At 43.4% G+C, this 121,896-nt stretch overlaps 4 protein-coding genes and 1 long non-coding RNA gene across 7 annotated transcripts in view; 2 read left to right on the plus strand and 3 right to left on the minus strand.

Moving 5' to 3' along the window:
- Positions 1 to 22,799, minus strand: part of ERGIC2 (ERGIC and golgi 2) — a 23,018-nt gene extending 219 nt beyond the window's left edge. The window contains exons 1-15 of one of the 3 annotated variants that reach the window (XM_079303968.1): positions 19,888 to 20,024; positions 18,019 to 18,137; positions 17,547 to 17,692; positions 14,755 to 14,863; positions 13,256 to 13,302; positions 12,265 to 12,335; positions 11,673 to 11,713; positions 10,839 to 10,940; positions 9,304 to 9,399; positions 8,522 to 8,577; positions 7,476 to 7,574; positions 6,246 to 6,343; positions 2,916 to 3,078; positions 1,961 to 2,040; positions 1 to 1,239 (exon numbers count right to left, since the gene is read on the minus strand). The exon at positions 1 to 1,239 is cut by the window's left edge and continues 219 nt beyond it. In XM_079303968.1, the coding sequence (XP_079160094.1) occupies positions 1,174 to 1,239; positions 1,961 to 2,040; positions 2,916 to 3,078; positions 6,246 to 6,343; positions 7,476 to 7,574; positions 8,522 to 8,577; positions 9,304 to 9,399; positions 10,839 to 10,940; positions 11,673 to 11,713; positions 12,265 to 12,335; positions 13,256 to 13,302; positions 14,755 to 14,863; positions 17,547 to 17,652 (1,134 nt within the window). In that variant the 5' untranslated portion in view covers positions 17,653 to 17,692; positions 18,019 to 18,137; positions 19,888 to 20,024 and the 3' untranslated portion in view covers positions 1 to 1,173. Of the gene's footprint in view, positions 1,240 to 1,960; positions 2,041 to 2,915; positions 3,079 to 6,245; positions 6,344 to 7,475; positions 7,575 to 8,521; positions 8,578 to 9,303; positions 9,400 to 10,838; positions 10,941 to 11,672; positions 11,714 to 12,264; positions 12,336 to 13,255; positions 13,303 to 14,754; positions 14,864 to 17,546; positions 17,693 to 18,018; positions 18,138 to 19,887; positions 20,050 to 22,713 lie in introns of those variants that run through there. The other 2 variants (XM_079303967.1, XM_079303966.1) reach the window with 2 other exon arrangements.
- Positions 22,800 to 25,055: 2,256 nt separating this feature from the next.
- SF3B2 (splicing factor 3b subunit 2) lies at positions 25,056 to 27,150 on the minus strand (the record flags this gene model as incomplete). Its single annotated transcript, XM_079304475.1, has 1 exon — positions 25,056 to 27,150. The coding sequence occupies one exon, from the start codon at positions 27,148 to 27,150 to the stop codon at positions 25,123 to 25,125; it is 2,028 nt and encodes a 675-aa protein (XP_079160601.1). The 3' UTR covers positions 25,056 to 25,122.
- Positions 27,151 to 35,060: 7,910 nt separating this feature from the next.
- Positions 35,061 to 74,414, plus strand: LAMB4 (laminin subunit beta 4; the record flags this gene model as incomplete). The annotated part of the gene is given in 36 exon segments (XM_079304605.1): positions 35,061 to 35,078; positions 35,080 to 35,104; positions 36,315 to 36,472; positions 39,482 to 39,617; positions 41,214 to 41,287; positions 41,905 to 42,093; positions 42,242 to 42,305; positions 42,828 to 43,042; positions 43,844 to 43,964; positions 44,579 to 44,767; positions 45,367 to 45,546; positions 46,232 to 46,341; positions 46,802 to 46,881; positions 47,841 to 47,991; positions 48,916 to 49,047; positions 49,965 to 50,000; positions 50,003 to 50,152; positions 51,300 to 51,421; positions 52,121 to 52,241; positions 53,151 to 53,328; positions 54,655 to 54,798; positions 55,001 to 55,232; positions 56,696 to 56,853; positions 58,369 to 58,593; positions 59,696 to 59,916; positions 61,073 to 61,169; positions 61,504 to 61,879; positions 62,232 to 62,392; positions 65,498 to 65,703; positions 66,576 to 66,779; positions 68,241 to 68,385; positions 70,149 to 70,353; positions 70,969 to 71,107; positions 71,337 to 71,513; positions 72,501 to 72,654; positions 73,992 to 74,414. Coding segments are annotated over 36 exon segments (5,433 nt in total). The 3' UTR covers positions 74,132 to 74,414.
- Positions 74,415 to 74,997: 583 nt separating this feature from the next.
- LOC306801486 lies at positions 74,998 to 79,147 on the minus strand. The gene is made up of 4 exons (XR_013774101.1): positions 79,013 to 79,147; positions 77,576 to 77,670; positions 75,171 to 77,079; positions 74,998 to 75,051 (listed from the first exon to the last, which is right to left on the minus strand). It is a non-coding gene; the product is annotated as an uncharacterized lncRNA (long non-coding RNA).
- LAMB1 (laminin subunit beta 1) lies at positions 78,684 to 121,219 on the plus strand. The gene is made up of 33 exons (XM_079304577.1): positions 78,684 to 78,892; positions 79,047 to 79,216; positions 81,607 to 81,742; positions 83,699 to 83,772; positions 85,630 to 85,818; positions 85,926 to 85,989; positions 87,489 to 87,691; positions 88,979 to 89,099; positions 89,244 to 89,432; positions 89,693 to 89,872; positions 90,292 to 90,404; positions 91,219 to 91,298; positions 93,782 to 93,917; positions 96,169 to 96,327; positions 97,052 to 97,179; positions 97,619 to 97,742; positions 98,279 to 98,483; positions 98,643 to 98,786; positions 98,876 to 99,107; positions 99,612 to 99,775; positions 100,202 to 100,426; positions 101,232 to 101,449; positions 101,791 to 101,887; positions 110,645 to 111,014; positions 112,660 to 112,844; positions 114,024 to 114,265; positions 115,693 to 115,893; positions 116,279 to 116,423; positions 117,159 to 117,366; positions 117,530 to 117,671; positions 118,498 to 118,674; positions 119,872 to 120,031; positions 120,907 to 121,219. The coding sequence occupies exons 1-33, from the start codon at positions 78,856 to 78,858 to the stop codon at positions 121,041 to 121,043; spliced, it is 5,355 nt and encodes a 1,784-aa protein (XP_079160703.1). The 5' UTR covers positions 78,684 to 78,855; the 3' UTR covers positions 121,044 to 121,219.
- The last annotated feature ends 677 nt before the right edge of the window (positions 121,220 to 121,896 follow it).

Raw genomic sequence — 121,896 nt, forward strand, 5'->3', positions numbered from 1 at the left:
CTCAAAGCACCACTTGCATTAATAACATTCTTTCTCAGTAGCATATTTACAATACAATATTGCTCTCTTCATTTAATTTACAAAATCCTCATGAACAGCAAGGATTAGTTCTGCAGATCCTTTCTCATCACCTGTCTGCAGCAATATGATTCAGATTCCCTGAAGTCATCTACTAACAACTCTACACTCCCTGCCTGGCTTAGCAGACCTTCCAGCTGCCCTGAACTGGCAGCTTTTTGCCCCCTCCTCCATTCACCTTTCCATTTCCAGGATGTGGATGCTCCCATGGCCCCCACATGAGCAGCACAGCTACAACAATTCCATCAAAGCAATTCCTTTACCAAGAAAGAGGCATACAAAGATTTCCTGATTTTTTTTACTAGGGAGTCTTGCCTTTTATGAAAACTACAAATGCCTTACTTAAAGGGCTTCTTATTCAAGTCCAAAAGCTGTGCAGGCTGGAGCGCATGCTTGGAGTCCCTGGGCACATCCACACCCTTGCTGGAAGTGACATTCTCACTGCTGGCACAGTGGCTGTGTGGAAACACAGAGGAACCTTTGCTCCACGTGTTTCTTCCACTAAGGAATGCTGGGACTGCAGAAAGGCAGTGGTTATAACCAACATCATGGCTTGGGCTCCACCTTACTCCCTTGTTCCTCTCCAGGATTTTTAGGATCACTCCCCAATTGTATGAAAAGCATCTTAGCCCTCAGCCCCAGCACTACAAAAAACAAGAAAAGCCAATCCCCCATTTGCACACTTAAGAGAAACTCCAGCTCTGTCACGATCCCTCTGTGGCTGCTGCCAGCTCTTCCACACATCCCACTTGGTGCTCTTTTCTCCTTGGGGCTTGCAGCCTTCCAGACTCACTAAGAGTTCAGTGGTCACAGGCAGCCCACAAAGACGTTCAGCTCAACCACAAATACTGTATTGGCAGCAACACTTCTTCACTCTCCAGAAGATCATCCACCTCACTGGTCTCACAATTTCCTATGTCTCCACGTGCACTCAAAGACAAAAAATTACACAAAGTGTTTTGTTGGAGGGGTTTTCTTTTTTTGTAAAGGCTTCATTTTTTTGCTGCCCATCAGCACTGTCTCAGCATATTGCACAATGTTTTCTTTATTATAAAAAAGTCTGTATCAGGCAGGAAGAAATTTTTTTTCAGGAGGCTAATGTGTACTATTGTCTGTAATTAGAGGTAAGTGGTTGCTTGTGTGGCCATCAGGAAGTGGAACCTGGTGAAACAAAAGCAAGGTGTTATTAATGGCTTGACCAGAAACAAAATCTCCACCCTCCCTCCTCAAAAACACACACATCTTTATTCTTGTGCATTTCCTGGATGCCTTCTTTCCTCTCTCCCCACTCACATAACCTTGACAACTGGCAAACTTCAACCAAATTTGAGAGAAAGGCAGAAGTCTCAAAGGCTATCTATAGGCTTAAATGGGAAAAATAAAATTAATATAAAATCAAGGAATTCCCTTATTGCCTAAGGAAGGGAAAGGTGAAGGCTCAGCTCTCACACTGCTTGGCAGTAGCCTGCAGAGCAATAAGGAGCACCACTGAACCCTGCAGCACACAGTGCTTCTTCAGTGTGCAGGCCAAGCAAAGCATATGTGAAATCAAAACCAGGACAGGGAGACTGACCAGGTGTGGAAACATGCCATTTTTGGAGCACTATGAAAATAAAAAGAATATAGTAAGGACAATGAAGGGAATGTAGGATATCTAAGAGACTTGGCTGCATTAATTCAGTTTGCTAGAAAACTCTGCTTCTTTATATTTTAGGTTTTTCAACTATTTTAAAAAGTTGTTGAATCTCTGCTAATGTGCATGTCAAGGGGAAGACTTATTGCAAATATCTTAAATTCTCCTGGGACCAAGTTCCATAGCTCTCCTGATCATCCATCCTCAGGTGTACCACTTAGAGAAATACCTGGAGGAAGTTTTCCTTACCGATGTGGATCTGTAAGAGCCCAGTCTGAAACGGCAAAAAATAATTTCTGCTACAAATCTTCCAAATCCATGTAAAATTCCTGCAATATAAAACAAGATGTATTTATTTAGTTAGTAAAACTGTATTATTTATGGAAGCATTGCAACAAAGTTATGCATGATACTTAGGACACAGTGCAGTAGACCCATATATAAAACACTGAGAAATTAACATGATGAGCAAAATATCAAGGGCAGGGCAGGGCAGAATACTAAGATTTTTTTAATGCATCAAGAAAGTAAAGCTACCAAGTGAGCACAATTCCCTCAGCCAGCTTTCATGGGTGAAAATATATTGTGTGGGACAGAAATATCTACTTTGAAAAGTAGCTCTTAGTTTGAAGCCTCTTTACTGAGCTCTCTTCCAATGACAGCCAAGGAAAGAAGTAACTTGTAATCCAGACACCCTATTATGTCTTGACCAGTAGTGAATTGTGCCTTTTCAACTTGGTTTATTTTCTTTGATGAAGTAAATTCAGCAGTACATTGAGAAGGAAAATCTTCCCATTTCATTTCCCATCATTCCCATCTTTCATTTGGAAATTTTATCTCAGCTTTTGTCACTGATTTAGTAACTGGATCCCAACAATAGGAAATACACAGATTATCAGTATGTGTGTACATACATACACATAGATACCTATATATCTATAGACAGATATAGCCTTGCTCTTCCAGAAGTAAATAAACTTTGCTATTGTTACCAGAAAGGAAACATCAGGCCCTCAGAAGACCAGAAATGCCATACTAGGACACCAAAACTGAGCAGCTTTCACAGCACATCTCAATGTACCCAATCGAGCACTTTGTCTTAAACCTGCTAAAAGGACTGCCTGTAACTTAACCATAGCAATCACCATGACAAAAAAAAACATGAAAAACAACAGAACTTAAGAAGCAAGACACTGATAATCACCTGTAGTTGAAAAAATTCCACCAATAATGCCACAGAGCCTCACTAAGAACTGCCAAAAAGGCATGTGTTCTTCTGTCACTGTCACCATAAGTGAACTGATGTCATATTTCATGAATATTCCTGACACCCCATGGCTGCCAGCTGCATGGTTAATTACTCTTTCCTGAAAGAAAAGACAGAAACACTTGTTAGTCACAAAAAAATCAGTCTTACACGATGGGATGGCAAAATCAGAATTAGCAATGAACTGAAGACTGGGGAGTATTAAGGTCACTTTGACCAGTACCTTCTAAAAGTCAAACACCATGAAGTAAAAATTTACTTTCCTGGTCACTGTTCTCTCAAGACTTGCTCACAGGGTCCTTTAAACAGGATTTTTTTACCTGGATTGGTGTGGGTACCTATGAGGATAACACCACAGCCTGTGAACTCAGGGGAGTGCACCAGGGTAATACTTGCCACAGCTCTTTCTGCTTTATCAGGCACTATGAATCACTCAACTCAGCATGAGACCTTAATGTGTTTTCCATTGTTGAACAGCCTTAGCAATGGTAGAATTCCCAGAGGATTTATAAATCATAGAATACCAGGTTGGAAGGCACCTCAAGGAACACCTGGACCAACCAACCTTTCTTGACAACAGTCACACAGCAAGAAATACACCTCAATAAATAAACACCCCAAACTATGACTACCAGGCACCTCAGTCCTAATCTGAGAAATTTCTAGCTTCTTCTCATTTGCCAAATTCTCAAACCAAAAGATACCAAAGAGGAGATTGTGGCTGTTGTAAATACCAACTTTTAAAAAAAGGTTTCAGGAGGGAACACACCTCAACACAAAGCTTCTTTTAAAAGTCTGCTTTGTCATTTTGTTGTTAGTGAAAGGTGTTGATAAATGCACTGCCAAGTAAGTCTGACTGAAAATATATAAGGACAGGAGAAAAGAACATAATGCACTGAAGACAAACTCAGCCATGCCTAAGCTAGTAAGAACCAAAAAGACAAGATAAAAAGGACTGAACAGAAAAGCAATGTATCACAGTTCCATTTCTCTGTATATTTAACAGTTTATGCTCAAAAAACATGCAGAATACGGTACAAAAAAAGCAGAGTACCACTTTGGAAAATGCAGGTTAAGTAACTACTTCAGTTAGCCAACATTCTCAAAAACTATACTGCTTTTTATGCTACCACACCAAAATTAAAAGGATGTCAAAATAATGTATCAGTAATGATAACAGGTCCCAAAAACTTTGCAATTATTAAATAAAACAAATCAGTAGAAAATGCTTTCCATATTTCAAAGCATGATAACTGTCAGCATTTGGAGATGAATGATTAGTCATATTAAAAAGGAAGAGAAGACTGAAGGTAGTTAAACAGAACCTTGCCTCTAGCAAAGGACGAAACTACTTTTGTTTGCTTTTTCTCTGTTATTTCCCTAAGCCTTACTGGTCTTTTGAGGTCAAATGGTGGAAAAAGAGTATGAAGTTAAATAGAACAAAACTCCACCCTTAAAAGAAACAATTCTTTTTCTGCAAACCATTTTGATCTGCTTCCAGCTTCTACTGCTGCAGAGGATTTAACTTCTGATTGCTAAAATCTGCTAAAAATTACTAACCTTGCATCCGATAGCTCAGTGAAGCCTTGACAGAATTAAATCTTTTTAACATAAATAACTACAGTATTTCAACTAGCAAGAATAGTGGAGAAGATTTGGCACACACCTCAAACTCTGTTTCCCCATGTGCCCAACACTGGCAATTAAACCTCACTGCATTCAAGTTTGAGCCATTGCTGGCTGACCACCTTTTTCCATGTCTGCATATGTGCCTCTTTCAAAGTAAATGCACTACGGTGTTCAGTGAATAGTTGTTCTTAGTAACCTTTCCCAGCTCATCTAATAGGAATATTTTGTTCCCTAAGAACAAACACAAATAAGCTTTGGAGGCAACAGGTTGCCTACTGATGCAGAGAGAGCAAACAAGTACATAAAGGACACATTATCTCCATTATTCACAGGCTCTTCTCCCAAGCAACCTGTGGTTGTAGCAATTTTTATAAAAATACGTCCCCACAAAAAACTGAAGAGCTAACTTAGACTGGACAGCTTATTAAAAGAACCACTGTCACACAGGAAGAGAGAAAAACTGAATACAAGATGAAAAAAAAGGAACAACAAGATAAGCTGTTGACTGACATGCAAAAGTTTAAGGAATGCCTTAGCTGTCACAGATTGTGCAGAGAAACAAAGCAGATTGCTAAACCAGCAGGAGGTGGGAGAATACTGCATTATGAAATTCCTCTTCATTCTCTCTTTAGTCAGAGCTTCCACAAGTTTTGCAGCCAGCCTTTCCCTTGAGTGGTCTGCATGTCCGAAGTTGAACACCACAGTATCACCTCTTACTTCCCTTACCTCAGCATTTTTCAGAAACACAAAATGGAACTGCGAGGAAATAAAAAATTCTCCCTTGGAGAACATCACTAGCTGTAATAGAGTGAACTGCCATCCTAATACCCACATTTTCTTTCAACCTAAGGCTTTCTTCTCACCTCTTACTTTATCTGTCATTTTTAATTAAAACTTTGACAAAGGTTTTTCTTCTTTGGCTTTTGAATAAAAGATGACAACACAGTTCAGTATCTGAAAATAAGACACATAGCCAGTACACCCAAGGCTTTTTTCTTATTCACAGCAGTCTTTCAATTAGTACTTTATGATATATACTATGCTGCATTAACTACCGTTGTTATGGATTCAGAATTAAAAGCCTCTCAAAACCCAGAAGTGGAAGTTCTCTAGTTTTGAGAGTAATTAAATTTGGTGGTTCAACAAAGGTTAAACAAGACAGCTGAGACACTTACTGTGTGATCAGTTTTTCACACAAACTACCTGTTTTTGTTTCTTGCACTCCAAGTTCAGAATATTCAAGTGAGCATCTTTGTTCGCTTCCCACATGGATAAAAAGCTAAAGGTGAATTAAGTATTTGTAAAGCTATACACTAGGTTATAGACATAAAATTTGGAGGATTTCACCACCACCACTATTAGCATCCAGTGAAGTGGAAATTACTGTCTATCATTAATTTGAATATCAGACTCCAAATCTACAGATGGAAAACATTAACAGAAGTTTGCATGTGTCACCAAGCATATACATATATATTTTACCATCACTGCTCTATGATTTACAGATAAATCTAGTGTACTAGAATGTTCTACAAAGAGTCTCTTCATGCTAGAGTACTTTTCAAAACCATAGTATTATTTTCTCATTTGAACTTTTGTTATGAACAATCACTTTTCGATTTTTTTTCTTCTACTTACCCTTTCTGTCACTGAAAATTGATGAGTTTCTGCTGAAATTTTGTATGTATGGAGTTTGGTTGGCACAACTGTGATAAAATATTGGAACATCTGATTATCTACAAGAAAAAAAGATCTTACTGTTGAATCAGGAACAGAGTCAAAGGCCATCTAAGATATTAAAAAATAAAGCAAAGAAATAAATCAGCTAAGCCACTTGCACTAGGGACTTTCTTCAAGGAATGCCAGCACTGCCAAAACTGCTTCAGCACCATCTGCACAATGTTAGTTTCCATGGAATATACATATGTCCCATTTACACTCAGAAACTTACATTTTTCCCATGTAATGAAAAGCCTCATTAAGGTCAGGTCACTCAAAGCTTCAAATGAAACATGCAGGTAGTGTTTTCCAGAGCTCTAGAACAAGTTTCACACTGTCACATGTTTCATGTCACATACAAATCTCAGAGTGGTCTGAGTAGATTTTGGCCATTGAATTGTATCTACAGTGCTGGAAGCCCTTCTGAACTGGTTACAGATTTTCTCGTGATTACACTTGTAGAGAATTCTTCTAGAGCCATCAGCATGCTCATGGATTTGATTGCTCTGTGCAATTCCCTAAGGGAACAAACATCAATAGACCAAACCAATTTATTTCAACTGCACTAAACCATTCTGGCTGTAAGAGCCAAGGAACCAACTGGCTTTGAGAAAACACAGCTGTAGAAGGTTTTGGGGTTCACTCTCCCAGGGAATGCCAGTGGTGGGAGGAGACACATTACTACTCTCCTTTATTTACACATGAAGAAACAAAGTGCTCCACAAACCCATCCTGTTTCATTTCAAAACACACTGTGGAAGGGATAAACCAAACAGAATCCAAGACTCCTGGTGCTGTTTTTTTAAACCAAATCAGGCTTATTTTTCCCCATCATGACAACAATCAGATCTATGATTCTCCACAGCAACATACTGCTGCAATATGGTCAGACATAACGTAACTTCAACATAACAAACCTGGAAAAAACCAGAAATCATCTTCAAGGAAACAGCACAGAACAACAGTGCAGATATTAGAAACAAATGCCCCTTCAAGATGCCATGTAGATAACTGAACAGGGCACTGCTCACTACCAAATTTACCCTAACATGTTGCTGGTAAATCACAACATTTATGAAAAATTATAATAATTTAAATGTAATTATTGGGAAACTCAACAAGATTTTTTTTTAAACACACAACACTTACGATCTGATGCAATTTTTTCTGTTCCATCCAATGGATTAATAATTCCTGGAATAAGCTCTCCAAATGACAAATGATCTATTCTATGGGAGAAGTTATAGGCTGAAAGACAATATAGAGAAATGATGCATTTTTAAACTATGAGATTCTGTACTTAGAGGAAAAGATGCACTCATTTCTGACACTGAAATATTCTAATTAATGAATTTACCAAAACATCACTGCACACATCATTGGATCTACCCACGCTTCTAAGAAAACTCAAATCCAAAATATTTAACAAAAAAAATTAAATTTTTCTAGAAAATAGTTTCTGAACCAAATTGTAATTATATTTGAATGGTGGAGCTGAACAGAGTTGTAATTTTATAGCAGAGAATTTCTAGTTAGCCAAATACTTATATTACTCTACAGCTCACGTTCTTGTAAGCAATTGCATTAAAAGGACTGAAATTTAGTAATTCAAATGTATAAAGGAAGTATAAGGCAGCCACCAAGTTACTACACTGCCTATTTTGCAGGTACTTAAGAGGTACAAAATTAAAGTTGTGTTAACATAAATCCATGGCCAGACATTTAGAGGCTTAACCAACTGTAACTGGTTTAATCAAGTTAATTTTTCACACTAAGTCACCTTTGCCTTATATTAAGTAAGGCAGCAACACACATTTAATAACTAGACTCATAATCCAAAAATTAAATTTCTAAGGAAAAAGGTCAGAAATTTTGAACCTTTTAAGAAGGTCTTTGAGGAAAGAAGGAGTTTGGACTGAAATACAGGAATTTCATATGGTGTCTAGGTTACAACCAAGTACATCTGAGATTTCAGTATTATCATTACTACAGAAGCAATCTAAAGATAATTCTAATAGTGTTGAAAGCAAATTGTTACGGAGACAGATAGTTGCAAATAATATTCTTCACCTTTTTTTTTTGCAATGCAATTGCACAGCTAGAACATCTTTATAACAGCAACCTAACATGAACTAGGAGACAGCAGTCAGACTGAAATGAATCATGTTGGTATGGAGATGACAGAAGGAACTTACACTCATGGCTTACAAGGGCTGCCAAGTGTGCATGGCCTCGGGGGTGTGGTATTGCCCTGAAGAAAGCAACAAATGTTTTATGAATCCACACAGGACTATGTAGAAAAATTATCTTTTCCCCTCTACTTCAATAAATAATGTATAAAATATGTACATATCCATATATCTATAATATTATATTATATATATGCTTAAATGTATGTAACATACATATATATGTTTTTAAAACTGGTATCTATTGTGTATATCTACATAAAACCCAAATATGACATTTTTATTACTGTCAAGTACAGACAGACTGAACAGTGAGGTCAGGAATCTTAGACTCACAAAAACCTTCTTACACAAAACAGTGACTAGTGTCACTGTGCTTTTGGAAGAGTGGCCAAGTCCTACTACATGAAAAGCTGCAGAACTGCTCAAGCAACTAACAAAAGTTTGACCATACTTGTTCTGTGAATAAGCAAGGTAGCTGCACTCTGTATTTGCTCTCTGACAAAACAATTTTCAAGAGTTTGCATTCTGTAAAACACTGAAGTTCATAATGACTACATTACATGCAACAATGCACTGCACTGGATGATTTTGGTAACTTATGAAGAAAATTAACAGTGCAAGAATAGATATTACATGAAAAGAATACCAAGCATGAGTACAGGAAGGTCAATAAAACCCAGCCATTAACTGAAGCATAAAAGCAGACACACATATATCCAAACATGCACTATATAGAATGTAGAACTCAAGAGATTTTTTATATTCAGGAATTGGACAGAACATACTTGCCCACAGTTATGTGAAAGTTCCCTGCCACTTTATTGACATAGAGATGACCATGAATTCTGCATGCATCTGGAGACTGTAATGAATTATCTTCCCTGTTTAAATAAAAACAACATTGAAAGTTGAGAATATTCACTGCCTAGCAAAAACAACAGCAGTACAAGTTAGATCCCTTTTTCCTGGCTTAAAGATACAGCATTATCATCTACCTGTCCTTATTGTATTCTCCTAGAATTATAGCAGATGGTGGAAGGGAGGGAACTAGTAAAGGTCAGTTTGATGAAACCAATGAGCTTTCATTCATACTTTTATTCAAAGATCTAGACTACAAGCCTGGCTTATGATACCTGAACACGTGAACAGAGAACATTAAACCATAAGTATATCTACCCCAGGGATTTTTATTTTCCTACCTCCTACCAAAAATGGCTCAGTGGGAAAATTTTAATGCTATAATGAACAAAACCAAATACATTTTGGTCACACTAACAACACTCTAGCAAGAAGAGCTCTCAACTGTCTTTTTTAAAAAACCTTCCACACTTTGCTCATGTTGCAAAGTCCCAAAAAATCTATTTCTAAAATCTGCTCCTTAGAAGAAGATGAAAAACAATTTTTTTTCAACACACCTCAAGCATAAATTCCATTTCAAATATTGCACTAACAAGCAACACAGAGGCACAGAAGGACTTAATTAATCTGAAGACACAAAGCAAATAAGAAAAAAAAATTTTTTTTGAGCCATCTTTAGGCTTGCCTTAGGAAGGAAGAATATATTTGATCCTCAGGCAGGGAGATTACAACACAGGAAATGTGTATGGCAGCTTCAGTGTTTGTTTTGTTTTATTCAGTATTTTTTTGCTTATTGGAGTTTCTAAGTGGAGAGAATTTCAGCTTTCATGTAGAAAGTGTTTTTCCGTTAGGGGTAAAAAAATAAAATCACATAGCATCTAGATTCAGCAGACCAAACATTCTATGCACTAATCTCTTTAACAATTCTGAGTAGCTGAAATTAAGTGAAAACAGCAGTGTTTCTCCACACAATCTTAACAGTGTTATCTTAGACACAGGATTTTACTAATAAAACACATTTGTATTCAAAAGTCTATTCTTTTAAAATTATGAAGTATTACAACACAGGTAATAGCAGCACTGCTGGACAGAAAGGCAGTTGTAAAAAAAACCTCTTGTTTGGTATTGCTCTGGCATTACTAATTCCCATTAAGAAGAAGACATCAGACCAACTGAATTAAAAAGTGTGTTCACGTATTTACTTATGTCTGTATATGTACATGTAAGCACACACACAAAACCTGGAAACCTTCTCCAGTTCAGAAAGGTTTTTATAAAACAACTGCTCTCCAAAGCAAGTATCAAACACACTATTTAAAAATTCACTAAAAAGCAGTGAGACCTTTTCTTACAACCTTGTTCTCTTGGGTAGGGTGGAATCATAGCCACAATAAAATGTGAAATCTAATTCACAGAGTTGGAAGAAAGGGGAAAAATGACAGAAAATCCCAGTTTTTCTTACCGTGGTGGCAGTGCTGTAGAAGCACTTTTAAATGCACTTTTGAATATCACATCTTGAAGAGAGTGTTCTTCCTGCAGCCTACTTTGAATTACTTGCAGCATCCTAAAGATTAGAGACAAGTGTGAAAACATGCAACAGTAAAACAAAATCTAGCTTCATAATTCATTACTGGCTTCAGTTGCAGATTGCAAATCAAGAACTTAGCAAAATTGATGACAGAATAATAAAGCATTACATTAAACTTTGAGAATAATATTTTATACAGAATTTAAAGCTCAGGTGTTCACAGCAGTGTGTTATCTAAATACCAAAAACTAACCAAACCCCCAGATAAGCTTCAGTATTATTACAAGACTAACAGCATATTGGGCCCATATAATACTAAGATATTAAAGTGATAAACACTGTGTTTAATTAAGTTATAGGAAATAATTAATTTGTTTTTACAAGAATGTGCCAATTTGTTACAATGGCTCAGCTTTGATATTTAGATATCCATTTTACACATTTCATTCCATGATTTTAACTTGTGCTACCAAGTATTCACTTGGAAACAGAAGCTGAGTGAGTCCATACATCTTGGCTTGCAACTGCATGACCCCATTGAATAGGTAAAATTGAAAAATTGAAAAGCCAATTGTCTTTTTCCATAACAGAGATCTTAGATAATGAAGAAAGCAAAGTGACTCAGTATTTTTTTGCAGGTTTGCATTTTTAAATTACAAGCAGAAGCTGTTAGACTTAAGATGTAGTTGTGTTATATAGCTCTGGGTACTTCAAAGTCACTTCCAGTACAAATAATACAAACCATAAACATGACTCTCAGTGCTTTACCTTTGCAATTCTTTTTGTTGGGGAGTGAGCTCAAATGGTACCTGAAACAAAAATAGCACATCTAATAAACAAATGGAAAGTATCCCTTCCATGAAACCCAGAAGAGAATTGGGGCGTGGGTACAGAGCTATAATTAACTTCACACTTGGTAGCACAGAGTAGTTTATGAAAGGACTTTGCAGTTTAAATAACACATTTTGTGCCCAAATATAAAAATTTCTGTCCCTTCTCACCCAGATTTGCCAAGGAGCAATCTTTGAAAGACAAGAGTCTAGGTATATTTCTAGGTTCATCCCATATGAAGCACTAAAGACAAGCTACCAGACCTGCTATACTTGATCAGCATCAGAGGATCACTAGTAACATCTATTCACCAAGTTCAAACCTAAATATTGGTTAATACAAATGTACTCAGTAAATTCAATTGCAATTAATGCTCAAATGTACCCAGAAAGCCAAAAGAGATCAACTACAGAATGATCCTCTAAGAGGTTGGTGGGAAAAAAAAACCCACAAGCAAGCAATCCAGCCCAGTAGTGCTTCGCAATAAGAGGAATTGAAATTTTAATTAAAAAGGTCAGAATCAACTTACTGGTTCATAGATTAACCCATCTGCAGAGGCAACCATTGTTTCTGCTAAATCCAGAACATCAGCCCCCACATCTATTTTAAACAGGGAGAAATATTAAGTCACACAGATGATCAAGGACAAACAAAAAAAAAAATTCAAGCTGAAATCAAGTCTCACAGTAGTGATAAATTTTAGTATATGTTATCAACCTTCCTTCAATCTATTTAACCTTCAATATCAGCTGATGGACATTGATCAAAAACTCTTCATATCTGCAGTATTTTCTCACTGATTTAACTCCTACAGAGAAGTTGTATGAACCACACACACAAGCTTTCTAGGATCTGCTATGCATAAATATTTTCTCCTGTTTTACAAGCACTGAACAGTGACCAAGACTAGCCAAATCGGAGGATAAAAGTTTATTTGCAAAAAACAACAAAAAAACAACAACTGATGTACCATACAATTAACACAAGGTTTAAGCTAGGCAACAAAAGTGCATCCTGCAGGACAAGCAAGACTGAACACAATAAAAGTTCATTACCTAAATGATGTCAAAATATTAATAAATGTTGCCTTTAATAAGGAAGGCATCCCTCTCATGCTCAAGAGGAGGATGAGATTACACGATGGTTTCAGCGCTGTTAAACAGCAGATCAGCTCAATATATCCCAAGTTCATAAATAAATAGAAATGGCTATAAATTCCTGCTGCTGTGTTTCACTATGAGCTTTTAGAATATTTCAGCTAATGAGAATGAAAAACAGATCCTGTTCCTGCTGACAGACAAAGCAAGATTCTGCAAGATGGGAATGAGATGGCACAGATAGTCTTTACATTTCTTACTAATTCCTTCAATGAGTCATATGCCATCAATCACTACATGCCATTAAGATCAGAAGAAATTACAGGTAAAATATTCTGAACAATAGACAACTATACTGGGAGCAAGAGTGCTCTCTGAAGAGGTTTTAAAGCGTTTAAAAACTTTCATTGATGGAATACTTACATTGACACCTCATGGCAACTGTAATATCAATATTGATCCTTAATTTACTGAAAAGAAAACAAAGGCAAAAATCCATTAAGTAACACTGAGTACAAGTATTAAGAAAAAAAATCTGACTACTTGCAGAAATATAGCCAAGTATCAAATTTCATATGAATAAATATAAAGCTGTTTAAAATATGGGTGAAGCAACGTGGATTTTTAGAGCACATTAAAGCACTTGTAACTTAAGAGACAACCTCCCTCACACCAAAAGGCTGATTGTGTGGCATTCCCCAATATTCTGGGCATTCCCTATTGGTTTTCATGTTCGTTTCACAAAAGTAATTTGTACCATAAAGAATAAATCATCTCACTATAGTCACAGGGTTCTGTTCTCAGGGAGCTTCCTCTGGGACTTAGCTGACCTCAAGCAAATCACATAAGCAAGGGATTCAACATTGGCTCAACTTGGGATCAGACAGGGTCAACAGAGAGGAGAAAAGCAGTTATAATTATACCAGTCTCCATTGGTTCAAACTGTCAAGAACAACAGGCTGTGTGATTAGCCCACAATCAAACTGGGGAATCTGCAGTAGGACATATCCCAAGTCCCGTAACAGTCTCTTAAGTGACAGACTATCCATCCCGTGTGATAGCTTCACCTGGGATATAACCTACTTTAGCAAAGACCTAAATGTGAAATCCCAGCTGTCTGAATGGATTTATTATCATTTGAGTTTTTGATGCATCTCCTTCAAATTTTTCCTTTTTTGTTTTTTCTTTTTTCTTTAATTCAGATATACAAAGCATCCAATTAATATATGCATCTTTAGCTTGTTACCACAGCAACTACCCAAATGGCTCTCAAAGTTACTTCAGTTCAGTTTGTGGGTGCCAGTGTCAAACCACGACACAGACACAAAAAATTTAAAGGTGCTCAGGGCACAAAATCTGCATTAACTTCACAGGGACTCAAAGTGCCTGACCAGCTCTGGAGGAAAGGCAAACACAGTCCTGACAAGGCACATGAAACCAACAGCAAACACACCTTCAGGGGGCTGTACCTGGAGTCAAAATTAGTAGCAACCTCTAATTCAGTCGAAGTTCTGAGTGCTTCAGGTTCACCTTCAGCAGCACAAAGTATAATGGCAACATACTAACTGTATGAACTAGAGAAAGCCTCAAGCCAAAGTGGGGGTATTTACCTACCCGATGTGGAGTTACTTCTTACAAGGTTCTCTGAATTGTTAGCAAGTAATTCCTAAGAGAGCTCCTTCAATAACAAATCTAGACTATTTTGACTTCTTCATTGCAGAAATCTCAACTTATCTTCTTCACAGATTACACAGAAGAAAAAGCCCCAAAACAATCAACAGGTGAAAAATCAAATCCCTGTAGTATTTAATTTGTAATTTCCATTATAAAATGCTTTCAAGCCACATGAACATTTTAAATCTATCCTTTCCTGAAATGCAGGCAACTAACATTTTAAAAAGAATTCTAAAAAATAATGTTACCTAGTAAAATCCTTGTCTACTTCATATTCGTATTTCATCCATGTGTCCCGGTACACCATGAACTCCATTATAGTCAGGAAAGCTATTGTTGTAAATGCTATCAGAGAAACTGGTCAGAGGAAAAAAAAGTAGAAATTCAGACTGTGAGAAATGCTATTCAGAAACATAAGCAGAACAAAATTCTAACAATTCCAAAAGTAGAGCATTACCAGTACAACACTGGTATCTTTGATTTATAAACCCAAAACCTGCTCTTAGAGTGTTGCTTTCATGCTGACAGTATTTCATACTGATAGGAGCAGAAAAAAGTAAGTCCTACCTTTGCATCAAGAAAGTACTTTTTAAGTATGGTCAAATATTGGAATGATTAGGAGGCTGTGAAATCCCTGTACGAAAAATTTAAGAATAGATCTTCCTTCATACATAAAATGCGCACAAATCACTGTCAGGGATGGTCTAGGAAAACTCAATCCTAAATTCCAACATGAAAGAAGAAGGTAGTGCACCTTGAAATCCCTTCAAGTCTCTACTTGTCTACAAGTTAAGTCTTTATAACAATTTTTTAATATCAAGTTTTAGACCCAGGAAGCTAGCAGACAAGAGAAATAAGGTGCATTATATTACTTGTATATAGCTGCATAGTCATGACTCCCACCCCAATGTTTCAAACAAGACTCCCTCTGGCAACAAGCAACAGGCAGCTACCCTTTCTACCAATAAGTGAAGAACTTGAAGTTATTTTTAGGATGAAAACTAATTGGTGTATTTTAGTGGTACATGTGCTTCACTGATCTCCAAGGCAGCCTACTCATCACACTTGCAAAGTTGTATAACTCTGCTGCACAGTCAGAAAGACAGTAACAGATGCATAGAAGCACCTGCTATGCCCCTTTTATTAAATCATGGCTTTTATAAGCTTGAAAACACTTTAGTTATGGAGCATAGTAGCAATTTGTACAGCTTATTGGCATTGTAGATTTTTTTTCATTTATGTTCTGTGGAGTATCTCTATGGAATCCATGAAGGAGAACTTGAGAAAAAACAAACTCATTGTTGATTGGCTTCAACTCCCTACACAGTGGTCCACAAGCCAGAGGTGGGAGCAGAGAATAAAGGCACTGTTCTCGGGGATCAGAAAGAAGATAATGACTTTTGCATTAATCAGCAATGTTTCCAGTTCTAGCTTTCAGCTGACACTATGTAACAATCAATCACACAAATGAAACCCTTCATGTCAACTGCACTGATCAGTCAATTATTCTGGCTCTCAATTTCCTTTTGGAACCAGAAAGCCAGACTCACCCTGGCTATGCAACAGTAGGAAAGCTGGAGCCATATTGGCAATCCAGAGCCACACAAATACAATTGGAGCTGCAGCTGCTTTCTGGATAATTCTGAGCAAACCTATGTGTGGATCTGAACAGGAAAATAAAGTATTGTAGAATTTTCTTTCCTGAAGGGTCTCCCAGAGCTGCAGTCTCAGTCTGTTTGAGAGACCAGTACTTCTTCTGCAATGGGTCTGAAGGCCAAGAAAATCTGAGAATAGAGTCTTGGTATGTTTTAGATCCCTATCACATCAGAAAGTAAGCCTGACACTTTAATCCTGAATGAAACAGGAATGCTGTCTTCAGATTTCACAATTGCATAGAAAAAGACAAGCCTATATTGTCTTTTACAAGGTTACTGGGATAAAACCAAAGACTGCTAAAGTAACTTGAGGTGCTGAGAAACCCTTAAGGCAACATTCACCAAAGAAAGGTCTCATAAAAGATGGTGCTATACTACAAAAAAGTAGTATCTTTAAGCATTTGGTGTTTTTTTGCAAATTACAACATAGAAACAACACACTTGTTTCCTCAGGAAGTGGGACTAACATTAACAAAGAATTATTTAAACACTTATTAAAGATTATTTTATATACAATAATCCTTTAATTATTAACAGGGCACTTGAGGAAACAACAAAGTTATTATAGAACCTTCTGATATTTACTTCTACACTATAAGTAGTGTAAAAACTTCAAAGGCTTATCTGTGAGTTGCAATGCTTCCTGTACTTTTTGTTCAACTGAGTTTCAGGCTACAAGAGAGATATTTGTCCTCCACTTCTAAGTGCTAGCAGTTTCCTATCTGCAAATAATTCCAATAGTCCAAGAGATAAAGTCACTATTTTCAGATCATGCTACCTCTAATTCAGCTCAACTTAAAGACACAATTTTATGATAAGATGCATAAATAAGGTCTTTTTTTACAGCTCTACTTTTTTCAGAGTGGCTCAAGTGACTAACAGGGACAGTACAAGCACATATTCTGGATTCAAGTGTTTAGTTCTTCAAAGGACTTTCCTTAAAATCTTAAAACCAAGTACACCTTCAAGAGAAAAGCTTTAGAAAACTGTACTTTATCCTGATGTTCAACTTATCTGTCTCTGGAGAATATTTTTCTACTTTTGCAAAAGCATAGTGTTGAATTCCACCATAATTTCATGTCACGCTCACTCAGTCTTACCCAAAACCTGACACCAAGAGAAGAGCTTGGGGAAACAACAAATAAGAAAGTTTTATTACAACCTTAGCACAGTGCACTTCCAGTTGCAACTGGTAAAAAGCTTTTATTTCTAATCTTTACATTGGGTTGAGTCTCATCAACTTTACACAAAAATCTCCCTTCAGATGAGTGATGGATTCATCTTTTTGGATAAGATACTATGTCTTTACTTTAAAGGAACTAACTCAGTCCACCCAAAGAATTCAAGACAGCAATTTTGACTAGTTTCAAGTGAACATAGCCCACCTGTGCCTCCACTGGCTGAAGTCTCCACATAGCTTTCAGGGACCTTTGGAAAGGCATCCAATTCTTTTATCAAACCCAAGGTCTTCTTCCGATTCAGTCGCCTCATCTTCAGCACACTCCTCCACCTCCTCCTTCATATATTCCCTCTAATTTGAGAATAAATTGTTGTGATTAAAAGACACAAGCAATATTGTTCAAACTGATCTGCTTTAACATAAAGTAATAATAAGGACATTTAAACCCCAGAAATATGTTTTCAAGAAACTGGATGGTCACTCTCGCTTCAAGGAAATTGTTAAGGTTGGCCTGGACAATGCTGCTTACAGTTCAGCCACATGCAGCACATTCAGCATTTAATTACTCTAATTTCTTTCTTTCTTAATTAAGTTCTTATTTGTAGTAAATATACTTCATTTTAAATATTTTTTAAAAAAAATCAAACTCACTGCTGAAGTAAACTTGCCAAACACACCTGACAGTGCACTGAAGTCACTGACTTAGGAGGAAATATCTAACAGGCTGCATAAACTTCAGAGGACATCAGACTGCTCTGGGCTCCTGCACTTGGCCAACGTGGACACAAACTATATCCTAAAGGAAAAACAAGGTGCATTTCCCATTTTTACAGGAGTAGAATATTATGATCATAAAATGACCACTTTTTTCCTCTATAAAAATATCTCCCAAAGCAAGTTATGGATCAAATACTAACTCCATCCTTCAGAATCATTTCTGTACATGACAGGAGTCATGCTTGGAGTCACGTTAAGCAGCAGGATGCTGAAAAAAGCAGCTTGCCCTGGAAATACTGTGTTAAACCATTTCCAAATCATGCAAATATGCTCACAGCCTGGTCCTGCCAATATACTGCAAGTTTTAACAAGTTGACACAGTTGTTTTTCTTCTGGGGAACTGCTGAACTTCACCCTGAATTTCTGAAGCTAAGAAAATCATCATGCATTTACTGTATCCTGAGAATACTGTTCCCTATTTAAACACTATAAGGTGGGCAAGCTAACCTACACTGCCAACACACGACACAGTTGTTATCTTGCAGAAAAATCTGTGAACTCATCTACACTGTTTCAAGAGAACATGAAGTCTCTGACATGTCTTAGTGAATTACTCAAGATCTATTCCCTGCTCTGCCCCTTCCTGGTGCTGAGCAGCCTTTGTACTATGCAATAACAAAGCAATAGGCTCTACTGGAAATTAAAGTTCACACAAGAAAAACCGTCTATGCCTGCAACTTTCTCATTACACGAATTGACTTCAGACACAGACTCTGCACTTGGTCAGGCTGCAGAGACCAACAAAATGGTACCGTGTGTGTTTCTTTGTGATTCAAAGAAACCCCATTTAGAGTGGGCAGAGAAGGTAACCATTGGAACAGGCTTCTGATTGTACAACATAAAAAATACTCAGGAAGCAAGGTTCTGTCCTTACTACACCACATAACTGTTTAAAAAATTAACCCAGGTTAATCAGATTAGTTCAAGGAAAAGTTGGAAAACTTCAGCGTAGGGATATGGCAAAGCAGCTGCTTGGACACAACTGAAGTCATAACATTCGTTAGCACAGAGGAAACACCAGCAAGGGTTGCCTGTTATCCTACACGTATAGCAATGAAGCCAACAGAGGACCCTTTCATTTTCCATGGATCTTCCCTGCTATCGCATGTGTAAGAGCACACCGTAGAGAGGCGTGATGAACACAGGGAATTTGAGAGCACTTTACTAAAAAACTTTCTAAATCACCCTGCATCAGTAAGGATGTGGATTTTTGTAATCCAGCTAGAAATATGCAATCTGTTCATTGTTTTATTAATCCCACACAGACAGACTCACTTTCAGCTACAAACCTAGACGGAGACCTGATCCCCTCCCCATCTCCACACATGTGCTAGAGATACCCCAAAAAATTTGAAGTCCATTACTATGAAAGTAAGGTATTATGAATCCAAGAGCCAACTGCGTTAAGAAACACTATTATTGTTGTTGCTGTTATTACTGGCAAATAAGGGACAAAGCACAGCACAAATGCCACTCAAGCCCAGAGGCCCGCTCGAAGCCACGGCAACTCCGACTCAGCTGAGGGGCTCGGGCACTTCTCGCTTTCCCGGACAAGTTGGTAGTGAAGCCGCTATGGGCGCGTCCCAATGCCCGCTCCCACGCCTGAACCCCCTCCGGGGGCTCGGGCCCCACGCCGGAGGAGGCCGCGGCCGCCAGCTCGGAGCCCGCACACCTGCGCGGGCCGCGGGCGCTCCCCGCCGCCGCCGCCACGCACGGGCAGCCGCGGCACGGGACAGGCCGCGCCCCCGCCCTCCGCCGCCCTCCCCTACCTCTCGCTTCTGCCGCCGCTGCCCAGCGCCGCGGGCGAGGCCAGACGGGGAAGACGAGCCGCAACGCGCTGCCCGGCGGCCGCCCCGCTAAGCATGGCACCGCCGGCCGGGCGGGCTCGCTCCGCCGCCGACGCCCGGCGGGAGCCGCGGGCCGACGGGAGCGGCGGAGCGCTCCGCCCGCCGCTGCGCGCATGCTCGGGGCCTCGGGCATGCGCCGGCCGCCGCGGCCCGGGGCGCGCTGGGACGAGCGGGCGGGCGGGCATGGAGGCGGCGGGAGCCGCGCTGCGGGGAGCGGAGCCGGGAGCGGAGCCGGGAGCGGAGCCGGGAGCAGCCGCAGGGAGGGCGGCCCCGCGCCGCCCGCAGGGCTCCCTGCACAGCCTCGCCCGGTCCCGCCGGCGCCTGGGCTCCCGGGCACGGCAGCGCCGCCCCCGCCGTGACTGAAGGGACGTGCTGCTCCGGGGAATCCGTGACCCTGCGGGGTACTTAGTGACCTTTAAAAGCGATGGATGTCAAATACCTTCCAAAGCAAACGGATTAAGGGCTGTCACGGGGCTTGCAGTGCTAGTACTGGTTTGGACACTATGGATATAGAAGCACGCAGCGTTTGAAAAGAGACAGCATCTTAAATTAACTGTGAAGAAAAAGGCTTTAAGACAGTGGCCTGTAATAGTGGGGAGGGAAAGATTTTAAGCTCACAAGCCAGTCTTCAAAAGTGAAAAAAGTAAAAGGGCTCATGTATACCCAAAATCTCAGTCCTTTTCCCTGCCCTGCTGGAATTAATAGGCACTGCCTCTCCACAAGCTTTATTCCTTAGCATTAGTTTATCTCCAAATTTTTCCTAGCAACTCTTATCATGCTACTGCCACCCTGCCCTCAAGTAGCTGACCCAACCTAGACACCTTACAGCCAAAAAGGGAGCTCTCCCAATGTCTTCCAGGGAGTACTAACATCTTAGATGATACCAGAATTTTTTTTTAATTGCTAAATATGAGCTTTTAATAAAAGAAATTATACCAGACATTTATCTTCATAGATCTGCAAAGAGAAGAGACTGAAGACTCCAGTATTTTTGATAATGAGGCAAGCAAATAAAACCCACATTCTAGAAACAGAGAGTGGTGAATTCCACTGCATTAATTCAGATTTGCTCTTTTTAATGGTTAAAAGGAATAAGTAGATCCATGACAAAAGTTTCAATAGCATGCCAAAGTATACACAATTTAAATTAAACAACTCTAGGTAGCTACAGCATTTGAGAATAAAAGGAGCCTGAAATAAGAAAAGAGTATGAACAGATTCAGAGTATTTTTTGCTTTTTAGGTATAGGCAGTAAGAAAGGAAACAAGCATGCAGCAACATGCCAGTGTTCTCACTTTATTTTGATCAGTCTGTTTCCATCATTTTAGCAACTATAACAAGAACTGGACCAGACAGTCAAGAAGAAAAAAAAAGTGGAGGGGAGGAAGTATGATATTACAAGAGATAAATAACCAGGCTAAAAATATGTTTATTTTGCATTTGTTCCCTAATCTCAGAAAAGGCAGCTTTAGCTCCAGCACATAAAGCTCTTACTTTAACATGCCTGGGTTCTAGGGTATAATTCAGCAGCCAGGGATTTTCCTAGCTAAGCCCTATTTTCCCTTGAAATGCTCTTGGCATTGAAGCCTGGAAGGAGAAACTGATAGATGTGGTTATTAGCTGTGCAGCAGATATGCTCAACAGATGTTTTCACAGGCAAACAATCTCATCTGCTCACAAACATGGGCTCAGCCTTAGTGCTCAACACCACACTGAGATGCCTCTTACAGAGAAGTGGCACAGGACAAAACTGCTTGCAGCTTTGCACTACTGTAGTCTTATTTATAACTACAGATGTCTCCATGAGATTTTTATGACGGAAAACACAGGGGGGAAAAAAACCCCACAGAATTTAGGAAAATCAAAGAAAAATTATATAGCGATAACAATGTCCATTACACTAACACTGTATTTGACTGCACTTTGCTAAAGAGACACAACAGTGATTGTACTTGCACCCATCAAGTACCAGGCTACTCCAATTCAAACTGAGCTTCTTTCAAACCGAGTGTTTTCTGCTCTCCTGAGCACACCTAAGTCGTGGCAGTCTGTATCTGCCAAATAACCTCAGGGAGCCTGATGAGGAGGAAGAAATCCAGCTGCCAAGAGCAAACCATGCAGGTAAGCCAACAGGCTGCCCCCAGCTGCTGCTTTACACGTTTGCTTCAGTTCAGTATTTAGCGAAATCCCAAAGCACCCCCAAACTTAAATGCAGTCATCTACTGCCTTCCCCAAAACCCCCACCACTTCTTAACACTGGTGATTTATGAAATTCCTTCATGTGTGCAAAGAGAGGAAACCATGTATCATATCCATACGGTTTAGCGAAACACAAATTTCATAAGACAGAAAGTATTCCCAGGAGTATAGGCTATGAAAAACGGTGATATCAAAGACAATAACAAAGAGGACGGTAGTAGACCAAACAAGAGAAACAAATGTAAACATAGAAAGATATCGTCCACCTGTGCTTCAACACACTTCAGCATTAGTTAAAATGCTGGAAACCATGTGCAGGATATACAAACTAAAATAAAAACTTAGATTAAGCATGTCGAGACTAAACACAAGCCCCCATCGTTTACTGCTGCTACAGTCACCTGTACAGGTGATTCATGACAGCTGGAAAAGCATTTAGTTAGCGCGAAAGGGAGAGGGAAAGGCTGGACAGCGCGAGTGGGATCGGCCGGGAGCGCCCGCAGGGAGTGAGGCGAGGCAGGGAGTCAGAGAAGGGAGCAGCCGCTTTACCGGAACGTGGAGACATCGAGGCGGCATTTAGCGAGGAGAAGGAGGAGCGGAGGAAACAGGTGCAAAAGAGCGAATATGGAGATGAACGGTGGGAGTGGCTGGAAAGGAGGTGGAGGAGAAGAAAGTCCTGGAGGTTGAGAGGCGAGGGCTGGGAAGATTGGAAAGGGTATGGCGTGAGGGAGGGGCAGCGCAGGGACAGCGGCGGCCGTAGTGTCTGTGAGGGGCGGCCGTGAGGGGCGCGGGCCCGGCGCTCAGAGCGGGATGGGGCGGGAGCGCCCTCGGCCAATGAGGACGATCCACGCTCCAGGAACCGGGAGCAGCGAGCTCCAGCCGCCCGGCGCGGCCCGGGGCCCGCCCGCCGCTGCCCGCCGGTGCCGGGAGGGAGCGGTACCGCCGCTGCCCGCCGGTGCCGGCCCGGGGCCGGGAGGGAGCGGTACCGCCGCTGCCCGCCGGTGCCGGCCCGGGGCCGGGAGGGAGCGGTACCGCCGCTGCCCGCCGGTGCCGGCCCGGGGCCGGGAGGGAGCGGGACCGCCGCTGGTCGCTGCCGCGGGGTTCGCTCACGGGCTGCCGTTTACTTGGACTGTCTGGAGCTGGTGTCAATAAAAATGAGCTGTTAATTAAAGACTTGGTCCTCTCTGATTTTAACATTAGTTTTCCAACTCGACCCGAACTGCTGGTCTTCTGAGAGATCCTTTTTTAAATTATCCTAGGGAAGATTTCTTGTCATAGGGTCTCAAAAAAGCAGTTCACTCAGTGAAAGGAGGACGATGTTAAAAGTACTGAGGGCATCTGAAGCAATCCTATTTCCCATTAATTCATCATGTAAACAGAATGACTTTGTTCTACCTAGTCACCATTGTTTTCATACATAATTACTTACTACTACAATTTTTTAAACGATAAATTAATCCTAATTCTTATATTGAGTATTTCTGTGAGTTAGCTAACATTTGAGATGCAATTTATACAGCTGTTTCATGAAGCTCGCAAGCTGAGGTAAGAACTGTGTTATGTTGCAGAGAAGTACTGTGAAAGCTATGGTTTGAAAATGTTATGGTGTAATATTCCTGGATTTTTTTGTCCTTTTCATAAGAATTTATATTGTTTGGTGCAGACAGATAACCGACTCAAAGTTTCATTCAGCAGAAATTTGCTGTGTGTTGTTGATAGATTGTATGGCATTTGTAGTGAGGAAAAGAGCATTGTTCACAGAACTGAATTCCTGTCCAGATTACAAAAGGTCAGGTTGATAATAAAGCGTGTTCTTTCACTGCTTTGCTATTTTTAGTAATTAGATCATTATTACAAAACAAATATTTTGATAATTGATCAAGTTACATAAAACACTAATGCTTCCACATAATGTTCTTGAATTGTCTAAACATAGCACAAGGACATATGAGGAGATAAAGACACACTAGCATATGTTGTGGCCTTCAGTATTTCTTTTATTTTAATGTTCTATTTTCTGTTCTTTAGAACACAGTTTTCCTGGAAAAAAAAAAAAACACCACATGACCATTAACAAACAGGTTTCTGAAAGTTTCTTTGAAGCTGTATTTACAAATATATTATATTTTACTCCTTTGCTACAAGTTTGCGCAGTCCCAGCATAAGAGTTAGTCTTGAAAAATATCATTACTCTTAAAAACATGGGTGGTTGGGAGTATTTGGCCTTCTGCAGGATTACCTGGTTGAGAATGGTGTAAGCTGGTGTAGTCGAGAAACAAGAGCCATTTGCCTTGAGAGGGGGAAAGATTGATATTTATTAACTGCATTAAAGACACCGAGTCTTTCTCGCGGTTTGGCAGAGGTCTGGATAAGCTGTATATGAGGTGATGGTGATACTAGGATATTTAAATAGTATGACATAGTCTTACCAGTATTTTATTTTTAAAAAATCAAGTTGTTGCGGTACTTGTGTTCGAATTATACTAGTAGTATGCATATAAAGTAATATGCAGAAATCAGCGTATTTCCCCGAAGTTACTGTAATCTCTGTGTATGCGCATCCGTTTGTTCGTGCTGTCAGTCACTCAGGGATGTGGCACGGTCGGCGGGCTCGGTTCGCGGCCGCAGGACGGTGCTGCCGAGCTCTCCTTTCCCTGGCTGCCGGCAGCTCCTTCTCGGGGCGGCGGCTGCCCGCCACTTGGGACCGGCTGATCTGTATTTAATTGCTGTTCATCTAAGAGACCTGGTGTAGATATGGGGCGGCGCAGAGGGTCTGCCCCGGCCCGACCCTCCCCGGGCACTGCAGCTCTGGTCCTTTTTTCTTTTCTTTTTATTTACAGAACAATGTGGACAGGTTGGAGAAAATGCCGGGGACAAGGACAGGGGACAGTCCCGGGTGACAGAGGGCTGTGCAGGGTGGGTGACAGTAAGGTGACACCGAGGGGACAGCAGTGACATTTAAAACTTGAACTCCTTGTACTTCTTGCCCCCGCCACGGGCGTCCTGGGTCTGCTTTCGCTTCTTCTGCTTCTGCTTGGCAGCGTGCTCGGCCACCATGTCGCTGAAATCCTCCTCCACCTGCGCCTGCTGCTCCCGCACTTGTTCCTCGTACTTCTGTGTCATGGCCATGGGGTCCAGCTCCAGCTCCTCGGGGGCCAGCGCCACCTCCACTCCCCGCGCCTTTGCCTCCGGCCCCTTGCGCCCCATCACCGCGGACATGTCGTAGATGTGAGTGGAGCCCATCATGGCCGTGCCCACGGTTGCCGTGCGTTTTTCGGGGACCACCGTGAACAGCTGCGGCGTCTCGCTCCCGTCCATCGCCTCCTCGGTTTTCTTCTTGCGGAGCTCGATCAGCTCCGGGGTCTCCATCCCGGCCGGCACCGAGGAGAAGCCCCCTGGGGTGATCGACCCACTGTCGGCAGGGGTGATGACCCTTGTCTCGTCGGGTTTCTCTTCGTTGCTCTCCTCCTCCTCCTCCGAGGATTCCTCGTCAGACGACTCCAGCTCCCCCCAGGGCGTGCGGTCGATCTCCTTCTCTTCCTCCTTCGTCTGGAACTCGGCGGCATTGGTGCCGAACACGTCCCCATAGAGCGGCTTCCCTGTCTCGTCCACGGGGGGCTTCCCCCACCCCCCGGCGTGGTACCCGAACGAGCAGCCCTCGGGGATGGGGGAGTTGAGCCCCGGGATTCTGAGGTTGGGGTATGAGGGGGGGGGTCCGTAGCGCTGCATGGCGATCAGCCACGGGGGGGGCACCCTGTGGGTGTTCGGCCCCGCGGGCATGCCCAGCGCGATCCGCAGCTCGTCCGAGAAGTCACCCGGCTTCTTCTCCTTCAGCCGCGTCTCGAACTCCTTCCCCTCGTAGTAGAGGTCCCCGTGGGTGGTCAGCTTGGGCTTGGTCTGCCACTTGAAGAAGGCGTCGTGGAATTTCTGGTAATCAATGTCGATCTTACCCATCTTGGGCCGCACCTTCTCCCGCATCTTGAACTTCATCGTCCTCTGCTCCTCCTTCTCCTTCAGAGCCTCTCGCACCTCCTGGATGCCCGTGCTCTTGATGAACTCGGGCAGCTCGAAGGGCGGCTTCTCGATGCCCCTCTTGCCCTGCAGGTATTTCCTCTTGAAGCACCAGTGCCGCGGCACCGGCACCGAGTTCCGCGTGCTCTTCAGGTGCACCAGCAGCTTGGGGTCCTGTGCGGTGACATCGTGCATCTCCACCACGTCAGGGCGGGCCACCAGCTGCTTCAGCTCGGCCACTGTCAGCCTGTTCATGCGCTGCAGCTTCTTCTTAGACAGCTTGGGAACCTCCTGCTTCTTCTCCTGCTCGTCCTCGGAGCCGTCCCCATGGCTACCCCTGGCGCCATTCTCGGGTCCCTTTTTCAGAAGTACTCTGGCGCTCTCTGCCCCCTCGGGCTCCTTCTTGTCCTTATTCACGTCGCCCGTCAGCTTGAAAGCCTTGAAAACGCTCTTGAAGAACACGAAGTTTGGGTCGTAGATCTCGGGCTCCTCGGTCACGTACTCGATCTCCACCTCGGGGACGTCCCCGGGGAGATGCTCAGGGTCCCACCGGGCGGGGGTCGGCGTTACCTCCCGGGCCCCGCGCCTCCCCCGCTTCTTCTTCTTGCGGTTGCAGCGCTTCTGGTTCCGCTCCTTTTCGGATGTCTCCATGTCCTCCTCAGCCTCGGAGGCCGACGCCGACACCGACGCCCGCAGCTGCGTCTCCATCTCGTCCTCGGCCGAGACACCCGGGGCCGTCACCAGCTCCTCCTGGCAGCTCTCCTTGAACTGCAGGATCTTCTCCAGCGCCTGCGGGATCTTGGGGAGCACCCCGGTTTCCTTGGCGTCTCTGCTGTCGTCGGCAGGGAACGGGGAGGGCCCGCGGGGCTGGGGGGCTCCCATGGGGCTGCCTCGGGAGGCCAGGGGTGTCCTGGCACCCACGAGAGCGGGGGCGCGGGGGTCAGCTTGGCCACTGCTGGCATCTTGTCCGGCCATCTTCCCTGTGCCTGCACCCAGCCTGTGGCTCTCCTCTTCTCGTAAGATCACTTGCAGCACTTAATTTTAAGTTCTTAACTGAGTCCTATAACCTTAAATTTTATCTGCAGCAGGTCTTTAAAGTTTAGAAATCTTTAGCTCACCAAAAAAAAAAAAAAAAAAAAAAAAAAAATTGTACTGCTCAAGCAGACAAAGTCAGAATACAACCTGATGGCTCGTCAAGTCAGGGTGTTGGCAGCAAGTCCCAATAAATGGTGGCTGCACCACCTCGAGTCCTCCTGGAGTGACAGGGGTTGTTCAGTTGAAGCAGTGGTCCTGCAGAAGGGTGTAGTCTGGTCTTCCTCTGGAATCCAGTGGAAAGAGGCTGCTCTGATTTTCCAAACATCAGATTTTATCTAGGTAGGAAATGCTTGACTCCTCCCCCTGGGTGGAGCATCTCACAATGGGATGATGTAACTTTATCAGTCATGCAGTGGGACTCAATGGCCCATTAACAGAAGATAATTCTTGGAGGGAGAATGGGTTGTGGAAGAGATAAGGATAAGTTTTGTTGATTGTAATCAGTCTTTTATGTATCTTATCACATATCTAATAAATAACCAGTGATAACCTTAATGGGATAATACCCTCACAAGAACAAGCTGTTTTAACATCAGAACATCTGAGCCTTTTTTAAATTAGCAAAAAGGGTGAGATGTAGACAGGTACAAGAATTATAAAAGAAAAGCCTTATGAAATCAGGCCTCACTTTGCTCAAATTGTCAAAGCTGGCCTGTTGTTTCTCCTCTGTGCAGCTAATAAGCAATTTGCAAGTACCCCATGTGAAGCTATTTTGAGAATCAGAAGTTCATTTAACACAACTATCCTGAGGGTGAAAAATGAAGGCACCTCTGTAAACAATAAGATCTTTCCCATGAGAGCCCACAAAGGAAAAATGTAAACATGAGAGAGAAAATTTGTTAGACGTATACAATGCCCTTACTGATCAATGAACTGAGTTTCACTGTATTGCTGACCAATTAGGTTTAACACAGTGCCTTCTGATATTTCCTATAAATATGAGTTTGGTGAATAAAGAATTGGCTTTCTGCATGAAGAAAATGGAGTCTTGCCTGATTTATTACAGCATATAAGAAATCAGACTTTTGCATTTTCTTGTAAGTTATTCCCATGATGTTCCAGTAGGCCAAGTAAATTATAAGGAACTCTTGACAAATTGGTAAGAAGGTTTTGCTTTATAAGAATATTATTTTGATTTTAATAATAAAGAATATGAACTCCATATATTGCTGATGGATTAAAAAATTTATTTTATCATGCTTGTTGCTTTCTGTAACAATTTGAATATGATTGGTGACAGCTGGACCTTACAAAAATAAGAACTGGTTATTAAGCTGTATGTAGTCAAAGCATAATCTGGCAATCACCAGTGTTCCAATTAATTTTCAAGACACTTCTGCAAGGCAATCTGAAGAGATCAGGATACTCTTAAATTAGCACTTCATCATAGAAAATCTATGAGGGCAGATTTCTTTCATTTCAGAGACCACTAGTTCAGGTGCTTTCCTGGAGGGTGGAAAAGCTGATTTCACTTTGTGCTTCTGACTGGAGGTCTAGAGCCAATGGTTCCCATGGTGGCTCTTTAACCACTGAGCTCTGGTAGCTCTGCTGTGAATCTTTTGCAGGCTGCCATTGTCCTCCAGTGGACAGGATCTCTCTACTCTTTGCACTTCTCATACTGAAGATGTCATCCTTCTGTCTGTCAGGTTCTTCACATGATGATCTCAGTTCCCTAGGGTTTGGGGGGAGCTTGTGGAATTGACTGTTTTTTCCTTTGATTAATTTTTAAATTGTGGTCTTTTGGCTTCCTATTTTTGTTTATTCACACCCCCCCCCCAATAAAATCCCCCCAACATACATCTGACTTCTCAAACAGACCATAGTATGAAAGTTTTCTGTATTGGTAAGAAAATGTTTCTAAGCCAGTGGAGTGGGCGTTCCTCAGGGGCCAGAGAGATCTTCTGAGCATAAGATAATTTCTAAACAGCATCAATCCAACATTTGCAGAGGAATTTACTTTAACTTAGGGAAAAATACTTAGGACAATTTAGGCTGAAAATCTAATAATGGGGACATAAAACAGGACATGGCCACAAATTTGGGCAAATAGAAATAGGACAATCTTTTCTTAGCATTTTTAGCAGTACAGAGACCATTAACAGAATAAGAGCATTGTTATGTCCTATTAACAGATACTGTGGTGCAAAAGGATTTCTGATGAGAAGCTTCATGTTTAAGGTTGCAGTAGCATATTCCTTTTCTTTTTTCTTTCTTGTTCTCTCTGTTATGCTTTCATCGTCAATAATCCCTTTTTTTTTTCTCTCAAATTTGGAGAATAATTATTTCTGATTTATAGGTCAGCATAGCAATGAAAAATTAAAATTTCAACTCCTTGTTTATTGGTATGAGAAGGTTCCTCGAAAACCTTGTGCAGTGGTACTGCATGAACTCGCTGAGAAAACTTAACATGAGGCTGCAACAAGGTATGTGGCAGATTTCTCATCCTCCCAGTCCTACTGCCAGAGCAGGGAAATGTCAGTACCTTAGGAAATAACGTGAAACATTTTATCTTGAATATATGGTATTTTAAAATACACTGTCTTTTTGTTGTTGTTGTGCTTTAGGAATGTTATTCTCCAGTTTAGTACTCCTGCTAAAACCTGCTGCTTCCCCTCTCCCCACCCCTCCAACTGGAGGCACAATAGGCAAGGCACACAGGTTGAGATAAGAACAATTTACTGGAAACAGCAATGAGATAAGAAAACCAGCAGTAAGAACAACAATATTAACAACAGAGGTGTACAAAAGAGGGAGTGATTCAGCTGCAAAATGCTCCCCACGGGTCCCTTGACAAATTAACAATGCTGGAGGGATTCCCCTTGCCATGTTTACTCCACTGAAGGAAGGAGAATTGTCACCTCCTGCCCCTGCCAACGACCTGAGCTGGTGTTGAATAGTATCAGGGTCCTCCCCCAGCTACTGAAAAAAATTAACCTGTCCTGCCAGAAACCAGGACAGTCTTTAGTGTTGATTACTACTATAAACGCTGTGCCTGCCAGGGAAATAAGATTCGAATTGAAGCTGCAGTTCTTGTTTGTGGTGGAAAAATCAGACTTCAAACTTGCATGCTGAAGTTGAAGGGCACTGTGGGGTGCTATGACTATAAGAAAAAGAAGAAACTTCTCATAAATTACAAATAGACTTGACATCCTCTTGAATTCTGTAAGAGCTCTTTAAAAACATTTATTAAATACAAGTTTAAAAGTAGCTGTTTCCTCCAGGGTGCATAACATGGAGGAGCAGCCAGCCAGTGGGATGTGGAGGTGAGGGGGCTGAGGGGTAGGGTACCCATTCTCTCCTGTCACATCTGAGTTCTGTACCCTATCCCTCTGCTGTACTTTACTCTCTCCTGATCAGATTTATTAAAAAAAAAAAAAAATCCCCTTTTCTTACCTGATTGTAAACTTACAATTCATTCTGGTTTTATTATGCAGTGCTACATTCTCCCAATACGTAAAAAGGACAAAAATCTCAGTCTTTGTCTTTGAGAAATTATACTTTAGGCATAAGATAGTCTTGAAGAAATGAGGGCAGAAATAAAAGAGGGGAGAGAGAATGTAAGAAGATAATTTTGGTTTTCAGGCCATTAGATTTGGCATGGATAGAATTCATTGAGTACATTTTAGTTGCTTAAAATACAGGCATCTGTCCTAAACTAAGGAGCTGAGCTCTCCAAAACCAAAGAAAAACAGCAGATACCTCCAAAAGGGGATTTATCCCTTTAAGGTGTCTAAAGAAAGTGGTAGAATGAACTCTGTAGGGTTCCCTGTCTTTCCCCATTGATATGAAGGAAGCCCAAATGATTTGTTTAGACTAAATACTTACTTTTCACACAGCAAGAATAATCCTAGGCGCAAATAATTTTATTTTTTGGAAAATGAATTGAAAATTTAAAGTGGTGGGTCTACTCCTGCCCCTTCCCCACTGGTGGTTGGTGTCTGTGAAGGGAATATATGCTGCAGTGCTAGCAATTCCCATCCTTTGTGTGTACTGAGGATATGCCCTGGGCCTAAGCAATGACAGCCCTCAGACCTGTGATGACTTGAAAAATCACACACTAGTGCTATCTACCCTCCAGCCAGCCTGGGACGAGTGATGCATTATAAATCCAGATCCTTTACCATTGCAGAGATTAAAGAAGCAAGAAAGAAGTTTCTTAATCCCTGCCTCAAGCAGTTTAAAACCTTCTTCTTGCTTGGGGTCCTACATAAATCAGAGCAGAGGACTGGCTATATTCTGCAAATAAATCTTCCTCGATACTTACTTTTCACATAACTTCTCTGTAACAAATTCTGAATTCCCTATGAAATATGGTAATAAAATGTCAACCATTTTATAATTTAGTAGCCTCATAGTAATAATACTTTCTTCAGTTATATATGCCTCTTTCAGGCAACATTTGACATACTGATTGCACTTAAAAAGTAAAATTAATATCTTAATATATCATTTAGTCTTTTTCCTAATACCAAAACCCACTAAGTATAAACCATCTGTACAATAATTAATCGTGCATGAATGCAAACCAAATGCAGATTAAATCAGCCTGAAAAAAGTCTCTCCCAAGTAATTTCCACATGCATTTGAGGAAAATAATTTTAAAGAAATTAAGTATAAGAATTATTTCTGCTAGAGTTAATAATCATAATAATGGCAGAGGACATTTAGTATTGAGCATTGCAATAGGATTAAGGAACACACCTTTCTTTTTTTTTTTTCTGAAAGAATATGAACAACCAAAAGAAAAGGCAGTGATTTATTTATAAAATACATTTTGTTCATATAGAAAATCTTCTGTTTAAGGATGTGTGATGATAATTGACGGACTATCATGAATTAAGCCTTATAAATGGCCAGAGGAGGACTGATAACAAGTATGTCACCTCTAAAATTGTGTATCAAGGCAATCTGCCATTGTGAAAACTGGAATCACAGTGCCATAGGTTTCAACAAAGGCACCAGAAAACAGTGGCCAGTTCTGTGCTGAGAACAGTGCTGTTGAACACTATTTCAGAGCTGCTCTATCACCGTGTTGCCCATGACTGTGCTGTACCCCATGCATCAATCCCTCCCCTGTGCTGCTGGGGACAGTTACAGGCAAAACTTGTGCTGAAATTCAAAGCCACGACTCAAGTTGTCATGTTGTCTTCAGTTTTAAATAGAAAAAAACCTAGTGCTCGCACTGATGATCCAGAGTTTGAACTACTTCAGATTTAGCTGTCCACACAAGTGCAATCCCAGCTGTCTGGCAGGCATGTTTACAGTCACCTCAGAGCCCCAAACAGCCCTCCAGACCATTCACACTCTTGCTGTGAGGATTTATCCTTTTTTTATCCATGCTCAAATAATCCAGAGCCACTGGACTTCTGATGTTAACTAGTTATAAAGACTTTGATGTTTGGTTTTAAACCAGACCAACTGAACAGATGTTTAATTAAACAACAGACAAGGCGTTGTTTTCCAGCACTTTAATAATCTCAGCCTTCTGTTTTTAGTTGCATGAACTTTTTCTGCCATGAACTCAACCTGTCACAATTGTCTTTCAGTGAATATATTTGCTGATGCCAGAAGCAGAAGGAGTTCACAAATCAAGCTTTTGACAGGTTGCAGGCTGGGTCTCATTCTCACCTACACCTTGGTGCCTCGGGGGACATGCTGTCTTCTCCATCTGAAGTGCACAGGTATGCCTTTGCTTGCTTCCCTCACTCAGCTCTGTTCATTCCCAGCTGCAACACTTAGCTGCCTGGAACCCAGGTAAGACCTCTTCAGTATTTAATTTTCCTTTAAGCATGGAACCAAAGTATGTTTGGGTTTTCCTAGTCCTTGTTTCTCCATTAAGAGGAGTCAGGTTTAGAGAGAATCAGTGGTATTACATGTCACAGTGTTAGGGTAGGAATTGGATGTGTACCTGCCAAGATCACTCACCATGGCCACCTGTGTTTCACTACAGTGCTGTTGCAGTGGTTGCAGCTTAAATCATCTCTAAATCTGTCCATTATTCTGACAGAGTATAAGATTTAAAGTCCAGCACAGAAGATAGGTTGAAAGGCTAGTACAGAAGGCAATCTCTCCTTACAGCTGTACTGATTATTGAGGAGTGGAAACATCTGTGACTGCCCAGTGAGTTTGGGTGTTATAAAAGAGTGGGTTAGCCAGCCACTAGTTACAATCACAGTTTGAGTTAGAGTTTGAGACTGAGAGTCTGCTGCAGTTTGGAATGGAGTCTGCTGGCTGTGCTGTGAGGAGGTAAGGGACACATGGCCATGCAAGGGACAGATAAGGTAAGAAGATGCTGTGTGAGGCACAGTCAGGGTAAGGCAGCTGGGAAAGGGTTGGGGTTTAGTCAGTTATGCAGAGAGGAGAGAAAGAGTCAGAGCTGTGTGAAGCTGCCTATGAGGGAAGGAGTCAGAGCTCTTGGAATGAAGTACACTGAAAGAAGGTGTGAAAAGCTTTCTAATAAAGGACTGGTGCTGATGCCAGTCCAATCTCTCTCAACATAATTACTATAGCACAGGAGGAAAATATTTTCTCAATTTTGCCTCAGACTGTGGCTCTATGGCCAGGTCTCCCTGTAGCCAGGGAGCCAGGCACAGCTGCATGGATGCTCACCAGCATCATCTCCCTGTCACATGCCAGGCTCTGTGGTTGTGGCAGGTGAGAATAGCTGCAGCAGCTTGAAAGCCTGGTGGCCCTTGCTAGCTTTCCCTACCTGTGGCTGCTGAACTACTCATCTAGGTACAGCTGTTTGGTCATGTGCTGTATAAAGCTGGGTGCACCAAGCCCACATGGAGCCTGTAACATCTGAAGTGCTTTTGTTCATGTTCCCACCACTCTGGGGATGTATCTCATTTAAGCTCACTCAGAACAGTTATGGCTGTGTGAAGGTGAGGAACAAGTACACAGCTGGGATGTGGTGCTTGGGGCAGGCTCATACAGGGATGCCCCAGCAGCCAGAACTGTTACAGAGCATACCAGCCTCAGTGGTTCCTACAGGTGAAGAACGAGGTGGAAGATGCAAAGACAGTTTTGGTTTGGGAGTTCTGCTTGGTGGCAGGATGCTGGATTGTCTTTTATACACATGTCTGCCTTTTGCTTCTCCAACAGAAGTTTTGTATTGGCAAATCTCACTTTCCTTCAGGTAGATAGGAAGGGGAAGGATGCCACAATCAACCTCTCTTGGACTCGTGCTGAGTTTCCCCTGTGCAAGTTTTTTGCATTGATGCTGACATTATATGGTTTTCTTCCCTAAACCTTAAGATGCACTTATATCAGGTCTCTGACAAAAAATATAGCACCTGACATCAGACATTTCTCAGTGGCATCTTCATTAGGGCATCTGACTATGTTTTAAGTTAATGAAAACAAACAAGAACCTCCAGAGAAAGAGCTTGATCCACTTAGAATTAAGGGGTTTTTTGTTTGGTTTTTTTTTAAATACTGCAGTATTTTAGCTGATAGTATTCTGGTTATATTTTACACTGTGTGAATATGTTTTTGCAGTCTTCTCTAAAAGCCTTTGTGAAGTGTTCTTCTGCTTTCATCCTAGTTTCAGTGCTGAAATTTTCATAATGAGGTGGTTTTTTGTTTTTTGTGGGGTTTTTTTTTTTTTTGTTTGTTTTTGTTTTTCTACAACTAAATCAAAGCCAGGGTTTCATTTTAGGGTTTATATTTTTATTACATCTCTGTCACTTTACTAAAGACTGGTTCTGGATACACCTGTGTGCCCTGGTGAGAGATAGCACCAAGTGATGGATTAATTTTTCTCTTGCAGCAGTACCAGTCAGAGTTTGATGGGGAGGCATGAGGCTGGGGCTGGCCATCCTGTTACATCTCAGTAAGTACAGCTGCTACAGTGACTCAGGGCAATTTTGAAATAGCATCATATGATTTACACACCTTTCCAAGATTTTGTTAAAATGCTTCTTTTAAGACAATGCTATTGAAAAACACGTGACAGTGAATCCTTATCCCTCACCCTCCTGCCAGTGAGGGACCTACAAGTGATATGAAACCTTAAGTACAAAAAAAACATACATGTTGTAATTGAGTCTGATTCAGGTCCTGAAAGGGGCAATCAACATCTTCTAATGAATAATGAGCATGGATTTGTATGACTAAAAAGAGGAGATTAACTAAACATAGGCATTTCTTTACATTTTAAGAGTCAAGTGTCACTCATCATCTGAATTATTGTCTGAGCCATAAACTGAATCTATCTATAAAATGCTATATTTTTACTTTTGTAGTTGTATTTCTAGTGTTCTGTGGGATCTTCAAGTGTCAGTTGTTGGGATTTTTTTGAACTGTACCTTTTCTAACAAGTTGAGCCAAGTAAAGCTGAATGGATATAGCCTCCAAGGTACCCATTCCTTTTCAGATTTTCAGGACAGAACTTGTTTAAAAGGAAAAGCCCTGTAAGGGGTGTCTTAATATTATGGGGAAGATATTGAAAGCTGTTTTCAGGCAAAACAAGCAAGAAGTTCTGCAATTATTCAGAGAATTCAGAATTACTCTTTTTATTTATTTATGACCGCTCCATGGGGTCTGAGAGGGTTCTGACACTGGACTAGGGATTCATTGCAAATTAAAAGAAAATTGGAGGGATCCCTGATGTCAATCATTTCCACAATTATAACTCGGAAGTCAACAGAAATAAGTTGAATTAATTCAAACTTGTCTCTGTTCACAGAGTCAATTGAAATGCTCACTGTTTTTATGCAGGATTGCTGGCAATGGAAATGTCAAGGAGGGAAGCATAATAAATTATTGCTCATGGCAGATTGGCATATTTAGTCAAAAGTAATGTACTGAAAAAATAAGTTTAAGCATAGACTTGCAATATGCTAGCTATATTTTTAATGATTATTTTGTAGCAGGTGCATTCATTACTGAAGTTCTTTAAAAGACTCTTAACTAAGGACAAAAGGGGTACAGGCAAAGGATAATTGAGTTTTCTGCTTGTGTTGGGATTTAACTGATTTTATCTGGAGAATACTGTTATGTATACAAACCAATTTAATCTTTCTTTGATCTTTTCTGCTCAGTGCTGGTGAGACCCCAGCATGCACAGCATGACTGTGGTGCTGGGTCCTGCCACCCAGCCCTTGGGGACCTTCTCCAGGGCCGCAGCAAGCAGCTGACAGCCTCGTCAACCTGTGGGATGAACAGCCCTCAGAAGTACTGCATTATAGGCTACCTGGAGGTTGGTTTGATCTTTCTTTTTTAATAAACTGAGCTCTTCTTGCTAACCATGTTCTCACTCTTCCTACTAACCATCTTCTCATCTGTGTAGGGAATTTGCCCAGACTAGGAAGTTCCTGTGGGAGTTATCTGAATAATTATCAGACAGTGTGACACTAAGTCTGGTGAAATCTCTGCAGCACATATGGAGGGTTTGGCAGCAAACCGCCTCCACAGTGATGTGTGTCTTCTCAAGGGGGAGAAACACCCCTGAGATGCACAGGGGTTCCTGAAGGAGCTTTGCTCTGCAAGTCCTGTTCCCACTCAGGCCCCAGAGGTGAAGCCCATGGTCTGTGTGCATGAGCTCAGGGGCAGTGGGGCAGGCTGCAGGACCTTCTCCAGAGGATGTGTCCATATGGTATTGAGACCTGAGGCAGCCTGTTAAGAGATTCACACCATACACTCACCTCTCTCTTGATCTGAAATGAGGCAGGTGTTGCTGAAAGCAGAAAGCTGCCTCTGAAAAGGGAAGAACTAATGCTGTGGTCCAGGCTTTGGCCATGTGGGTGGGTCAGCAGATCCAAAATATGGCTGACTGGAGGGATGCCTTTCACTCCCTGGCTGCAGTGGGAGGGGGAACCACTGGGTATATGGAAGGTGTGCTGAAATGAGGATTGCCCTGCTGTACATACTGCAGGACTTGGCCCCACTGAACAAATAAATTGTCACAAATAGAAATATTGTCACTAAGTATGGCCTAGGGTGAAGAAGAAGTTAAAATACAGCTTAATTTATAAGCAAATAACAATAATTACAGTCTGACCTTCTAGCCTAATGTTGTGACACATTCGCAGAGTAAATGATGGATGTGGAACCAAGCACTGCTCCAAGCTGCACATTGTATCCACATTTTTCTGCAAAATGTAAATCTCTTTCCTTTGCTGAAATAGCCTGAATCATCTTTCTGGCCCTAAAGCTGGGTGATTTCCTTTTATTCTTCCTTTTTAGGAGGAGATGAAAAAGCAATAAAAATTAATATTTTCACTTGCCTGTACTTATCCTTTGAATTATGTAAATACAGACTCATGAAAAGGAGCAGCTGTTCCACAATAAGCCCTGTGATTTAATGCTGCTTCAACATATCTTGACCCCTGGTGGCTGCCTCCTAAAGAGGGTGAAAGCTACAAACTGCTGCTTTGCAGAGCTTGAGAGAGAGATGCTCTGGCAATGTGTTCTGTTCCATCAGCTTGCCTTAAAAGTATTGTCACCTACAGTCCATCAGAGTCCCACTTCACTTTCAATTTGCTTTCTCACCATCACCTTTTGAATTCTTTGCCGGAGGCAGATCAGGAAGTTTTGCATCTTGTAAAACAAAGTTCCTCCTCTCCCAGTTCCCCTCCTGAATGACCTGTGTCATAAGAGCTTCCTAAGAGCCAACCTTATCCATGAAAATGGGTGTTAGTCAATGAGACAAGCTACTAAGAGCCAGGATTTAGCTGGGATTCAGATGGGAGAAAAAAATAGAATTTAACTGCTTTGTGTTCAGAAAGCAGCCCTACAAATAATTTTTAGTCTTTAATATGTCTTATTGTTTTTAAAATGTGGGTTAAATGGGTTTTAGCTCAATGATTTGGTTTGCTACTTTCACATGTTTTGAAAGAAAAAGACAGGGTACTCAGTGTTGAGGAAAGTATAAAACTACACAATTCCAAGGTAAATCTGATTTGCCAGACATGGACATGCACATGCTTGTCCTTCGGAGCAGATTTTTATGGAGCAACCTTAAACATTAATTATCTCAGTGTCATGATGCCTATCTATATAAAACAGAGTCTGTGCATGGTCCTTCCTGCTTTGACAATCTGAGCTCTCCTTACCAGAGCTTTGTGAAATGAGTTGACAGAGTATTTTTTTATTTCTCTCTCATCTTCTAAAATGGGCATTTATACATTTGTCAAGTGTAGTATAGAATGACTGAATATAATACATAATCACCGTGTTTAAAAGACATGAATTAAACCATAACTATAAATCTATATATCTTCATTTATTTAAATGCAAATAATTCCCAGGTGATGTCATAATGTAAAGATATTAAAACCATTCCCAATTCTTCTCTGTGGATTCTGAGTGTGCAAAGTGGATTGCCTTTCCTCCCATTCCCTTCTGGGTCATATCCAGCGTTCCAGCTATGGGCACTGAACTGACACCACCTCCTTCAGCTCCCTTGAGGGTGCTGTGTCATCCCCTCTTCTTCCTGCCACTGTCCCCACCAGCCAGGTACACAGCTTGGGCATCACCTTCTGCTGTGGCTTATTCCCACATCCTCACACTTTGGCTCTGCCCAAATCTCCCGGAGTCAGTCTGTGCAGTGCATCCACCCCTGCCCACCCTGCTGGACACTTCCCTGGGACTCTACTGGCTGTGGTGGCTGCTCAGGCCCTCCACATGGCTCAGCACAGGCCATCTCCCAGCCTAGCATGTCACTTCTTGGTCTTCTCAATTCCCATCTTATCACCTTAAACAGGAGTTCTGTGCCCTCACTCTCAAAGCCTCTAATTCAGAACTAAGGTACTGATTAATCATTACTACCTTCATCTTCTGCTTGTAACATATTCAAACAAGACCCTTGTATCCTATTGATATCCTGATTTTCCTCCTTTGCTTTGATTTTAAGCTTTCCCAGTTCCCTTATGCTTCAAAACCCTGACAGCTGTCAGGGTGATGATATAATCCCAAACCAGCTACTTACCTTGTACCTGGTTTTACTGAGATCCCTTCTCCACAACTGGAAAAGTGTAATTTTTATAAAGTACCTGGGGAAAACCGTGACCAACACTTACTATGTGCATGCTCTCTGCATATGGTTTTCTCTTGGCTTGTATATGAAAAGCCTGAGTGATTAAAAGCACAGGCATCCAAAGCAACAGGATGTGTTCAAGCCTTATAATGGCATAAATATTTGTGCATCCACCTAATTTTTAGTAAAGAATCCAAATTAAGCTTTTATTCTGCTCATTTTGTTTTCTAGGCTGAAGAGAAGTGCTTTCTCTGTGATTCCAGATACCCATATAATCCCTATACCCACCACAACAGTCACATGGTTGAAAATGTTATCACAACATTTGAGCCTGAAAGGAAAAAGAAGTGGTGGCAGTCAGAAAATGGTAAGTTTCTTAGAGAAAATTCTACTGCAAAATGTTACTGTGCAATTTCTTTGTGTAGTTTGTTTTCACAAAGTTGCCTTGTGAAGAGATTAAAAAAACTGTATCTGTTCTTTGATTAGGTAATACTGAATGATTTAAACCCATTTGTGTGTAGCAAGATAAGATTTCAGAAAGTCTGTTTTTCTATGGACAGGTTTCAAACTCAGCAGTTTGCCCAGAGGACCTGTGGCAATGCTGGGTTATATCTGAAAGTCGTATATTTTTCACAGGATATCTGCCCTGTCAGAGAATTTTCATTTGGGGCAAAATATACATTTGCCTACAGGTATGATGTAAAGACAGTGTGCAAAATTGAAATATCCATTTTAAAAAAAATATTTTTAAACCACTAATATATTAGGAAAAAAATAAAGTCTGGCTATCAGTTCCCATATTCTGATACTCCCAAGTTCCTTTTCTGCAGGGTTGTTCTGGATCCATCCATACCCCACCCCAGGTTGTATTGATACTGGGGGTTGTCCTAACCCAGGTGCAGCACCTTGCACTTGGCCTTGGCAAATCTCATCAGAGTCCCATGGCCCACCTCTCAAGCTTTTCCAGGTCCCTCTGAATGGTCACTGGTCCTTCATAGGTGTTGACAGCACCACTAGGCTTGGTGTCCTCTGCAATCCCAGAATTGATGAAGATAGTATCTTTACAGCTTCTCTGGGAAGACATGCTAGGAGGAATAACATTTTCTTTGTCTTATTTGACATACAGCGATTATGTGAAAAACATTTGACTGTTTGGAGATCAAGGCATAGAAAAATAAAATAATATGTTACCTGTATTTTGAGTATCCAACTGAAAATCCATAAGCCTTGTTTTTTCAGGGAGTTTAGCAAGAATCTGTCACCAGCTTTGGACACCACTGCCAATAAAGCTGTGGGCCAACTGTGAGAGGAGCTTTCCTTGTTCTCCCTATCTTTCTCCTGGGATGAGGTCTCATTCACAGCCTGGTCAGCAGGAGTCCTGAGATGGTGCATGCAGTCATGAACAGTGGGGATATCAGCTGAGCTACTGGAACTCTCTACAGAGAATGTGTGACTTCTGGAGTTTTTTTCCATATTTGTTGCAGTTTTGGGAGATGCCTGGTGCAGTAGCTCTGCTCATGACAAATTTTACATCTAGAAGTATAGAAGAGTTTAACAGTTCTGTTTAGTGTGAAGAAAACATCTCATTTTATTAGTTCTCTTTCTTAGCAATAAGTAAATTATTTGAGTCTATTTAATAAAATAAACCCAACTGGATATAGAAACACACAAACCCAGAACACTACCACGACCATCTTTTCCAGTCTGAATTATGTGAGCAGGGCCTTCAGCCACCTCCTGCAGTCTGGGTGACATGCAGTATTGCTGGTGACAGGGCCAGGAAGGCAGCACACCATATTGCTCCAGGGAGAAGAGACCAGCTGCGTGGGTTTGTGCACAGGGGATGCCCTAAAGGGTCTACCTGCTCTGCTGGAAAAGGCATCTTTAAATCCCCCAAGGGAAAACTGTCTCAGCAAGCCCTTCAATGTACACATTATGCACTTCATTTTCATTCTCTTTTCAGGCATTGACCATGTCAGCATTAGATTGGACCTAGAAACTTTATTCCAATTCAGCCATCTTATCCTGACCTTTAAGGTACCTTTTTTACCAGAGCTTTTATGTAATATTATACACTAATTACTTAACCACAGGAATAAATTGCTTAGAGAGACAATGAAAGCTCCATCTTTAGAGATTTGTAAGAACAGGTTAGATAAACACCTGTCAAGTATGGTTAAATTATAGTTGATCCTGCCTTAGGGGTGGAGGATAGCTTCCTATTCGTGTGCCTTCTGGTCCTATTTTCTATAAGTCTAAGAAATAAAACTGAAAAAAATACTTTGCAAAATAAGCTCTGACAATGTAGGACATATCTGAACTGCAGCTGCTCTTTCAATTTAATTCAGTTCATGCGTATCTATTATGATCCAGATTACTGCAGATTTTTTTGTAAAAAATTCCTTTATCATTAGGGTAAACTTCCTTATATAAAGTAATCACATATCTATATGAAATGTTATCTTTCCCTTTTGCTAGAGAGATGTTCTAATGAGCTTTTTCAGAGACCCCTGTAACCATCACAGTACCTGTAAAAAGCCTATAAGCTCTCAAATACAAAGTTTTAGCATCTTCCAAAGAGGAGTATCAGTATAACAACCCCTGAGGTGTCTTATTAATGCCTGCTTAGAGAATTCTTGAAATGTTTCTTACAGACATTTCGGCCTGCAGCAATGCTGGTTGAGCGCTCTACCGATTTTGGTCAGACCTGGAAAGTGTTTAGATATTTTGCACATGATTGTGCAGCTTCTTTTCCCAACATCTCTTCTGGTCCAGCAAAAAGTGTTGGAGATGTGTTTTGTGATTCAAGATATTCAGACATCGAGCCCTCCACTGAAGGCGAGGTACTATCAAGTGTCTGTCTGTATGAGTTCAAATAATTTGTGGAACTGAAGGTCTCTGGTCTGTGTCTGCTAAAAGCAGAGGCCTGTCCTTTGATCCCTTTAGTGGCTGCTCATCCCATCTCTAGAGCTTTATTGATTTGTTTTGCAGGTTGTTTTAAAAGCTTTGGATCCCAGCTTTGAAATAGAAAATCCATATGTGCCATATATCCAAGGTATGGACACCACATATTTTGTCCAGAGACAGTTTGCTGGTATTGTTTGTTTTGTATACTGAAAGGGTCAAGAGCTCAGCTGGTGTAAGCCAATTATGTTGAAAATTAGGTACCTAAAGATCTTAGGGAGACGTATTAATAAGTGAGATGGGCCAGTCTTATTCTCTAATGAACAGCAAAGCTCTGCAGAGCACATCCATGAAGCTAAACTGTCTTTCCCTCTGGATTCAGGCCCAATCTACATTGCTTTTTGAGAGCAGTCCCAAAGGTACACATGAACCCATGAAGACAGTGCTGGGAAAATGCAGAGCCATACCAAGGATGCTAACACTTATGCAGCTGTGTGCCTGGAGTGGGTCCCTGCCCAGCCACAGTAGGCATTACTGGTCTTGGCCAATAGTGGATCATTTCCATTATTTCTTCACTATGGGAAAATTCTTGGGTGACTGATTCAAGCTGAAGATTTCATACTGTTCATTTTAGACTGAACTCAGGCTCATGATCTCTCTTCTTTCCTTCCAGATCTCATTACATTGACTAACCTAAGGATCAATTTTACTAAACTCCACACCCTTGGAGATGCTCTGCTTGGGAGGAGGCACAGTGATCCCCTTGAGAAGTACTACTATGCCATCTATGAGCTGGTTGTGCGGGGCAGCTGCTTTTGCAATGGCCATGCCAGCCAGTGTGATTCCCTGCAGAACTTACGGGGAGATGTTTTCCATCAGGCTGGGATGGTGCGTCCTTCATGCAGGCTCCAAAAGGGGGAGTCTCCATTGGTATTTGGTGAGAAGGAGGGGATGGAGGGAGGGAGCAGAAGGAAGATCTCTGATAATCTTTGGATTGACCATTTGCAACTGCTAGTTGTTAAATGCTTCAATGCAGGCTCTTCCTTTAAAACCCTGGGTTGGAATGCACAGAAGCTGTCTTTATTGGCACTACTGTGGTGTTTAAAAAGCAACTGGGACAAGACCTGTTGATAATAGCAGCAAAATTCCAGAGCTGTAATGGTGCAAATGTAATGCAGTAAGTAGTCTATGGTGTGTGCAGACTTGAATGGCCACTTGTTGGGTGCATTCCACACTCCAGCTGGGCCTGGAGGCTCTGCAGCAGGAGAGGAGGCATTGGCACAAAGGATTATTGATAATGCAAAGCTAGCCCATGAAAAATGGATTATTAAAAATCCCAGGAATGTGATTGCAAGTTCTTTCCCTCTGGGAACAAGAGTTTTTTCTCCTGGAAAATATGTATCTCAATATGAAGATATATAGGGAGAGAGAGAGATAATAAAAAATGTTGAAGTCTCATTTGATATATCTATAAGTCATTTTCTAAATGTTGCTCAGTGGCTTTAAAACTATTTGTTTATATTTTCAGGTATTATACAGACCTTTTACTCAAATAATTGAAAATTATGTCAGTTGAGGGAGCCAAAGAGCTTCAAATTTTCCTGATCTTGCTGACATACCTTAAGCAAATATCTCTCCTCTCCCTCTCCCCTCCCCAACCTTATCTCCTCTGTTCTCACCACGTTACAGGTCCATGGGAGATGTATCTGCCACCATAACACTGAAGGTTTGTCTTGTGAAAGATGTAAAGATTTCTACAATGATGCTCCCTGGAGGCCAGCTGAAGGGACAAGAGATAATGCTTGCAAACGTAACTCAAACATGATATTTTCCTTTTTAATAGCCAGGAGTGGGTGTGGCATAATCCTAGTCCAAGCCATAATGGGATGGCCAGATTTCTGGGAGGGAGACTTTTTCATGCCTCATTCAGAAAAACAGATTTCTGCATTCGTAGGTGAGGAAGAGCTGTTTCATGTTCTTCATACAGAGAAAGGAAACAATAAAGAGGTGAAAAGCAGCTAATGCAAAAAGAATCATTCACTGGTTTGCACAGTAGTTTTCATGTGAGTGAAAGAATTTAGGCAAGACTACATTATTTATTTCCACAATGATGAGTAATATAGTATACACAAGAATAATATATTAGGATCCATAACAAATACTCAGCTAGAGATTTCTTCAGCAGAGAACTGTTCCCCACTGCATATCAGGCACACTCACCTGCATTTCCAAGTTTAGGATAAAGTTCTGTCTGAAGACTCCAATTTTTTCCCCCAATTGTAACACACAAGGACTGGGAATAATCTTGCTGGGCACCGAAATCATACAAGCAAACAGTAACCCTGTGTTAAGTGTAGACAGCAATGTGGCCAGACCACAGTATTTACATGGAGTGAAATACCCCACTGGTTGTTTTGGTTTCAGGTTGTAACTGCAACAGCCACTCCAGCAGGTGCCACTTTGACATGGCTGTGTACCAGGCCAGCGGCGGGGTCAGCGGTGGCGTCTGCGAGGACTGTCAGCACAACACCACCGGCCAGCACTGCCACGAGTGCAAGCCTTCCTTTTACCAGGATCCACTCAGAGCCATCTCAGACCCTCAGGCGTGCCTCCGTAAGCTTCCCTCTTTAACTTCTGTAAGAATGACTCAAAACAGGGCTGCTCTGGTTCCCTTTGCTCTGAGCCCTATGGCCATCCCCATGCTTAAATGTCCACATGGTTGTAAAAATGTTACCGAACCTATCACATCCAAACTGCCTTACTAAGTAGCTGTGTGACAGCAGCCTCCAACCAGCATTGTAAAAGAGCTGCTTATTCCAACTCCTTGCTAAACAGAGCTTAGAGACCCAGCAAAGCTATCATTTTTCTTGAACAAGGTCAATATAAATATGAATAGCAGTAATGATGTTGCTTCTGTGACCATCAGTGATTACAGAAGAGGCTCCAAAATGATGGGAGGAGTAAGTAACTTTAGCTAGATACCTGCCATATGCAAGAAAAAGAATCTTTCAGAGATGAAAGCTTTTGTGCAAGATGACCTGAATTCATTATTAACATAGCACGAAGAAAATGCCCTGAGTGTTACTTGACCGTAGCAATTGGTTGATATGAAAAGTCCTTAAGGAGCCAAGGGCAGATTACCAGCAGCTCTATAATTGCATTTTCATGCTTACATCTCCGTGTGCTTTTTTCGTGTGTCTCCTTGGCCGTAGCGTGCGGCTGTGACCCGGCGGGGACGGTGCCCGGGGCCGTGTGCGAGAGCCGCACGGACCCCGCGCTGGGCACGGTCGCCGGCCGCTGCCCCTGCAAGGAGAACGTGGAGGGCGCTCGCTGCGACAGCTGCAGGGCCAACTACTACGGGCTGAGCAGCAGCGACCCCCTGGGCTGCCAGCGTACGTAATCCTCCTCTTACACTCTCCTTTCCTTTTCCTTTTGGTTTTTAAGGCGTGGTAAGAGCTGCACACTGATGCTCTACTCGAGTCACAAAATACCCAGTTGCCTGCTGTAATTTAACGTCAACAATAGTCAAGGTTTCTGGCGTAGCATCCTAGATTGAAACAATACAAATTCTCTTTTAGAATGCATAGTATAATATAATAGATTAGGCTATTGTTTTTAGAAGGGTTATTAAATATGCAACTTAATTGAAAAGGGGTATTGAGATGGCAGGAACTGCTGCCTTGCCAAAAGAACTTCCAGCCAAGCATTCCTCTGAGAAGGGCTTGGTGAAAACACATCCCATCCCTGCCCAGGTGTACTGTGGGTTTGTGAGCACATTATACCCACACCAGGTGCTCACACACAAGGACTGCAGTGCAGACCAGCACACAGCGTGTGGTAAACCACTGCAGAGGCCTTTGGCAGTGCCTCTGCTCCCCCCAGAGAGGGACTCACCGAGGAAATTGTCCATTTCCAAGGGCAGTCTGAGGGCTGAAGGGTGCCAGGGCACATTCATCTGCAGAGTGTCTGTGTGGAGGATGGAGACTGCCTGTCATGCTGATGCCTCATCTAATGTCAATGCCAATCCTTCTGCCATCACTGGGGCCTGCAGAGTAATGCACTTTTCTGTCCCTGCAGCCTGCAACTGCCATCCCTTGGGCAGTTTGCCCTTCTCCATCTGTGATCCTGCCACGGGAGAGTGCCTCTGCCAGAGGTTCACCACAGGGCAACGCTGTGACAAATGCCTTGTATGTACTCAATTTTTGGTTTCGCTTCTACACGTGGTTTTGAAAGTCTCCTCACCCACCTCACACCTTTTCATTGCCAGAAAAGTAAACAGTTAGTCAAAATTCAAAATAATTTTATAGCTGTATGCTCCCATTTTGCATTGACACATCTGCTTCTCTTTCGCTGCTCTCGGACATTTGTGCAATCAAATTGCAGGGGGAGGAGCACTCCCAGGAAGGAAAGGAAATGCAAAATTGCATCCTTGATCCATCTTTGCTGTTGCAGAGCAATTTGCTTGTGCAAGTGGGTAAATATCTGGCTCTTGCAGTGGCTGAGCACCCCTGCTATCCAGTAAGAGAAGCAATCTCCCGTGGCTAAGCACAGTAGTTCTCCAGAGTATTGTTCATCCAGCAGAATGAGTTTTGTTTTGCTTTGCATACTTAAATATTTGCTATGAAAGAACCTTTCTTTTTATACCAGGCAGGATACTGGGGTCTTGGCAACAGCTTGTATGGCTGTTCTCCATGTGACTGTGATATTGGTGGATCCCAGAATAACTTGTAAGTTAAAGTTCTTCAATTTCTTTCTTGGTTTTAATTTTTATAAACCCTTAGGCTAAATTTTTTTGTTAGGTTAATACTGTTACAGTACAGATATGAAAATACAATGTAGATGGAATTTCATCATATGCAAACAGTGTAAAGTTGGGTGGAGATTTTTGAAATTTATTTATAGTAATAGGATTTACCTATTTCCTTTGAAACCAACCTTGAATCAGGTTTAGCCAAGATGTATTTAATACAAAGTATAAAACATGCCTTGAGAGAACCAGAGGCCCTAATATTATTAGAAATTAGAAGTAAATTAGAGGTGATATTTTTAACTTAGCTTCCTACATCTACCTTAAATGCTAGGGTTTTTTTTTTCTGGCTCCTATTTAAAATGTATAATTTTAGAAGCAAGGTTAGTTTCAGTTGGGCTCCTCCAGAAGTCTGTTGGGCAGGGGTCTTCACTACTGCTGTTACTTCAGGCAGAGGAGCACACAGAGTCCCATGCTGTAGAGAAGCTCCTTGTGAGCAGGTAAATCCCTTGGTGTGCAAGTATATGAAAACATTCCATATCACATCAAAGATCCTTCTGATCTCATATTCTGCCTCCATAATTGTGGGTGACAGATTATTTAGAATTGTGATATAGTGATCCTTATAGAAAAAGATACAAGAAATTATATGGGAATAGACAGTAACAGATGCTCAGGAAACAAAAGGATGGAACTTCAGGTAAGGAACAGACAAAGACAAAGCAGGTTGTGGACTCTGAAGTCGTGGAAAAGTAGCGTTGAATAAATCCAGCATCAGAAACAGAGGACATGAGTGATGGGAAAAGTTTAGTAATGGAGGTAATCCAGCAATGGGGAAATTAAGCAGAGGTGGAATGAGGGTGGGTCTGAGCTGTCCTCATGCTGTGAGGACCCAGCTGGGCCATGCTGATGTCCTCCCCTTACCAACTCCTCCCGCAGGTGCTCGCTGGAGGACGGTCAGTGCCAGTGTCTGCCCAACATCGTGAGCCGCCAGTGCAACGAGCCAGCTCCAGGATACTTCTTTCTGCCTCTGGATTATTATATTTATGAAGCTGAGCATGCAAAGCCCCTTTCTGGCTCTGCACCCTTGGTAGGCATTTGGCTTTTCTGGGGTTGTACTGAGAGGGGATCATTGCAGTGATGACATGGGAGCTGAGGCTGAGGAGGAGAGCCCTTGCCTGGGCAGCAGCTTTTTAGCAGGAAAATGCAAAGCAAGTCCCTTGACCATGGTCAGTTTGTCTTTGTTTTTCATGGACATGACTATTCTATAACCAGGGCTGTTAAAAAGGACAGTCACTGTAGTGTGGTATGACCTGCAAAGCTGCCCTTGCTGCTTCTCAAGTGCATGCTGGTCTAGTGTGAATTAGAGAAACTAATTTAATTATTTAAATTAGAGGAAAGTATTTGAGTTGCCAATAGCTCTCATGAAATGTTTTATTTCTGGGAATCTCCAACAAGGGAAGAATCAAATTACTCTCTGCTTCATTGGACTAATTCCTGCTGCCTTATATAAAGGCATTGATTGTACCCTAATTTCCTCAAGAATTTGGCATCCATCTGTAATGTTTTTAGAAAAAATAACTTTTTTTTCCCCCCCCTTTAAACGTGGGTGTAGTTGTTCCCCATGCTGAGTGCAAGCCTGGGACGCATCTCTATCTATGCTTTTGCTAACATTTTTTTTCTGGCATGTTGTACAGAAACTATAAAGAATAATACAAAAATGTTTATTTTCAGGTCGCATCCACAAACATTTAGCTATAGCTACAATTGGTAATTATCCTACAGTCCAATAATTAAATGGAAAACAGATGTCTGGGACATAGCTTATGAGGGGAAAGTGCAAGTTAATTTTTAAGGCAGTGAGGAAAAAAAGGTTTCCAGCAGCTGCTGGGCCACAGTTTAGAATTTCTCCCAGCAAGAATGATCTTGTTTTAAGAATGTGGATTTTCATTTGCTTGCTTACCACCCTTCAACATTGTCAAGACAATGCTGCTCCTCTTTTATTACTTCGTAGGTTCAGCCAAGCACTCTTCCAAGGTGTGACATCTACTTCCAGAAGAAAGGCTATGAGTTCATGATTGAAAATGGAAAGATTGTGTTGAACAGGAACAAGAAACGAACTGTAAGAAAATCTGGATTGGAACAGGTAAATTAGTACTTGAGTAGTTACTTAAGCTTACACCAAATAATAAAGTTTTGTTTTGTAACAAAGACAAGGAAATGCCTGGGCACACGGGATTCACAGTCTTAAATATTACAATCCTGACATAAATCAATTTTTTGGTACACAGTTGGGTTGCACATTTTATAATCCACACTGACAGGCTTGCTCTGCTCTGTCCAGTGACTTTGTGGACTCAAGTTCCATGAATTTTTGGAAAAGTCCTTGTGAAAAGTTTTGTTGGTTTTTGTTTGTTTGTTTGTTTTATTTGTTTTGGTTTTGTTCAGTTTTGGTTTTGTTGTTTTTTTTTTTTTTTTTTTTTGCAAGTAATTTCCAGCGAGTTTACCAAGACATTAGCATGGTACCTCCTGCGCTTAAATGCAGCCGTTTTAACTATTGATATTTATGTATCCAGCTTATAATGGAATGGTCCAGCCATGTATGAAATCAGGCTTACTCTGTTAAAGGTTTGCAATGTGAATGTTTGGAGATGCCAAATATTCAGGGGTGAGTGGATTATTCCAGTCCCTCTGTATTGCTATAGGAAGCTTTTCTTTACATGTAACCCTAAATATCCAACCTTTGAGAGAGTTCTTAGATTATTAATCTCAAGCTTGGACAGAAAATAAGAGTGATGGCTAAAATAAGTGTGGCAAAGACATTTCCTTTCCTTTTCCCAGTTTGTTTTTCTGTGATGTGCCTCAGTGGGTTGCTGAAGTGCAGAGTGTCGTTGCAGGGCGTGGTGCAATTGGGGCAGGGCGTGGATCCAGCGGTGGATCCAGCGGCGGATCCAGTGGCAGATCCAGCAGCAGATCCAGTGGCAGATCCAGCAGTGGATCCAGCAGTGGATCCAGTGGCAGATCCAGTGGCGGATCCAGCAGCAGATCCAGTGGCGGATCCAGCAGCAGATCCAGCGGCAGATCCAGCAGCAGATCCAGCAGTGGTGTTCCGGCAGCCCAGCGCCGGCCGGGCTGTCACGTGGACAGGACACGGCTTTGCCCGCGTCCCCAGCGGAGCTGGGCTGGGATTTGTTATCAACAATGTTCCCTTTGCTATGGACTTTGATGTCACAGTTCGTTATGAGCCTGAGGTACTTGTGGTGTCTCGTGTGTCTTGGGAGGTTGTGATAGGATGAGCAGCTTGTCTTGTTCTTTATATCTAAATTTAAAATTGCATAGCTTTTTACCCAGTAACAATTTGCCTTACCTACCAAGTAATATGTCCTTCACTGTCCCCCTTAACCCTTTCACTCAGATATGAAAAATCAGCAGTAAAAGTGTTTTCTAAGCATCAGACAAGATTTCATCTTCTGAATGTTTCTCTCTTGGAATGGACTTTTACTCAAAAATCAAACACATGGAAAATGCAGTTCCTTTTAGAAAAGCATTCTATATTCCTAGCTGGGATTTTTTGGGCAGTAAAATGTGCACAGGCAGGAATGATCTGCATAGATATTTAGCCAGGCCTTTTTCAGGCATCCTGCTTCCCAGTTGCTCCAACTGGACTCTGAGATGTGTGAAAATTGTAGGAAAATAGCCAAATTACTATTTTATTGCCTGGAGAAGATTTCTCAGTGATGATGACACGTCTAGGGAAATCTGGTAATCCAAATCCGGTAACTCAGGTCCTCACCCATGTCTTCAAAAACACAAGTGTTTTATTGGTACCAGCTTTTGTATACTCCTTACTCTTTTGTAATTCTCTAGGACAGTCCCACAACTCAAAAATTTCCTGACATCTGTTGTAGTTTTTTCTATGACTGTCACTCTGAGGCAAAACAATCTCCCAGTGTCTTAAAACAAAGGAACAATTTTTCTGTGGGTTGGTTTGAGGTAGCTTTTTCTGTCTAAGGATTGAAGAGTTGGGTTTTAAACACATTTGTTACAAAGTCTTTTATCTTTATTATTTCTTATTAGATGTGTGAGAAGGCAGGTAATGAAGGTTCTCTCCAGAATAACACTGTGCTAAGAAAAGAAACAACTCCAATGACTCTAACAGAGCTGTTTCCATTTGAACCAGCTGAGGGCCCATTTCCGTCTCTGCTTTTCATTAGCCATTGCAAATACAATGAATTTTTCACAAATAACATTGTTTTTCAGTGCTGTAAAGAATAAAGAGAAAATCTGTTTTGTCACTGCAGCATGCAATCATTCAGATGGCTTTCATTAACACTTGCAAAGAGAAAGCAGGTTTTTCAGATATAAAATACAGCCATGATTTTTGTCTTCTTTTTATAGCTCTTGGAAGACTGGCTTGCGAGTGTTGCCATCCGACCTGTTGGTATCTTGTCAGGTCAACACTGCAAAAACAAGGTCCTTTCACAGAAGCCACATGAGCTGACTCTCCCAGCTACAAAGAGGTCTGACTGTTGCTGTCCTTTTGCCTGTAGATCTGTGTACAAATCATTTACTGAAGCCTTGCAGAGCAACACGTGTGGGGAGTGGGAATATCAGAAACACGTGTGGCCTTTTCTCTTGCTGGCACACCACAATACTACTTGGGATCTAAGGAGGAGTCTGATGCCCCAGTCCATAATCTGGCAAAGGTTTGCCAAATCCAGGAGAGCAGCCTGAAATCCGGCTGGGGTTGGTTGTTCTGGTGAAAATCCAACTGCAGCTGCTCCAGTATAGAAAGGAAATATTGACTTAAAGTCACTGTCCTAGTCTGTTTTCAAAACCAGCTTTTCAGCTTGGCCCCGTGTAAAGAATAGAGACAAGCTAAGAGTAAGAGGATGTGACCAATGTCTTGATCAAATAGGGCTAGAAAAGGATGAATATGAACAGTGAGTTGCAAACCTCCTTTTATTGCTAGAAGCAATAAAACCTGCCATTTTCAGTTTGATCTCCACAGGTTTAAATTTGGTGAATCATCTGGCAGAAGTCTTGCAGCTTTCCCAAAGCCTGCAAGCATGGGGCTGGGTGTGCTCCTCAGCATCAGGGCTTGCTCCAGACTGCAGGCTTCAGTTTGCAGTCACAGAGGGAGGGAGAGCTCACAACATCCAGTAAACTTGCCTTGTCCTGACTCCTGCCTATAACTGTGCTTCATTTCCGTAAAACAGGATTGCAATTCTGCAAACTCCAGTCTGCCTGGAGCCGGGAACAGAATATTTTGTGGATGTGTATTTTTCTCAGCTCTCTGCCTCTGACACAAAGGCAAAATCATTCATCTTGATTGACTCAGTGAGTAGTTCTGTCACAAGTCCCTTGAGGTTATATTTACAGATGGTGGTTACTTATTAGAAGTATTTTTAAATCATGCATAGTGTATTTTAATAGAAATTCAGCTTCTGTTTATCTCCATTGGCACTGTTTTCATATTTTTGTATGGAAAGGCAGAATTGTATCTTGTTTAATTTTCATGGAGCAACACAAGTCATACTTCTTGCATGCATTGCATGTATCTCTACCTGTTGCTCATTGATTATGAACACTATATATATATGTGTTGATGAGATGCTGTGGCTATGAATATAAATTAGTGCAGCTTCTCATCACTTAGGTTTTAAAAATATCTCTAATTTGTCAGTATTGTGGATATTTTTGAAGATTATGTTGGAAAAGTAAAATTAATTGTGTACTTCCTGGGAATCAGGTCCAGATATTTCCCAACTTTCCATCAAGTCAGGAACAGGGTGTTAGTTTTGGGCCCTTCTCTTGAGAAAAATATTTTTAGGTCTGTTTCTCAAATTATTCCTGTAGAACTAGACCCTTCAGGGGCTGACTATACTTGGATGTAGAACTTTCAGATGAATTTTCTTTATCACAATAATACCAGTAAAAATGTTGGCCAGACACTGCTCTTGGAGTCACTAACACAGCACAACAAGACCAGTTCTGAGCATATATCAGAGGTCTTACTATAATTTTATTTTTTTAAACACAATCTCTCTTATTTGAAGAACTCAGGGAATGTTTAGACCTTCAGAATAAATGTGAATTTAGATGACAGAATGGCACAACTGCAGATTTGGAAACCCAGAGATCCAGGCCTCTTTCGTTGCAATGGAAAGCACATTAAGAAAATGTGGGAAATTCTGATTTTCGATATATCTAAACAAAAATATTTTCTTTTCTCTCTTAACGACAAAGCTTGGACTTATTCCCAGGATTGGCTCTGTGGAGAACTTATGCAGTGAAAAGGATTTAGATGAGTACCAGAAGTATCACTGCATAGAAATTGCATCTGAAGTTGGGCCTCACGTCCTGCCCGAAGCGTGCGCGCGGCTCATCGTGAGCTTGTCAGCCCGAATTCACAACGGCGCCGTCGGTAAGGACCTGCACAGGCAGCTCCTTTGGGCAGCTGCTGCTTTCCCCTTGAGTTTGTAGCATATGTTGACTGTAGAGGTCTCAGCCTGCAGTGCTGGAGAAGTGAAGCTGGTCAGCATGTGATATCCATGTATGCACAGGGAATATTCCACTGAACCCTGTGTGTGCTGCAAACATCTCTTGGTGGTATGAATCTCAGAGTTCATCACTCCTGAGCATGACAGAGGCCATGGCAGTGGTTTTGTGTCTTCTGAAAAGCATTTGAATCAGATGACTTTGTCCTATGGCCAAGACAGTAACTTTCCTACTTTTCTGGCTGCTGTTAAATGACAGAGATGTTTCTAAGCCCTGTCTCTAGATGCTGTAGGCCAGCTGAAAGCCTTGGTAAAATTCCAGACATGATGGTACAACTTGGTGCACTTGAAGAGATTCACCAAGAAAACTTTGATGATATTCCAGCAAGAATGCAGTAGCAGGTGGGATTTGAAATCCCTAGGCAGCCTCCTGGATCCACCATGGAAAGATTAGCTGGGCTCAGTAGCTATGGGAATTTCCCAGGTATTTGGCCCAGAGAAATGGAACTTCTCTTCACTTTGCATAACACAAGGGGCTTTTCTGGACAACTTTGGTGGTCAGCTTCTTTCAGGGAGCCTAGCATACCTCCAAAGTGATAGCATCTGCTTGGATGATTTTTAGAAGGATTGATGCCTCACTCTAATATCAGATAATGAGGTCACAGCTGTGCAACCAGTGAGCCCCTCATTTAGGCTTAGGCTGTGCTAACTCCCCTTTGGCCTGATTCCTAAAGTGATGGGATTCTCCCAGTGAAACGTGGCACTTTGGTTTTCTAGTGTTTTCCAGACCATCCTGGGCAAACATCCTCTGTAGGTTAGCAGAGCATCTTCACTCAACAAGTTAGTTCATGGTGTCCAGAAGGATACAAACAGTACACAGATGCAGACCGACTACAGCTTGCAGGTTAAGTCCAGTGGTCCAGCTAAATGCAGATTTATAGCAAACCTCTCTAGACTTCAGGATGCCTTTATTTGGATCTACACTTTGCTACTCCCTTTCTGTCCTACCCCAATTGTGTGCTGAAGGCAGTGCCTTGAATGTGGCAACTGCAACACCAAGACTTGTGCCTGATATACCATCACCACTGATGCTACACCATCAAATGATCTAAACTATGGCCAGGTTAGTGAACCCCTGAGAAGAAAAATCATTCTCTTTCCTACCTATTTTAGAGTGTGAAACCTGCAAGCTGATGAGAGCAGTAAAACTCCTTGACAACCAGACGTGTTTTGATTTTCTTTCCCCTTGCCAGCATGCAAGTGCAATCCCCAAGGGTCGCTGAATGCCAGCTGTAGTAAACTGGGGGGCCAGTGCCAGTGCAAAGCCAACGTCGTGGGACGCTGCTGTGACACCTGCTCTGCAGGCAGCTACGGCTTCGGCTTCCACGGCTGCTACGGTGAGTGCCCTGCAGCCAGCACCCTGCCAGTGCCGCTAGCACACCCCAGTGTTTAGGGCTTTAAATCCCAGATTACGTGTGAAGCAATATAAAAACGTTTCCATGAATAACAGATTTTGCACCCCTGCTGCCGTAGAGCAGCGCCAGCGATGAGATGGCAGGAAGGCTTTACGGACACAGCTTTGCTTTGGGTGTTTTCCAGCATGCGAGTGCCACCCGCAGGGCTCGCTGGGCGCGCTGTGTGACCAGGTGACGGGGCAGTGCTCCTGCCGCCGGGGCGTGGGTGGCCAGCGCTGCAGCCGCTGCCTGGCCGGCTACTTCGGATTCCCCCAGTGCCGGCCCTGTCCCTGCAATGGCCACGCCGAGCTGTGCGACCCTCTGAGCGGAGAGTGCCTCGGCTGCCGCGGGTTCACCGCCGGGAGCCGCTGTGAAAGGTCAGTTCAGGGCAGCGCTGCAAAGATACACCGACACTGACACTGACATTGGTGGTCTCCAAAATGCCTCTGTAGCTACAAATGCATTGATTAACAGGAAACACGCACCTAAACCAGGATGAAACTGGGCCTGCTGAATGTCAGGTAACTATTTCTGTGGCAAATGCAAGTGAGAATGTGCATGCAAAGCCTGTGGGTGGACTGCAGGCAGGACATGCACCCAGCATTGCAGCAGGCTACCTGCAAGAAGGCATTTGAGACACGGACACTATGGCACCATGTACTTGGAGACACACACAAAGCGCTGTGTGTGGGATGAACTCACTCCTGCCAGGTTCCAAATTGCCAGCTTTCAAATTTAAAATCCAGCACAAGGCTAGCCAAGAGGCTGAATATTTGCTGAATACTCATTTTAATACCTGCAATTACCTCTAAGGAGTTTAAGTAAATGTACCCTCTTTGCTGGTCGTATTAGTTCCATACCACCAGCAAATTACCTTCCCCACATGTTCCAGCTCCATTCAGAACACTTCTCCTCTTTTTTATTTTGTACATTGGCAGCAGTATTACAGTTCAACATGGGCATCAAAATTAAGTTTGTTAATTTGGTTTGGATGGGCTATACCTTGCCATTTATTTTAAGAGGATTTCCTCATGAAACCTGTTGAGCTTTTCCTGCAGTGCTTTTAGACAGTGCAGTCTTTGGCTGCAGATGGCAAACAGATTAAAAATGGGAGAGTGAAACACTTTTTCTCCTCCTGTGGCTTTGCAGGATCTCTGTGGGGAGCATACTCAGGTAGCCAAGTCTTCTAGCCCTGCCTGTATACATATGGAGAACTGTGTTCCCATTTGCCATAATAAAGCAGATCAAAGACTGAGGATGCTTCAGAAGCCTCTGCTTTGCTGTTGCTGCAGCACTATGGGGGGTTGGGATGCAGAGGCATTGGTGGTGGGCAGAGTGGCTGAGCCTCCAGGGAGCCCCAAAAGCCCCCACCAGTCTGGGTAACAGCACAACCACCAGCACCTTGAAAGAGCTGTTGCCCCAGGTTGCCTGTGCCAACACACTTTACTGTCATGTCAACCATTCTGTGTGTGTGTCTGTATGGAAATAGATGAATGTATGTACTGATGGGTAAATATATAGAATTTTTACATAGCAGCTTTTAGCTGTCTATGTAGAGCATGTGTGATATGTCATACCATAATAATTTAGATTACAATAGTTCCATAGTAGGTAAAAGTCTTCACAAACATTTCTTGAAAGCAAAACATGTCTTTTTTATTTTGTTTCAAATTTTGAGAATGCAGCTCTGATTTTCCATTTTAGAACACCTTTGAAACTTGACATATCTCTACCAATTGATGGAGATAGCATTACCATGGTCTAGAATACTGATTTCAATATATACATATAAATTGATTCACCTGCATGAAGCACTTGACAATTTGTCCTGCTTTGGCAGATGCATGGATGGTTATTATGGAAACCCTCTGGATGGAGAACCCTGCCACCCATGCATGTGTCCAGGGTCACCTACAAGTGATAGGTATTTTGCACGTTCCTGTTACCAGGACTCCCAGTCTGCACAGCTTGTCTGTAATTGTCTCGAGGGATATTCAGGTATGAAGCAAAATAAGGACTGGCTTTGATACTACTAAAATTAACATAAGAGAAAAATAGATCATCCTCCACCTGTTGGGTTCAGAAATAACAATGAGGTAATGCTAATAAAACAGCTAAGAAGAGTTATCCCTCAAGTTTACTGAAATTATGTGGCTAAGTTTTCATTAGGAAGAATGGGAATTGTGCAGTTAGTTTTAAAAAGGGATTCACCTATGTGGATACAGTGAAGTCATTAATTGTTCTGACGTCACTCTCTTGAAATCTTCTCCTTTCCAGGGGCATTACATTAATCTGGTAGGCTGAGGAGAGGAACTGCAGTTGCTTGTTACCTCTGAAGAAGAAGCATTGCAAGCCCAAATGGGAATGATTAGGGCATCAAAAGGAGCTGATAAGATTTCCCAATCAGAGAAAGTCTTTCTCCGTATGGAGGAAACTCTTTGACATGATGCCTTAAAGTGACTGCTTCATTGTTCAAATAGTCACTTTAGAAATGGGGCTTCAATTCTCAGTAGTCTCAAATGCAGATATTTTTGCAGCAAACTGATTCCTCATTTTCTAAGGTCTTGTTGACTTAGGTTGAATTCCTGAAGGGAAAACTGAAGATATTTCCTTTTCCTTGGGCATTAGAAAGATTTCCTGTGATGGAAGCAAAGCTTAATGGGAAGCACTGCTGAAAATTAAAGCGATGCTGCCATCTTTACTTTGGCAAGGTTCCTTTATAAGTCAAGAGTAGTTTTGCTTGAGCAATTGCTGTAGGGCCAAAATGATTCATGTTGGTGTTCACCCAGGGGGCTTCCTTCCTCATTAATCACTGCACTTCTCAGTTTTGGACTTTATTGCTCCTGCTACTTTCCAACAAGACTCTTGGTCACTTTTGTAGCACTGAAGCACTCTTCTCAGAGATTGAGAAAGGCTCTGGGTCCTGAGGAGCACAGTGAAGTGGCAGAGTCCTTGGCTGAGGATGAACCAGTGGACATGGTTCCAGAAACACCAGTCTACTCAGAATGGTTTCTAAGAGGCAGAGGTAGCACCCAAATCAGGGCAGGCATTGAGATGAAATGCAGAAATAGTTGTAATGCCAGCAAGCAAGGACAGAGCATCAGAGTTCATCTGAGCTCCTGGGTACCTCCCACATTTCAATGCTGCTGCTGGAGTGAAGGGCCAAGGAAAATCCTGCAAGTATGGCTAGCCCTGACTACTGCTGTTGAATGGACTTTGATGGAAAAATATGTTTGGAAGTGCATGATGGGGCACCTATTTACTAAAAGGAATTCCTTGGTATAAACAGCTTGGGATGAGGAGGGTGTATTTCCATCAGACTTCAGTGGGAAAGATATAATTTAAACTGATCAGAAGATTAAATGGTAATGGATTACCCTTTAACAGGTGGATATTTTCCATTGAAAATGTGCATTTGAACAGATAGTCTGAATATTTTAATAATATTACTGGAAATTACATGTTTCACTTGAATTCCCATCAGCCAACAATATTTTTACCTTCCTCTAACAGGCAATCAGTGTGACGAGTGTCCTAGTGGGTTCTACAAAAATGCCAGCAGCCCTGGGCTTGATTGTGCACCATGTCCCTGTAATAACAACATTGATTTGACAGACCCAGAGTCCTGTAACAGGGTCACTGGGGAATGCACCAAGTGTTTACACAACACCCATGGAGCAAACTGCCAGTTCTGCAAACCAGGTTATTTTGGCTCAGCCCTCAATCAAAGCTGTCAAAGTAAGTAACAGCACTGCAATTCTGTTTTACTACCAAGAAAATGGTTTTAAAAAAACAGGCTGTAGGGAAAGGCTAGACCTTGGAGGGAAGATAAAACTAAAGCAGATAAATAGAGCAAAATATAAGAATCACAAATGTATTTTTCTATTTACTAAATATAAATGTATCAGTGATACAAATAACTTAACATGGCATCTATTAAATTTTTGTCATTCAAGTCTCACTAAATCTCATACTGAATATCACTCCTAGAAAACACTAATTTGTGAAATGAGCAGTACTCTCTGTTAGAAAAATAAATGTGCATCAGGAAGGAATCAAAAGTAAATGAATCAGTGATAATTGTTTATCCATGTTGCTGGCTAATTCCAGCTAAGCTCAGTTGGATCTCAGTTAACCAGATGATCCCTTGCTGAATTTCCTGCCTCACCAGTTGTTTACATTAAGTGGCTAGAGTGAGCTCATTCAAGCAATTTAATAGATTCTGTGAGGACACATCACTAACTTAGCACTTTGAACAGAAGAGTAGAAGTGTAAGGAAAATCAAGGGTCAAACTTCTTCCCAATTTTTCTCTATACTCATTTTCACAGATGTGCCTGACTGAAGATTTTTTTTTATAGCCAAGATAATTATAAGGATAGCCAAGAAAGTCTTTTTCTGGGAATCTCTAAAATAAGGTCCAAGCCCATCCCTCATTCATTCTTGGAAGATGTCTGTTAGAAATCATTAAGTGAGAACTTTTGGCTTCTCACAAGGAAGGCTTCTTATCTTACTTGGCTTACTGGGGATTCCCATGCTGGATAATGCTTACTGTAAATCAACTTATCCTTACCCAATATATTTAACATTGCACATTCTAATAAGATTTAAAATTCACCGAGCCTTCATTTTTTGTGCCTGTATTAAAAGTGTTGAACATTCACAGTAAGTTTTGTCAAAGCCAGATGTAAGTTAATACAGAAAGGCAGGTACTGTGTGTGAGATTAAACACGTTCAGGGTCACTAAAAGCAAACCTACAGTGTGGGTTTTATATCCAGCTCTGATTGTCCATCAGCTGTCTGTATTACTGTCTGCTGTAGTGATTGTCCCTCTTTTTCCAGGCTGCATGTGCAATCTGGCAGGTGTTCACCCTGCCATGTGCCCAGGGGGGGATGCAGCCTGCCTGTGTGACCCAGCCACAGGAGCTTGTCCTTGCCTGCCCAACGTGCTGGGTGCCACCTGTGACCAATGTGCCCCTGGCTACTGGCACCTGGCTAGCAGAAAAGGATGTCAGACCTGTGACTGTGATCCAAAAAACTCCCAAAGCAACCAGTGCGACCAGGCAAGAAAATTACTATGTTTTCCAGGAGCCAGGGTTCTGGTGTTTTGACACAGCAAAATGGGGAACCTCTTATAAATGAATTTTTTTTTGGTCATATTCCCTAAAAACAAAAAATTCTTTGAAAGTTTGTAGTTTGTGCAATCACACTGAGAGTCATTAAATCAAAAATGTTGTTCTGATAATGTGGCTTTGCAGGTTGGTCTTTGTCATGTTGTTTATTTGTCAAGTGGATCCTAGAAATACTTTGTAAAAAGATGTCACAGGGAAAAAACTGCCTCATAAATAGACATATAGGGAAGAGGGAAATCTAAGCTTGGACCCAAGAGTCTTAGGAGTATTTTATAAGTGTTTATTTTCATAAAGTAGCAGCCGTGACCATTACATTAGTCATGCCTCATCTATCATACTGCTGGAGTACCTTTTCTCATCTTTAATTCCTGTGCACATTTCAGGGCTAGAATGTAGAAAAAAATAAACAGTGTTTCAGAATTGAGAGGAAAAATTGTGGTCCCGTGGAGTCAACAGCAATTTTGCCATTGACTTCTGAGCACCATGAGCTTATCCTAATGTGTTTGCACATTTTTGTTAAAATGTGCTCTCTGTTTGTTCCAGTTTATTCACTAGATTTATTATTTTTTTTAGCAAATTTAGTTCTTGACCTCAAAAAACTACTAGCAATTATCAAAGTTGTAATTCTCTGGAGTCTCATTTAATAGCTGAATTACAAGATAATTTTTCTAGGGCAACGTGCGTAATATATCCTCAAGGTTTTCACTTACAATTGATATATTGTGTAGTCTAAAATTGAAATGTTAAGATGAGTACTTAGATCCAGCAAAAATAAAAAATAAGTCTGTTTTGCAAAGGAAAATAATCCTCTCAGATCATAGTCAGAGGATGAGTTCTCAAACAGGCATCAGCAGACTGGATCAGACAGAAACTCTGACATTAGTAAAGTAAAGCCATTTCTTAGGGTGTGTTTTGTTTTCAGGACCTTCAGGAGGAAGATAGGAAAGTTGGGCCAATGGTGGGTAAATTATGGTGTTCAAAGATTGGGCAAGTAGTATTGCTGCAGGTCTTGTACAGCTGAAATATATAATGTATATCCAGCCCTGTGGCTCTGCTGGAAGTTATTCAATCCTAACTGTCTTTACAGCTTACAGGCCAGTGTCCATGTAAGCCAGGTTACAGTGGAAGATGCTGTAATGAATGTGAGGAAAACTACTTTGGCAACCCCCAGCTGCATTGCATTTGTAAGTATTATAAAGTGGGACAACTGGCTTAGAAACTGCCTCAACATTAATATTAACCTTTTATATTCACAGGGGAGACAGGGTGTGCACGTAGAGAAACAGTCTTTCATATGTTTGTGTGTATGAGATGGACAAGTGTTTATATTGTTTATCTATATTGTTATTTCAATGGTTAAGATGGAAGTCAGAGATGAAGAAGAGCCACTACTGTGCAGTCCACCTTGCTCTAACTCAAACACTGGTTTGCTTTTCTTATCATGAAATGTGCCTTTTTCATGCATTAATCTCTCAGAAAAGGAACAACTGGGTGTAACCTGCTGCTCCTTTCTTGCAGCGTGTGAGTGTAACCTGGAGGGGACCCGGCAGCCCGCGTGCGACGCAGCCACGGGCGCGTGTAACTGCCGCGCCGGAGTCAGCGGCCGGCTCTGCCACCACTGCAGCCGCGGCTTCCACAAGGACTTTCCCTCCTGCCACCGGTGCCACCTTTGCTTTGATCAGTGGGACACTGAGATTGCTGCCCTTGCTCAGACCGTGCAGGGGTTAATGAGGTTTGCAGCAAAGCTGGAAGATAAAGGAGGACGAATGCCCAGCTGTGACATGCGCTTCAAAGCCTTCGAAGATGCCATTTCTGAAACTGAACGCATTTTGAGACATCCTGTCCTTTCACTGGAGGCCCTTGCAGCCATCAGGGATTTTAAGGGCTACCTTCAGTAAGGGCTAGGTTGCTCCTGAAAACATCCATTAGCTGAGAAACTGTCTTCCCCCAGCCTCCACCAGCCGTTCCTACATGTCAAGTCCCACTTTGGATCAGCACATGCTGGTCTACTGTTTTCAATAGATCTCTGAACAAAACAATCCTTAATATATGCCTAATCCATACAGTCATATACTTAAATTGTGGAATTCTCCAGTTCATACTAAGGGTTTTCTAAATAAGCCATGCAAGTAAATGTTTCTGCATATTTATAAATGCATCTTTTGCCCTCTAAAATACTGTGTAACTCAATTTTAGTTTAAAAACAATCTGGTCTGACTTCTGCTTAACTGTCTTCTCCCCTTCAGACAAAAAATTGCACAGATGGATTCCCTTCACAGTTTGCCCTTTGAGTTTCCTGACCTTAACAAGAACATAGAAGATATTGGAGAAGAAGCTGACCTAGTGTTTGAACTTCTTCAACACAAAATACATCTACATCGAAGTTTTCAGTACTTGAGCTTCAAAGGTAAGCCAGCAATGAATTAAAATGTGTGGATATTTTCCCAAAATTTTGGAAGGTTTTCTCATCATTAAACCATACACCATTTCAACAATCCCTAAATTTTAGCTTCCTATGGTAGCACAACAATGCTGACACTGACAACATTTTATACCGACTTTCCAAATTCTCTTTTAAAATGCTGTGATTTTTAAGAATCCCAAATCTCAGATGCATATGCCAGGGTCACATCAGTCAGAAGTCTCAAATCTAAACGCTTACACCAGGATATAAAAGAAACTCAGTTTCACAGAACAGACTCACATGCAGTAGAACAGCAAAGGATTGCCCCCCATGTTTGACTCCTCTTGCTCATAGAAATACTTAAAGTAGCTTGTACAGGAATGACTTAATCAAAGCATAGTCTCATAGTGCAGCTTCTGAGTGTTCCCACGGGAAAATACTTGTAGCTCTTTGAGACAAGTAGCACTCCATCATCAAAAAATATGAAAGCAGAACTGAACTCCTTGGCATTTTTGAAAGAATTACACACTCTATGCTTGAGTTAAGTATAGTCTCTATCAGCTGCTAATAGCTCTAATGATGGTGTCCCACACTGGTTTCTGGAGAAAAATGGGGATGCATCAGGCAGGAATCTAGTACAGGTGCTAGACCACCCACAATGGCAGGAGATGGTCAGCAGAATCCTCTCCAAAGAGATGGCTGCCAAGACATGAACCCCCAGAAGATAAGGACTTAGCACAGAAGACACAAGCTACAAGCAATGCACTCCTTACAGTTCCTCTGTGTTTCATTCAGGCAAGAAAGACTTGGCCCAGTCAAGTTTTTTTTGTTTGTTTGTTTTTGTTTTAAGAAAAAAGAAAGAAAAATAAGATAAAAAAGAAGGAAAAGTCAACAAAATGCAAAGTGGAGGGAATGGAAAAAGGGAAAAGAGGGATTAACTAAGATTTAGGGCTCCCGTGCCCTGTTGTACTTGGCAGCCCCCTGGGGCAGCTCCTCAGCTCAGGTCCCTCTGCAATCAGCCAGCACAGCTCTCCCAGGCTCTGCTTCTCAAATCAACTGAGCCTTGCACAGGCTGGGAAAGGCAGAAAGGCAAAGAAACAATAAATCCCAGGGAGGTCAGTGGACACAGAGCTGAGGCATCTGTGGTGCTCTCTGGTCACATTCCAAACCCACTTCATCTTTTGGCCTCTGGAGACAGATAAACAGCTCTATAAAAAGCACATGGGAGTGTGGGGAGGGGAAAACCTTGAATTTAAGATGAATTTCCTATCAAGGCCACAAATATTCATCGGTTCTGCTACCAAGCATATAATAGCACAAAAGTAACATTTCCCTCAAGATAACCAGCTTTTCTGATACCCAGTAGAGAGACTGGCTCCTCTCTCCATCTTCCTTTCTGACCAGCAGCATATCCTATACATGGCTCTGTCTGCTTTTCCTCTCCTTTCTGCTGAGGTAGAGCAGGATATGGCCACATACACCATCTGAGGCACATCTGGCACTTGTGCCTTAGACACACATTGAGAATGAGCTCCTGCCTCTGTGTCTGCAGAGGATCAGGAGTCAGTCTTCCTCACAGGCATATATTCAGCTAGATGACCTGGAAACATCAGTATCTAATGATAAATTAAAACCATTGGAAAAACCAAGACACAAGTGTCCTTAAAATAATATTTGCAGTATATGAGATCTCATTAATTATGGCTCTCCAGCATTGGCCCCTGGCTTTGCAGCCACTGAGGTACAGTAATGCAATGAGAGAAGCTTCCTAGGCTGTAAATCAAGCCTAGGCTAAGACACTGTGTTTAATGTAAGGGAACTCAGAATCTCTACAGCTCCATCAAAAACCAAATGTGGAAAATGCACTTAAGCCTCTTAATGGAGAGCTGAACCACTGTGAAATATTCCTGCAATGAAATTGTTGCATGGAAAAAAGTCTGTGTCCTAGATGAGGAGTTACAGCAGTCTCTTGCCAGGTATTTTGTATTAAGAACTAACTTTAAACTGTATATTGTTTCCAAGAATTGCAAGATAAATAAATAGTCCTGGTTCCACATAACTAAACATGGTTCAGCTTCAATCAAAGCCAAGGGCTTTAGAGTCTGAATCAAAGCACACAGAACTAGGGTGTCCTGTCTTTGACTTCAACTAGTAACTGAGTCAGTTACCAGCACAAAGAGAGAAGTTATTCAGAGACCTCTAATGCTTTTTCACTGCTGACACATCAGTTCTGGCTCTGGACATATTTCTGCCTAGGAATGTGGGGACAAATCTGGGCTCTCTGGAGATCTGGGAAACCTCGACAGCAGCAGGAACAGCTTTAAATCATGTGTGTACCAAGAGACCTGAGTCCTTTTCTCAGGCTATTAATCTGCAAAAATGTAATATTCTCCAACCATTTTAAGCCAACTTAAGGCAAAGCTTTCACTGACCAAGTAAGACTCTTGCCAGAAAGTATTTTTTACCTGGCCTATGTGCTTATAGTGGAAGTGCTTTTTTTTAATGCATCAGTCCTGAAGCTGGATTTTCCAAAGACCAAAAGCTCTCATATTGTAATGTAAATTTTGGTCTCAGTCTAGCAGACCACTTACTCTTGGGTGCTGTGCTGAACAGAAAGGACACATGCTTTCCTGACTTCACAATCAGGGAGCTGATAATTTCATGACAACTGGCAGAAACAGTTTTCCTGCCTAAAACATACTAAATGTCAGGAGCTTTTAGCCAATCAACAATGGCAGTAATGATGAGCTACTGATGAATGCAGATCAGCAGCAGTTAGTGTCAATAATGGGATCTCCTTCAGAGTTTTGTCTATTCTATTGCTTTCTCAAACACCTTTGGCATCCTATGGATGACATAGGATCCACCATATTTTCATCTAGTTTAGCAGGTTTTATGACCATTGATAACTATTTCTATTTGGCAACTGGATAACTAGAGAATTAAAAAGCTTGGCTGAGGAAATGACAATTCCTGTCCTTCCCTGCTGTCCCAAATCAAACACCAGTGAATCACCTGTTACTCAGCAATTGTCCAGAATTCAACTAAATGCACAAACTGAATGCAACCAACAGCAGTTGGTGCTAAACCCTATTTCTGTTGGTACAGAGGCCCTCAGCAGCATTAGGAAACACTCTGAAGTATCACTGCTGGCAGAACAGAAGACCAGGGGGACAACCCCTATTGTGAGACACTCAGAGGACACCAGGAACAAAGCTCTCACTATGTTGGACCATCAGGTCTTAAATGCAAGCAATGTGCTGCAACAGCTCAGAAAGATCAAAAGCCCTGGCATCCAAAACTTGAATGAAAAGGTAGGCACTGTGGATTTTTAATGAAAGCTGAAAAAAAAGCTCCATAACCCAAAAAAATTCTCTCTTTTTTTTTTTGATGTTGCAGTAGGTTTTATTTTAAAAGGGTGCTTACATGCATTTTTAAGTCTAGAAAATGGCACTTTCTTGCCACAGCCATGCAATCACATCAAAAACAGCTGCACTTCTCAGCTGTACTTATTTCCAACCTGGAAGCCATTGATCCCAGCACAAAGAACTGTTTAAGCACTCTCTAGTCTCAAGAGGATATCAGAGTAATTTCAGAAGGAATAACACAAACTTCCTCAATGAGTAAGTTAAACTAAGCAGAGTGACTTTGTCCTGGAGTGGATGGGGAGTGCTTACATATCCTTTGTGTAACCTCTGGGAAAAAAGGTCTGCAGGGCAGCAGTAAATACCTGATAGTACCAATTAATAACAAATCTGGAAGACATCATCTACCTAAGCCTTTAGGTTCCTTATCTGTGTTAAAATAACTGGGGCATGAGACATGGCACTTTGCTCTGTTAGAGGTTACCTGGCTCCTTTAGAAGAAGCCATTGACCCATGGTCTGGATAAAGTTAGGGAATGGTTTCAGCCCTTTTGCTAATGAAGAGTGAAGCAAGGGTCTTAGGGCAAACATGGAGCCTAACAAATGGCTCATGCAAGGATGCTCAGAGCCATGGGCTGCTACTGCATCCTTCAAATCAGGGGAGGGGGACTTGTAACTGGCAGTCATACCCATCTTTATAAAGACCAGAAGCTGTGTCCCATCCTATATTCAATGTTCATATCATGTCAAACATCTTCCTTCTCTCAGGAATGTACCTCAGGCCCCAGAGGAGTTCTGACATAAGCATCTTCCTTATTGCAGATCTGTGGTGTTCCAGGAGACCAGCCATGTGCCACAGCAGCCTGTGGGGGAGCTTTGTGCCAAGACAGTCATGGACTAAGGCAGTGTGGTGGCCCAGGCTGCACTGGAGCTCTTCCTCTCTCCTCTGAGGCCTTCAGGAAAGCTGAGGAGACTGCTGTGTTGCTAAATAACTTGACTACTCAGCTACAGAAACCTGAGAATCAGGTGCTGTGTATCTAACCTACATTTGTTCAGTGAAATGGATGGAGGATGAGATTTGGGAGGTCACAAATCTACAAAAACTCAACTGCTCTTTGGACAAAGAGCAGTGACATAGTGATAGGCTCTGTCCCAACATCACAAACCTATCATGATTCAGTACCATGTGCCAGCCCCACCAAGAGAATGGCTTTATTTAGATCTTCTTCCTCACAGCTGCTAAGATTTCAAAAGTCATGGTGCCCAGTGTCCAAGTTGGAGGTTTCAGGCTAGAATTGTTTATATTTTTACTGGGAAAGATTCAAATGGCACCATTTGTTAGTAGCCTGACATGCTTATTGCAATGGGATTACTGCTGTGCATGGTGTTAAACTTTATTTATATATCTTCATGCTACTCATGTTTGCCAATAAATTAATCTTGAAAATAATTTCAAGATGAAGCTATTCTGCCCCCAGTAATGTTTAGGAGGGCATCAATTAGTCAACTACACTGCACAGTAGCAGTGAAAAGTAATTTAAGCAAAGTGTGACCAATGCAACATATGCCAAGGAAACAAAACACAAATCCCAAAGCACCAGTAAGGAGATTATTCTTATTAACTGTCAGAGATGATGCCTGTTACTTATAGGCAAAACACAATTTCCAGCAGAAATTACGTTCTGCTGTGGCTTTGTCCTGTCCCTGCAGGATGCCTGGGCATCCGTGTCCTGTTTTTAAAATGACTGGACAGAGCATCCCAGCCACGGCCCCGGGGCACGGGGAGCCGCAGCCGAGGGACCCGCGGGACCCGCCCCCGGTCCCACAAGCTCAGCGCCCCTGATAACGAGTGAGCGATTTTGACACAGCCCAGAAATAAAAACATCAGCATTTTCCTCGTTACGTGGGGAAAGACCAAATCTATTCCCTCTGCAGACCAGAGGTGTACCTGAGCCATTCTCGAAGGCAAAGCCCCTACCAAAATAAAATACTGTTGGAATTTGATAATTAAAGTTCTCCTGTAAATTAACAAGAATACTAATTTAGTGTCTAAATGTAACTTTTAAAGACAAACCCTGAACTCTATCTTCCTTGTGTCCTATTTAAGTGTTTTTTTACAGCAAATCCAATATGAAATGACAAATGAAATTACATTTTCTGTAGTCAGATCTGAATCTGATCACTGACAACCTACAGTACTGCAATAACTGTCAGTATTCTACTTTAGAAACAGAAGGGGGCTGTGGTTTAGCAGTGGTTGCAGAGAGAAAAAAATGCTTGATTTAGGCTTTTTCTGAGGCCAGATGAAGACCAAGATGTAGCAGCTTCTGGAGTACCCCAAAGGGGTCTTTCTACTGCTTTTCAAAGCCACATCAAGTGATTTCAGATGAGGCTTAGATCAACATTACCTTTGTCAGAGCCCAGTTTGCAAAGCAATGACAGATAACCTCCAGAAAATGGCACTGATGTTTCTAATAATATTTCCAGATTGAAAGCATTAGAAAAATGGCAGAAGAGAGCAAACTGAAAGGCTCACGATTTAATGGGCAACTGGAGATGGCTTTGAATGAAATTAAAGTTGATGGAGAGATTGCTAAGGAGTACATCCAAAAAGTGAAAGACTTCTTGTTAGGTAAATATACAGTGTTCTTTTTTATTCATTTTTCATAAATATATTCCAATATAATACAGCATAATAGACAGTCAGAAGATGATCTAGCTGTGTATGCATGAAATTTCTCATCTAGCTCCTGAGCTGTGAAAAACTTCTTCAATCCCTTTTTTTCTAGTGCTTCTTTCTACCAGGTGACAGTACTTTGCATCAATTTTAATATATCTGTTATGTTCTTTTATTACTGTGTTTAATTTGAAGTAACTCCCTCTGTTCCTGGTTTATATGAGTAAGAACTACTAAAACAATTTCCTACAATATATAATGGCCAGCCATGTCCAATGCATCCTCAAATTGTTATTCCACCCCCTTCTTCCAGGCCCATAAATAGAGGTTCTCAGTAGGGAGCGTGGGAACTAGGACACATCCCACTCCATAGTCTCCATAAAGCTGTAACTCGAGGAATCAAAGGGTTCTGGTAGAACTTCACAGCTTTCATAAAAAACAAAACAAAACCACCATGCAGGAAAATGATGTAGGGAACATCCTACATTTTTTTTACGAGATGCACATCAGAGGGTTCAAACGTGGCAGGATTTTCTTTAATCTTCAACATAGCTGGTCTCATAAATTTCTGTGCACTGCAGTCTTTCTGCATTCATATCTCTGTGTCCAAATGGGAGCAAGGGCAGAGGACAGAGGACTTCTTTTGTACAGAAAAATTTATATTATTTTACTGAATTGGAAGATTTAGGTCCATTTAATTCATTATGAGTCTCAGATTTTTACTGATAGCCACTGAAAATCCCTTCCTTCACTCTTCTTCTATGTTTCTTAGTAGACATAAAACATTTATTAGCAGTTATAAAATAAGTTTTTTGAATCTTTTTTTGTTGATTGAAGTTTAAGAACACGACCAGCTGAGAAGGATACAGTTACATTAAATTTGCTGTACTTGACACTGATGTGAATGGAGATTTTGGATGAATATATTTCTACAGGAAATAGCTCTCAGGAATGCACTACTGTTTGCACACTAAATGTCTTCTATTTAATTCTTGCTGACTTACTCTGGAGGTTAACACAGCCATTTAATGCATTTAATACAGCTCGACTGCTTTATCACACAAGTTCTTGTCTATAAATGGAAGTGAGCAGAAAACAAAACTGGTGATGTGACTTCTCAAGGCATTGACCACTCTAACTGTGTGTGCCTCTGCTTCTTAGCAAAGGGCTAGGACAAGCTCATTTGTAATGGGAATTGTCAAAATATGTTTTTCTCTATTGCCATTCTATGCAAGTCTGACCTAGGTTCCCTCTGCAGCTTAGCCTTTCTCATTAACCAGCAAAGGAACCAGTTTTTCAATATTGTGGCAACTCCAGGGAAGGGATTACACCCACTGACCAGCTTGGAAATCTCCATTCACACCCCAGCCTTGCCAGCACCTCTTTGATCTGTGGGCCAGGGGAGAAATGGGCTCTGACACATCTAGCTGTGCTGGGCACTGATTTAAAACCCTCCATGGGCTCTGTCCTCCATTAGAATTTTAATAACTCAGTTCAAAGTGGGTTCAAATCATCATTTCAGCCAGTTTTGACAACACTAACAGCAGTACCTGAAAGCATAATATTAAATTACAAAATGTTGGAGATAATTCTCTTACCCCCTTGCTATGCCTGTCAGCTTTATTCTTCCACATTACTCAAAAGGTAGGCAGCCATAATAACCATTTACGGGAGGAAAGAGCTACCTCAGGATCCTCTCAGCTCCATTTCTGTTGCAGATGAGAGTGCACCTCCAGAAGACATTGAGAAAGTGGCAAATTATGTTTTGCAAATAAACCTTCCCCTGACTCCACAAGAGCTCACAGACATGCTTGGCAAACTCCAAAGCATTATGAACCACTGTGAGAAGTACAAACTGAATAATAAGAGAAACATAAAAAGGGAGGATGCACAGACACTGCTGGTGGAGGCACAAGAGGCTGAGTAAGTTGAGTTTTCTATACTGGTGTGAAAGCTCCAGCTGGAATGGTACTGTGCACAGTAGATCTGCTCCATACCTCTGGCAGTATCCCAGTAACACTGGGAGAAGAGTCCAGGTGGAGATTTCACCTTGCTTTTCCCACAGGGCCTCTCCAGCAGGAAGGAGCCATTGCTGCTCAGGCTGCAGGAGCCAACGAGCTGAAGGGAAGCAGATCCTGACAGCTCTTGGCTCCTCTGCCTGCTGAGATAGAGAGGCCAAAACAGCTACTGAATTCCACCTTGGACTGGTGGAGCATTACAACTGGCTCACTGGGTGGTTTGAATAAGGGTGAGAAAGATCCAACAAGAGAAAAAACATGTTCACCCATGAGTCTTCCCTACTAGCAGTGCACTACAAGGCAGCCAGCAGCACCCAACCTCACCCTGAGTACAGCAACTCAGGTGCTCCCCCACAAAGTCCTTTTCTGGAGTTTTGCTTTATCAGTTCACCACAATTTTAATGGTTGTTGTTGGACTTGAGGAAACATTCCTGCATGTCAGCATGGGTGCATTTGAAACATGTTCTTGCTTTGCTCACCACACCATGATACTACACACACTTCCTTTTTTCCATTTTAGCAAAGCAGCTAAAGCTCTTCTGCCAGTGGATGCCATTAATAATAAACTAAAAAATGTTGTCAAGTCCCAAGGGCACTCCAAAAACACCATCATAAAGTTAAACGAAGAGATACGAGGCATCAGAGCACAAATCTCTCAGGTATCTTACTGCAAATATTTTAATTTATTTGCTATATTTATTAGAAAGAGATACTTAATTCTGAAGTTTCCTTAACATAAATAAATAAAACCAGAATGTGGCACAGATATGACACCAATTCCATACTGCTTAAGGCTCTCTTAATCCATTGCCAGTCACTCATTACCATGCTCTGCAATCTGGATGGACATTGCATAAGAAATCACAGCCTTCAATTGCTCTGTTTTAGGCTGAGAACCAAGTGAACAAGACAAATTATAAACTAAATGACTTGTTAGCCAAACAGACTGAGATGGAAGATGAAAGTGCTTCATGGCAGGCAAAAATGCTGATGAATAAGAATCAAGCTGCAAAGGCAAGAGCAGAAGCAGAAGCAGCTCACAAGCAAGCCCAGAATGTTGATAATGTAAGTCCCTCTGTCACATGTTAAGGGAAAAAAAAAAGTCCTCCATGTTTAATAGTATTTCTGCTTCAGAACATTGCCCTGCTGTCATCAATACATAATATTTTCTTTGTGCCATGCAGTGTAAAATGCCACAGGTTGAGAAGAATTTGTGTTTTATTTCAAGGTTTCTGGCATACGCTTGTGTTAGCTTGAATGAAAGAAAGCATACACATTTCTCTGGCTACTTCATGACGTTTTTTCTTGCACTGTGTATAAGACTTGTAGTCACCATGGGCACCAATAAACACAACAAAACAAATCAAACAAATCACAAAACCAGATATTAAAATACATGAGTGATGGAAGCAGCCTGACAATTCATCCTGTGCTGTTCTCCTTCAGAGAAAATTGGTGTGGGAGTTACTTGGAGTTTTTGGTTGGCTTGGTGCTTTCCAGTAGTTCAGTGTTTTGAAAATGCAGCTAGAAATTTGCTAAAATTACAAGAACCAAGTACCCACAGCACAAGCTTGGAACATGGCCATAATTCCAAGTTACAAGAATGGTAGGCAAAATCTAAACTGCAGTCTCAACAGCAACCTGGGTCAGCAGAGAACAGATTAGACAGTAAATTTAACTGCAATTGGAAATGTAAAAACTCCAACATTGCAACAGACAATTCATTAAATTTGAATTAAGCCTTATGGCTAAATGAAATTTACAGAAAAGCCCTACAACAGAAGCAAAACCAGCATAAACCTAAAATATCTTAAATTATATTTTCTTTATATCTGTGCCCTTTCCTCTATTCCACTGGCAGTTTGTTTTAATTGATTTCTACTGCATTTTGCAAAGCATTTTTCAATGTCTACAAATTATATTTTTTAATATTTAAGAGAATGAGAAATCTAAACTTTGGTTCAAAGAGGATGTTAAAAAAAGTATTAAAACTACTTTCTGTACACCAGATTAATTATGAGATGCTCTTTAAGTAATGGCATTTTGTTACAGGAATTTACTGATGTTAAAAGAAAATACACTATTCTTCAAGAAAAACTAAAAACCCAGGGACCTCCTAAAGTAACACTAGACAAAGTGAAGCGATTGAAAAAAGAAGCAGAAAAACTGGCTGAAGAGACTGAAAAGAAGATAAAAAGAATAACAGGTGATACTCTCACTTCCACAGTGAGTGGTAAGCACTGTGATAGTCATGAATTCAAGGGTACAGACACTACACACTAAGTTTACCCAAAATTAGATTTAAAACAATTTACCTGGTGTAAATCACTGCCTGAAGATACTAATTTTAAAAGCAGTTGAATTGGCTTATGTACTTTTCCTGACTTAAATAGATTGCTAAAAGCAAAGGTTAAGAGCTGCCCACAGAGGGACTTGCAGTTATTTTCTTCAGTTTATAAAGTTGCATAAAGTTTTAGGCAAAACCTGCATCAAACCTGGCTGCAGATTTAGCTGAAGGCCCTGATTTATGCACTTGCTTTGGGCACTTGGACATTCAACCCTTCCTCTACACTCTGTCTTTCCCCACATCAGCCAGGTGAGGGCTTGTGAGGTGGAGCTGTAGGGCAGCTGTTTTCCATCAGTTCACACTTGATCCCACTCTGACATTATCTCTGAGCAATGGCAGGACACTGCAAGTACAATTAGCAGCTTGTGGGGACTAAAGCTGACATGCACTGAAGTTGCCACGTCAGACAGAGGAGTCATGGGAAGTGGAGACTGTAGCTGCTGTGGCTGTACCAGCACTGCTGCTCACACAGGCTTAGAGGGTCACCAAAAAGGAAGAGCACATCTCATGTCCCTGCAAACTAACACAGGCAAAAGAATTCTCCTAGTGAAGGTCTGGGCATTTCCACTAGGAACCCTTAGGCCTAGGATCCTGCCAGGCTCAATATTAGAAAATACCATGTAACATTAAAAACTGAAGCAGAAACTCTGTCCCAGGGAAAAAACTCTTCAGGACAGGATCCAAATAAATATTTTGGGCGCATAGCTTGGGGAAAGGTGTTAAGATCATTCCAGTCACTCCAAATGCCCAGATGATAAGAATATTAGAAACAGTGAATCTTGTGGATTTAACTCTTTACCAATATGTTTACATTGGTGTAGCTTCATAGGAGCCATCAGAAAACAGTTACACAAGGGAGGGAGACCTAAGCCCATCACACCCAAATTGTCTAGGCTTTAAACACATCAGTGGACACACTGTTCCTCTGAGTGTTTCCATCTAAACCAAGTCCTTTAAGAGCTCTGCCCCATCCTGACTGATGGACTAAAGCACATGCTGAGAAATTAATTTCTTCAAGGCTGTCAGGCTCCTCTTGCTATCCAGAAGCCAGACTTTGCCCTCCAGTTGTATATAACATTCCCCATTCAAAATAGACTTATTGACTCTCAAACTTCTGGGAAAAAAAAATGATGCTAATCCCTGGATTTTACTTACATAACAAATGTGAGCATCATTACATGTCTCTGCTCTTCCAGATTTGGAGAAGAAGCTTCACGAACTGAACCAAACCAAACAAGATAAGGCAGAGCTACTGAGACAACTAGAGGAACAAGTGATAGCCATTAAAAATGAAATCATGGAGCAGGAAAGCAAGTATGCAACATGCAAGAGTTAGGATCTGAACAGACCATCAGGTAAAATGAAGCTGAAATCACCATGATTACCATGTCCTGAGCATCTTGGCACAGGCCATGGGAAATACATCTGAAGTAGCCTAGTGAATAATGTAATTTTATCTTTTTTACTTTTTCTTCTTTTGTCTAGTTGAGTTTATATGGAAATAGGAAATACCTTGTAATAAACAATCTGATTTAGTAACCAGGCATAGTATTTGAAGGAGCTCTACAATATACTCCTGTGCACAATCTAGGGCTTCTTGTGGTGGGGGGGCTGGAAATGCAAAAGGATTGTCTCAAAGACAGACTCCCAACACCCTGTGTCTTCTGCCTAAGAAACGCGGCTGTGCCCTGACGCTGCCCAGGGCTGCCCGGACTCGATGGGGCGATGCAGATGGAGCCCCGCGGGCTCCTGCAGCATCCCCAGGCACCGCCAGTGCTCCAGCCCCTCCTGGCCGAGGCGGAGCAGGGATCCTGTTCCAGGAGCCCCTGGCGGTGCGAGGGTCCCGCTGTGCCGGCTGGAAGCGCTCCGGGCCGGTGGCGGGGGGCGGCAGGGCCGGTTCCCAGTGCCCACTGGATGGCAGTGCTCAGGTGCTTAACTCCGAAAGCAGCTTTAAAATCTTTCCTCTGGCAATGGCGCTCCTGCAGTGCCCGTTTTTATTATGCTTATGGATTCTCGCATTTTTCATTAATGTAACCAACAACTAGAGTATAACTCCAGCTCTGAGGTTTAAGCAGTGAGTCTAAAGGGTCAGAAATGTTGGAAGCCAGTTTCTCCAGCTCTTCTCCCACAATGCAGCACTTCACAGAAATCAGGATTCACTTTTAGCCATCAAGCTAAAAAAAAAAAAAAATGTAGCCATCATTTCTCTTAGCCATCAAGAACACACGAGGTGGCCAAAATTTTAGGCTGTAATACCTTTTTTAAAAATAGAAATAAAGAAGGAATCTGTGGTTAAGCAAATGTTATAGATATGCCAGAGTTTTAACAAGACTGAAGTGAGCTACGCCTCAAAGTCCCACCCTTGGTATACATACTCCTGCAGGACGCAGAGCGGATTAATGATGGGTTTTCCTCGGTCAAAACCAGTCATTCCTGGCTGGGCTGTCCCACAGCGAGGGATTTCATTCAGCACGGTGCTGCTTCGGAGCTCGGATGCAGCCCAGACCATGTCTGTAAAACGAGGAATGCTCTGCGGGAACCCAGGGCTCTCAACATTTCCCCAGGCCAGCAGCACCCGTGAAACAACCCTTATGGATCCAAGGCAGACAAACGCTGCAGAGTTATCAGCTCCTGTGTTTACAAGAGCTCAAGCAGCGCTGGTATGCGCTGGGGGCTTGGGTGGGAGCTGCTGGCGGATGGGATCGCAGAGATACTCCTCTAACTCAAACCAGCTGTGCTCCAGGGCAACGTGCAACATGCATTACACTGCCACACATTCTATTGTGAAAATAATGGGATCGAATTATAACCTTGATATAATCTAAGGTTCCTACCTGAACGAAGGAATGCGTGGAATTTGTGAGTTAGCATTTTCTGAATTTTAGCACTTAAAAAAAATCAGGTGTGAGGCTTCTTTCTAAGTTACTAGGCTGTAAACAGATGATTGTATTTAGACTGACTTTGGCATAATGAAATCAAACATCTCTGTTTTACTTGGAGCATGTACCAAGCTGCTCACATGTGGGTCTCCAGGTAATGAAGGCTTTTCTGCAGGTTTCAGTGCATCTCTGCTAGACTACACCTGGAAGAGGTAAACTGAAGCTCTTAGACAGAAATTCCAAATTGCATATAAACCAAAATTATTTCATTGATGGCTTTAAAAATCTGAATTCTGAAAATCTGAAGCAAAAAGTTGAAAGAGAGCTTTCTCCTAAAATCCACTTTTGACTGTGAGAATTGCTGCATGGCTTTCCACAAGCTACATGGATGTGAAATCTGTAAACACAAGGCGGTTACACAGGCCTGGAGAGGATAAATATCCATGGGGGGAAAACAGAAATCGCTGGAAGGAAAGCGGAAGCAGGAACAAGAAAGTCAGCCCAGAGCCTAACCTCCCCTGCCTGCCTCCAGGCATGCTCAGACACACAAAGGAAGCAGATCCAATGGGACCAGAGGCCACAGAAGTCCAAATCCATCCTATGACAACTTCTGAGATTTAAAACTGTGCAGCATTTCCCATTGGAAGTGACGCAAAAGCTTTCAAACTTTTAAGTTTTTTCAAAGTTAATTTGTGGGGAAAATGCTGTCTCCAGATAAAAAGTACTTATTTGTAGTTCCCCCTGGACCTCTTTCTTGTGGGCAGAAATGGTTTCAGAAAACTGTTTATTGAAAAAGAATTTAAATAAGTTTCTTGCTGTAGAGCATTTTGACTTCAATGGCATTAATGAAAAATGCAAACAACACAACCAAACTGACATATAATCAAAGATACATTTAATCAAAATCATATCATCAGCTCTGTCTACCTGGCATTCAACCACTGCAGTGTTTTAAGAAAATGGGTGATCAAGTGGGTCCCACTGGGGTCAAATTCTGAAATTTTGCTCTTTGAGAAGACTTCCAACCCCACACAAACACAGATACTCCAGGGCTGTAAAGGCGGTTCACCAACCACAAGGATGGGGCATGACACAAAACCAAATTTTTATCATTTGAAGAATCAAATTAAAATACTCCTACTCACTATTTGTCATGAGCACTGCAGAGAGGGAGGGACACAAGTTCTCTGTTCCTAATTACTCACACACCAAATGTGGTGGTTTTGGTTACATGTGAAAGAACAGCACAGTTATGGGGGATGGTGGCTACCCCAGTCTGCAGCTGAAGCTCCAGCTCAATCCCTGATGTCGCAGGGTCCCCCCCAGGCTGGAACAAAGCACGTTTTCATGCTCTCTGTGGCAAGGCACAAAGGAGCCTATAGGGGAGGATAGGACTTCTACAAGGCTATAAAACAGGAAAAAAAAAAAAAAAAAAAAAAAAAAAAAAAAGGAGAAAACTTCAATCCTGGCTGAAAAAATACGGGACAGAAAAAAGTCCAGTGACCATGAAAGAGTTGTGTGTGGGGTGATGCCACTGCCCATCTGCCATGGACCAGAGGAGGCTCTTAGGGCAGCAAAGTAAAACACTTTCTGTTAGTGGGAGGACAAAAATGTTTGTTGTACTGAAGCTTAAAAATATAACAGGATTATGAAACTGAATTTCTTTTGTGAATTTGGAAGGAAACATTGAAGAAGAAGTTTAGAATATTACAATTCCTGCCCTGTCCATTTAGAATGATTTAATTTCATGGATATCTTTAATGAAACAGCTCCATAAGTTCTTTAATCCAGAGTCTTGGGTTATGTTTCAAACTTGGTGTTTAACCTTTAGGGCAAGTCACTTGGTATCTCTCTGTTTCTGCTTATCCATCTGTAAAATGAGAATGAACATATTTACCTACCTCGGCAGGGTTTGCTGGGCCAGACAGACCATGGTGTGTTTTCATTCTGGCACTGCAAATAGTGAGGGCAAAGTGTTCTTGAGGGGCACTGGTACCTGGTAAAGATTTATACAAGTACACGTGTTACACGTGCACAAGCAAAAGCTGGGTATATAAACCCAGGCATTTGTCCCAGCTACATCTATCTTTCATACAGGCTTCTAGGTGATTATTTACCAGTAAACCTTTTCCCTGGATGCTAAGGAGACTGCCACAAGCCAATGAAGCTCCCATGCTCCTCAGCAGAGGCCACGGAACTGATGTGGAAAGCTGGGGTGCAGAGCAGCTCCAGCACAGCCATTTATTCCTTGCTGGAATGCTCCAGTGCCGCTGTGAAGGCAACAGCACCATGTGTTCCCAGCAAAAGGAACACAGCCTGGCTGGCCTAAGTTTGTTGGGCATCTCTGTCTGTGCCAGGGCCACACCTGGCCATGTATGGCAGCACAGCCACCATCCCCAGGAACGGCACTCCTGAGCCACGTGTGTTGGCACTGCAGCACCAGGCAGAACCTTGTGTGCAGTTGCCAACACTCTGTTTCTTTGCTGGGTTTTGGGCCTTATCACCACTGTCCGTCCGTCCATCCATCCATCCATCCATCCATCCATCCATCCATCCATCCATCCATTCTTTCCTCACAGGGGCCCCTCCATCCATAGTACCAGCAGAAGACAGGATTAGGTGAATAACCCCATTCCCTCATTGTTTCTCCACCGACAGGGACAGGGAGGGAGTGCATCCCATTAGTGATTCCCCCAATCTATCCGACTGTCGCACCCTGCCCAGCACCCGCTCCTGACGCAGGGGAGCAGCGGGAAGAGCACAGCCTGCGGCCGGGGGGCTGGAGTCCCCGGTCCCTCTCTCCGGGCTCCCTGGCTATACCGGGACAGGAGCTCCCCAGCCCGCTCTCCCCGTGCCTGACACCCCGACTGAGCCACCCTTCCTCGACGGCTGCGCTCCCTGCTCCGGCTGAGTGCCGGGCCGCCCCGGGGCGAGGGGCCGGGCGGGAGGGGCTCGGCCCAGCCCCGCGGATGCGGAGGGGCGGAGGAGGAGGAGGAGGAGGAGGGCCGGGGGGCACCGGGCGGCGCGGGGCCGCGGTCGGGAGCGGCGGCGCCTGCGTGGAGCAGCAGGAGCAGCGGCTTTCAGCGGCGCGTGGAGGGGCAGCCGCGTCCCGTCCCGTCTCGTTCTGTCCCATCCCGTCCCGTCCCATCCCGTCCCGTCCCGTCCCGTCGCGCCATCCGCCATGGGCCGCCTCCCGCTGTACCTCTGCTGCTGCCTCGGTAACTCCCGCTCCGCTCCGCTGCGGCCCCGTCGGGGCACGGCGGGCTGGACGCGCTCTGCAGCGCCCGCCGGGCGGCTCGGGGCACCCAGCCCGGCCCGCTCCCGCTTCCCTGTCTCACCCTCTGTCCCCTCTCTCCCTCCGCGGCCGCGCAGCGCTGTGGCCCGCGGCAGCACAGGAGCCCGAGTACAGCTATGGCTGCGCCGAAGGCAGCTGCTACCCCGCCACCGGCGACCTGCTCATCGGCCGCGCCTCCCGCCTCTCCGCCTCCTCCACCTGCGGCCTCCGCCAGCCCGAACCCTACTGCATCGTCAGCCACCTCCAGGTGAGCGCCGGCCGCGGGCGGGCAGCGCTCCCGGGCACCGCGCTCGGTGCCGGCGTGCGGCGGGCATCGCCTCCTGCGCGGGGTGCGGGCACTGCACAGGGGCTGCTTGGGGAGCACAGAGGCTGCTTGGGGAGCACAGAGGCTGCTTGGGGTGCGGGTACTGCTTGGGGTGCGGGTACTGCTTGGGGTGCGGGTACTGCTTGAGATGCACAGGGGCTGCTTGGGGAGCGCGCCCGCGGGCAGCGCCCGGGCCGGGGCGTCGGGGACGAGCGGGTGGGAGCGGGCAGCGGTGTCCGATGAGGCAGCATCGTGCCCCGTGCGGAACCCACACCCGGGTTCAGGGAATGCTCCGCGGCTTTCGGCTCCCGACCCCCCTTCCTGATCGAGGCCAATAAGGAAGAATGTGCCGCAGTAAGTTCAGTTAATGCTCTATTTCCAGCCTCGCTCGGAGCCGTCTAGACAGCTTCCTCTAAAGGCGAGTGGGCTGTAGGGCCCGGCAGTGTTTTGTCCACAGTCCTCGTAATGTAATTTTATGTGTATGGTCTCGGAGAGAAAGGATGCAAATAAGGTTGTCTCAGCATATCTGGGGAGCTGTTGCTTTTTAAAGCCAGAAGCAGCTCACCAAACTTAAGATCTCTGAGACAGAAAGGATGGTGGAGAAGAATAAACTATCAGTTTTACTTGTAACTCTGTTGAACTGAAAGTAAAGGGATAATCTCCGGACGAATTACTGTGGAGACAATAGGGCCGGATCCTGGCACTTGGAAGGAAAAGCACGGGAAGCAGGAGGGGCTATAGCACTTGGACCGTTTGTACCTTGAAGTTACCAAGTCTCCCCTCATCCATTCCCCACCTTAAGTTTTACCGTGTAAGTTGTCTAATACAGTTAATACTTTGACATATAATTTAGCTTCACTGAATATTTTCAATGTGTGCTGGGATTGACTTTAACAACGTAAACATCTCTGGTAGAACAAAATAACAAAGGTGCTTTGTTAAATTTTCTTGTCTCAAAAAATGTTGAAGTGCCATTGTAAAAAGCATCACTTCAGAAGTTCTTATGTGCCCATATTCCTGATCTCCCAGTCCTGGTTCAGCATTTGGGATGCTCCTGGTTATTCTGGTGTGATATTGAAGAAATTGTGGAAGGTGCCAGTATCCTCTTAGTCACATGAGGCATGGCCATGCTGAGTGCTTGGCAGAATTAGGTCTTCTAGGATTCAGCTTTGGTCAGAGAAGGAGAAGTTGTGGCATGAAGTGCAGGAGGAGAGAAGTCTGGAGCAGACAGTAGGGAACATCTTCCCTAGGACTCCTGCTCTTGCCATTCTTTCTGCTGGAGGAGTGTTTCAGGACTCGTGGGAGGTGAAGCCCTGAGCTTGGGAGGAGCCACTGAAGGCAGAACTGGTGAAATGGAAAGCCTGTGTGGTGCAGACCTGCCAGCTCTCACATTCTTGGCTGAATTGTGTTGGCTCCATAAACGTGCTGGAAGAATGATGGAATGATGCCTGTGTAGCTTTTGACAGGGACGAGTTGCTGATGTGCTGGAGCTTCTTTGCTGCCATCCCATGAGCTCCTCTCCCTCATCTGTGCCCTCACATTGATCAGGGTAGGAACTCTCTCTTTAGGTTCAGTTTGCACCCTGCCTTGCAATCAGAAAGTGGTGGTTTTAGGCAGAAGGACAATGCAAAAAATAGCACTGCTTGTAGTAATAGCCATGAGGTTTTCTTTTCCTGCTGAAGAAGCTTCCAGTTTTCCCAAGCAGCACATGCCAGACTTGTTCTGATCTGGTTTAGCTTGGGCATACCTTGCAATGTGTGCAAATGGACTTCATGTACACAGTTTGGTGTTGCAATGCCAGCTGAAGATGCAAGGTTTGGGTAGGAGTTTGAAAAGCTGAATTCAGAGAAAAGGACTAAGGGCCCCTTGATATGCACTGAGTCTCACGGGAGGTATCCCTAATGCAGGCAGCTTGCATCTCCAAGCCAGTTTCCAAAAGCCAGAGTTATTTCACACAAGTTGTTAAGATGCAGTTTTGCATGTGTGCATTCTTACAGAGGCAATTCAGCAATATTTTCTGTAGACGTGATTGCTTTTGAATTCACTAGAGAATATGTGCACTGGAAGAGATTTCCTGAAACTGCAATTTTCATTGAAAACATGCTTCCCCTAAAAATGAAGTTTATTGAATTCCTGGCATATTTTCCATTTGGCAATTCACATTAATTCATAAAGGTAAAAACACTTAGCATTTCAACAAAAAAAAAAATCTTTGATGACTCCTGCAGGCAAAATGAGTGGAATGTGATATGGATGGAAAATACTCTTATCTGCAGGAAGCAACTATTGCCCCATGGATAAAATCAGTAATGCTGATTATCGTGTTGTTTCAGGAGGACAAAAAATGCTTCATATGTGACTCGGAGGATCCCTTCCACGATACTCTCAATCCCGACAGTCACCGCATTGAAAATGTTGTCACCACGTTTGCTCCAAATCGCCTGAAGCTCTGGTGGCAGTCGGAAAATGGTATGCGGTTTGTCCAGAGCAATTTCCGGGGCTGGGAGCTGTTTTCCCTCCTTTTGTTTAAGGGTACCTGTGGGTTTGCTGTTATCTCTGGCCTGGTGATTGCTGCCCTGTGAAGGATCATGCTGTGCGAGGAGCGATGAGTAAAACTGGCTGCTTTTGTGTGCCCTGGAGCGGTCCTTAATCTGTAACAAAACCCCCGAGTCCTCCAGGAGTGTTGAACAGCCGTCCAAGCACTCCCGCAAGAATCCTTTCCTAAAGAGAAGAGTTTTCCGCGCTGGTCGCAGATCTCCCTGTTATTTGGGCAGCAGGATGGGATCAGCGTTCCAGGAGTGAATGTCCCAGGGCAGCGCTGCCAAGGCAGCACACCAGGGCTTCCCCACGCCGTGGGCTGCAGGGCAAGGAGGGGCTTTGGGAGCTGAGCTGGAGGCTCCTGCCCTGCCTGCAGAACTCCAGTTTCCTTTCTCTGCCCCAGGGCAGCAAAGCCAGGGATATCTCTTACCCTACAAGCTGTCTTCTCCCTCCTGAGCTCCCTGAATTTTTGTACCATTTGCCAAACAATAAAATGAACTGCAGAAACAAGCCAGCTCGTTAAAAACAAAAATTGCACATTAGTTTGGTGGGGTTTTTGTTTTTTCTTTTAATCCTTCCTCCGCCTGTTTTACTTTTCTGGTTATGCTGTTGGCAGGCCTTCATACACAAAGCAAGGCAGCAAGGGTTTCTCAAACAGCAGTCCTACTCTGAAGCCTTAAAGCCAGCTGGACAAATGCATTGGCAGTAGCTGCCTTATTGTATATTAAAAAAAGGTAATATTTATAACAGTTTTGCAGCCTGTTAAAGAAAGGTTTTCACTAAATCCTTCTTAACCATTTAGATCAGCCTAGCATGCTGCTTGCTTCCAGCAGTTCTCTTCCAGCATTCCAGATAATTCATGTTTTTTGCAATAGGCTTGGCAGCATTCACATAGACAAGTTTCTTAGCTCATAAGGTCATGAAAATGTCCTTCAACAATAAAAAACAAATGATTCTTTCTGTCCAATTCATGTTTTCGTCTTTCAGGCATACAGCATAAGGGACGATTGCTGCATGCCTCACAGAAGGTTACAGCTGGTCAAAAATTTAAGTGCCTTATTGTTTTATTATTTTCATTTCTTACCCTTTCTCCTCTCTGTAAATCTTGATTTTATTTTTTATTTCTAACTGCAGTATAATTAGTATCCAGCTGTTTCGAGAGCTCTTTTCACAAGGCAAAATAGTATATCTAGCTGGTTTTCTTCCTTTCTGTGTAGAGCCCTTGACCACAGGTAGTCTACAGCAGTTTGGAAAACCTTTTGCATCTCACCATTTTCTTAACCCTCTGGATTGAAAGTAAGGCTGTGATAGCAGCTTTAGGAGTGCCTCAAAACCAGGTTATAAAGGAGCTGTTCTTGTGGATAGGAGAGTCCAGAGAGAGTGAAAAAAGGTGGGAAATGCCCTCACCAGACATCAGTGAGACTGGGAGTGCAAGGGCTGCAGAAGCTTGTGCTGCTGCTCCCAGAGAGGCTGGGGTGTGGGACAGCAGCCTGTGGCCACCACACAGGTCTGGGCTCAGCATCCTCAGCTGTACTGGGAGCTTTGGTGCCAGGATCCAGCTCGTGGTGGTCCCATCCTTGCACCAAATCCAGCGATGCCAGCCATGATTCTGTCTCAAATAGCACAGCAAGCTCATGCTCTGGGTGTGGCTTGTTTGGTGCTAATCATATGCAGGAATACCACGTGTGATACTCTTCAGCAGGTTCTTGGTGTCTCCCCCTGTACCTCAGACACACACTAAATTATCATTATTTCTTCTTCACAACAGACCAAGTGGTAAAGAGAATAGTCTAATGCCAACAGAGCGAAGAGCTTTGGCAAAATTTAGATTTAGAGACTGGCAGGTGCCCTTGTTTGCTGAACACCTTCTTTTCTCTGCCCCTACAGGTTTGGAAAATGTGACTATCCAGCTGGACCTGGAGGCTGAGTTTCATTTCACTCATCTCATTATGACCTTCAAGGTAAGGAAGCCACAGACTTACCCCAAACTCTAAAACATGAGGAAATGAGAGGTCTCATAGTCCTTCACATCTATTTGATATTTGGGATTTGGGCTTTGTCTGAACTATTTGGCCTGCATTTTTTGGAGCTGCCAACCATTAACCAGTGCTGAAGTCATGCAGAAAGACTGAGTTCTGACTTATGTTTGAACTCTAGTGAGACTGCAGAAGGAGTCATGCTGAACTGGATTTTGTGTTGGTGTGTAGTTGTATTCTAGAAGACTGTTAGCTAAGTCATATATAGTAGTAAGGGTTTTCTTCCTGAAAAAAGTTGGCCATGGTATCGGTTTTCATTTGGCAAATGGAAAGGTCTTCAGGAAGAAGGAACATCTGTACACAAAGTGTCTTTGTTTTTTTACAAACAGATGTCTTGGAATGGTAGCTTATGTCCTGTACATCCTAAATGCTCTTCCCATGTGGACAAATTAATCTCTTCATTTTTACGCATCAGCTTTCTAGGACAGCTGGTTCCTCTTTCCTCTGGCGTCAGTTAGGGTTTCTCCCTGTGCCTTAAGATGTTGACTGAGGTGAAAGGTGGTCATTTCTGCTGAAGCCAGCAGTGAGGGTTTCCCAAAAACCCCTGATGTGATGTGGATGCTGCAGCCATTGTACCCAGTGCTGGGGCTTGGTCTGCTGTCAGGAGGAAGGCTGCAGGGGAAGGATAGTTTAATGATGCTTCGTGGATTTTGTGTGGTAGACAGTTGAGCTGCCTTACTTCTGGGTTGCTAAATTTTTTTGTTGGGTGAGATACTAGTTTCTAAGTTGGGTGATATTTTCAGCCAGGAAGCAGAGAGAAAATTTCTTTCCAGCTGTGACTGAAAAGCTTTTGTGCTTGACTCTGGGAGGTCCTCCTCTGAATACATAAAACTAAAGAAGAGATTGTTGTCATTTCTTGGTAGGTACAAGCCAGGGTTAAATAAATATCTGGTTTTTGAAAGGCAGCACAAAAATTAGAACATGATTTTTTTAGGTCGGAGGGAGTAAAAACATTTTCAAAACTTCATTAGTTTGTTGTTTTAGAGTTGAATACATGTAGGTGAGAGGGACACTGGTTTGTGTGAAGCAAATGCAGCCTGCCAGAGTATGGACAAGGCCAGCTAGAGAAGGGTCACTGGAGGCTGGGGGAGTCAAATGCAGCATGAGTGGATGAAGCTGAACCTCTCCATCTCCATAAAGAAGTTTTCTTAAGGCAGCACAGAGGACAGCTGGCCCTGAATGTCAGAAATGCTGCACAAGGTCATGTGGTCAGACAAAGAGAAAATGCTGGGTTTCTCTGAGCATCAGAGGGACCTGCTCAGCAGTAACTTCTGGGCATCAGAGGTGGATGGCAAGCACTGGCAGTGGCCTCCTGCTCCCAACAGTAGGAGAGGAGGCCCATTAGCTCCTTTGTAAAAGATCAGGCAAAGAGGTACAGCAAGGAAGAAGGCTCTGCTGCCTTCCACAAGCTGTGGGAAAAAATCCTTATATATCTGTAAAGCCCTACTTTAACCCCCACTTTTGGGGTTTTTTTTTTTTGGGGGGGGGGTTGGAATAAAAAAAACTTCCAAGTCTTCTTGTTTTGTGTGTATAAGCTGTTGGACACTGAGTGCTATCTTTTGAAGATGGGTAGTCTGTGGTTTGATGTATGTTATTTCACATATTTGAGAAGAAGGTGGAATATCATTAGAAAAGTATTTCCAATGTTTCCACATATTGGAAATAGTCAGTGCAAGGAGAGAGATTAAAATCCAGACATGTGGATTGCTCACGCTAGTAACACTCAGTGTAAATGCAAGAAATAATTAACCAAATGAAATCTCTTGTTTTTCTTACTGTTAGACATTCCGTCCTGCTGCAATGTTGATTGAAAGATCATCTGACTTTGGAGAGACTTGGCAAGTTTACAGGTATTTTGCATATGACTGTGAGAGCTCATTTCCTGGGATTTCAACTGGACCCATGAAGAAAGTGGATGATATCATTTGTGATTCCCGATACTCTGACATTGAACCTTCAACAGAGGGAGAGGTCAGAGACATTTTTTTTCTAATACGTTTATTTTGTAGACTTTTTCCTTACAAATTCAGATTCTTATTTTTGAAGGTGAATCTTCCATTGTTTGATTTTTCCCCCAGGTAATCTATCGTGTTCTAGATCCTGCTTTCCGAATTGAAGATCCATACAGTCCAAGGATTCAGAGTACGTATGCAGTTACCTTTCAGGCTGATTTGAGAACATTTCAGTACTTACTTGCTTACAAAAACCTATAATCCACAAAGTCAAGCATTAGCTCAAATAGCAGTTTTGAAGTCATATGAATACCTTTGCATATTGCTCCTTTTCCTGGCTCAGACAGTGATGTGCTGGGAAATAAAGATCAGTGTTGTGAACAAGGGATTGTTCTTTCACACTTCATTGAAGTTGGTGCTTTTCTTAATTGATCAGAGATTTATTTTCATTAAAGATCCCCTTTTCCCAAAATACATGTAGTTGCAAGAGAAACCTTGGAATGCAGTCCTGTAATTGTGCAGTATTCAGACAGCAAATAAACAGAGCTACAAAGGTACGTATTTAATTGTGCATTTCTAGCTAAACCAGTGGGGTTGTGTTTTATTTTTCAGAATAAAGTCATGACTTTGGAGCAGTTGGCCATGGCAGCACTGCATGGCTGGACCACACATGTGGTCATAAACCACAACTTGCTGTAGTGTTGGTGCATGGTCATGGTAATCCATGAATGCAGAGCTAGAGAGATCTGTTGCTCCGTGTGGCTTTAAGAGAAACCTTGTGGGGCATTTGGCCTGAGGGAACTGCAGTGCTCAGCCTTAAGCTAACCTCTGATTTAATATGCATTCTCAGGTTGGGGTCATGTCCCTCAGTGTAAAGCTACCTGGAGCAAAAGGAAATATGTGAAGTAGAGGAGTGTCTGCTGGTTGCTATGAGTTTAATGTTGGTTTTTTTCTTTGCTCAACATTTTAAAGGAGAAACTGCTTTCATGGGCTTGAAGTGCTTTGTCAAGCCCAGTTCAAGGCTATTAGAAATTACATAGGATTCACAATATCAAAGTAGACATGTGGATGGTATTACTTACTGCAATATTGTATTCCCATGGATTATCCCTCAAGAACTTCTTTGTATTTGGTCGGTGATGGGGTGTTACTTCTTTCCACAAAATGTAGCTAATTATATTTGCTAGGAAAGTTGGGTGTATGCAAAAGAAGAATTATTTGTCTTTGTTTCCAGCTAAGACTTTTTCCAAAGTCTTAGAGTTTCATAACTCTAATTGCTCCTGGTCCACTTGAGTAGTTTCTTGATATCAAGTCCTTACCCATCTTATATTTTAAAAACCCAAAGAACCAGTGTCTTTTAGGTGGTGCTTTTCTCCTCACCTTTAATGCTTGTGTATGTGCCTGTGCATGTCTATAATAAAATAGACCATTATTTTAAATTATGCTTAAATTTACTTATACAGTTATCAACCTGCAGTAAAATAATGTAATTTCTTCTTTTGTGTTTGTTTTTAATTTGGGGAGTATGAAGTGATGTGTAGGTGCTGAAATTAAATCTGATCTAATCTGCTCATAGGAAGCACGCTTAGGAAGTCACTCCTGGCTTCCTCCCATTCAATATTATATCTGCTAAATAATTCCAAAACGAGCTTGCTGATTAGGGTTTTTTTTTGTGCCTGACCTCTGCAGATCTACTAAAGATCACAAATCTGAGAGTGAAATTCGTCAAGCTGCACACTCTGGGAGATAACCTGTTGGACTCCAGGATGGAGATCCGAGAGAAGTACTACTATGCCATCTACGACATGGTGGTTCGCGGGAACTGCTTCTGCTACGGGCACGCCAGCGAGTGTGCGCCCGTGGAGGGCCTGGAAGAGGAGGTGGAAGGAATGGTAAATAGTCACACTGTTCTGCATAAACCTCTTCTTGTCTGTGCCTCTCTTAAGTGATTTGAACACAAGTGTAAAGATGACACTGTGCCTCACCTCCGCACGCTTGATTTTCAAACAGCAGAACTGTTAGAATTGTTCCTCCTTGACAAACACGTCTGTCATTATTTGTATGAATCAAACACAGATCTCAGATTAGATGATAATTGGTTTAACATTCCTTTTCTAATTGTGTTAAGGAGCTGATGAAATTGAAAGGTAAGAATGAAGAAAGGGAGTGTAACCTTATTAGGTCAGAGACCAGTGTATGAATTGACTTGGTTAGCTTAAAACTGAAGTGGAATAGAGGCATCAAAGGCTGAAACACCTGTGAATCAAACATAATCTGTGTTGTTACCAGCTGAGAAGTGGAGGTTGTAGCCCTAATAAACACAGGCCCTGAAGGAAAACCCTGATTGCCTCCATGGTATGCTGCTGCACAAGTGTCACATCCCTGCTGGGGTCTGGTTTTCCCCATGACTTTTGCATGACAAGCTGTAATAGCACCCTGTTAATGGGTGAGTTATTAACTGGTTGGAGATGTGGAAGCATGTGGGACAGTTGTGTGGGTTATCCAGGGCTGCAGGATGCCATTGAGCTGGGTATGCTCCATTGCTCTGCGTTTGGGCTAGTGTCTCCACCCAAGCTTTGCCTTTTACATTATGGCTACAGTGCTGCAGTGCCAGTGGTCTGTGGCAGCAGCTGTCACACAACCACTCTTGGTCTGCTTGGTGCTTGCTCAGTACACAAGGCAAAGATAAAGCTTGGGGTTGATGGATAAATGCCATCAAACTGGCTGCTGTCTTTGCTTTGAGAACCAAGGCAGGGTGGGAAAGAGGGCACTGGGCTAGTGACCTGCTGATATAAATAGATGCATGTTAATAACTAATTAATTAACAGCTAATAAATAGCTAACTTTTCGTTCCAAGAGGCTTCTGTGATCATTGATGTGGAACTGTGTTTTCCTTGTTTATTTCTGAAAGCATTTACCTAGGCACTAGTTCCAGTAAGGAAAGAAGGACAAATTGTATGAGGACACCTAGACAGGTGAAGGACATTCCTATGGCCCTTTATGCCTTTTCTAAATGCAGTTACATGGATTAAAGTTTCCAAAAGTGTATGTCCATTATATGCTAGCTTTATTTTGCATTCATTGTAGAATGGTCTGGGATATTTTTTCCTTTTTAGTTTATAACCAACTCTTTTTTATTCTTTTTTTTTTTCCTCCTTTCTTTTTTTTTTCAATTGCAGGTTCATGGTCACTGCATGTGCAGACATAATACCAAGGGATTAAACTGTGAGCAGTGTTTGGATTTCTACCATGACTTACCCTGGCGCCCCGCTGAAGGTCGCAATAGTAACGCATGCAAAAGTGAGTCGGAGTAAAATGCAGAATTGGGTGTCATGAACTGTTACTTGGGCTTGTGCGTAAAATCCTTCCTGCTCTTTGGCGTGCCTTTTCTGCAAAGTTGCACTTCCCCCACGGCTCTTACTCTGCTCTCTGTCCTTGTCACAGAGTGCAACTGCAATGGCCACTCCAGCCAGTGCCACTTCGACATGGCCGTGTACCTGGCGACGGGGAACAGCAGCGGGGGCGTGTGCGATGAGTGCCAGCACAACACCATGGGCCGCACCTGCGAGCAGTGCAAGCCCTTCTACTTCCAGCACCCGGAGAGAGACCTGCGGGACCCCGACATCTGCGAGCGTAAGTGCAGCCCCACTCCCCACCCGGGATCCCTGAGCAAGGGTGCTTGTCTTGGAGTCTTGGGTGAGCCTGGTGGGTTTTGTTTCCTCTTTGACAATCTGGGAATAAACCTGGCGCTTGTGTGTCCAACCCATATCATGTATAATACTTGCAGGAGGGACAGGCTTTCTATGCAGCAACTGAGTTTCAGTAATTCATTGTGAGACTTGGCCTTTAATTTTGTAGCAGTTAATAAAACACGTGCCATGCTTCCCTCTTAGCATGCAACTGTGACCCGGCTGGCTCCCAAAACGGTGGGATCTGCGACCGCTACACGGATTTCTCCACTGGCCTCATAGCCGGACAGTGCCGTTGTAAATTGTTTGTCGAGGGGGAGCGTTGTGACCTCTGCAAAGAAGGTTTCTATGGCCTGAGTGCTGATGACCCAGCAGGCTGTCAGTGTGAGTAACAACATATGTTCTTTTATGTGTGATCAAAAGCTCTTTGAAGAGCTGTTTGTGCCAGGAGATGTTTTGTCGGATGGATTTTTTTTTTCCTTTTTTTCATGTTTTGGCTAAAGAAAAAAACATTACTGTAGATTTGATGTATCTTGGAGCCCACCAGCCCTTAAAATGCAGTTTGCCATTACATCCTTCTAGTGTATTCAGTGGAAATAGCATAATCCTCCTTATTTCTTTTCAATTACAAGTCTCTAGGCGAGGGAAGTTTTAACTGGGATGGGTAGTGGGCAAAGAATGAAATTAATTTCTGTAATGGAGAATTCAGGGGAAACTTTAATGTATATATTTAAGTTGAACACTGTCTAAAATACGATTCCAGTCCTGCTTTTGATCTTCCCTATCTGTATTTCCCAATCTAGCTTGTGCATGTAATCCTCTGGGTACCCACCCCGGGGGGAATCCGTGTGATTCGGAGACAGGAAACTGCTATTGTAAGCGTCTGGTGACAGGAAAGCAGTGCAGTCAATGTCTGGCAAGTAGTTCACTGTAAAATAAATTAGGGGGCACTGGTGTGAGGGGGCTGGAGTGTGGGAAGCATGGACCAAGGTGCTGGCCACTGTCTCTGACTGCCTGGCATTCAGGCTGTAGAGGGCCCCTTGGGATGTCAGGAGCCGTGAAGTGTGCTGTGTTTTGGGGAGCTGGGATGCATGTCAAGGCAGACAGGGGCATCCAGACTAATTCTGGGGACCATAAGGAGTGAGATGTTAGGATACCTATGGTTGCTCTGAAAATGAGGGATCTAGGGCAATTCTGCTGAACTCCTTGCTGGGGTGAAAGAAGAAATGGTCAGAGAAAAGGTGTTAATAAAAAAAAAAGCTTTCTAAACAGGCCATTATTTTAGGCAGGGATGATTTCATACACATACATTTTCATGTAGTGTTTATGTGTGCTGGAATGTTATAGAAACACACTGTCTGATAACTGGATGTGTTTGTACAAACACTGAGAAACTCTTATCTAGCATGGAAAAAACAAACAAGTCTGTCTGTCTGTCTATCCAGCAAGCAAGTTGCAGAGTAGCAGCCCTGCAAGGGCACTGCCCTACACAAATACCCACTGCCCCTTGTGTGGCTCTCTTGCCCTTGAAATGGTCAACAGGGTGGAAGGAGAGCAGGTAGGGAAGTGGTGTTGGTGCCCATGGGGGACACAACCACAACCAAGGGAGAGGATTTAATGGGTTGTGGGGCAGTCTGGGCTAGCTTGTGCTGAGTGTTTAAAAGTGTGCCTTTGGGTCAGATGGAACAGTGTGCAGCAGGTTACAGTGCTGGTGGTGTTTTGTCCTGCAGCCTGAGCACTGGGGCCTGAGCAATGACATGGATGGATGTCGGCCGTGCGACTGCGACCAGGGAGGAGCTCTGAACAACAAGTGAGTCTCAGCCCAGATACTCTCCTGAAATCCTTCACCCAGTTTCATGTTTTTGCAACCACAGCATCCAGGGCTCAATGTGCTCTAGGGGAGGATGTTTGATATCTTTCAGCTTCAGAAGGTGGTAGATCTTGATTGCAGTGAGTGTTATAGGGTCATCCATGTCTTTTCTATGCTGAGTAACCTCTGTGCCACTGGTGCAAGTGAACATGCAAAACTGTTTTTAGTGTAGCTCTGCCTTTGTCAGGCAGGGTAGGAACCAGATGTGGATTAAGCTGTGCCTTGGCTGTAACCCAGGGTATGGTCCATGTCAAAGCTTTGCTCTTACAGGATGAAAGCAGAAATGGGGCAGTGACATGGACAGGCTGGTCTTGCTTGGCTCCCAGATTGCCCTTTGGCCAATCTGTCTGCCCACCAGTGCTAGGGGAAGCATGCTGGCTGTACAGTACTGCTCTGTAGCCCCAGTGGTGCTGCATGGAGTGGGATGTGGACCTGAAAGTGCACACTGGGGTATGGACATTTTTAGAGAAAATTGTAGGTTTTGAATATGCATTCATCAGAATCAGCATGGAAAGTCATGGCTTAGATGTCTGTCAGTGGAGTGCTGGCTGGCCAGATTGCTCCTCTGACCAGAGCAGTTCTCTGTGTGCTAGGTGTATGTCCAGCCCCTGGCTTGTCAACAGCAGCATGTTTTGCTGCTTTTTTTTTCCCCCTCCTCTCCCCTTCCTTCCACAAACCCTTTGAAATGCCATGCTTTTGTCTAAAGCTACAGAAGTTTCCCAAGGGTGTCAAGGAACTGTTTCCCTCTGAAGCCCATGGGACCACACTGGGGGAGTGTGGGACTCATCTTGGTGTGACTCCCATAGGTTGTCACAGCCCACGGACACCCGTGTGCATCAGGGATTGCCGTGGGAATGTCCCCTGGGCCGTCCCTGCTGCCTGCTCCCCAGTGAATTATTAGCCCTTGGCAGACAGCAGTGTGGATGTTAGGGATTATTTACTCCCCCGTGCTTGCTCCCTGCACTGTTACACCACACAGCTCAGAGCAGCTCCCCAGCACAGCTGCTCCCAGGGCTTTGGGGTAGCAGCCCAGCCTGTTTCCCATGCTCTGAGCCCAGTGATTGCAAAACCCTGTGGGGAGGGGATGTGCAGCATCCTGGCACAGGCAGGCAGCAGCTGTGCTTTCCCCCAACCGCAGGAGAGCCACAAAGCCCAGCTCTGGCTCCTGGCTTTGCTCTCTCACGTCATTGGGAAGGAGAGCTTTGCCCTCCTCGGGGCTCCTCTCCTCAGCTGCTGAATTGCTGCTTTCTGGCTCTCGCTCAAGGTGTGGGATGCTGTGCCTCACCCAAAATTCATCCCTGTGGTGTAACCCAGGTGGTGGAGTTATTGCCTCCCTGGAGGGGAAACTTCCCAGCTTCTCTTCTGGGACAGCTAAGGCACTTCTGGCATCTCAAAGTGAACATTTAAGTGAATCTCTGCAACTTCAAAAACAGTTTAAATTAAAAATTACTCTTTGTCTTTTGTCTGGAGGTTTGAGGAATTTGGAGATTGTTCATGGAAGCCAGAGGCATTTACCTTTAGAAAATGTTTCTAAATTCCACTCAAATTTAAACAAATATGTGTATTTTGGTGGACCAAGGAAACCTTCCTTTGAAAAACTGTGATTGGGTGTGTGCAAAATTACAACGCTCTCAAGGGTTCTTTGTGATGCAGGGCAGACACTCTGGGGACAATAAAAGAGCCAAGGCAGTTTGGGGACAGACCTGTATCAAGTAAAGTAAAAGGCTCTTTATGAAAGAGGGGGAAATCTGTGTGTCACTCTGGACAGACCTTCTGGTGGTGGCCCTGACTGCCCCATGTCACTGGTTGTGTTTGTCCTCCTCTAAAGCCTCCAGGGGTGGTTTCCCCCCTATGTAGCTGCTGGTGGTGACCTGTCTGAATGCTTTGCAGCAAGTGAGGGCAGCTCAGCATCCTGGGGCTTGTAGGGCCATGCCTGCTCTTGCTCTGCCTGAGACCATACAAACATATGCTGTCTGTGTGGTTTGCAAGCTTGGAGCCAAAGGCTGTTCTCAGCTTCAGGGCAGACGTGCTTGTTGGCCATGTCTGGTAGCAAGTACAGCTCCCAGAGGTCTTGTGTCCCAGGGAGCCACTGCATCCATAGCATAAAGTCCTCTTGCCATTCAGACAGAAGAAATTTCTTGCAAACTGCCTACTGGAAATGGTCCTGGTCCATGCTTGCTTCAAGCCTGAGCCTGGATGTTTTGGAGAGTGATAGCTGGGTTGAGCCAGGTCTGTACCTGTGACAGTGCTGCCATGTTAGCAGTGCAGGTGGCCCAGCTGCAGAGCCCAAGAGCATCTCCTGTCTGCTCTGTTCAGAAGTGGTTCTCCTCCTGTGCCATTTAGAATATCAAAGCAGAAGATAGCTCCAACACTGTCTCAGCATAGCTAAAATCTGTTGTAAATTCACTGCTCTTCCATTTTAGCTGCTCCAGTGAATCTGGCCAATGTGAATGCCGGCCTCACATGTTTGGACGTCAGTGCAACCAGGTGGAGCCTGGCTATTACTTCATTTCACTAGATCATTACATCTATGAGGCAGAGGAAGCCGACTTGGGTCCTGTAAGTAGCAGCTTTAGTGGTCTGGAGTCTCTGGAGAGGTGTGGGAAAATTGTTTCACCAGTTGGCTCTTGGAAGTGTCTCTTATACCCTCTGTGTTTTGCAATTAAAATGTGGGAAACACAAAACTGAAATGTATCAGAAGACCATTAACCTGTAGCTTTTCAATCCTAGTATCAATAAATAATGGAGTAATTTAGGGGGAAGGAATTGCAATTTTTCTTTTTATACCTATATTTTTGATAATTACTGTACGGTTAGTTTTGTCACCATCCCTCTCTGTACCTCACCGCACGTGTACCCACCACATCCACTTCTCTTATCTCAAGAGAGGTGGGACACAGACATTGACTCTTCTCTTAGGTGCCACTGCACTGGGAGTGAACAAAGCACACATTTAAGCACATTGCCACAGTTTTTATAGTTTCTGTACCTCAGTAATGTACCTTCTGTTAACAACTAAAACCATATTGGTTGTGCAAACAACTGTTTTTGTAAGTGAGGTTGCCTCTATCTTGTTTTATTTGCCAGCATGGTACAGTAGGGTCACTGGCTCTTTCTGCTGCCCATCACACAGCCTTGCTTTTAATTCATTAACACCAGCTAGGTGGTTAAATAAATCACTTTTGCCTCCAGCAAGGAGTTAGGGAGATGGAAATAATGTAATATAATATAATATAATATAATATAATATAATATAATATAATATAATATAATATAATATAATATAATATAATATAATATAATATAATATAATATAATATAATATAATATAATATAATATAATATAATATAATATAATATAATATAATATAATATAATATAATATAATAATCTCTAAAGCAGCAGATCCTTGTCTTCCTACAATCAGGGCACTTGGTGCCCTAATTTATTTATTTGGAGCAAAATGCAGCCATTTTGCAGTTTCAGCCAAGACAAAGAATTTTTGCTCTCATATGACTGCAGAAAGAGAAGCCAGAGCAGAGCAGAGCAGAAGTTGTACCACAGCAGAGGGCACATAAGCTGGTACAGGGTTTCTGGTGCATTTGTGTCTGCCCAACTGGAGAGGTGGTACCTGAGTCCCTTCCAAAGCTCAGGGATGGAGGAGCCCAGCACAGAAATCCACCCTGCAAAACAGAGCAACAGGATGTGCTGCTGGTTTGCCTTTTGAAACCTTCAGAACAAACGATTTTTAAAAACACCATACTGAAAAGCTTTCTCACAAATCTGATGATAGAATAAAACTCTGAATTCCCAGGTAGGGGCACAACACAAGACAAAATGCAGTGGCACAGAGCTGCAGGGATTGACAGGCAGTGCCAAGCCCCTGTGCTCCTACAGCTGCACACCCTTGCTCATGTCCTGCCTGCCATTCTTTCTGGGGAGCTCTGATCTCTGTGTGAAGCCAAAGGCTAATAACTTGCAGCCAGGCTCTTTTCAAAGAGTATGAGAATCCATGAGAGGACATCCTGAGGTGATACGTATATATGTAGACATTTCCTTGCATTTTATCTCTTTCTACTGAAGCAGCTTCCTTAGAAATGCACAGGATGTTGTTCTATGGAGAGAACTATTTGTGGATACAGATACATTTGAAACAGGAAATTTGAGCACCTGTTTCTGTTTTCAGTTACTATTTTCCTCTTCTTTGCTTTTTATGAAAAACAGATGAAAAACCCGACACCTCAGACTGAAAAGGGTGACCTTATGTTGATTTGGCTAGTAAATACCTATCAATGATTAGGGTCTCTGTTCTTTAGTGATACCCTGCTCATTAAAGCCATGATGCTTTTCCAGTGCTATTTTGAGCAACACTTTGGTTTGAAACCAAAGCCTGGTGTAGTTAGGAGAAATTAGCACTCAAGGTTTGGGTGGTTAATGGAACAGTGATGTGCCACTGCAGTAAATCCTACTGCTACAAGTATGATGTGGAAATCAGTATGGTGTCATAGCTGGTGAATTAGTTACTCACAGCAAGTTTTTTAATTTAATTCTGCACCATAACAGAGAAATAAATGAAGAGTTGTGAAGTCTTGTTTTGCTTTATCTCCCCTGCATTTGTTACATTGGCAAGTGAAAGGGCAATAGTGTGCACATGTATGGATTTAAAAGAGAATTTGTGTTGTCTGTGATGCAAACAGTGGATACTGCAATCCAGAAGTCATCCATCATCAGAACCCCACACTTCATGTACTTCTGTGGGACTTGCAAATTTGACAGATCAGTATTGAAATATCTGTTCCCTGTTTTGTAGGGAGTGAACATAATAGAGCGCCAGTACACACCAGACCGCACACCGTCATGGACAGGCATAGGTTTTGTGAGAGTGCCTGAGGGGGCATACCTGGAATTCCACATTGACAACATCCCCTACTCCATGGAGTATGATGTTCTGATCCGCTATGAGCCACAGGTGGGTCTGTGAGTATGGGCACTGCTGCCTCCTGGCTGTCCTGCCTGGTGCACAACTGACATGAGCCTAGCACTTTAAGGAGCCATCAGGGCTCAAAGACAAGGACAAGTGCTCAGTTAAATGTCTGAGATATGGGAAAATCCAAAATGATGTTGACTGTTTTCTAGTATTTGTTTGCTTTAGAGTTTGTTTCACTATGGCATTGTTTCAGCACCTGTTTAATGAGCAAATTAAAAAGTGACAAGTCCCATCAGGACAGATTAGACTATAAATTTGTTATTGGCCAGATGGGCATCGTGTGCCTCAGGAAGCAGATTGCCTATCTTGGGTGTTGAATGCCTGCAGCCAAGAGTTGGCAAGCAGTTGGCTTTGATAATTTGCTGAGTGAAGGGGAAGAGAAAAATCCCTCCATCTCCTTGCTTGGAGTTTGGCAGCAACTAACTGCAGTGAATACTCAGATATAGGACCCAGAAGTGAGAGGGGGAGGTCACTAAATCCCCTGGTGATGCTGTGATGCAGATGGGGCTGCTGGCCACATGCTCCTTGCTCTCAGCCCACACCTGCAGCTGGTAGATGCCCCACTGATGCTGCAGCTGTAGCCCCATCCTTCCTGAAGCACAGTGACCACTCTGTCTGTGCTCATGCTTTTCCTGGCCTGAGCTCTGGATTCTCCCAGGAATTTATGATTATTATTTGATACTGATTAGCATTTTTTTTCCCCTAGTTACCTGATCAGTGGGAAAAAGCTGTGATCAGTGTCTCGCGCCCAGGCAAGATTCCCACAGGGAGCCGGTGTGGCAACACAGTTCCTGATGATGATAATCAGGTGGTTTCACTGTCACCTGGATCCAGGTTGGTATAACTGGATGGGCAAAAAGAGAGGGAAAAAACATTTAAAAACTGAAGTACAACAACGTCACATTTTCAGTTTGCTGTAACCTCTATGAAAATAGGTGAAAATTAATTTCCAGTGGGTTATAAAAAACACATTTAGTAGTGTGTCTGTAGACTCAAAGCATTTAAGTTTATTCTAATTTTCTGATACAGTTTGTCCACTGAGTAGAGGGAGGGGGAGGTGTTTGCACAGCCTGTGAGTGAACATTGGTTTGACTCTTTACCTTGCTGATAACCTTTTCCGGTTCTGACTTCCAAACCGGCTCTCTCACATCGCAGCTTTTGTTCTGTCAGGTCTTGGCTGCTTTCTGTTATCTTGATTGCTTTATAGGGGCACCCAAAACGCTTTATGGTGCCGTATGTTTGAAGTAAGAACTGTTTCCTGTTCCTCATTCAGATATGTTGTTCTCCCACGGCCCGTGTGCTTCGAGAAGGGGCTGAATTACACCATCCGCCTGGAGCTGCCCCAGTACTCCTCAGTGGATACAGAGACAGAGAACCCCTACACGCTCATTGACTCTGTGAGCAGAATTTATTTCAGGGATGCTCTTAAAAGCCTGGAAATTTGCATCTCCCCTGGCTTGTGTCTGTGTAAATTCATAGTATTTTGCAATGTTGCTTCTTACAGCTGAAGTCAGATTTCAAGTGAACAATGTAATGCAGGATAGGTTTGTTCAAAAGTTCCTCAAAGTATGTGAGTTGTTTTTCTGCTAAGAGGCGTGTGAGGTATTTTGCAGGACTGCAGCTAGTCCACAGACCTATAGTTTCTTTGAGGAGGCTGATGTGTGTGTCATATATGTCATGAAAATCAATGTCAGTGTCAATCTTTCTTAAAATGGATAGAATTTGGTGAATTTGGTAAGACTTTGTCAGATACCAGAAGTATTCCACCAACACTAGAGAAATACTGTCATTTACCTTCCAAATTCTGTCTGTCTGTCTGGTTTTTTTTTAGCCAAAAAAAAAATTAGAAACTGGGATAATACTGAATTTTCACAATTTTGGTGGAGACTATTTATAAGTAATGATACTCTGTCATTGTAAAATTGTTTTGTAGCTTGTTCTCATGCCATACTGCAAATCGCTGGACATATTCACAGTGGGAGGCTCAGGCGAAGACGTGGTCACGAACAGTGCTTGGGAAACTTTCCAGAGATACCGGTGTTTAGAAAACAGTAGGAGTGTTGTGAAAACTCCCATGACAGATGTCTGCAAGAACATAATATTCAGCATTTCTGCACTGCTGCATGAGACTGCATTATGTATGTAACCATCTACTTGTAGGGCAAACTGTGCCTGGGAGCTGGATGGCACTTGCAGGCAGAGCAGTTTGCATGGGGAAGGCATGTACGTGGGATGAGGCAGGGAATTTGTGTCCTGTGCCACACTGCTCACTCTCTCCAATGTTTTCCTCTGCTCAGCATGCCAGTGTGACCCACAGGGCTCCCTGAGTTCGGTGTGTGACCCCAATGGAGGACAGTGCCAGTGTCGTCCCAACGTTGTTGGAAGACAGTGTGACAGATGCGCCCCCGGCACCTTTGGGTTTGGGCCGAGTGGATGCCGACGTATGTCAAACCCTTGGCTCTGGGCTGTGCTGTGGTTGGGGCCCTGAGTTTGTCCCAGAAACTCAGCCCCTCTCCTGCTCTCCTTGCAGCGTGCGAGTGCCACGCCCGAGGCTCTTACAACGCCTTCTGCGACGTGGAGACGGGCCAGTGCCACTGCTTCCCCGGCGTGTACGGGCGGCAGTGCGACCGCTGCCTGCCCAGCTTCTGGGGCTTCCCCAGCTGCCAGCCCTGCCACTGCAACGGCCACGCCGACGACTGCAACCCCTACACCGGGGAGTGCCTGAGCTGCCGGGACCACACAACCGGGCACAACTGTGAGAGGTGTGGCTCACGTGCCCTTTCCCTGGCCCCTCCTTCCCTGCAGCAGGGTGGGCATGATGTTCCTCTGGTGCTGGTGCTCAGGAGGATGTTAAGCCACAGGGAAAGTCCCTGGACCTGGGGACTCAGAGAAGCATCTGGAGACTGATAGGAGTGAGGATCTCCTCTTCCCTGCCTATAGCCTTGCACCTCACAGCAGTGCCTGTATAAGTGACCAAGAGTGCATTGCAGCACCCCAGGTTTCTAGCAGGCCATTGCAAGCGTTCTGAGAGGCCTTGCTGTGGCAGGATAGACATCCAACCTTGGGTCTTCTGCTCCTATGCTGGTGTAAACCAGGCAAATTTGTATCTGTGGTCACAGCTGCTAGGAATGTGAGTAGTTAGGGAGAGCCATAAGGATGTTTCTGCCCTTTGCTTCTTCACAGTGGTAGAGAATCTGAGCTTAGTTATTACAAGGCTGCAGTGTATTTGCCTGCAGTCCCTGCATGCTGTGTACCCTGTTGTGCAGGTGCCAGGCTGGCTACTATGGAGACCCCATCCTGGGATCGGGTGACCACTGCCGCCCCTGCCCTTGCCCTGATGGCCCTGAGAGTGGACGCCAGTTTGCCAGTGGCTGTTACCAGGATCCAATCACACTGCAAGTCGTGTGTGTCTGTAGCGTGGGATACATAGGTACTTGGTGGGAGTATGGAGGGGTGGCTGGTTGGGCTGAACCTCTCAGAGGGTATGTTCATATGGGTTGGATGTGATCACAGCACCAGTGGGTTGTTGCTGGGGGTTGCCTCACTTGGAAGGTGCCAGGCAGATTGGCTTGTCAGCATGTGGCTATGTCAGCATGGCCATGAAGCTTTCTCTCAGCGAAGGGTGGACAGCACAGCACTGGAACTGAGGGCATGAGCAGCATACCTTGGTGCCCTGGGTGGTACCATCCATGCTCTGCACCAAGTTACCATGGTCTCACCAAGTGCTGTCTCTGTTTCTTTAAACATGATGCAGTTAATGCCTCCCCAATAATGGACTTTATTGCCTGGCTGATTACGGGGCTGTGCACTAGGGAGCCGTGATGGCAGTTCCCACTGTGCCTGTTTGCTCACACAGGCAGTCGATGTGATGAATGTGCGTCTGGCTTCTTTGGGAGCCCTGATGAGGTTGGTGGTGCCTGCCAGCCGTGCCAGTGCAACAACAACATCGACACCATGGACCCAGAGGCCTGTGACAAGAGGAGTGGAGCGTGTCTGAAGTGCCTGTATCACACCGAGGGTGAAAACTGCCACCTCTGCAGAGAGGGCTACTACGGGAATGCCCTGCAGCAGGACTGCAGAAGTGAGTGGAGACTTGGCTGCAGCTCCAGCACCAGCCTTGTCAGGGGCACCTAAATGCTTTTTACCCGGGAGCATTAGGAGCAGAGGAAAAACCTTATTACTTCCAGCTGGAGTTGCCTGCAGCTGCCCTGCAGCTGGGTGGGGCTCCTGGCCAGGAAGGGGGCCCTTTACATTTGAGAGGGAGGACAGAGACAGCATTTACATTTACTGAAAGGAGGAGCATTTTGCAGGGGTGTGGGGGCTTTGTGCTTGGTACTGGTCTCTGTTTATCTCTTCTCTAGAGATAAAGTGGTGGGGGGAGGATTTGGTTTTTGTATACACCAGGTCGATGCAGGAGTGGTTGGGCAGTGGGAAATGGGTGGTGGGGAGGCAAACCCACCTCTCCTGTGGCATCAGGCACAGCTCAGCAGGACAGGCAGTCCCTGAGCAGGGGAGCTTGCTGTTGGCCAGTTGGCCACTTCAAGCAGATCTGCCACCACAGCTGACTGATGGGAGCTGGGCAGACGTGGGCTTTGGTTGTACAGAGGGAGGGAATGGAGGAGAGCAGGGAGGGCTGGGCTGCTTGAATGAGGGACTCCTGTGGCCACCTGTGTGCTGGGGCAGAAGCTGTAGAAGTCACCAGCCATGGGACTCTGGAGGAGTGCTGGGTGGCATTCGGTGTTGGGTCAGCCAGGCCTGGCCACTGGCACTGGGACGTGCCAGCATGTGCCCACACGTGTGCGGACTCAGAGAATGACCTAGATGTGCAGTCAGGGCAGTCTGGCAGCGGGGGCTGACATGGAGGTGCCATGCTCTTTCCCTCACAGAGTGTGTCTGCAACTACCTGGGCACTGTGCGGGAGGACTGCGAGGGCTCGGAGAGCTGCCGCTGCCAGGCGGCCACGGGGCAGTGCCGCTGCCTGCCCAACGTGGTGGGGCAGACGTGTGACCGCTGTGCCCCCCACACGTGGCGCCTGGCCAGCGGCACGGGCTGCGAGCAGTGCGACTGCGACCCCACGCGCTCCCTGGGCCCGGCCTGCAACGAGGTGAGGGAGCGGGGCGAGGTGGGGGAGCCAGGGGTGAGGTGAGGGAGCCAGGGGAGAGGTGAGGGAGCGGGGTGAGGTGGGGGAGCCAGGGGAGAGGTGGGGGAGCCGGGGGAGAGGTGAGGGAGCCAGAGGTGAGGTGGGGGAGCCAGGGGTGAGGTGAGGGAGCGGGGAGAGGTGGGGGAGCCAGGTGAGGGAGTGGGCATAAGGTGAGGGAGCAGAGTGAGGGAGTGGAGGTGAAGTGAGGGAGCAGGGCGGGTGTCCCAGGCCTGGCCTCTGCTCTGGTGCGGGGTTGAGCTGCGGAGGGGCTCCCATCTGATGGGTTTGTTTTTTGGCTTTGGCAGTTCACAGGGCAGTGCCACTGCATGCCAGGTTTTGGAGGCCGGACCTGCCGGGAGTGCCAGGAGCTCTTCTGGGGTGACCCAAGCGTGGAGTGCTTAGGTGAGTCCAACCCTGGGGCCTGCTCCATCTGCTCCTTTTGTAAATGTCTGTGTGGCTGGGCACACCATCACACCCTGGTTCACTGGGACACCCCTGCCAGGAGCAGCCCTCTCGAGCCTTGGAAAAGAGGGAAAAAGGCACGGTGGGGTCTGCACTGGGGTTTTGGTGTCTTGGAGGATGGGACATGTGGCAGAAGCCCAGCCCTGTGCTTGTCTGTGTTTTTCTTGTCTGACCTTTAGTTAGGAACAAAACTCTATTTAGAAGCAACTCTTCCTTAAGGGTGAGGTTGCAATGATGTCAGGTAAGCCAGCATGATAAGAAAACATCACAAACATTTGAGTTTGAGAATTGGTCTGAAACCAGTTTCCTTTGCTTTCAATTGTATGTAGCTGAAGACCACAGTCTGTTGTGTCTTTTTACTGAGACTGGGTTTTTTTTTATTTAGTAGGAGACTTGCCTTATATTTCAGACTAAAAGAAAGGAGAAAGCAGAGACCACGCAGTGGGTTAGCCATTGCTAAGTGCTGCAAAACAGAGCACCATGGAGTAGATTGTTTAGAAAACTGGATGGCCTCTGTCCTTTCATTATAAACAAGTCTGTTCATTAGCTGGAAAAGAAACTTCAAACATTGTCCAGACCAGAACAAACTTGTATCTCTGATCTGTTCAAATAGGAGCCTTTGCCAGGAGTGTTTGCAATAGATTAAGGTATTTTTTCCTGCAGGGAGGAATGTGCTTGCTGTGGTCTTTAATAATTCCCTTACAATAGAGATACCTTAGAGCCCATTATCTTGGTAGATAGGCAGGCCACAGCTACTTGGTAACTGCAGCAGATGAAAGGACTAGGGAATTGTCCCAGTTCCTGAGTACATATTGGGTTTCTTGGGGGAAAGGCTGCCTTTGGAGAGACTGAGTGTGTTCTGACATGGTAAGGGGTGTGCTGACCCTGCTGGCTCCAGGGCAGGGATTGTTTCTTGCTATCAGTTGTCTCCATCAAGGTTTGTTGATGGAGTCCATCTGCATACCTTATCAGCAGGATTTTTCAGCATACCATCATTTCTGATCTCTCATGGTCTCTGTTGTATTTTGAACAAGTGAAAACCTGTTTTAATGTTTCTAAAGAGAGAAAATCTTCAGAGCCTGTTTTGACCGTGCAAGATCTACTCTCTGCCTCCAGCCTGCCATCCCTTCTGTGCCCTAGTGATAAGGGAGACTCTCTGAGGTGGAAAGGCAGATTTTTCCCTCATGATTGCATCCAACAGGAGATCTGTGTGGCAGGTGGGGAGAGCTGCTGCCCAGGGCTGAGCAGTGGCAGCCTGCAGCGTGATGCTCTGGCTGGGCTCCAAGCATGTGCTCGCTCGTGGAACACATCCAGCCGGGTGGTGCTGCAGGCTCTCCGTGGCGTGCCGGGGTCAGCACCTCCTGCCTGTCTCCTATCTTTCCTTGGCAAGAAGACAATTGACTTCTCAGCCCTCATTTAGCCCCAGGGAGTGAGTGGTGATGTTCAGGCTGGCAGACCTGCAGCTGCTGCGTGGGCAGGTAGCAGTTCTCAGGGGTTGCAAGTGAACTGGAAAACTGTGCCGTTTAAGGAGCTGCCGGAGTGTCCCTGGAAAATAGCTGAGATCTGGCCTGCAGCCAAAGTGCAGCTGGAACTGAGACAAGGCTTTGTCACAAAGATGTCTGCTCCAGTTGCAGGGAACATGTGGACCCCTGCCATGGCATTTGCCACCTGGCGTGTTCCTGCTGGCCCAAGCAGCCAGTATAGCGATATTTTGTGCTGCATTCAGGGGCAAAATAGAAACCAATCTGGATAGGGAAAAGCAAAAACTCTAAACCATGTGAGTGTGGACACAGTCTTCACCAAGCTGATGCAGAGGTGTGGATATTGCTCCCAAGGACTCCAGCATGGAATCCTCCACTCTCTAGGGCAAGCGGCTTCTGCTCAAGGTTGGAAACCACAGGGTTAATCAATTACTCCAAGGCTGGTGTGATCTGTTACAAGAGGTCTTCAGGTTGTTGGCATTAAGAAGCACAAGCTCCTCATAAGAAACGGGGACCATCCTGCTCATGGTGGCTTGACAACCTTTACAATACTAAAAAATCCCAGTGTCTGCAAATAAGCTCTGGACATAGCTGTGTGGAGATGTGCAAAATGGCCCTTCTAGGACAGGCTGGGGGCTGCAGCTCTCCATAGATTCTCAGGCACTTGCAGCAGCAGTGAGTTGTGGATGTGGCCCAGGAACTCAGTAGACTCCACTTGGGCACTCTTCCCTGCCATCTCCATTGCCAGCTGCTGCCTGTGATGTCTTTTCTAGAAACCTTGGTAAGATCAGACATGGTGAAGCAGAAGCCAGGGAAAGCAGGTTTTTGTACCTGCTCTGGGTGCTTTGATTTACAGTCTGTGCCCCGTTATGGAGGGCAATTGTCATCTGCCGTCTCCCCTCTGCGTGTCCACACAGATCACACTGGCACCACACCACTGGGGTGAACCCTCTTGAACCCACAGCACCAGGTGCACTTCAGCACCCACAAATGTTCACTGGGGATTACACACCCCACAAGAGAGCCTTGGGCTGGGTCTTCAGAGACTGATAGTCCCTATGCTTTGATAAAGCACAACATTCTCTCACTGAATTGAACATAATGCCTGAAACAAGCACAGCAGAGGCAAAGAGGATGGGGAAGAGCCCAGCATTGTTCTCTTGGCCTCAGCAGGTTCCTGGGAGGATTACAGTGGGCAGGAGCTGTGCTGTGAGCATTGCCTGCTCCAGGGTCAGTGCCAGCCCCTTGGCAGGACTCTCCTGCCATTGCTCCAGCCTCGAGCTGTCTGTAGCTCTGCATGAGCGTGTGCATGAACGTGTGTGTGCATAAAAATCCTCCCTAAGGTAGTAAATAACAGCACTACAGAGTTCATCAAATACAAGTCTCCCAGGCATTCTGCTGGAGCTTTTCCAAAGCCTGGCAACTAAAGTGCAGGACTCTGCATGCTGAGTTCTGCAGCAGCTTCAATCCACAAAGCACGTCTCCAGCAGAAGGCTCCAGGCTCCTGGAAGCATGAGATGTGGAGTGGCTGCAGGTGCAGCTCAAACAATGCCTTTGCACAACAGATATTTAAAGTTTATGTTTCATCTAATATGAAGGAGATGACAATTTTAGTGTCATTACTGTTGTAATAAATTGAGAAAGCAGACCAGAGTGCAGTTTGTAGGAGGTACTGTGTGAGACTGGAAGTTAGGTGGTGTTGCTACAGCCCCTTCACAGGAAGCATGTCCTGTGCTGGACATGAGTATCAAGTCCTATTGTAAAATCACAGAATTTAATTGAACTGCAGTGAAAAAAAGTCATGTTTAAGTCAAATACACACTGCATACATTGACAAAAATGTTGTTTTTCTCTGTTTTTAGTCTTTGTTATATATGGCTGATGCAGAAACAGCTGTTCACTGAAAATTGCCCTATTGCCATTTAAGAATAAGTTTTGTCATCTTAAATTTTAACGCCTAGATCTTAAACTAGTCACATAGGCTGCTTTTATAGGAGGTGTTTTTGGTGTTGAGAGAAGGACACCAAATGTTTCCTTCTGTAAGAAGTATCTAAAGGAAGTCAGACAAATTCTATACTAAAGCAAATATAACTTTCACTTCGAGTTTCATGATTTTAATTGACCTAGAGTAATAAAATATTGTAATATGTATTGATTGTCTCCAGAAAACTATCCTTTTGGCAGGGTCTGCCAGCATGTTAAGATGTAGCACAACTCCAGTAATTTTAGGCTGGGATCTTAACATTCCTGCTGAAAATCATAATGCTGAGGAGTTAGCACTATGCTTGCAGAGTAACTTGAATCAATAGCTGATTATTCAGAAGAAATTTGCTAGCTCTGCAAAACTTTTTGTTGAACAAATTGTTGAATGGTTTTCTTATCACAGTGCCTCACTACCACTGGGAAATGATGCCAGGAAATCATGTTTGAACGAAACCTTTGTGTTTTTTTTCTGTGGAGGAGTTAGGTATTTGATGCTCGCCGCCCTCAGTCTCAAATAGTAAAGAAAATATTTCTGGAAAAATTCTTTCTATTTGCTGTAGGATGATGTACAACACTTGTTTGCTCTTGGCATCCCCCACTAAGGAATACTGGTCTTCATACAGCCCATTCAGTATCTATTCTATCACCTCTGCTGTAGTACCAAGTGCTCTGACACACCTGAGTTTAAATTAAATTATGTGCAAATATATTGCATATTGAATTACAGTAGTTAATATGGACATGAGTTCTAAATGTTTTAAATCAGAGGAAAAGATAGCAGAGCTGTCAGAGTAGGTGAAAGGTAAAGCAATTCATAGATCCTTTTGAGCTTAAAGCAAACTTCTCAAGATAGTTATTTGCTTCTTTGGGATTTCTCCTCTTAGGTTTTTACATGACTGCATTCAGTGTGCATGTTTGAATGTTACTTCTATCTTTAAGATCAGGAAAAAAGAGGAGGAGAAATGCACTGATGAAGGTGATACAAAAATTACCCATAGATATTCAGTATCTGCATGCACATACATGCACATGCATTTGTAAACAAATACTTCTACAATCCTTTATGCTCATAATCTGCTAATCAGCAAATCCTGACTGAAGAATTTGGCTAAAACTTTTCCTGTCAAAAATATGATTTTCCTGAGTTGAAGTATGCCACAGAAGAATTGCCGATTGAGTTATATGCTCAAAGAAAACAATACGCCCAGTTCCAAAATGACATTTCAAAACAGAAACCTATTGTGTAATTTAGTAAATGCTTCTTTGAAAACCCTCAAATCTTGGGTCAATGCTTTCAAAAGACTTCTTTTCCTCCACTGTGTTTTCCATGGGAGGTACTGCAATGTCCTGCTCTGCTTACAGATTTGTAGGCTGTCTAACACTGATCTTCAGTGCAAGCAGCCGTTTCTGCATTAAATTTTCAGCCCTTCACTTTGGCTTTGGGCCATTTGTCTACATGAAGGGGGAGTAATCAAGCATTTGTCTTGAAGGCATTTCCAACTCAAAGTGGTCAAGGCATCCAAGTATCTTGAAGTAAGCTCAACATCTGTTTGATTTTACAGTGCAAAATTAACTACTTTCACAGTTTCTTGTCACGTAAGCATAGGGAAGCCACAAAAAGGAGTTTACATGACTTTGCCTTTCCCTATACCACGTGTACTATGATAATAGAGTATAAAGCTGCTGGTAGCTACTGAGCCACATCTGAAACATTTCTGCATCCCTAGATGTGCCTGCTTGTTTCTTGTTCTTGAAAAAGTTCAGATAACCCAGACATATGCTGACACTGGATGTGCTCTATTACTAAGGTCTTACATCAGATTTAGGAGTGTGCTGGTTGGAGACAAAATCTCCTGAGCAAAGCAATACTTTGAAGGTTGTGTTTGAGTTAGCCTGTTTGAGTACAGCAGAAGCAAAACTGCTGTAACAGCAGTCTCAGTGCTAGACTGCTTCTGAGTCACACAATGGCCATAGGAATGGTTGGACATAAAAAAAGAGGTGTTGGAAGAACAAGAACTCTGCTGTGACTAGAAGTGATGGTGGTGGTTTGACTTTGGTCAAAATGATACTAGGCATGATGTGATGATTGTTCTGACATGGTATTTGATCCGTTTCTAGCAGGTGGTAGAAATCAAGTTATCTCTGATATTCACATCTCAGTTCATTAGCAATGATAACTGAATGTCACAGAAATTTTTTTGGTGCATGTGCACACCCACCGTAATGAATGATGGATGCATAACTCAGTTGTTCTTCCATGGGCTATTTGCCAGTCCTGTGCCAGTCTTTTCCAGTCTATGCCAGCTTGGAGGTCCTCCTTGCCTTTCACATACATCCTGCCACTGTTACTATACTTTTGTTCCTTTAGGATGAAGTCATGCCCTTCAGTCAGAGACACTGAAGCTAGTGGTTCTTGGCAGGCAGGCATTGCCTGAAGCAGAGGTGAGAGCTGGCAACTGAGCTATTTGCCTGGTGGACTGCAGTGTTCAAGGTGCTCCTCACTACCTAGAAAGCTTTACATGATCTTGGCTTGGGCTTGCTTTCCTTCTCTTGAGAGCTAGCCACAACTGAAATGAGGAGAGGGTTTGACCCCCACCATGGCATAAAGGGAAGGTGCTGTTCTTCAGTGGCCTTGAATGTGCTCCTTGCTGGGGTGTAAATGCCTGGTGGTGGTGTCCAGGGCACAAGGTACAGGACCCATCCACTAGAGGTGTTAGAGGTGGTTAGGGGTAAAAGCTGGCATAGTCTTGTATATGGTTAATGTCTTGGGAAGATAATGAAGAAGAGGAAGAACAGTATGAAACCAGCACTTTTGAAAGCCATTTTATATACATTTCATTCAGGGGACTGAGGTAATTCAGAGCTAGGGTTGCTTGCTTCTGGGCTTGATAAAAAATCATAAAATGGAGAAATAACACACAGTAATGTTTCTAGCTGCCTCGCACAGTTTTCTCATGGTCCTGCAAAGCTTGATTTGGGAGTTTCGTAGGACTGGATTCTTCCAGCTGTTGTGCTGCATTTAGAATAAATTCTTTGCTCTTATTGTCCCCCAACGGAGGCAGCTGTGGAGTTCAGGTTTTCACTTTGCAAACAGTATGTTAGTACCTAAATTAGTTTCTCTTCTTCCCTAGTATTTTCTGGTTCCAGAGATGCTGGAATCCACTTTACCATGTAAATGCTACTGAAGCCATGTCATCTGCTTTTCCTGAACATGCAGGTATTCAGGGGTAGAATTACCAACATGGGGTTAGGTTTTTCTTTTTTTCACATTAAGCCTTTTAAATCCGCAAGTAAATACAGTGATCTGATTTGCCAGCAGCAAGTATTCATGTAACTTGATCAGACCTCAGGATCTTTGAGAAAAACCACATGCCATTTAGCCTCTTTCTATACAGAGGAATTTGGACAATTCATCATTATACTGAGGGCCTTATTAGTTGACAGAAGGGTTAACTGACCTTCAAACAGGAACTCAACGGTTTGCCTGCAGGGAACATATTCCATGGTGAGTTGACTACTTAAGCACTTTCAATGCAAAGTAAAAACAATCTCTTGTGTCAGGGTATAATTCAAAGAACAAAGGACCGTTTTGCTCAATTGTGCAGGCAGCAGAAGTTATTTTTGTCTCTTGCCTGTCATATTCACGTTATACAAGAAAGTAGTTTTGTTGAGGAGTGATTTGTTCTGCTGAGGTTCTTTGTGTAATTTTTTAACTGGAGACCACCACTGTGTTCTGTCATTGAAGCAAACAATGTACAGTCTTGAAAACAGCTTTGTGTTTTGCCCTATTTTCAAGGGGGCATTTGCTTTGGGTGTGTGAATTGATTTATGGGCCCTTTTGAGCCATTTAACCTCCTTCAAAAATGCCTGGTAAATGGATGCGTAAGTGAGGGGTTTTATCAGGTATACCAGTCCTTTTCCTGTTTAAGGAGCATGTGCTCGACCTGTTTCGGGTGCACTCTGCCACAATGATAGGTAGATGATGTGCATATTTTCAAAGCCTCTCTTTTTGTTGCTTGCTGCCATCTCTTTATTAAAAGTGTTGCATGTTGCTGGTGTCCTCTGTTGCTGCTGCCTTCTGTGTAATTAAGGAGGTCAAGTGGCAGCCTCACTGCATGGAAATGCTTCTCCTGATAGCATAATTGTGTGCAAAGCATGTCTGCTTTTGGCAGTCACAGTGCATCACTAAGTTAATTGAATAACTTCTCTCTGTGGTGGGTTAGTGCCAAAGAAGTGCATTTTGTGAAGGTGTGAATACTAACTCTGAAGTTCGTGCTCAAAGTGTGAAATAATTTTTAAAAAATTATAAATCTGTTAAGGGTCCTCATTTCCACTGAGGGTGACAAACACTTCAAGGCTACCCATGACCACATTCTTTGTTCCATTCTACTTTTCACTGCCAGATTTTTTTCTAATTTTCTGTATACTCAAAATGTCAGCCCAGTGCCAGGCTCCTCAATGTGTGTTGTGAATGTTTTCCCACTATCCATGGCAGGAGTATGTTCTGATCCAGTCCCTGTACCTCTGCCTAGAAGATCTCACAAGGGCTTTTGCTCCATAGGTTTGTGCTGTTCTTGGAAGCCAATTCAGCCTTTTAGCACCCACAGTGCCTTACAGAAGAGCTCCTCCACTTAACCAAGTGCTGTGCAATCTGATATCCTCATTTAGTGTGCTGTTTGTGGGAGGGGCAGGGAAAGGTAGTTGGCTTTTGATCTGCAGGATTCCTCACCTGACATTCTCTTCTGCTGGAGGAGACAGCAAATGGTTGTTCCTAGTTCAAGTTTGCTTTTTCACTTGTGGCTTGCTCTTAAAACCTCTGCTGTGTGCCTGCCTGCTATTTCTCTTCCTGTCTCGAGAGCCTTGTTCTATTCACTCTTCATTGTAGGAGAGAAACTGGGATTTTTGTTTTCAGTTGCTATCCAGCTGACATCTGAATGTTGCAACAAGTAATGTCCATCCTTGCTCCGTTATTGTTCTTATTTCCAAGATGTGCAAATCCTGGTCTCCCCTAGAGTTATTTCCCTATTTCTCTTCCCTTTCCCACTCACACTTGCTACTTCCGTGTACAAGTGATATATCCATAATTAGCTTTTTATAATTCAGACAGTGATCACGTCTGTATTAATTTCACCACTTTCTTAAAACTGATTTCTTTTCCACCCTGCCAACTTCAGAGTCACTTCCCTCAGAGTCATTTCCATAGTCATTTTCCTGTGCCTTTTTCTCCTCCCAGCATGTGATTGCAACCCTCGTGGCATCCAGACCCCTCAGTGTGACCGTGCCACTGGGCAGTGCATCTGCAATGAAGGGGTGGAAGGGCTGCACTGTGACAAGTGCTCCCGGGGCTACTCTGGCTTCTTCCCTGACTGCGTGCCGTGCCACCAGTGCTTTGCCCTCTGGGATGTGATTGTCAGCGAGCTGGCTAATAGGACCCAGCAGTTCTTGGACAGGGCTAATACCCTCAAAGTCACTGGAGTCACTGGCCCATACCAGCAGACACTCAACACACTGGAGGAGAAGCTCACTGAAATTAAAACCATCATCGCTCAAAATCCAGCGGCTGAGCCCCTGAAGAACATTGGGAATCTCTTCGAGGAAGCAGAGTGAGTACAGCTGTAGTTGCATGGATAAGTCTGCCCTGGGAAGGAGTAGGAGTTCCAGTGAGCTGGGATTTACTTGAGTGATGTCCCCATGCTGGGCTGGGGGCACTCTGGTTCGACTCCTCTTGCTGGGTGAGGGTGCTGTGGCTCCTGGAGCACCTCTCCATGCTCAGCACTGGCAGTGAGTGCCCATCCTGGGAGCAGAAACCTGGCCAGGGCAGGCAGGGGCAGTGCAGCTGCCAGCAGTGCTGGGCTGGAGTTGTCCTGCTCCCACTGCTCTCCAGGCAGCTAATTACCAGGGAGCCACTCATGCTTGCCTTGTGCTGCCCCGGGGCAAAGGACAAACACTGCTATTATGTGAGAGAATGAAGAGGGAGAGAGATTAAATTCCTGGATTTCCGAGTGTAGCTGATGAGTTGGAAACTTGGACTTCTTTCCACACTCTGAGCACGTGTGGGGGGAAGCACCAAGTTTTTTACAAGAATTGTTTCAATTTTTCTCAGAGTAGAAGCCTTGTATTTTGTTTTAGGGCTAAGAATACAGAAGATGGTAGTCTGGAGATGGGGCAGCCTAACATTAAGTGGGATTACAGAGGCTTTCTAGCCCTGTCTGCAACTGCTCCAACTAGCTTGTGTGTTGTAAAGGGAGCTGCACAAAGCAAAGGGGTGAGGATTAAAGCACAAATGTCTCAATTAGGAATGGTCTGTGTCCTACAGTTCCCCTCCCTCCTGCTGGAGAGCTAGTGCTGGAGAGCTGGAGAGTTGCTGCTGCTGGGCTCTCTGTGTATTGAGGGAGGTCAGAGCAGCTGCTCTGACCCTAAAATACTGCTGCTTTTCCCTAATATACCTTATGTGTTTCTGTTCTTGCTCCTCTCTGGCTGTATAGAAAAGTACTGGGCTTTGGAGGAATCCTGGGGGACAGCAAGCTGTTGTGCTATTGAGAGAGCTGTAAATTAATCTTAGATCTTAAATACTGCCTTGATTCTTTCAGAATGAGGAAATGCTTGGCTTGATGGGATAACCATGCATGGGAATAGCTTCCTATGCCCAACTTCTGTTCCACAGCAGCTTTGACATGTAATACTCGCTTTTCCTTTTAGGGTTATCCCACTAGCTAATGCCTGTTCCATGTCTCACTGAATGAATGCTTAGAGCAAGAGGTTTTCCTTCAAAATCCTGGTGAGGAGGGATCTTTAAACTCTTCTGTAAAGAATCCATTGTGTTAAAGCTATGGTTTCCCCCTCCCTGCTTCCTGAACTTAAAATGTGTCCGATGAGCTTGTAGGAATCAAAACTACATTTGAGCTGTGTGGGAAGGGGAGAAAATTATGTATGGATCATAGTAGTCAGCTCTGACCTATGCAGTTGCCATGATACAAGAGCATTACACCAGTCCTCTGGAATCTCCCTCCAGTTAATCTTATACAAAGCAGCTGTTTTCTGAGCAATTTGGTGCTTTGGGTTTATAAATGTGCTGTAGATTAAAAAGTGGTTTTGTAAAATAAAGGAAACAAAACAGTATACTAGGCAGGCATGTTGTTACAAATCACTTGGAGCTCCACTGAGGAAGGACAGGTCCTGCCATGGGAGAAGCTGGGTACCTGTCCAGCCACCACACTCCCTGTGTTGAGTCCTGTGCCTGTTTTACAGAAAGCTGACAGCAGATGTTACAGTTAAGATAGCTGACATAGAAGAAAACCTATCAGCCTTAGCAGCAAAGAGCAATAGCACAGACACGGACCTGAGTGCACTGGAGACAGATGCCAAAAGTCTCGACCACGTTGTGAAAGAACTTGCAGAGCAGCTAGAGTTCATCAAGATCTCTGATGTTCGGGGTAAGTGTCACAGGGAGGGGGAGAAAGCAGCAGGGTGGACAAAGATTTAATCAGTGCATGGGTTTAAGTACCAGATTAATCTTTTAACTTGTAATAAAACACAGTTCCACAGGTTCTTTCTGTGCATTAGCAGAGTTGCTGATGAAGCAGGAATTTTTGCCTCCTCACCCTGTCTCTGTTCCTCTGCACATTGCGAAGCTGGTTCAAATTCCTGGGGCACAGAATTGTCTTAAGATATCATGCTGAGCACATTGTAGATGAGACACAACAGAAGAAAGTGCACCACAGGTTTCAAGATATGCCTGGACATCCCCTTTGCTCCCCTCAGTCTGTTAAATTGCTGCTTCTGGGTGAAAAAAAAGAGCTGGCAGTAAAGGGCCCGGTTCTTCTGAGCCACCCAAGCCTTGCAGGTCCATTGGCACACTGATATGGGCCAAGAATCAAAATTTGCTGGAGGAAGAGGAATGTCACCAAATTATTTGAAAATTTGGAAAGCTGATTTCAAAGAAATTTTTCTAATTTTTCTTATAAATTTTCTGGTTTGAAACAAATCTGAGATTGTTTCCAGTGAACATGGGAGATTTCAGAGTGAGGCGAGTAGCATGTACAACAGAGGAGTCCCTGACTTTTGGCATTCTGCAAAGGAAAGCTGCCCCAAGGTACAGAGTACAGCCACCCCCATAGGGTCCCTCACACCACACAAGGCCTCTCCAGGAGTTGTCCAAAATCAACAGTTCCGTAAATCAGCATCTTTCATCAAGCAGTTGTTTCTTAGGAAAAATCTGACCAGTTTCCAAGCAGTGACTCTATAAACCAGACATCTCAGGGCAAGCAGTAAGAATTAATGGGATAAGGGAATCCTTAGAAAACATACTGTTCCCCTAAAAACCTTAAAAGGCCGTATCTCCTTTTGCCCTTAGGGCAAGCAGAATTCAGTCACTAGGGCCAAAGAAAGGCTTAACTTCAAAGTCCAGCTTGACACACTGTCCACCAAGCAAAAAAGCAAATTTTTTTTCTAGAAGAGGCCAAATGCTGTCATCCTTGCAATGACACTGAACACAGCAGCCAGGGCCAGCGTTTCATTTAATGTGGTGTGATATATCACTAACCCTAACATCTGTAATATCCATTACTTTGGGTTACTGCACAGAGTTCTTCAGCTTCCTCTGATTTCTGCAGGAGCCTTGGATAGTATCACCAAGTATTTCCAGATGTCCCTGGAGGCAGAGGAGAGGGTCAATGCCTCCACTGTTGATCCCGACAGCGCCCTGGAGCTGTCAGCGCAAACGCGGCAGGAAGTGGAAGACTTAATCAATGAGAAGGAGGCCCAGTTCAAGGCTAAACAAGAGGAGCAGTCACGCCTGCTGGATGAACTCGCTGGCAAGCTGCAGAGCCTGGATCTGTCTGAGGTGGCTGAGAAGGTACACAGCTGAGAATGGCTGGGATAAAACCCCTAGCAAAAATAGAGTGGGGTGTGTGATGGAGCAATGGGCAGGGACTGTAGGATGTGATAGTGTGAGATATGCGGTTGGTTCATGGAAAATGCACCTTGCTTGGTTGAGGAACACCTTGGTTTTGTGGGCTAGAACTGGGTTGTTTGACTGGTGGGCTCTGACACTACTGGCTTTCAAAGACCAGCCTTTCATGTTGGTCTTCCTCCTGCTCTTCCCAGCCCCAACAGAGCACCTGTTTTTGCATCACTCCTGTTCTAATCCAATGTTCTTTGTTAGGGACAGAGTTCCCATGTGCAGAAAAGCGTGGCAAATCCACTGGGCTGAGAGCCATCATCTTAAGCCTATCCCAAGTTCAGTGCTTGCTTTCCCTGGGCTCCCCTCTTCCCTTCTGCAGCTCCTCTGCCTGTACAGTGCCTGGCCAGGCTGCACTTCTGCTCACACCCACAGGCCTCAGCCCCACTCCAGGCTCATCCTCCTGCTCCAGACAGGGAGCTGGAGCCAAATGGGTATTTTCTCTGTTGAAGGTGCCTGCTCATCTACAAATATGATTAAGGATGGCTTTTTCTTGGGAGAGGCTGGGTGTTCCCTCAGTTTCTCTTTGAAGTTGGCCGGCTGCATTTAGTGAACAATCCCTAAATAACCCTGGGTGAGGGCAATCTGCAGGGCACTGCTCATTAACTCCCCTGGGCAGGCCAGGCCTGTGATAGGGACTGAGTTCTTCACACGCTGATTGTTCCTTGTCCTTTACAACTAGTCATCCCTCCCACTCCCTCAGCCCTCGTTTTTTCTCTGGAGGGAAGAAAGAGACATCTTTTTGTTTAGTTTCCCTTCCCCTACATTCCTGCCCTGACTGTTCTTAAGAACTGAAGTCTTGGGTAGATATTTATCAAGGCAGTAAATACTGAGTTGCTTGGAGGTGTAATCATAAGACACAGACACACACACATCTTTCTGCTTTCTAACTACTGCTGGGTTATGTGCCAAACAGGTAAGAGGGACTCATTTACACTTCACAGGAGACAGTTGCAGCTAACTTGGCTCAGCCCCTAGGTTTTCCCAGGGAGGTTTTTTGGCTGCAAAACCTGAGTTAGTGACTATCATTTGGCAAAAAGAGACTGGGGGCGGGGAAAGAAAAGGTAGAAGAACCTCACAAGAATGGGGAATTTTCTAATTTTCCCTCTAGTTAAACTAACTCATGTGTTATTTATTTACCAAACAATTGACCAAATAGTGGATAATTCTCAATGCAATGTTGCTGACAGAAATAATTTCACCTCTTAAAAAAAAAAGTTTACTCTGAAATTTTGTGGTAGAATAGTGTTTTGTGCCAGCCCCCACGCAGCCTGGCGATGGCAGTCAGGCTGTGAGTGTCCCCCTTGTCCCCTGTGTCTCAGACGTGCGGCGCTGCTCCGGGAGCCTCCTGTGAGTCCCAGTGCGGGGGCTTGACCTGCCGGACCGAGGATGGCAAGAAGAAGTGTGGAGGCCCCGGCTGCGACGGGCTGGTGACTGTAGCTCACAACGCCTGGCAGAAGGCTATGGATTTTGACAGAGACATCCTCAGTGCATTAGCAGAAGTTGAGCAACTCTCCAGAATGGTAATATGCCAAATCAATTGTTAAGATAGTAACAAAGGAAAAAAAAAAAGTCTGTCTGTTGTAGCACATACACTAAATGACACAGTATGTGCTGGTTTTCTGCAGAAAAATACTTCTTTCGAGTTGTGTAATTTCATCATGCTTGTAAATATCTTCAGAAAGGGAGCTTGCTAAAGTGAAGCTTCATGGATAACTAAACATCTGCCTGAGTTGTTTAAACTAGCACTGGTGGTATGGATCAGGGCCAGCTTCCAAGTGTTCTGTGAGTTTTATGAGAAAAAGCATTCCTTGTTACTGTAACTTCTGACTCCAGATTAATTGTTTTAAAACGAGCCCTAAAGCATAAGAAGATAAGCAAGCAAGCCTTTCATTTTCCTCTCTTTAGGTTTCTGAGGCAAAACAGAGAGCAGATGAAGCTAAACAAAATGCACAAGCTGTTTTGCTCAAAACCAATGCTACAAAAGAACAAGTGGACAGAAGCAATGAAGATCTGAGAAATCTTATTAAACAGATTAGAGACTTCCTAATGCGTAAGACTGTTACATTTTAATTATATTTTACTTCTGGGCTTATAAAACTAGCTTTACATCTGTATTATTTTCCAAGGGTTAGTGCAACAGTTGTCATCATTTCCCCACCTTCCCCTAGAAAGAAGGCGTGTATGATGAAATCTGGAAACATGAGAAAAACTAAGACAAAAGCAAGATAATAAGAAAGTGAGAGCAAACTGTGACATGTTCTTGTGTGCATTTCAGCTGAGGTTCTTGTACTGCTGTATTTTGCCAAGTATGTCTGTAAGTTCTGGCTAGAAAGACAAAGTGGTATTACAGGGGAAGTAAGTCAGAAACTGCATTTCTCTCTCTGCAAGGAAGCAGGTAAAGGTCAAATGAGAGCCTTGTTTGCCAGCAGCCCATTCCTTGCCTGTTTGCTCAGGGCTGGGAACACAAATACATCTATGTGAAGCTGCTGGTTTTGTTTCCTGTGGGCTTGGGTTCCCCCCAGCGTGGTGCAGCTGAGCACCAAGATCTTCAAATGGCTTCCAAGAGAGCTGTGCCAGCAGGGCCTCTACACTTGCTGGGCCTCTCCTGAGAGGGAAGTTTCACCTTGGGAAGTAGTTTTAACACCTTGATTTTCCATAAATCTGGGGAAGGAAATTTTCCCATTATTTTCCTTCTTAAGGAAGCAGCTGGACAAGAATTTGACTGTGGAAAGGTGACAGAGGGAAGCTTTTACTCACATCTTTGTCATTTGTGTCCATCTGCTAGAAGACAGTGCTGACCTGGATAGCATTGAGGCAGTGGCTAATGAAGTGCTGAACATGGAGATGCCAAGCACACCCCAACAGCTGCAGGCCCTGACAGAAGATATTCGTGAGCGTGTAGAAAGCCTTTCTGATGTTGAAGTTATTCTGCAGCAGAGTGCTGGAGACATTGCCAGAGCAGAAATGCTACTGGAGGAAGCAAAAAGAGCAAGGTATGCAGCCCTGTTTCATCTCATTGCATCAGAAAATGCAGTTTAACTTTCCCTGATGTAAATTCTCATTCCTTCCTTAAGGGGCAAAACCAGCCTGTTGCAACTGTTCTTTTTCCAGTTTGAAAGTACAAGCATTTTAAGCATTAACAATCTTACTCCACAGCAAAGGTGCAACAGATGTTAAAGTCACTGCAGACATGGTGAAAGCAGCACTGGAAGAAGCTGAAAAAGCTCAAAATGCAGCTGCAAAAGCCATCAAACAAGCTGATGAAGATATTAAAGGAACTCAAGACCTGCTGACTTCAGTGAGTTCTTTATGAGTATTTCTTAAGACAATAGAAACAGCACCAAGTCTGATGCTTAGAAACTGATACAAACCTGTCTAGGGAAAGTTCTCAGGTACTGCAAAGCAAAAGCTACAGTTAAAATGCATCTAAACCATTCCTGCCTTCACATCAACTTTTGAGTGAGTGGGATAGATGCTAGGGGACTATTTGCTCATAAACAAACCAAACCACACAACAACAACAAAACACCAAAAAGCTTTTCCCACCCTGTATTCTGCACCAGCCAAGTTCAATGAGCAGGACTGTAGCCCTCTAAACCAGCAGGTCTGACAAGATCTGTGGCAAGCCATGCTGATCATGGATTGGTGTCCTTAGTGTCATCCATCACTGCAGTACCAGACTAAAACAAACAAATGCTGGATTGAAGAGCCAAGTGCTGCAATCTTGTCAGATAAAGTATTTGCAGACTTCATCTCAAAGCCCTCACAAGACCATAGTGCTATCTATACCTATGAAGCTTGGCCAGTTTAGAAGCTTCACAAGTCCATTACCACATGATAATCAAATGTCTGAAGTTTTGTCAGCAGATTAGTCAACTCTGTGTGTATAATGCAATCAAATAGTTTTTGACCATGTTCCTTAATGCTTTTACAGCCCCATATGTACCCTTCTCAAGCACTGAGCTTTTTCATCTTGACTGCAATGGGCCATTTTTAGCAAAGCTAAAATACTCTTTTTAATCCAGATCCATGGACACAAACTAGTTGAGCATGGTTTATGGAGAAAGTTTAGTACTATATCCATTGTCTTTTGAAAGTCTAACTCTCATTCTTCTTTCTCTCAGATTGAATCTGAAAATGCAGCATCTGCAGAAACACTGAACAATGCTACCTTACGTCTGTTTGAGCTAGAGAAGAGTGTTGAAGACCTTAGGCAAAAGGCTGCTACAAATTCAGGGAATGTAGGAAATATAGAAGACAAAATTATTAGTGCAAAACAAAATGCTGAAGAAGTTAAAAAGGTGAGAAGCTCAGGAACAACCTTAAAGAGAAGCCAGCAAAATACCCCTAGGTTTGGCTAAAGGGAGATCAAAGAATATATGTGATCCATCACATTTATTGTTCATATTCTGGGGGTAGAAAATACTCCAACGTTTATGCTCTTACCAGAAACAGTTACTTTTTTACTTTGGTATCAGATCCTGAGAAAGATGTATTGGGAAGTTTTCAGGTTCTAAAATAACTGCAGGAAACTTGTCAGCCCTTCACAGGTAGGTTTCTGTTCCTCAGCTTTACTATCTGTCACAGGAGAACTGTTTTGGTTTTTTTTCCTACTTGTATAGAATATTTATGATTCTATGACAATAATAGGTTCAGGACAAACAAACCAGAATCTGGCATATACAGAACCAAGCAACAGGGAAAAATAATTATCTTAACATAAAACTGAAGTAATTGCTAAATATCAGAAATGTGAACATGTGGCATTACTCCCAATGTTTGCTACACACTTTTGTAATAGCAAAAGAATGTTCATTAACAAAACAATCAACCAATCTGCCAAAGGAAGTTTCACTGCTCCCATCTTGTCTGTAGTTAGCCTACCAATCTCCAGAGAGCCATTTTCTGACAGGCGAGCTGCATTATCCACCAACTCAGCAATATCCAAACACTAAGTAGTATTTCAGGTGCTGTCAAGTAAACACAAGATAATTCCAGTGCAGCTATGGTTTGTTATCTTGTTCAATGGTTGAATTTAGTTGGGCCACAGGACTTCTTAAACAAAAAGCACAGCTGAGAAAAAACAGCATTTTGACTTTCCCAGTACCTTCACCAACACCAACTGGGCAGCTAGCTCAGTTCTTGTTGCTGAAAGGGTGGCAAGGTAATCTTCCCCAGATGCAGCCACTCAGCCAGGAGTAGTGCCATGTGCAGCTTTCCAGTGGCTCTAGGGGCCACGGCTTCCATCAGTTACAGGACCCTGCAGCTGAATCCCATAAATCTCTGCCAAGTGCCAGTATTGAAGCTGTAAAAATGCCACAGATCTGCAAGTCTTGGACGGGAAGTAGGAAATACCCTGACACTGTTTCTGCTTTTGTTAAGTGCGCTCCCAGTGTAGTCTCCTTGCACCCGGATTAGTAGAGGGCAGGGGCAGGAAAAGCCAACTCCCGCTGAATTGGCTTCGCATGAGCTCCACCTTGTGCTTGAACTCGGAACAGGTCCTCAACGACGAGCTCAGCGGCAAGTACAGAACCGTGGAGGAGCTCATTGCCAAGAAGACAGAGGAGTCGGCCGAGGCCAGGAGGAAAGCAGGCATGCTGCAAGATGAAGCCAAAGCCTTGTTGGCTCAAGCAAACAGCAAACTCCAGCTGCTCAAAGGTAAGGCTGTTCTGAGGAGATAATTTGACACCTTAGAACATGAAGTAATTTCATGCTGTTAATCAGCTATTCATCAGCAGAAGGGGAAAAGGTACTTAGATGTTACTGAGGCTTGATCTGCTTTCTTTATTCTTATGGACATAGTACAATCTTTTGAAGCAAAGATTTCTATAGAATAAGCTGAAACTTGCAGGTAAGACAGACTTCTGGTATGGTACCTCTCACTACCCCCAGAACAGGGGAGGAACAAAGCTACTCTACTCAGGACTAGGACTCATCTGTTCCAGCAAGACCCCCACCTGCAAAGAGTACTCCCTCACCCCACCCTGGAAAGCTCTTAAAACAAAATCAGGACACGGAAGTTCCAGATTAATTTAACATTTACTGTTGACAATGTTGATTCAACCAGGACGGAGCAGTCTGCCCCTTGCTACCAGACACAGAATTAAATTTTCCTTCTGGTTTTGCCAGACCAAGAACTTACTCTTCCTCTCTTTGCTACTCCTGCACAGTCACTGTGACTTGCTGAGTAGTCTTAATTATCACAAGCCAAAACATTTCACTGCTCTGTAAAAGCTATCATAGAGCAAAGAATGAAGATTACTTTAACCCTAAAAATATACTTTTGGATTTTCACCTCTGGAAAATAACTTCCTTATTCCTTTACATCCCTACGTTAAGGAAACAAAAAGATGCCATTCCAGCCTTTGTTGATTTTGGGGGTTGTGTTGTTTGTTTTCAGTTTATTCCACAATCAGAGTCTCTTCCACAATAGAAATAAATTTTAATAGTAGTTTTCCATAACTATAATGATTTATGTGCATTAAAACACCACCTATTAAGCTTGGGTATTTTTTGTCTTCTTTTGCCTACAGATTTGGAAAGTATGTATGAAAACAATCAAAAAGTTCTGGAAGACAAAGCCAAGCAGTTGGTGGAGCTGGAAGCGACAGTTCGCTCCCTCTTACAGACAATCAGCCAGAAGGTTGCTGTTTATAGCACTTGCTTATAAACAGGAGTGGGAAGTGCTTGTGTTCAGGATGGGTTTCACAAGTATTGTATTAGTTCTTTTTGACATTACACTAAGACCTGATAAGGTGAACAGGTTTTATATTGAATTAAAGCCACAGAACCAAAGAAAAGTAACTTTTTGATGCTGAAAATAAACAGTACTTTTGTATCACTGTATGTACCTAGTATGACTCATTAAGTTCCTGCCTATTTTCAGTAGCTGCAATGGTACATCAATTAATCCTTGAGCAAGTCTTGTTCTTAAACTGGTTAGAGTTCTAATAAAATCTTGGCTTGAACAATGTAATTCTAAATAAGGATTCCTATTACTATGAAATACAGTATGGTGACTCTGACCAAGTTACCAGTGAATGAAGAAATACCATCCACATGTAGTTAGTTATGCCACTGTATTCAAAAAGGACTGTGTACCCCCTGCATGATACCCATTTAGGCTTAAGACTACTTTCATGTCACTCACAGTAACTCTTTGTGCCTGACTGTGAGTTAGTGATGTGTTTATCCAGCTGTGTGCTGGACATCTGTCCAGAAGGATCCTGTGAGAGACACTATCAAAAGCTCTGCTGAAATCCAAAAAGGGTACATTAACTGGCTTCCCTTGACCAGCTATATGGGTTATCATGTCATAAAAGGAAATCAGGTTTAATAAGCAGGAATTTCCTCTCATGAAGGCATGCTTGCTGTGACCAATGGCTGCATTGTCTTTCAGATATTTTTTTGATACCTCCCAGAATAATTTTCTCCATAACTCTACCAGGCATTAAAGTGACACTGACAGACCTCTGACTGCAAGTTTCTGGGGTCCCCCTTGCCCTTCTTGAAAACCAGGGACA

This window comes from Erithacus rubecula, assembly GCF_903797595.1.
Source record: "Erithacus rubecula genome assembly, chromosome: 4".
In the NCBI taxonomy this organism is placed as follows: domain Eukaryota; kingdom Metazoa; phylum Chordata; class Aves; order Passeriformes; family Muscicapidae; genus Erithacus; species Erithacus rubecula.

Coding starts and splice junctions, on each gene's coding strand:
- LAMB1 (XM_079304577.1), top strand. CDS start 78,856: ATGGGCCGCCTCCCGCTGTACCTCTGCTGCTGCCTCG. Junction 97,743..98,278: donor CCTACACGCTCATTGACTCT/GTGAGCAGAATT, acceptor ATTGTTTTGTAG/CTTGTTCTCATGCCATACTG. Junction 114,266..115,692: donor TGTCTGAGGTGGCTGAGAAG/GTACACAGCTGA, acceptor CCTGTGTCTCAG/ACGTGCGGCGCTGCTCCGGG.